General features: G+C 41.6%; 2 protein-coding genes and 1 pseudogene across 2 annotated transcripts in view; all 3 read left to right on the forward strand.

Moving 5' to 3' along the window:
- LOC139755790 (glutamate receptor-like) overlaps positions 1-10,781 on the forward strand; it is a 26,473-nt gene extending 15,692 nt beyond the window's left edge. The window contains exons 6-7 of the mRNA XM_071674411.1: positions 1,526-1,697; positions 9,958-10,781. Of these exons, the coding sequence (XP_071530512.1) occupies positions 1,526-1,697; positions 9,958-10,122 (337 nt within the window). The 3' untranslated portion in view covers positions 10,123-10,781. The remainder of the gene's footprint in view (positions 1-1,525; positions 1,698-9,957) is intronic.
- Positions 10,782-20,500: 9,719 nt separating this feature from the next.
- On the forward strand, positions 20,501-22,157 carry LOC139755720 (uncharacterized; annotated as a pseudogene).
- A 6,563-nt stretch (positions 22,158-28,720) lies between these two features.
- Mcm3 (minichromosome maintenance 3) lies at positions 28,721-104,190 on the forward strand. The gene is made up of 15 exons (XM_071674722.1): positions 28,721-28,878; positions 29,611-29,723; positions 31,475-31,683; positions 31,967-32,107; positions 50,499-50,665; positions 59,674-59,838; positions 63,669-63,805; positions 66,833-66,997; positions 67,208-67,555; positions 67,818-67,973; positions 68,111-68,261; positions 74,977-75,117; positions 75,339-75,507; positions 87,881-88,071; positions 103,791-104,190. The coding sequence occupies exons 1-15, from the start codon at positions 28,798-28,800 to the stop codon at positions 103,947-103,949; spliced, it is 2,493 nt and encodes an 830-aa protein (XP_071530823.1). The 5' UTR covers positions 28,721-28,797; the 3' UTR covers positions 103,950-104,190.
- The last annotated feature ends 19,485 nt before the right edge of the window (positions 104,191-123,675 follow it).

Consider the following 123,675-nt stretch of genomic DNA (forward strand, 5'->3'; position numbering starts at 1 on the left):
CCAGCACATCCATCCTCCTGCGCACAACTCTATCCATAGCCCACGCCTCGCAACCATACAACATTGTTGGAACCACTATTCCTTCAAACATACCCATTTTTGCTTTCCGAGATAATGTTCTCGACTTCCACACATTCTTCAAGGCCCCCAGAATTTTCGCCCCCTCCCCCACCCTATGATCCACTTCCGCTTCCATGGTTCCATCCGCTGCCAGATCCACTCCCAGATATCTAAAACACTTCACTTCCTCCAGTTTTTCTCCATTCAAACTCACCTCCCAATTGACTTGACCCTCAACCCTACTATACCTAATAACCTTGCTCTTATTCACATTTACTCTTAACTTTCTTCTTCCACACACTTTACCAAACTCAGTCACCAGCTTCTGCAGTTTCTCACATGAATCAGCCACCAGCGCTGTATCATCAGCGAACAACAACTGACTCACTTCCCAAGCTCTCTCATCCCCAACAGACTTCATACTTGCCCCTCTTTCCAAAACTCTTGCATTTACCTCCCTAACAACCCCATCTCTATCAACTCTATCATATGCCTTCTCCAGATCCATAAATGCTACATACAAATCCATTTGCTTTTCTAAGTATTTCTCACATACATTCTTCAAAGCAAACACCTGATCCACACATCCCCTACCACTTCTGAAACCACACTGCTCTTCCCCATTCTGTATATATATATAGTGGCCTAAATTCCAGAATCTGCTTCTGAGAAGGCTCACCTGTCTCGCTGTCCGTCTCCGGTCAGTAGACGCCGTGAGGAAGCTGCCAGAAGCATGATGACTAACCCTAATTCATAGTTGCCAATATTCATCCATTTCCTTTGCAGGATAGAAATTGCTGGCTGCTGGGGTGAAATAGTTTCGGGAAGATTTCTTTTCGTCCGCTAGGGATAGGTCATACCGACAATATGAGAGGTATGGAGAGATAAAATGGCGGGATGGGTAAGAAATACCAATATAAAGACCATCTGTCGTGCAGGGTGTGATGGCCAGGGAAGGAGGGAGTTGAGGCGGTGGTGGTGAGGGAGGATGTGGTAGCCAGAGAGGGAGGGCGTCATGGTAGTAAGGGAAAGTGTGATAGACCTCCGCTATAACGAACACACAAGGGCCCAGAGGGGCCGAATCTGCTATTGTACAATATATGTATATATAGTTCGAATCCTGGGCGCTGCTTACACCCAACCCAGCTGTTTATCCTTCCTTTTGGGCTAGTACACAAATGGGTACCTGGCTTAGGCTGGTGTGTGCATGTGTGTGTGTGTGTGTGTGTGTGTGTGTGTGTGTGTGTGTGTGTGTGTGTCTGTGTCTGTGTGTGTGTGTGTGTGTGTGTGTACGCATAAAAAGGTAGATATAGTCCATATACAAAGTTAAAAGACGGCACAACACGATGTCAAATTCCTTTCCCGTAACACACATGTAGTAAACAAACACACAGAGATTAAGTTCATACAAACAACAATCTTCACACACTAGATAAATTGGCTCACTGGTCAAAAATCCTTCCAGGAAAGGTTCCCCCCTTCGTTCGCGGATCACTATGATGCAGCAGCGGCTCATCGAAGCTGGCCTCATTGACTACTGGATGAACCACGTCATCAACGACAACGCCAGACGCTCGAGGATGGAGAGGCGTCTCTCGGGGGAAGAAGACCAGACGCTGGACAACCAACGCTTGAAGGTCAGACGCAACTGGTGCCCTGGTTATAACATTTTAGTCAAAACTTTGTCAGTCACAAGATGAAAGCTTATAGACGGCAAAGGAGAATCAAACATGAATTTTACTGTCAGCGACAATGAGCAAAATAGAAGAGTAAAGACGACACAAAATGAACCCATATACTCTACAAGTGACATATTCCTAAGGATGAAAAATTGATGATCAAGTTTGCACTAGATGGTATCAAATATCTTTTTGTAAATATAAGTTCTTGTGCAACTCAAACAAAACCTTCGCCTGTATGGTAATGATTCATGCATAAAGATCAGATAATGTGAGAAAATATGGTGTCATGAAGATCAGATAATGTACACAGTATGATATCAAGATCATATGTACATTGTATGGTTTCATTACCTCAACCGTCCACCCATCCTATTTTAATCAGAAACCCTATTCACCTTGTTCCTGACCACCAAATCTAACCTTCCATGCTAGGAGCAGTGGAAGTAATGGATGGGATAACAGACTGATAAAGGAAACGAACGATTGCCACTAGTACGTAGATTCCATGATGTTTTCAAGAGCTAAAATTTTTATAATAGTTTAACCTTAAATCATACATTTTCTTTACTCTTGTTTATCACCATTAATTGTTCCTGAATTAGCACAACTCGTTTCTCTTACTACATGTTCATTTTCATTTATTCCCTGGATCAGTTCCTTATTAGCATGTCGCTCCCTGTACTCCGCATCGCTCCAATTTCCTCTATCCTGTACACGCCTTTCACCCTCCTGCATGTTCAGCCTCCCCCTCCACCTTATCACCGTTTCTAACAAATCTATCGCCCTTGTCAGCCTCTCTTCACTCGTTCTCTCCATATTTCCAAACCATTTTGGCATATCCTCTTAACCTTTGTCAACCATATTCTCCTGACTAGCACAGCTCTCCATAAATCCAGTCTTATGCCTTCTCCAGACCCAGAAATTCCACCTAAAAATCTTTGTTTTTCTAAGGATTTCTCACTTACATTCTTCAAAGCAAACTCCTGATCTATACATCTTCTACCATTCCTACAACCACATTGTTTCTCCTCTGTCTGATGTTCTGTGCATGTCATTTCCCACTCAATCATCACTCTTCCATACATTTTACCAGGAACGCTCAACAAACGCATGCCTCTGTAATTCGAATACTGACCTATTTTCCCTTTCTTTTTTTACAAAGGCACTATACACGCATTCCTCCAGTCCTAAGGCACCTCTGCATGACCCATACTCACATCTAAAACCAATCAACAACATAGTCACCCCGTTTCTTGAAAAACTGAAATACAGTACCATCCTCTCCAGCCTCCTTGCCGTATTTTATCTCATGAAAGACCCTCACCACCTCTTTTCTTTTTCAGCAAAACCTTTACCAACTAACAATTATACATTATATCTATAAATCTACCCAGTATCTTTAAGAAAACTGAATATGACTCATTATAGGTTAACATGGTCTCCGCTAGGTGGACAGCACACCTGTTATCTGCTTCCCTTGTGATTCCTTTTCTAATCTTTTAAATTCTTCTATTCAACCTTTTCCTTTGCCTTCCAAATTGTCCCAAGGGATAAACTATCTTACCTCTGACTAACGACAACAAGACCAGTAATAAGAGCATCAGCAACGTCATCTTATGATGCTACAGTTCTCTCAAAAATAATGACATTCATTGGTATATAATGTAAACAATAAAGGGGACAGTACACACCCTTGTGGGTAACCTATATGTGTTTTTAATTACGATGGTCAGACAACACATATGGAACATATTACCGTCTGAGGTAACTATAAATCTACAACATTAGATGGAACTTCATTTCTCTCCGATCTTTTTGGCTAAATCTTATCAAGATCACTGCAAAAATCAAGTAGCTATTCTCTCGCATACGTTTTGATTCTATCTATTGTCCCTGGTGAGACTGTAAGTGTTGCCAGTTCTGCACTCCATCTTTCCATATATGAAAACTGAATTTTTTCTCTAAATTCTTCAGCATGTGGATACGACCTTTTTTTTTTTTTTTAGAGCAACAGATGTTTTGTGATTTATCTACTTCTAATATTCATTCATTAGTAGTGGGATTACTTAAGAGGTTTCTCATAACAGAGGCACAGGTATGCAGATCAGTCACCTTAATAATCTTAGACATAGTTGATGTCTACATCCTTTTACTTACATGACCAGTGATGATATCAGCACCTGCTTCTTTTCCTCAAGCCCCCCAGAACTTCATAAACTTTGAATGACCCTTCTCACATACAGCTTTAACAATCCATTGTCGTTCTCACCTCTCTCACCAGAAGACAGGCAAACTTATGGAAGTCTGTCAGCCGCCGGCCCCTCAATTAATCTTCTTCGTATCCTTGTCCTCTCTGCTCTCCGCAACTTCCTCCTGTGTCTTCCCTCTTCTTTCAAGCGAGCTCTTGATGCCCTCAATTTATCTCGTTCCGGGATGTTCTACTGGACGTTCTCTCCCTGGGGTCCGGCTCATATACTTCCTGGCATATATATATATATATATATATATATATATATATATATATATATATATATATATATATATATATATATATATATGTATGTATGTATGTATATACATACGTATATATAAAAATATTTTTTTTTGTCGCTGTCTCCCGCGTTAGCGAGGTAGCGCAAGGAAACAGACGAAAGAATGGCCCAACCCACCCACATACACATGTATATACATACACACCCACACACGCACATATACATACCTATACATTTCAGTGTATACATACATATACAGACACACAAATACATATATACACATGTACATGTTCATGCTTGTTGCCCTCAGCCATTCCCGCCGCCACCCCGCCACACATGAAATGGCACCCCCTTCATCCGCACCCGCGCGAGGTAGCGCTAGGGAAAGATAACAAAGGCCATATTTGTTCACACTCAGTCTCTAGCTGTCATGTGTAATGCACCGAAACCACAGCTCCCTTTCCACATTCAGGCCCCACAAAACTTTTCATGGTTTACCCCACACACTTCACATGACAGCACGTCGACCCCGGTAACCACATCGTTCCAATTCACTCTATTCCTTGCACGCCTTTCACCCTCCTGCATGTTCAGGCCCCGATCACTCAAAATCTTTTTCACTCCATCTTTCCGCCTCCAATTTGGTCTCCCACTTCTCGTTCCCTCCACCTCTGACACATATATCCTCTGACACTCTTTCCTCATTTATTCTCTCCATGTGACCAAACCATTTCAATACTCCCTCTTCTGCTCTCAACCACACTCTTTTTATTACCACACACACACACACACACACACACACACATATATATATATATATATATATGGGATCATTATTCGGATAATCAGCACACATCATGCACCTGGCGCATGCATTGATCATGTAATCATACAAGAACTTCAGGTCAAGCCAAGCATTAACTTCACATTCCATATTCCTTTTACAGCCTATATCATAATCTCTCTTTCGTACGGTATTTGCCTCTAAAATTCTTCGTCTTTCTTTCTAATGCTTTCTTCCAACTTAATAGAGTCTTTTGCAGATCCCAGGGTTTATTGAGAGGAAAAAATAAACCTGTTTAGAGGGCGTGAAGATTCATAAGTCAAACTATATAACGAGATACTGCATCTGCATTTGTACTGGGAATTGACTATGATCATCGAACGCATTCCGGTCGTTACATTTGAAATTGCCTTTCATTTTCTATATTGCGTCAGGCACGTACCTACTGATTTACCCTTACAACATTCGACTTTTACTTGTTTTGACCTTTCTCGTTTAACTAGACAGACTATGATTTATTTTCATCTTCACCTTACAGCTTTCCTGACGTTACAGTAAAGCAAATATGGAGCTGTATCCTTTATACTGTGGAGCACTTCACACGCTCACAATATGACAACTCTTGATTTATTTTGCACTCAGTTTCCATGGAGACCGTTTACATGTACACACCCTGATCACTGATCCCTTGCCATGTTATATTTAGCAGCTTGAACGCCGTAATTATCTTGCTGGACCCAACGCCCAGAACTGGGAACTGTTGCCTTGTTTCTGGGTTGATCGACTGAAATTTTGAAGACAAGTGTCCAAAACATCATCCGACTACATCTATTTTTTTTTCCATACTATTTGCCATTTCCCGCGTTAGCAAGGTAGCGTTAAGAACAAAGGACTGAGCCATTGAGGGAGTATCCTCACCTGGCCTCCGCTCCCTCTTCTTTTAGTCGCCTTCTGCGACATGAACGGAATACGTGGGAAGTATTCTTTCTCCCCTATCCCCAGGGATAGTGAGTCAGTTGTTGTTCGCTGATGATACAGTGCTGGTGGCTGATTCATGTGAGAAACTGCAGAAGCTGGTGACTGAGTTTGGTAAAGTGTGTGAAAGAAGAAAGTTAAGAGTAAATGTGAATAAGAGCAAGGTTATTAGGTACAGTAGGGTTGAGGGTCAAGTCAATTGGGAGGTAAGTTTGAATGGAGAAAAACTGGAGGAAGTAAAGTGTTTTAGATATCTGGGAGTGGATCTGGCAGCGGATGGAACCATGGAAGCGGAAGTGAATCATAGGGTGGGGGAGGGGGCGAAAATGCTGGGAGCCGTGAAGAATGTTTGGAAGTCGAGAACATTATCTCGGAAAGCAAAAATGGGTATGTTTGAAGGAATAGTGGTTCCAACAATGTTGTATGGTTGCGAGGCGTGGGCTATGGATAGAGTTGTGCGCAGGAGGGTGGATGTGCTGGAAATGAGATGTTTGAGGACAATATGTGGTGTGAGGTGGTTTGATCGAGAAAGTAATGTAAGGGTAAGAGAGATGTGTGGAAATAAAAAGAGCGTGGTTGAGAGAGCAGAAGAGGGTGTTTTGAAATGGTTTGAGCACATAGAGAGAATGAGTGAGGAAAGATTGACCAAGAGGATATATGTGTCGGAGGTGGAAGAAACGAGAAGTGGGATACCAAATTGAAGGTGGAAAGATGGAGTGAAAAAGATTTTGAGTGATCGGGGCCTGAACATGCAGGAGGGTGAAAGGCGGGCAAAGAATAGAGTGAATTGGATCGATGTGGTATACCGGGGTCGACGTGTTGTCAATGGATTGAATCAGGGCATGTGAAGCGTCTGGGGTAAACCATGGAAAGTTCTGTGGGGCCTGGATGTGGAAATGGAGCTGTGGTTTCGGGCATTATTACATGACAGCTAGAGACTGAGTGTGAACGAATGTGGCCTTTGTTGTCTTTTCCTAGCGCTACCTCGCACACATTAGGGGGGAGGGGGATGTTATTCCATGTGTGGCGAGGTGGCGGTGGGAATAAATAAAGGCAGACAGTATGAATTATGTACATGTGTATATATGTATATGTCTGTGTGTGTATATATATGTGTACATTGAGATGTATAGGTATGTATATTTGCGTGTGTGGACGTGTATGTATATACATGTGTATGGGGGTGGGTTGGGCCATTTCTTTCGTCTGTTTCCTTGCGCTACCTCGCAAACGCGGGAGACAGCGACAAAGCAAAATAATAATAAAAAGAAAAAAAAAAAAAAAAAATATATATATATATATATATATATATATATATATATATATATATATATATATATATATATATCAGCCCCAAGACATTTTGCACGGTCAAAGAGCAAAATTTATATCAGTTAAGTTTCCCCTTCCTTTCACCCATTCTTTCCAGAAAATTAATATTTCTTCTCAGTATTACAGACACTATTTTTAGTATCTGTAATACTGTGGAGAAATAATTATTTTCTGGAAAGAACGGATGAGAGGAAGGGGAACTTCCCTCAACTTATTAAATGCCGTATCTTTCGTTTACTCTCGAGATACACACACTTCCTTTGGTTCTGGCTGGTAGTAAGGCAAAGGAGTATTCAACATTATTCGGACTTTCGTTATGGAGTCATTTAAAGTTTTTTTCTAAATCACTTTTTATCAAACTTTTACACCAGTCTTGGATTATGAGCAAAAGTTAATGAGTCGGGTGTTGAAAAGTGACCGTAAAATTGAAATGCGAGCGTGAGTTGTAGTAACTTACATCTTGTGTTGCGAGTGTGAGGTGTAGTAACTTACATCTTGTGTAGCGAGTGTGAGGTGTAGTAACTTACATCTTGTGTAGTGAGTGTGAGGTGTAGTAACTTACATCTTGTGTAGCGAGTGTGAGTTGTAGTAACTTACATCTTGTGTAGCGAGTGTGAATTATAGTAACTTACATCTTGAGTAGCGAGTGTGAGTTGTAGTAACTTACATCTTGTGTAGCGAGTGTCAGTTGTAGTAACTTACATCTTGTCTAGCGAGTGTGAGTTGTAGTAACTTACATCTAGTGTCGCGAGTGTGAGTTGTAGTAACTTATATCTTGTGTAGCGAGTGTGAGTTGTAATAACTTACATCTTGTGTAGCGAGTGTGAGTTGTAGTAACTTACATCTAGTGTAGCGAGTGTGAGTAGTAGTAACTTACATCTTGTGTAGCGAGTGTGAGTTGTAGTAACTTACATCTTGTGTAGCGAATGTGAGTTGTAGTAACTTACATCTTGTGTAGCGAGTGTGAGGTGTAGTAACTTACATCTAGTGTAACGAGTGTGAGTTGTAGTAACTTACTTCTTGAGTAGCGAGTGTGAGTTGTAGTAACTTACATCTTGTGTAGCGAGTGTGAGTTGTAGTAACTTACATCTTGCGTAGCGAGTGTAAGTTGTAGTAACTTACATCTTGTGTAGCGAGTGTGAGGTATAGTAACTTACATCTTGTGTAGCGAGTGTGAGTTGTAGTAACTTACATCTTGTGTAGCGAGTGTGAGTTGTAGTAACTTACATCTTGTGTAGCGAGTGTGAGTTGTAGTAACTTACATCTTATGCAGCGAGTGTGAGTTGTAGTAACTTACATCTTGTGTAGCGAGTGTGAGGTATAGTAACTTACATCTTGTGTAGCGAGTGTGAGTTGTAGTAACTTACATCTTGTGCAGCGAGTGTGAGTTGTAGTAACTTACATCTTGTGTAGCGAGTGTGAGGTATAGTAACTTACATCTTGTGTAGCGAGTGTGAGTTGTAGTAACTTACATCTTGTGTAGCGAGTGTGAGTTGTAGTAACTTACATATTGTGTAGCGAGTGAGTTGTAGTAACTTATATCTTGTGTAGCGAGTGTTAGTTGTAGTAACTTACATCTTGTGTAGCGAGTGTGAGGTATAGTAACTTACATCTTGTGTAGCGAGTGTGAGTTGTAGTAACTTACATCTTGTGCAGCGAGTGTGAGTTGTAGTAACTTACATCTTGTGTAGCGAGTGTGAGGTATAGTAACTTACATCTTGTGCAGCGAGTGTGAGTTGTAGTAACTTACATCTTGTGTAGCGAGTGTGAGGTATAGTAACTTACATATTGTGTAGCGAGTGAGTTGTAGTAACTTATATCTTGTGTAGCGAGTGTTAGTTGTAGTAACTTACATCTAGTGTAGCGAGTGTGAGTTATAGTAACATATCTTATGTAGCGAGTGTGAGTTGTAGTAACTTACATCTTGTGTAGCGAGTGTGAGTTGTAGTAACTTACATCTTGTGTAGCGAGTGTTAGTTGTAGTAACTTACATCTAGTGTAGCGAGTGTGAGTTATAGTAACATATCTTGTGTAGCGAGTGTGAGTTGTAGTAACTTACATCTTGTGTAGCGAGTGTGAGTTGTAGTAATTTATATCTTGTGTAGCGAGTGTGAGTTATAGTAACTTACATCTTGTGTAGCGAGTGTGAGGTATAGTAACATATCTTGTGTAGCGAGTGTGAGTTGTAGTAACTTACATCTAGTGTAGCGAGTGTGAGTTATAGTAACATATCTTGTGTAGCGAGTGTGAGTTGTAGTAACTTACATCTTGTCTAGCGAGTGTGAGTTGTAGTAACTTACATCTAGTGTAGCGAGTGTGAGTTGTAGTAACTTATATCTTGTGTAGCGAGTGTGAGTTATAGTAACTTATATCTTGCGTAGCGTGTGTGAGTACAGCCTTATTAATAAGTCCACCATATCTGATTCCCCTCTGTGTCAACACTTCCACAAAAAACGTGAGACTACCTCTGTTCTTGAAGGGTAATTACATTCATGGCACGAGATGATCATCGCTTGTAAATTACATTATGTAATGAACTTTGTCTTGACACGTCCGTTGTTATTCATGCATTACTTTCCTTTTGATGTGTCTAATCATTTCTCTAACGTCCGCGATATGGCGATGTCCGCAGGTTGAGGAGAACCAGGTGGTGTTGGGTTTACACCACCTGCAAGGGGCGTTCTTCTTCATGCTCCTGGGTCACAGCGCAGGTCTCCTGGTCTGGCTGGGCGAGAAGCTACACCACCGCTGCCGCCGACAAGGTAGGAGGACCTGGGTCACGGCGCAGCTCTCCTGAGCTGGCTGGGCGAGAAGCTCTACATCAGCGCTACTGACGCCGACGCTGACGAGGGCTCCTTACTACTGAATGTGTGATATAAATCACCTTAATTCTGCACCAGAGCACTTGATGACTGTTGGTGGAGAACTATAGAACTATGTTAAGGCGTTCGAATATTAGCCGATTATTCAGCGTGTTGCAGAGAAACAAGGATAGAGAAATGGATGGTAATGACGAGACTTGCAGGAAGCAGGCCAGGATGAGAAGAAACAATCTGAGCAGAAATCTTAGTGTAAAAGGACAGAACAAGGTGATAGCTTCAGCAGAGCCCGATAGATGTGAAACTGTCAAATACATAAAAAGGGAAATTAACACTGGAGGACAAAAATACACGGATAACTGTGATATTCCTATGGATGACTAAAAACATAATGAACTAGCCTGGGATAGGAAAGAGATACCTATTCAATCCCTACTTCCATAGATGTATTCATGTTGTGCAAAGTTACAAGGATATTAAAGGCTTAAATCAAAGAGCAAGACGCTACATATGAAGATTGGGTGCTGGAGAGCATTACTATATAAACATATCCATTTTTGTGCTTGAAAACTATTTTTATGATCCTTTCACTCTATAAGCAGGACAGATTTCACTGGGTGCAGGTATATGGAGTGTATTAATTCCCCATATATATATATATATATATATATATATATATATATATATATATATATATATATATATATATATATATATATATATATATGTATATATATATATATATATATATATATATATATATATATATATATATATATCAAGTAATGAGAGGGTAAGAGAGATGTGTGGTAATAAAAAGAGTGTGGTGGAGAAAGCAGAAGAGGGTGTTTTGAAATGGTTTGGTCACATGGAGAGAATGAGTGAGGAAAGATTGACAAAGAGGATATATGTGTCAAAGGTGGAGGGAACGAGAAGTAGAAGACGAAATTGGAGGTGGAAAGATGGAGTGAGAAAGATTTTGAGCGATTGGGGCCTGAACATGCAGGAGGGTGAAAGTCGTGCAAGGAATAGAGTGAATTGGAACGATGTGGTATACCGGGGTCGACGTGGTGCCAATGGATTGAACCAGGGCATGTGAAGCATCTGGGGTAAACCATGGAAAGTTTTGTGGGGCCTGGATGTGGAAAGGGAGCTGTGGTTTCGGTGCATTATACATGTCAGCTAGAGACTAGGTGTGAACGAATGTGGCCTTTGTTGTCTTTTCTTAGCGCTACCTTGCGCGCGTACGGGGGGAGGGGGTTGTCATTTCATGTGTGGCGGAGTGACGACGGGAATGATTGAAATCAGCAAGTATGAATTATGTGCATGTGTATATATGTATATGTCTGTGTATGTACATATATGTATGCGTTGAAATGTATGTATATGTATGTATATGTGCGTGTGTGGACGTCTATGTATATACATGTGTATGTGGATGGGTTGGGCCATTCTTTCGTCTGTTTCCTTGCGCTACCTCGCTGACACGGGAGACAGCGACAAAGTATAAGAAAAAAAATGAAATATATTGTCGCTGTCTCCCGCGTTTGCGAGGTAGCGCAAGGAAACAGACGAAAGAATGGCCCAACCCATCCACATACACATGTATATACATAGACGTCCACACACGCACATATACATACATATACATACATTTCAACGCATACATATATGTACATATACACATGCACATAATTCATACTTGCTGATTTCAATCATTCCCGTCGTCACTCCGCCACACATGAAATGGCCCAACCCACCCCCATACACATGTATATACATACGTCCACACACGCAAAATATACATACCTACACAGCTTTCCATGGTTTACCCCAGACGCTTCACATGCCCCGATTCAATCCACTGACAGCACGTCAACCCCGGTATACCACATCGCTCCAATTCACTCTATTCCTTGCCCTCCTTTCACCCTCCTGCATGTTCAGGCCCCGATCACACAAAATCTTTTTCACTCCATCTTTCCACCTCCAATTTGGTCTCCCTCTTCTCCTCGTTCCCTCCACCTCCGACACATATATCCTCTTGGTCAATCTTTCCTCACTCATTCTCTCCATGTGCCCAAACCATTTCAAAACACCCTCTTCTGCTCTCTCAACCACGCTCTTTTTATTTCCACACATCTCTCTTACCCTTACGTTACTTACTCGATCAAACCACCTCACACCACACATTGTCCTCAAACATCTCATTTCCAGCACATCCATCCTCCTGCGCACAACTCTATCCATAGCCCACGCCTCGCAACCATACAACATTGTTGGAACCACTATTCCTTCAAACATACTCATATATATATATATATATATATATATATATATATATATATATATATATATATATATATATATATATATATATATATATATATAACAAGACGGAATAGGGTGGGAGATAGAAAGCCTGTTTGTGTGAGTGTGTGTGTGTATGTGGTGCGCCCTTTGTTTCTAGGGTTATGACTCATCCTAACTCACGCTTCGAGATATTACCGATTAAGGATATTCTTTTGAAGTTGTTTAGTTAACAGTGAATGAAACTTCCGATTGTAAGAATGATAGAAGACACAGTGTTGTGACATAGTGTTTAAGCTCTTTGATAATTTGCATCAAGATTGTAACTATAAGTTAACAGTAAGAGTTGAAGTGTTAAACTCAAGAGACCAGGCATCGTCCATAGCAAGTACTCTATGAACTGTAAACTGTAATATCCGTGGTGTTCAGATGAGAAAATACAAGGAGATAGTAGCCCTTAAAGTGACAACAAAATGTATCGAGTGTGCAAAAATGAAAAAGTGAATAAGTAGAACAATTAACCAAGGAAACTGAATAAATTGCCCTGGTAATGCAACACCTGGTATCCTTGCTTATGCTGAACGGAGACGAGGGTCATTGTTGGGGCATTTAGTAATAAATAGATCAGCACTAAAATAGTTTGCCTACCCCGACGGGTCATGACGCTAACACCTACCACAATTCCGATAAGTCATACCTCGCTCTATTACAACTCTTTACTATGTCAAGCTCATCTCCTGTAAGGGTTGCGAGCCAATAGTATGTCTACAAGAGACACTGATGTCAATTCCAAGAGAGCAACAGTAAGGACCGAGCAACAGTAGGGGGCCAAGCGTCAACAGGAGGGGCTGAGAGACGGTAGGAGAGAGAGAATTTTAGCAGCCTGGAGACGGAAATTATAAGCCATACCAAGGACGTAAGCAGCGCGCGCCTCGCCTCTAAGAGCATTGCATGGACCTTGGGAACGTCGGCCGTCGTTGAGCATGGACTGCTGCACGACCGGAGTCCCGCGCACGTACAAGACCAACTTAACCAGAAGGACATGGCCCGTCGCTGAGCAAGAGCTCCCCCACGCCCGGACTCCCGTGCAACCTGTTGACTATACACCGTAGATCATATCATCAGGACACGTAATCAGTTGTTGCTCTCTTAAGTGAACTTCTAACACCAGAGACTGAGCAGAGCCGCTAGTCAGTATTGTAATATGAGGCAGGAATTACAGTGTTTGAGTTGAACTTCAATTTAAGTGTATTTCGCATAACTATTTCGTAGCACATCAGTTCTATATTGAAAGAGCTAGCTCAATTGTGCTTAGTCATTGGATGTGAATTTCCTAAATCTTCCCTTACACTGGGCATTATGGTACTTTAGTTATTATTGCAAGTGTGTTAGGATACATGCCACATCACATCTTCCGCTGTCATTAGATTCAGACATTGAATGTAAGAATGCCAGCGGCCTTTTCTTAGCCCACAGAAAAATGGGTGGTCGAAGTATGTTTGATAGTTCATTGGCCTAGTTGGGTCATCAACTTCATTATTGAGAGGTCTCTTTCTCCCCTATTCCTCGGGATAGGGGAGAAAGAATACTTCCCATGCATTCCCCGCGTGTCGTAGAAGGCGACTAAAGGGGACGGGAGCGGGGGGCTGGAAACCCTCCCCTCCTTGTATTTTAACTTTCTAAATGGGGAAACAGAAGAAGGAGTCACGCGGGGAGTGCTCATCCTCCTCGAAGGCTCAGATTGGGGTGTCTAAATGTGTGTGGATGTAACCAAGATGAGAAAGAAGGAGAGATAGGTAGTATGTCTGAGGAAAGAAACCTGAATGATTTGGCTCTGAATGAAAGGAAGCTCAAGGGTAAAGGGGAAGAGTGGTTTGGGAATGTCTTCGGTGTTTGGGAATGTCTTCGGGGTAAAGTCAGGGGTTGGTGAGAGGACAAGAGCATAAGAAGGAGTAGCACTACTCCTGAAGCAGGAGTTGTGGGAGTATGTGATAGAGTGTAAGAAAGTAAACTCTAGATTGATATCGGGAAAACTGAAAGTGGTCATGAGAAGAAAGATCATGAGAGGCAAGTGTTTTGGGAGCAGCTGAATGAGTGTGTTAGCAGCTATGATGCACGACACCCGTTTATAGTGATGGGTGATTTGAATGCAAAGGTGAGTAATGTGGCAGTTGAGGGAATAATTGGTGTACATGGGGTGTTCAGTTTTGTAAATGGAAGTGGTGAAGAGCTTGTACATTTGTGTGCTGAAAAAGGAGTAGTGATTGTGAATACCTGGTTTAAAAAGAGAGATATACATAAGTATACGTATGTTAGTAGGAGAGATGGCCAGAGAGTATTATTGGATTACGTGTTAATTGATAGGCGCGCGAAAGAGAGACTTCTGGATGTTAATATGCTGAGGGGCAACTGGAGGGATGTCCGATCATTATCTAGTGGATGCGAAGGTGAGGATGTGTAGAGGTTTTCAGAGAAGAAGAGAGAATGTTGGGGTGCAGAGATTGGTGAGCGTAAGTGAGCTTGGAAAGGATACTTGTGTGAGGAAGTACCAGGAGAGATTGAATGAAGAATGAAAAAAGGTGAGAGCAAATGACGTGTTGGGAGTTGGGGAGGGATGGGATGTATTTAGGGCAGCATTGATGGCTTCTACAAAAGATGCCTGTGGCATGAGAAAGGTGGTAGGTGGGCAGATTAGAAAGGGTAGTGAGTGGTGGGATGAATAGGTAAGATTGTTAGTGAAAGAGAAGAGAGAGGCATTTTGATGGTTTTTGCAGGGGAAACAGTGCATATGACTGGGAGATTTATAAAAGAATGAGGCATAAGGTCAAGAGAAAGGTGCAAGAGGTGAAAAGGGGGGGGCAAATGAGAGTTGGGGTGAGAGAGTATCATTGGATTTTAGGAAAAATAAAAAGATGTTTGGAAGGAGGTAATCAAAGTGCGTAAGACAAGAGAACAAATGGGAACATCGGTGAAGGGGGCTAATGGGGAGGTAATAACAAGTAGTGGTGAAGTGAGAGGGAGATGGAATGAGTATTTTGAAAGTTCGTTGAATGTGTTTGATGATAGAGTGGCAGATATAGAGTGTTTTGGTCGAGGTGGTGTGCGAAGTGAGAGGGTCAGGGAGAATGATTTGGTAAACGGAGAAGAGGTAGTGAAAGCTTTACGGAAAATGAAGGCCGGCAAGGAGGCGGGTTTGGATGGTACTGTTGTGGAATTTATTAAAAAAGTGGATGACTGAACTGTTGACTGGTTGGTGAGATATTCAATGTATGTATGGTTCATGGTGAAGTGCCTGAGGATTGGCGGAATGCTTGCATAGTGCAATTGTACAAAGGCAAAGGGGATAAAGTTGAGTGCTCAAATTACAGAAGTATAAGTCTATTGAGTATTCCTGGGAAATCATATGGGAGGGTATTGATTAAGAGGGGTCAAGGCATGTACAGAGCATCAGACTGGGAACAGCAGTGTGGTTTCAATAGTGAAGAGGATGTGTGGATCAGGTGTTTGCTTTGAAGAACGCATGTGAGAAATACTTAGAAAACAAATGGATTTGTATGTAGCATTTAAGGATCTGGAGAAGGCATATGATAGAATTGATAGAGATGCTCTGTGGAAAGTATAAAGAGTATATGGTGTGGAGGTAAGTTGCCAGAAGCAGTGAAAAGTTTTTATCGAGGATGTAAGGCATGTGTACGAGCAGGAAGAAAGGAAAGTGATTGGTTCTCAGTGGATGTCGATTAGCGGCACGGGTGCGTGATGTCTCCATGGCTGTTTAATTTGTTCATGGATGGTGTTGTTAGGGAGGTGAATGCAAGAGTTTTGGAGAGAGGGGCAAGTATGCAGTCTGTTGTGAATGAGAGGGCTTTGGAAGTGAGTCAGTTGTTCACTGATGATGCAGCACTGGTGGCTGATTTGGGTGAGAAACGGCAGAAGCTGGTGACTGAGTTTGGTAAAGCGTGAGAAAGAAGAAAGCTGAGAGGAAATGTGAATAAGAGCAAGGTTAGTAGGTACAGTAGGGTTGAGGGACAATTTATTTGGGAGAAAAGTTTGAATGGAGAAAAACTGGAGGAAGTGAAGTGTTTTAGGTATCTGGGAGTGGATTTAGCAGCGGATGGAACCATGGAAGCGAAAGTGAGTCACAGGTTGGGGAGGGGGTGAAGGTTCTGAGAGCGTTGAAGAATGTGTGGAAGGCGAGAACGTTATCTCGGAAAGCAAAAATAAGCATGTTTAAAGGAATAGTGGTTCCAACAATGTTTGTATGGTTGTGAGTCGTGGGCCATAGATAGGGTTGTGCGGAGAAGGGTGGGTGTGTTGGAAATGAGATGTTTGAGAACAATATGTGGTGTGAGGTGGTTTGATCGAGTAAGTAATGAAAGGGTAAGAGAGATGTGTGGTAATAAAAAGAGAGTGGTTGAGAGAACAGAAGAGGGTGTATTGAAATGGTTTGGTCGCATGGGGCGAATGAGTGAGAAAAGATTAACAAGAGGATATATATGTCAGAGGTGGAGGGATTGAGGAGACCAAACTGGAGGTGGAAGGATGGAGTGAAAAGGATTTTGAGCGATCGGGGCCTGAACAAACAGAAGGGTGAAAGACGTGCAAGGAACAGAGTGAAGTGGAATGATGTGGTATACCGGAGTCGACGTGTTGTCAATGGATTGAACCAGGGCATGTGAAGCATCTGGGGTAAACCATGAAAAGTTTTGTGGGGCCTGGATGTGGAAAGGACGGTGTGGTTTCGGCGCATTACTCATGACAGCTACAGACTGAGTGTGAACGAATGTGGCCTTTGTTGTCCTTTTCTGGCGCTACTTCGCACGCACGCGGGGGAGGGGGGTGCAATTTTGTGTGGCGGAGTAACGACGAGAATTGATGAAGGCAGCAAGTATGAATATATACATGTGTATATATGTATATGTCTGTGTTTGTACATGTATGTATACGTTGAAATGTATAGGTATGTATATGTGCGTGTGCGGGCGTGTATGTATATCCATGTGTATGTGGGTGGGTAGGGCCATTCCTTCGTCTGTTTTCTTGCGCTACCTCGCTAACGCGGGAGACGGCAACAAAGTATAGTAGGAAATGAATAAACATATATATATATATATATATATATATATATATATATATATATATATTGGAAAGGATCACCGTTATTATAAGATGTGAGAGGATTGTGTGAATTTGGCATGTTTACCAAATGACGTCCTAGCTACGTCGCTTCGTTGTATATCAATTGCCTGTTATATTTCTCTCTTGTGTCTTCCCTGATGATGTGATTATTACACGAAAGTGTACTTGGGAACTTATCGTGTTTCATTTTCCCCGTGGACTCATAGGAATATATATATATATATATGTGAGTGAGTATTTTGAAGGTTTGTTGAATGTGTTTGATGATAGAGTGGCAGATATAGGGTGTTTTGGTCGAGGTGGTGTGCAAAGTGAGAGGGTTAGGGAAAATGATTTGGTAAACAGAGAAGAGGTAGTAAAAGCTTTGCGGAAGATGAAAGCCGGCAAGGCAGCAGGTTTGGATGGTATTGCAGTGGAATTTATTAAAAAAGGGGGTGACTGTATTGTTGACTGGTTGGTAAGGTTATTTAATGTATGTATGACTCATGGTGAGGTGCCTGAGGATTGGCGGAATGCGTGCATAGTGCCATTGTACAAAGGCAAAGGGGATAAGAGTGAGTGCTCAAATTACAGAGGTATAAGTTTGTTGAGTATTCCTGGTAAATTATATGGGAGGATATTGATTGAGAGGGTGAAGGCATGTACAGAGCATCAGATTGGGGAAGAGCAGTGTGGTTTCAGAAGTGGTAGAGGATGTGTGGATCAGGTGTTTGCTTTGAAGAACGTATGTGAGAAATACTTAGAAAAGCAAATGGATTTGTATGTAGCATTTATGGATCTGGAGAAGGCATATGATAGAGTTGATAGAGATGCTCTGTGGAAGGTATTAAGAATATATGGTGTGGGAGGCAAGTTGTTAGAAGCAGTGAAAAGTTTTTATCGAGGATGTAAGGCATGTGTACGTGTAGGAAGAGAGGAAAGTGATTGGTTCTCAGTGAATGTAGGTTTGCGGCAGGGGTGTGTGATGTCTCCATGGTTGTTTAATTTGTTTATGGATGGGGTGGTTAGGGAGGTGAATGCAAGAGTTTTGGAAAGAGGGGCAAGTATGAAGTCTGTTGGGGATGAGAGAGCTTGGGAAGTGAGTCAGTTGTTGTTCGCTGATGATACAGCGCTGGTGGCTGATTCATGTGAGAAACTGCAGAAGCTGGTGACTGAGTTTGGTAAAGTGTGTGAAAGAAGAAAGTTAAGAGTAAATGTGAATAAGAGCAAGGTTATTAGGTACAGTAGGGTTGAGGGTCAAGTCAATTGGGAGGTGAGTTTGAATGGAGAAAAACTGGAGGAAGTGAAGTGTTTTAGATATCTGGGAGTGGATCTGGCAGCGGATGGAACCATGGAAGCGGAAGTGGATCATAGGGTAGGGGAGGGGGCGAAAATTCTGGGAGCCTTGAAGAATGTGTGGAAGTCGAGAACATTATCTCGGAAAGCAAAAATGGGTATGTTTGAAGGAATAGTGGTTCCAACAATGTTGTATGGTTGCGAGGCGTGGGCTATGGATAGAGTTGTGCGCAGGAGGATGGATGTGCTGGAAATGAGATGTTTGAGGACAATGTGTGGTGTGAGGTGGTTTGATCGAGTAAGTAACGTAAGGGTAAGAGAGATGTGTGGAAATAAAAAGAGCGTGGTTGAGAGAGCAGAAGAGGGTGTTTTGAAATGGTTCAGGCACATGGAGAGAATGAGTGAGGAAAGATTGACCAAGAGGATATATGTGTCGGAGGTGGAGGGAACGAGGAGAAGAGGGAGACCAAATTGGAGGTGGAAAGATGGAGTGAAAAAGATTTTGTGTGATCGGGGCCTGAACATGCAGGAGGGTGAAAGGAGGGCAAGGAATAAAGTGAATTGGAGCGATGTGGTATACCGGGGTTGACGTGCTGTCAGTGGATTGAATCAAGGCATGTGAAGCGTCTGGGGTAAACCATGAAAAGCTGTGTAGGTATGTATATTTGCGTGTGTGGACGTATGTATATACATGTGTATGGGGGTGGGTTGGGCCATTTCTTTCGTCTGTTTCCTTGCGCTACCTCGCAAACGCGGGAGACAGCGACGAAGCAAAAAAAAAAAAAAAAATATATATATATATATATATATATATATATATATATATATATATATATATATATATATATATATATATGATACGTGTTGGCTTGAAAGAATTTGAATTTGGCGGGTCGGATGCAATCCTGGGGATAGTGTGTCGATAGGGTTGGCAACAATTGTGGACAACCGGGCCCAATAAACAAACGCGTTAGTGCAGCGCCCGAGGTATTATTGCCGTATTCGAAGCAGGTATGTGTTTGAGTCACGGGGAATGAGTGAATAGCATGTGCAAACAAGTGTTGACCATTGTGACATTACCAGAGAGGATAAGCAGAAAGGGTGTTGATATAATGTTGCTTAAGGACGAGAGCTGGTTCAGTGTTGTGTCGATAAAGGAATAACTCATGTGAAGGAGCTTGGCATCCATCGGATTGTCCCAGAAGTACAGCTACAGAAGGCCCAGCTGCCACTGATGGCGAGGAAGGGATTCATTCATGGTGTGAGGTAAGACACCCAGACACAGTGACACACAGCTACCAAACAGGGATGTTTACTACATGGATTCACCCAGAAAGTAACAACTTTAGCTGTGATAACTAACGGGTAAAACAGGTAATAGTTATTGGTGGTGAAGCAGAATTAAGAATGAAACAGAATACCCCCGTATTTCTTGTTAGTTTAACATGTAACCATTTTTTTTTTTTTAACAATCTTATGTACGCTGTCCATTCTTGGGCTTGTATCTACTGTATTCTAATATCTTCACAATTGTGGCCATAGCAAACGTCCTGCGTGTGTGATGGGGTGCAGCAACAGTGATGTATCTATCTTGTTCTTGTTATAGATGTGAGAGGATTGTGTGAATATGTTGCCATGAGAGTACGAGATCTGGTGAGTATATACTAGATCTTTATGTACTGTTGTATAGTAATCAAGTGCAGTAGAAGTTGTTATCATGTAGCCCTTGCAGGTAATTCAGTTGTATAGGTAGGCTTTCCTATTAATAAGGTGGGGTGAGCTCCTGACACTACTTTTAAAGTTGGTAGTTATCTTACCGCGTTACAGATTGGTAGCAGAGCGTGGTGGGTCTTAACAATTAACAAACTGACTCCTGCTTGGGTCTAGTAGTAGGGCATGGTGGGTGATGATTTACGCTTCCTGGTGTCTATGGACGAGGATAGAGATGTGGCCGTAGTACCAGAGACCGTTAAAACCCTGTTATATTTGTCTAGTCAGTTGGCCGCTACTGTGGCGTTGTTAAGGCAAAAAGTGCCTATTGGTAAGGGATCCAAGGGTATTTGTCCACACCCACCCGGCTTCTACCACACGGGAATTTTCAGGTTAGCAGAACATTCAGACAAGTAGGCGAGGGATGCTGAGGAGAATTTAGTGCAGGTGGGTCTCCAGGGTAACGAGACTGTGACTTATGTATAGGCATTTTAAAGCGTCCAGTTTGAGCTAGAGTCCTCAGCAGTAAGGTGGAAACGACGGAGCGGTTGCCTGCTTATTTAGAAAATGGGTTTGGGGAGTTTGAACCACACAAAGCCTGAATCATAGTTTCGAGAGTGAATACATCTACTGCAGGAGGGCGTGTGGGTGTTTGCAGATGCGATGAAAGAGCAGGTAGAGAAAATACAGAGCGAACTGCCTAGGGCGACTGAAGAACGAATGTGGTCGTTGCTTACCCGGTTGTGTAGGAACTTGAGGGATCAAGGAATTGGCGTGAAAATGCAGAGATGGTAGGAAGAGCATCCACAGGAGGCAAGGAAAGGGTTGGTTCAGCGAGTGGATGACAGAATGAAGGAGGCTGAACGGTTACGGAAGGAGGAAGGTGAGTGGTAACGACAGAAGGTTAATGAGGAGGTATGCGAGAGGCTGCTACCACCCCAACTTGGATTCCCTGTGGACTGCGTGGTCACTGAGGTTACCAGTGTAAAAAGTGTTGTGGGTCAGTCACCAGGGCAGAGGAGTATACGGAATGTCACAGTGGGCGCCCAAGAGATGAGTTATTGATTAGTAGATGGTGAAGTTGTCTTGGGAAAACACGAGAGGATTAATGCCTTGGTGTTGGATATCATAGCGGGAGCGATTGCCAACTCCGGGGCCGAAGTTAGCCTGGTGACAGTGCTTGGTCAGGTGGTCTTCCACAGAAATTGATGTGCAAGTTACGGAAGCGAAAGGAACCGAGATTCATTTGTGAGGTATCTTAACATGGACGTAGAACTGGGGGGACAAGCAATTAATGGCTGAGGGTTGTCTGAGGGACAGTGGGAATGACGGGGTGGTATGGGAAACAAGTTTGCCTGTGTCGTTAGGAACGAATGTTTTGGCAGAATTGGTGAGAGGGTGGCGGAATATCTCTGGAAAGAATGTGCAGTCGGCGTTGCAGGAAAGATGGTTAGGTGTATCCAGGTCATGGAGGGTAGATCAAGGGTGTTTTAGCAGCCGTTACGGTGGGCTGAAGCTCAACAGGGGCAAACATTTGGTCATAAAGGAGGGTACGAGACGGGTGTTAAGGGTTTCCTCGTAGATTTTAAAAGAAAACACGAAGAGTGTCATTTTGGAGCCCTTGGCGAGATAGGATGGGTACTAGTGCACCAGAGGGCGCCTGTGTCATTCCAGCCGACACCAGAGTGGTTAGTGGAAGGCGGATGGTCATCGGCGGCCAATTTGGGGTGAACGAAAAAGACCTGCGATCATAGCGGAAGGTTGCTAAAGCGTCTTATGGGTAGGCAATAAGAAGACTGGATGCTCATAGCCATGCTGATGCTGAGAAGGCGGGATCTTCAGCGAAAATTCAGATGTTCCGGCAACGTATCGGTGCTCATGTAGATGAAGACACTGTGAATCCTAGCCGGGTGCAGCAGCTAGATCAACTATTGTATCGGAATGAGGGAGTGTTTGCAGAGGATCAGCAGAGGTTGGTTGTGATACTGGAATGGAGCACGAGATTCGCCTTATCACTGAGGTGCCCATAAGGTTGCCATATACACCACCAACCAGCATCGCAAAGATGAAGCCAGATGAGAAGGTTGCTATGTCAAGGAGTGATAGAAGAGTGAGTCCTCATGCCTCACCCGTTGTACTGGTGACAGAAAACGGGACTCAAGGTTGTGTGTAGAATACACAATGTTGAATGAGGTTATGGTACAGGACGCCCTTCTATTGCCGCGAATTCAGGACACTTTAGATGTTCTGGCTGAGGTGCAGAGTACTTTTCATTCCTTGATCTGGCGGCAGGTTATCACCAGATCACGGTGCGGGTGGAGGGTCGTCCTGAAACAGAGTTGGTAACACCGATTGGCCAGCATCAGTACGCACGGTGCCTCATGAGACTGACTTATGAATAGTACAGCTACTTTTCATAAGTTTGTTTGGTGTATGTTTAGTGATCACATCTGTGTTACCTTGGTAGTATGTACCTACAGTAGATGATTTGTTGGTTCTTTTCCGTAGTATGGACGAGCACTTGGAGAGGATGGAGCCTGTGTTGGTGTTGTGGCAAAAATATGGCTAGAAATTAAGAGCTACAAAGTGTCATATCCTAAAACCTCAGATCAAATCCCTTAGGTTTGTGATTTAAGGAAAGGATCAGTAACGACCCAGAGAAGATTCAGGATATCAAGGAGAGGTTTACTCCACGTCCTGTGAGGTTAGGGTGTTTGCGGCTTTCGCGCATTTCATGGTATATTTACTTCGAGTTCTGCCAATGTGGTGAAATGACAGTCAACGGAGGATGTGACTAAATACTGGGGTATAGCCGAGGCAACAGCTTCTGAGCGGTCGAAAAAGAAACTTTCCTAGGCACCTGTGTTGAAGATTGACGATTATGTTAAACAGTTTGTCGTGGAAACATGCAAATTTCGAAGGACTAAGTGCTATTGTTTCTCAGGAACGTGATGGAAAATTACAGCCGGTGGCATATGTGAGTAGAGGATTGAGAAGGTCACAGCGGAATATGAGTGATTATGTTCCGGAAAGTTATCCCTGGGGATGGGGGAGGAAGAATACTACCCACATATCTCCTGCATGTCGTAAAAGGCGTGAAAGAGGGGCGGAGTAAGGGGGTGAAAAACCTCCCCTTCTACATCACTGTCCAAAAGAAAGAACATAGGAAAGAACCAAATGGGGATCTTTTATCCTCCGAGGCTCGGTCATCTATTCTATAATCTACCTCGCTCACGCAGGAAACAGCGAACATGTATGAAGAAGTTCCAGAAATTTGGAATTGTTAACACTGAAGTAGCAGTGATAATACTGTGTAAGAATCGTTTGGCTGGGAGCAGTGTGTGGTACTGACGAACAGCATCCACCAGGCCCATCTTAAGACGGCGAAGCTGGGAGCGGGAGCGAGTAGCTGGCTGGCCGACTTAAACCTGTGTGACTTTGCGGTGTGGGATCATCCCGGTGAAGAGAATGTCAGTGCGGATGGGTCGTATCGGAGGACTTTGCTTTTAATGGTGTTGGCTGTCGTACCTCACCATAGCTGTCTTACAAATATACTTCTTCCACAAGTTTATTATTCTTCAGTAAATCAAGGCACATAGATATTGTTTTTTGCTTGTATTATCATTGCTACATGTTTTTTTTTTCCATTTCACAAGAAACAAATGGGACATAGCGTAAAGAAAATGTATATCGTTGTTTGGGCCACCGATCTGGAGAGAGCGACAAGAATTATTTTTCTTCTGATCCCGATCTTTTCCATTCATATGGAACTTTTTGCTATCACCTCATAGGAATACAGCTTACGCAATAATGATGACATGGATTTTGTTATTCTGGTTTATTTAAGCATATTTCGGGACTTTGTTACACCTCTAGCCGTATAATCCATCTTTCTCTCCCACGTCTTGTCTCATTTTCGTGCTTTTCTTTCTCTCTATTCTATATCCTCCCTTACACCTCATACCTCACTTCTCTTTTCCTTCCCACTTACCTTCTAACCACCTAGCCTCCTCTCCCTCTCCCTCTCCGGAGGAAATTCGTCGACAGACTTGCACCCATACACCAATAATTCTCCTGCTTAAGAAATATCTTCCGACTTCGGCGGAAAATATCCTTTTATATCATAGTCTGAAAGAAAGCTATTTGAAAAAAGATCAGAGACATTCATGTTAAGAATAATTTAGTTGACTATCAAACACAGGTTCTCTGGTTTTTGTCGATCTGAGAAAACGAAATAATATGACTAACTCTTCTAATGTTACTATGAAAAGTTTAATTTGTTTATTTGGCAAAATACACGTAAAGTGTAAGAATGTAAAATATTTCATCAAACCTATTTGATTAATAAATGAAAATACTATTTACTAATGTGGTCCTCATAATACATTCAAAATTACTATTGGCTTAAGATAAACAATATGGTGTTAAATGCTGTTTCTCGCTTTACTGCTCTCTAAAAATCATTCGTTTCCCTCTGTTCAATTTCGAAACGCCACAATGCATCCTTGTGATCATAAATAAGCTCGGCATAACTAAATCCTCTACTGTATCCTAGAAACCCCACATAATCAGCATCACATAGCTTGCTTCCTAAAGGCTGACAGTGTTGTACAAGTGCAGTAACCATTTCAGTCTTTCTTTTTCGCGAGCTAATATTTCATATTATTCGTTCAAGTATTGCATAGTACTCACACATATGGGGTTTGTAACCACAGCAGGCGAACTCTGGAAGAGCACGGAATAGCCCAATAAGTTACGTTAATATCAATGTATTGGAAAATAATAATCTTAAAACTTACGTAGATGCAAATTTTGTTTTTCTTAACTTGTTCTTACCGCTAACTTTTTTCTAAATATAAAGAGTCCCAGAACATCTGCTTCCAAAGGTCTCAGTTCGGTCAAAATTGACACACTTTACTTGAATGTGACCTAGGACCGCGGCTGTGACTCTGTGGCATGCGTGCCATATATATATATATATATATATATATATATATATATATATATATATATATATATATATATATATATATATATATATATATATATATATATATATATATATATAGTTTGATTGAGTAAATAATGAAAGGGTAAGAGAGATGTTTGGTAATAAAAAGAGTATGGTTGAGAGAACAGAAGAGAGTGTATTGAAATGGTTTGGTCACATGGAGAGAATGAGTGAGAAAAAATTGACAAAGATGATATATGTGTCTGAGGTGGAGGAACGAGGAGAAGTGGGAGACCAAGCTGGAGGTGGAAGAATGGAGTGAAAAAGATTTTGAGAGATCGGGGCCTGAACACACAGGAGGGTTAAAGGCGTGCAAGGAATAGAGTGAATTGGAACGATGTAGTATGCAGGGGTCGACGCGCTGTCAATGGATTGAACCAGGGCATGTGAAGCGTCCGGGGTAAACCATGGAAAGTTTTGTGGGGCTTGGATGTGGAAAGGGAGCTGTGGTTCTGGTGCATATGTGTGTGCGTGTGTATGTATATGTATGTGTGTATATGTATATATGTTTTGAATATATATATATATATATATATATATATATATATATATATATATATATATATATATATATATATATATATATATATATTCTTTCTTTCATACTATTCGCCGTTTCCCGCGTCAGCGAGGTAGCGTTAAGAACAGAGGACTGGGCCTCTGAGGAAACATCCTCATCCAGCCCCCTTCTCTGTTCCTTCCTTTGGAAAATAAAAAAAAAAAACGAGGGGAGGATTTCCAGCCCCCCCCCCCCCCGCTCCCTCCCCTTTTAGTCGCCTTCTACGACACGCAGGGAATACGTGGGAAGTATTCTTTCTCCCCTATCCCCAGGGATTATATATATATATATATATATATATATATATATATATATATATATATATATATATATATATATATATTATCCCTGGGGATAGGGGAGTAAGAATACTTCCCACGTATTCCCTGCGTGTCGTAGAAGGCGACTAAAAGGGGAGGGAGCGGGGGGCTGGAAATCCTCCCCTCTCTTTTTTTTTTTCTAATTTTCCAAAAGAAGGAACAGAGAATTGGGCCAGGTGAGGGTATTCCCTCAAATGCCCAGTCCTCTGTTCTTAACGCTACCTCGCTAATGCGGGAAATGGCGAATAGTTTGAAAAAAAAGAAATATGTATATATTATATATATATATATATATATATATATATATATATATATATATATATATATATATATATATATATATATATATATATATAGTCAATGATAATAGCAATAATTTTGCAGCTCAAAATTCCTCTGGCTACACGAAAGATTTCCGAAATTATCCACAATTTGAACTCACGCTCTGAAAAAGCTTCGCCATTTTTTATCTACGCACCCATAAGGAGAAGGAAGCAGAATCACTCATCTTTAAAACTTCGCCCTTGGCTCTATATAGTTTTACTGAAAAATATCATGTAATAAAATATCCCGGAAGGACTCAGTTCAGCCAAAATGTCTAGGCCGAGATCGCTGGGCCAGCTATCATCATTTCATTTGTTTGCAGATTTTTGCGTATCTTCATGTATGCACTGAAAGAATATATAATAAAACAAGAGATCAGACATTGAATCATCACTACACTTGATTATGTTTACAATAAGGATGAGCAAAGATCAGTAACATCACAATAGATGTCATAATGAAACTACATAAGCATATTTAGAAGTAATGGAGACGTGTGGAGCAAAGTGGTATATAATCTCATATAGGAATCAATTGCGCCAAAGTCTTACATAAAGTTAAAAACTCTGTCACTTATTTCTTGGTTGTTATCTGTTATTTCATAATATTCTTTCATTTCATTTCATATCCTTTTTTTATCAGTTTATCATTGCGCTATTTAATGTTTGTCGATGTAAACAATTTACCTCTGTACGCCCTGGATTCGAACCCGGGTCAAACACCTGACCGTCCTTGGCGCAAAGGGGTGACTTGTTTACGTCGATTTCATGTGACTGAAGGTGGCTGAGGTGTATGTCTATCTATGTTTGGGAGACTGACCTGGTGAGGACACAAAGACAAAATAACTATCTTTTCTTTGGATGTCCACAATTCCTTTTTTTTTTTTTTTCAGATATATCATTGTCCATCCCGCTCATCTGAACACAACCTTGGATACTTGAATGACATACACTGTGTTATTCCAGTATGTTTCGCCTAGTTTTAACCAACTTCGGCATGTTTTGGTCATTACACCTGAAAATTGGGCATTTCAAGAGGAGTATGAAAAAGATGATGAAGCTTTCAATAGAACATCATTCAAAGAAAATAAAACAACTAATAAGCAAATGATATAGGTCACTACTTAATCATATGAAAACAAACTTCAAGTAAAACTTCATCACTAAGTGGTAAGCACAGCATAGTTTGGTAGACTTGTTTCGCCAGGCGATAGCATCCTTTCTTCGTTAGAACACACCCCACATACCACTGATGCCTTATATACGAATAATCATGGTTCCACATATAACCAGTGCTCTTGAATTTGTCTTTCATTTTCAATGTGACATTTAGTGAGTGGTGTGTGTGTGTGTGTGTGTGTGTGGTTGACGGAGATCCATTTCAATACATCAATCAGCTGGTAGCTTGTACTATGTTGATCTATTTTAGGGTAATTGAAAATTACTTTGTCACCAGAAACAAATATTGCCAAGGTGATCTTCATAATGATAAGCAACACCGTAATGAAACTGAAGTTAATAACTGGTGATTATCGTTTCATTAAACAATGTGGAATTATATATTTCCATAAAAGGAGGGCCTAGATTTACTAAAACGTATCTTAAACCTAAAGATGTAACTTGAATTCGATGAAGATACGGAAGATTTGTTAGATTTTTCACCAGAAAATCTGATACGGCTCGAGTTTAAGTATAAACTGGTGGCGTTCAGGGGGATTTATAGATTTTGCTAAAAAAGATATTCTTATATATGAAATTATTGGAATGAATAGAAATACTTTTAAAATTTTAGAATATCAAGGGAAAGCTGATGCTAATGAGTGAAGATTTAGGCATGGAGAAATTAGAAGATAAAATGGAAATGACGTCAAAAGTTGCGGATTTGGAACGACGAACGATAAGGTGGATCCATCACTCCCATCATTGTTCCCGCGCTTTTCGTTGTGAGTTATCCAAGGCGGGAGTGGTGGAGAATCTGTGTTTGACAATCGATTTGAGATATCGGCAGTATGGGCACAACAGGAGATGTAGTGATCGATCAGCGCATCAGAGATATTCAGAGAGAATATCTAGAGTTCCTCGAAGATGATGTAAGTACTTGTTGTATTGTATTATGACAGAACATTGAGTGCCAGGTCTAATCTGATTATGCCAAGGGTTCCCAACTCTTCCTCTGTACCTCTTGGGCATCCTGACAGGTTCCCAGGTACCCCTAAAAATTAACCATCAAAAATTGATGAAATATTGATTTTATGTTATTTCATTATGAAATATGTAATAGACTATATAAGGCTTTTATACTGATTTGTAACGGGGGTGTTCTATATTGCTTATGTTTAACATTACTCATGGTGTTCACTGTACAGCAGTGTACACCATGGTTATGCTCTGAGACTCCTATGTATCCCTTGAGAAGTGCAAATGTACCCCTAGGATTTTATACTGATTAGTAATGGGGGTGTTTTATATTGCTTTTGTTGTACATGACTCATGGTGCACACTGTACAGCCTTATACCATTGTTATACTCTCAGACCCCTATGTATGTACCCCTTGAGAAGCGCAAATGTACTGTACTCCAGGTTTGGAACCCCTGTTCTAAGCCATTATGTGTAGGTCTTGATGTTATTACACAGCCATTTTACATTATAGGTGTAGATTAAGACCTGGTTCCTCACAAACTGAAGACGTCATTAAATTTAACATGCTGAAAAAGATGTACAATTCCAGTGACATATCTGAATGTTAATTTTTGTGCATGGTTTATTAGCTTGTAGAGGTAAGTAATATTTTCCTTTTATACAAGAATCGCATGTTTTACAGGAGGAGTCTGGAGTCTATACTCAGCTAGTACGTGATATGGTGACAAATGGGGAATGTCGCCTAGTTGTTAACATCAACGATCTCCGCAAGAAGAATCAACTACGGGTCACTGGGTAAGTTGTGCCAATTAATGCAAAGTTATTGGAAAGATGTAGTTGGTAAAATACCAGTTTAGCTATGCATCGAACCTATCTTTGGATATTCTGCAGTGGTAGGATAATAGATGATTTATCAGTTTCTTTTTGCATGGGAAGCAGCTCTGGATATCGGATTTATCAGTTTCTTTTTGCATGGGAAGCAGCTCTGGATATCGACTGATTTTGTTGTGTGATGTTAGTTTAGTATTAAATGAATACAGTATCAGTTCCAGAGCATGATTTCTGACATTAGGTGTATTTAGCGATATTAGGTGAGGTAATTCTATTGAGGGTATTAGGTAAAATGTCGGGTCTTACCTAACTGCAATACAACATGGTGATTGTCTAGAATAACTCTACATCACTGTTAGATTTGAATATTGAATGACTGTGATTCGAAATGTTAAGTTTAATGTTTAGAGACATTATTGGTAGTTTTGAAGCATTATATAGGGCTTTGTATTTTACTGAATGATATCAAATAAAGCCTAAAGGGTTACTCGTAAGTTTTTAGGGATAGTATGGGGTGAATTTATGTGTAGGAAGGTCATACATTTTTTAGATATCAACAGGACATACGGAAATCTCATTTAATAGTCCATTGGTAGCAGAAATTTTTAAACATTTTAATCATTGGCCATTGGGAATCACACATCATTTGTTTGTTGACATCTATTACCATGATGGTGGTGCATTTTCATGTGTGATTATTGTATGTTGACCAGAGTAAAGAATATTGGGATCATTCTTGGCTACTCGGTATGTTGGGTGAGGTTCTCATAGGTTCAGTAAATTTATTACAACTGTAATGTAATATATGTTTATCCATTGATTAATGCCATGGCTTTCTTGATATACCATTGCCTCCTTATATGTTAACATTCACTGACAGTGAACAGGTAAAGCAACCTTTCACAGGTATTTCTTTGATCACAGTGTACTTATAGAGCATATTACTAAAACATGAGTTGTTTCCCAAAGCTAGTTCTGATATTGGGCTGAAACAGACTTACAATTTGGATGCATGCATACAAAGAACTACAAGTGGCATGCAGAAGACAAAGGGAAATATCCCTATAATGGTGTGGTAGTACCTAAAATGATATTAATCACAGAGGTATTTTCCTTTTCTGTGCAGATTTTGAGGATTCTATTGTATAGTCATGCTGAATCCACTTCATGGTATTATTTTGGATAGCTCACTATCAGTTGGCTGGTTTTGCAACAGTGCTTTAAACAGGGAGTTGCTGTATGTCAGATGTCATATGGGATGGTAAAACATTTAATTGGTTCTGTTGATCTCTATGAATTTTAATCCACTAAAAAGTATGGTATTGCATTGTCAGAATGGGGATCAAGAAATAATCATAAGGATGCTATTGTATTAACAGATTATTTCATTAGTTGACAGGGTTTATTACCCTTTTATGTTCAGACATGGTGGGCAAATCTTACCCCTATGGTGGCTGATGACACTGGTTTCATCATGAAAAAATTCCCTGGTTTGATAGATAATAATGCATGTTTTATCATTAAAAAGCATTTTTTTTTCCTGGTTGGTTAACAAAGCTTTTGTGATGCCATGGCTGTTGCAAATGCAAGACCATTTACTGAGCTTCAGATTGATAACTTTTTTGATCATTTCAGAATTGTAATGACCATAATAGGCTTATCTTTGTAAGAATAAAAATTCAGATGAAGATGTGATTGTTGAATGATTTTTTCAGGCTTTTGAATTCAGCATATGAGGAACTGCCAGCTTTTCACCGTGCCCTGAAGGAGTTTGTAGCATCAGTTGACACTAATTTTGCCAAAACACAAGAAGAACTGTTTGTTGGATTTGAAGGCAGTTTTGGCAGCAAACACGTATCTCCACGCACATTAAATGCTAGAAACCTTGGAAATTTGGTGTGTGTGGAAGGCATTGTCACAAAATGTAAGTGCCAGCCCAGTAATAGTTGAATTGTTTTGATATGAGAGAATTACACATAAATGATTTTTGCAGGCACTAGCTAGTTATGCATGAAAATGTACACTTAATTCACATGTATACTCAACATTAGATATTTCCTTTAAATTTTAACTTAATTGCTTCCCAATATTTTTTGTTGCATTTCTACTAAAGAAAAAAAGTTTAATGGTTTTAGAGTCCTTTTGTGCCCTTTGTGATAAACTCATTTTTTTAACAAATGAATTCAGCTAGATTTTGCATATGACAGGTTCACTGGTACGACCCAAAGTGGTGCGATCTGTACACTACTGCCCTACTACAAAGAAGACATTGGAAAGACGTTACACAGATATGACATCCTATGATCCATTTCCATCAAGTGCCATATACCCAACAAAGGATGAAGATGGTGAGATCATTTTCATATACTTTTTGTTATTCATTTGTCCAATAAGCTCCTCTCATTTCAAAAAGTTAGACCACATTTCAGATTAGATTTTGAGATGAATGAAAAATAATGTTTGAGAATGTGACTCAGTTATGGATTAACACCAGATTTACTGTTATTATTCAGAGGGTGAGTGCTGAACTTATAGATGATAACCTGTTATTTGATGAGGATTGTGAAAGGCTTTTCTGTTTTGTTTAATTACTGAATCAGAGAGTGCAATAAGCACAAGCAAAGCCACTTTGAATGCTTAGTCCCAAGATTGTTCATATTGCTTGCAGCCATCAGAACAGTATGGGATGTACAGTGGGTAAATGTTAGAAAGTTTTGGATAAATATTTACAAATTGTTTTGGAAAGAGGGGCAAGTATGAAGTCTGTTGGGGATGAAAGAGCTTGGGAAGTGAGTCAGTTGTTGTTCGCTGATGATACAGCGCTGGTGGCTGATTCATGTGAGAAACTGCAGAAGCTGGTGACTGAGTTTGGTAAAGTGTGTGGAAGAAGGAAGTTAAGAGTAAATGTGAATAAGAGCAAGGTTATTAGGTACAGTAGGGTTGAGGGTCAAGTCAATTGGGAGGTGAGTTTGAATGGAGAAAAACTGGAGGAAGTGAAGTGTTTTAGATATCTGGGAGTGGATATGGCAGCGGATGGAACCATGGAAGCGGAAGTGGATCATAGGGTGGGGGAGGGGGCGAAAATCCTGGGGGCCTTGAAGAATGTGTGGAAGTCGAGAACATTATCTCGGAAAGCAAAAATGGGTATGTTTGAAGGAATAGTGGTTCCAACAATGTTGTATGGTTGCGAGGCGTGGGCTATGGATAGAGTTGTGCGCAGGAGGATGGATGTGCTGGAAGTGAGATGTTTGAGGACAATGTGTGGTGTGAGGTGGTTTGATCGAGTGAGTAACGTAAGGGTAAGAGAGATGTGTGGAAATGAAAAGAACGTGGTTGAGAGAGCAGAAGAGGGTGTTTTGAAGTGGTTTGGGCACATGGAGAGGATGAGTGAGGAAAGATTGACCAAGAGGATATATGTGTCGGAGGTGGAGGGAACAAGGAGAAGAGGGAGACCAAATTGGAGATGGAAAGATGGAGTGAAAAAGATTTTGTGTGATCGGGGCCTGAGCATGCAGGAGGGTGAAAGGAGGGCAAGGAATAGAGTGAATTGGAGCGATGTGGTATACCGGGGTTGACGTGCTGTCAGTGGATTGAAGCAGGGCATGTGAAGCGTCTGGGGTAAACCATGGAAAGCTGTGTAGGTATGTATATTTGCGTGTGTGGACGTATGGATATACATGTGTATGGGGGGGGGTTGGGCCATTTCTTTCGTCTGTTTCCTTGCGCTACCTCGCAAACGCGGGAGACAGCGACAAAGTATAATAAATATAAATAAATAATTTACAAATTGTACTGGAGTAGCTAGGCTGTTTTGGTTACAAGGGCCTGTGGGTTGTGGCCTCCGTGAGCATGGTTGACCAATGCCTCAGCTCAACAGCTTGAATGTTGCATGAGCTGTAAAGGCAGGAGACTTGCAACATCAACTCAAAGATATATTAAACAGTCAGGGTAAACATTGCCCCCACTGTATGCCATGTCGATCCATTTCAATTTATCCCATGCATGCCTGTCACCAACCTGAATGCTCAGGCCCTGATACTTGTCTTAAATTTTCATTCCTTACACACTCAATGGATCATGACACTACACATTTTCCTTAGGGTTTTCATTTATCTTAATCCTTTCTTTTGTGTTCAGGCCCAAACAATACACGTCTGTTGGGATGAGTATTATTTTAAACATCCCCATGCTTACCCTAACAGACACTGACCTCTTCTTCAACACACCCCTTAATGACAATGCAACCTTTGCCCTTTCTCTTACTGTGACGTACTTCAGCTTCCATTGTTTCATTTTCTACTGTGGCCTGCCCTGTATTCCTAAGTCACTTAACTTCCTTTAGGTCCTTCCTATTATAACAAAATGCTGACATCTTATTCATAGAACTTAAAATGCAAAAGATCAGAATAACTGATAAAATTGGAAGATGGTTTTACAGTCTTAACAGATCACAACTACTTTCTCTTAATAAGGCTATATCCAGTACCTTTACAAAGATCTAGTTCCCCAAGGAATTTAACTTGCACCCCATTTGTTTTTCATTCTTATGACTGATATTGACTCGGTCACATATCAGTTTCATATCCTTTGCAGTTTGTTGAGTATTCCTGGTAAATTATATGGGAGGGTATTGATTGAGAGGGTGAAGGCATGTACAGAGCATCAGATTGGGGAAGAGCAGTGTGGTTTCAGAAGTGGTAGAGGATGTGTGGATCAGGTGTTTGCTTTGAAGAATGTATGTGAGAAATACTTAGAAAAGCAAATGGATTTGTATGTAGCATTTATGGATCTGGAGAAGGCATATGATAGAGTTGATAGAGATGCTCTGTGGAAGGTATTAAGAATATATGGTGTGGGAGGCAAGTTGTTAGAAGCAGTGAAAAGTTTTTGTCGAGGATGTAAGGCATGTGTACGTGTAGGAAGAGAGGAAAGTGATTGGTTCTCAGTGAATGTAGGTTTGCGGCAGGGGTGTGTGATGTCTCCATGGTTGTTTAATTTGTTTATGGATGGGGTTGTTAGGGAGGTGAATGCAAGAGTTTTGGAAAGAGGGGCAAGTATGAAGTCTGTTGGGGATGAGAGAGCTTGGGAAGTGAGTCAGTTGTTGTGTGCTTATGATACAGCGCTGGTGGCTGATTCATGTGAGAAACTGCAGAAGCTGGTGACTGAGTTTGGTAAAGTGTGTGAAAGAAGAAAGTTAAGAGTAAATGTGAATAAGAGCAAGGTTATTAGGTACAGTAGGGTTGAGGGTCAAGTCAATTGGGAGGTGAGTTTGAATGGAGAAAAACTGGAGGAAGTGAAGTGTTTTAGATATCTGGGAGTGGATCTGGCAGGGGATAGAAACATGGAAGCGGAAGTGGATCATAGGGTGGGGGAGGGGGCGAAAATTCTGGGAGCCTTGAAGAATGTGTGGAAGTCGAGAACATTATCTCGGAAAGCAAAAATGGGTATGTTTGAAGGAATAGTGGTTCCGACAATGTTGTATGGTTGCGAGGCGTGGACTATGGATAGAGTTGTGCGCAGGAGGATGGATGTGCTGGAAATGAGATGTTTGAGGACAATGTGTGGTGTGAGGTGGTTTGATCGAGTAAGTAACGTAAAGGTAAGAGAGATGTGTGGAAATAAAAAGAGCGTGGTTGAGAGAGCAGAAGAGGGTGTTTTGAAATGGTTTGGTCACATGGAGAGAATGAGTGAGGAGAGATTGACCAAGAGGATATATGTGTCGGAGGTGGAGGGAACGAGGAGAAGAGGGAGACCAAATTGGAGGTGGAAAGATGGAGTGAAAAAGATTTTGTGTGATCGGGGCCTGAACATGCAGGAGGGTGAAAGGAGGGCAAGGAATAGAGTGAATTGGAGTGATGTGGTATACCGGGGTTGACATGCTGTCAGTGGATTGAATCAAGGCATGTGAAGCGTCTGGGGTAAACCATGGAAAGCTGTGTAGGTATGTATATTTGCGTGTTTGGACTTATTTATATACATGTGTATGGGGGTGGGTGGGCCATTTCTTTCGTCTGTTTCCTTGCGCTACCTTGCAAACGCGGGAGACAGCGACAAAGTATAAAAAAAAAAAAAAATATATATATATATATATTTTATCACTGAGGATAGGGGAGAAAGAATACTTCCAACGTATTCTCTGCGTGTCGTAGAGGGCGACTAAAAGGGGAGGGAGCGGGGGGCTGGAAATCCTCCCCTCTTTTTTTTTTTTTTTTTTTTTTTTTTTTTTCTCCAAAAGAAGGAACAGAGAAGGGGGCCAGGTGAGGATATTCCCTCAGAGGCACAGTCCTCTGTTCTTAACGCTACCTTGCTAACGCGGGAAATGGCGAATAGCTTGAAAGAAAGAAAGAAATATATATATATATATATGCCTATCATATGCCTTATGGATCTGGAGAAGGCATATGATAGAGTTGATAGAGATGCTCTGTGGAAGGTATTAAGAATATATGGTGTGGGAGGCAAGTTGTTAGAAGCAGTGAAAAGTTTTTATCGAGGATGTAAAGCATGTGTACGTGTAGGAAGAGAGGAAAGTGATTGGTTCTCAGTGAATGTAGGTTTGTGGCAGGGGTGTGTGATGTCTACATGGTTGTTTAATTTGTTTATGGATGGGGTTGTTAGGGAGGTGAATGCAAGAGTTTTGGAAAGGAGGGGCAAGTATGAAGTCTGTTGGGGATGAGAGAGCTTGGGAAGTGAGTCAGTTGTTGTTCGCTGATGATACAGCGCTGGTGGCTGATTCATGTGAGAAACTGCAGAAGCTGGTGACTGAGTTTGGTAAAGTGTGTGAAAGAAGAAAGTTAAGAGTAAATGTGAATAAGAGCAAGGTTATTAAGTACAGTAGGGTTGAGGGTCAAGTCAATTGGGAGGTGAGTTTGAATGGAGAAAAACTGAAGGAAGTGAAGTGTTTTAGATATCTGGGAGTGGATCTGTCAGCGGATGGAACCATGGAAGCGGAAGTGGATCATAGGGTGGGGGAGGGGGCGAAAATTCTGGGAGCCTTGAAGAATGTGTGGAAGTCGAGAACATTATCTCGGAAAGCAAAAATGGGTATGTTTGAAGGAATAGTGGTTCCAACAATGTTGTATGGTTGCGAGGCGTGGGCTATGGATAGAGTTGTGTGCAGGAGGATGGATGTGCTGGAAATGAGATGTTTGAGGACAATGTGTGGTGTGAGGTGGTTTGATCGAGTAAGTAACGTAAATGTAAGACAGATGTGTGGAAATAAAAAGAGCATGGTTGAGAGAGCAAAAGAGGGTGTTTTGAAATGGTTCGGGCACATGGAGAGAATGAGTGAGGAAAGATTCACCAAGAGAATATGTGTCGGAGGTGGAGGGAACGAGGAGAAGAGGGAGACCAAATTGGAGGTGGAAAGATGGAGTGAAAAAGATTTTGTGTGATCGGGGCCTGAGCATGCAGGAGGGTGAAAGGAGGGCAAGGAATAGAGTGAATTGGAGCGATGTGGTATACTGGGGTTGACGTGCTGTCAGTGGATTGAATCAAGGCATGTGAAGCGTCTGGGGTAAACCATGGAAAGCTGTGTAGGTATGTATATTTGCGTGTGTGGACGTATGTATATACATGTGTATGGGGGTGGGTTGGGCCATTTCTTTCGTCTGTTTCCTTGCGCTACCTCGCAAACGCGGGAGACAGCGACAAAGCAAAAAATATATATATATATATATATATATATATATATATATTTTTATATATTTTTTTTTTTTTTTTTTTTTTTTTTTCAAACTATTCGCCATTTCCCGCGTTAGCGAGGTAGCGTTAAGAACAGAGGACTGGGCCTTTGAGTGAATATCCTCACCTGGCCCCCTTCTCTGTTCCTTATTTTGGAAAAATATATATGTATATATATGTGTGTGTGTGTGTGTGTATGTGTGTATATATATATGCATATATGTGTGTGTGTGTGTGTGTGTGTATATATCTATATATCTATATATATATATAATATATATATATTTTTTTTTTTTTTTTTTTTTTTTTTTTTTTTGTCCTGTCTCCCGCATTTGCGAGGTAGCGCAAGGAAACAGACGAAAGAAAATGGCCCAACCCACCCCCATACACATGTATATACATACGTCCACACACGCAAATATACATACCTACACAGCTTTCCATGGTTTACCCCAGACGCTTCACATGCCTTGATTCAATCCACTGACAGCACGTCAACCCCGGTATACCACATCGCTCCAATTCACTCTATTCCTTGCCCTCCTTTCACCCTCCTGCATGTTCAGGTCCCGATCACACAAAATCTTTTTCACTCCATCTTTCCACCTCCAATTTGGTCTCCCTCTTCTCCTCGTTCCCTCCACCTCCGACACATATATCCTCTTGGTCAATCTTTCCTCACTCATTCTCTCATGTGACCAAACCATTTCAAAACACCCTCTTCTGCTCTCTCAACCACGCTCTTTTTATTTCCACACATCTCTCTTACCCTTACGTTACTTACTCGATCAAACCACCTCACACCACACATTGTCCTCAAACATTTCATTTCCAGCACATCCATCCTCCTGCACACAACTCTATCCATAGTCCACGCCTCGCAACCATACAACATTGTTGGAACCACTATTCCTTCAAACATACCCATTTTTGCTTTCCGAGATAATGTTCTCGACTTCCACACATTCTTCAAGGCTCCCAGAATTTTCGCCCCCTCCCCCACCCTATGATCCACTTCCGCTTCCATGTTTCCATCCGCTGCCAGATCCACTCCTAGATATCTAAAACACTTCACTTCCTCCAGTTTTTCTCCATTCAAACTCACCTCCCAATTGACTTGACCCTCAACCCTACTGTACCTAATAACCTTGCTCTTATTCACATTTACTCTTAACTTTCTTCTTTCACACACTTTACCAAACTCAGTCACCAGCTTCTGCAGTTTCTCACATGAATCAGCCACCAGCGCTGTATCATCAGCGAACAACAACTGACTCACTTCCCAAGCTCTCTCATCCCCAACAGACTTCATACTTGCCCCTCTTTCCAAAACTCTTGCATTCACCTCCCTAACAACCCCATCCATAAACAAATTAAACAACCATGGAGACATCACACACCCCTGCCTCAAACCTACATTCACTGAGAACCAATCACTTTCCTCTCTTCCTACACGTACACATGCCTTACATCCTCGATAAAAACTTTTCACTGCTTCTAACAACATCTAGGTTACTAGGTTATATATAAATATATTTTTTTTTTTTTTTTTTTTTTTTTATACTTTGTCGCTGTCTCCCGCGTTTGCGAGGTAGCGCAAGGAAACAGACGAAAGAAATGGCCCAACCCCCCCCATACACATGTACATACGTCCACACACGCAAATATACATACCTACACAGCTTTCCATGGTTTACCCCAGACGCTTCACATGCCTTGATTCAATCCACTGACAGCACGTCAACCCCTGTATACCACATCGCTCCAATTCACTCTATTCCTTGCCCTCCTTTCACCCTCCTGCATGTTCAGGCCCCGATCACACAAAATCTTTTTCACTCCATCTTTCCACCTCCAATTTGGTCTCCCTCTTCTCCTCGTTCCCTCCACCTCCGACACATATATCCTCTTGGTCAATCTTTCCTCACTCATTCTCTCCATGTGCCCAAACCATTTCAAAACACCCTCTTCTGCTCTCTCAACCACGCTCTTTTTATTTCCACACATCTCTCTTACCCTTACGTTACTTACTCGATCAAACCACCTCACACCACACATTGTCCTCAAACATCTCATTTCCAGCACATCCATCCTCCTGCACACAACTCTATCCATAGCCCACGCCTCGCAACCATACAACATTGTTGGAACCACTATTCCTTCAAACATACCCATTTTTGCTTTCCGAGATAATGTTCTCGACTTCCACACATTTTTCAAGGCTCCCAAAATTTTCGCCCCCTCCCCCACCCTATGATCCACTTCCGCTTCCATGGTTCCATCCACTGACAGATCCACTCCCAGATATCTAAAACACTTCACTTCCTCCAGTTTTTCTCCATTCAAACTCACCTCCCAATTGACTTGACCCTCACCCCTACTGTACCTAATAACCTTGCTCTTATTCACATTTACTCTTAACTTTCTTCTTCCACACACTTTACCAAACTCAGTCACCAGCTTCTGCAGTTTCTCACATGAATCAGCCACCAGCGCTGTATCATCAGCGAACAACAACTGACTCACTTCCCAAGCTCTCTCATCCCCAACAGACTTCATACTTGCCCCTCTTTCCAGGACTCTTGCATTTACCTCCCTAACAACCCCATCCATAAACAAATTAAACAACCATGGAGACATCACACACCCCTGCCGCAAACCTACATTCACTGAGAACCAATCACTTTCCTCTCTTCCTACACGTACACATGCCTTACATCCTCGATAAAAACTTTTCACTGCTTCTAACAACTTGCCTCCCACACCATATATTCTTAATACCTTCCACAGAGCATCTCTATCAACTCTATCATATGCCTTCTCCAGATCCATAAATGCTACATACAAATCCATTTGCTTTTCTAAGTATTTCTCACATACATTCTTCAAAGCAAACACCTGATCCACACATCCTCTACCACTTCTGAAACCGCACTGCTCTTCCCCAATCTGATGCTCTGTACATGCCTTCACCCTCTCAATCAATACCCTCCCATATAATTTACCAGGAATACTCAACAAACTTATACCTCTGTAATTTGAGCACTCACTCTTATCCCCTTTGCCTTTGTACAATGGCACTATGCACGCATTCCGCCAATCCTCAGGCACCTCACCATGAGTCATACATACATTAAATAACCTTACCAACCAGTCAACAATACAGTCACCCCCCTTTTTAATAAATTCCACTGCAATACCATCCAAACCTGCTGCCTTGCCGGCTTTCATCTTCCGCAAAGCTTTCACTACCTCTTCTCTGTTTACCAAATCATTTTCCCTAACCCTCTCACTTTGCACACCACCTCGACCAAAACACCCTATATCTGCCACTCTGTCATCAGACACATTCAACAAACCTTCAAAATACTCATTCCATCTCCTTCTCACATCACCGCTACTTGTTATCACCTCCCCATTTACGCCCTTCACTGAAGTTCCCATTTGCTCCCTTGTCTTACGCACCCTATTTACCTCCTTCCAGAACATCTTTTTATTCTCCCTAAAATTTACTGATAGTCTCTCACCCCAACTCTCATTTGCCCTTTTTTTCACCTCTTGCACCTTTCTCTTGACCTCCTGTCTCTTTCTTTTATACTTCTCCCACTCAATTGCATTTTTTCCCTGCAAAAATCGTCCAAATGCCTCTCTCTTCTCTTTCACTAATACTCTTACTTCTTCATCCCACCACTCACTACCCTTTCTAAACAGCCCACCTCCCACTCTTCTCATGCCACAAGCATCTTTTGCGCAATCCATCACTGATTCCCTAAATACATCCCATTCCTCCCCCACTCCCCTTACTTCCATTGTTCTCACCTTTTTCCATTCTGTACACAGTCTCTCCTGGTACTTCCCCACACAGGTCTCCTTCCCAAGCTCACTCACTCTCACCACCTTCTTCACCCCAACATTCACTCCTCTTTTCTGAAAACCCATACTAATCTTCACCTTAGCCTCCACAAGATAATGATCAGACATCCCTCCAGTTGCACCTCTCAGCACATTAACATCCAAAAGTCTCTCTTTCGCACGCCTGTCAATTAACACGTAATCCAATAACGCTCTCTGGCCATCTCTCCTACTTACATAAGTATACTTATGTATATCTCGCTTTTTAAACCAGGTATTCCCAATCATCAGTCCTTTTTCAGCACATAAATCTACAAGCTCTTCACCATTTCCATTTACAACACTGAACACCCCATGCATACCAATTATTCCCTCAACTGCCACATTACTCACCTTTGCATTCAAATCACCCATCACTATGACCCGGTCTCGTGCATCAAAACCGCTAACACACTCATTCAGCTGCTCCCAAAACACTTGCCTCTCATGATCTTTCTTCTCATGCCCAGGTGCATATGCACCAATAATCACCCACCTCTCTCCATCAACTTTCAATTTTACCCATATTAATCGAGAATTTACTTTCTTACATTCTATCACATACTCCCACAACTCCTGTTTCAGGAGTATTGCTACTCCTTCCCTTGCTCTTGTCCTCTCACTAACCCCTGACTTCACTCCCCAGACATTTCCAAACCACTCTTCCCCTTTACCCTTGAGCTTCGTTTCACTCAGAGCCAAAACATCCAGGTTCCTTTCCTCAAACATACTACCTATCTCTCCTTTTTTCACATCTTGGTTACATCCACACACATTTAGGCACCCCACTCTGAGCCTTCGAGGAGGATGATCACTCCCCGCGTGACTCCTTCTTCTGTTTCCCATTTTAGAAAGTTAATACAAGGAGGGGAGGATTTCCGGCCCCCCGCTCCCGTCCCCTCTAGTCGCTTTCTACGACACGAGAGGAATACGTGGGAAGTATTCTTTCACCCCTATCCCCAGGGATAATATACATATATATATATACATATACACACACACACACATACACACACATACGCACATACACACACACACACACATACATATATATACATATGAAAAATGTAAGAAACAATTTAGAAAACAAACTTTTAGATTGAAATGAACATATATATGTTACAAATACTCTACTGGTCCTCGTCTTTGCAAGGACGGTAGATTTGTAATATAGCACAACTCAGGATAACGCTATCTTAACGTTATAGGGTTAAACAAACATCAAGGTTAGAATTACTTATAATGAAAAGAATTCAAATGTACAAGGTGAACACATAAATCAGGCACGAATCATTTACGTTAACACTGAACATGAGTTTAACATTGAACATATGTTAACAATTCCAGATAAGATTTCAAACCAGGAGATCTCTTTCCGTTGACACTTTGCTCGATAGCATTACATTTAGTTAGATTCTGACGTGACACAGTAACAATCGTTGCACTTAGCTAACCTGACGCAACACAGTAACATCATTGTTATACTTAGTTAAGCTTGACTTGACACAGTAACATATCATTACACTTAGTTAAGCTTGGCATGACACAGTAAACATCTTACAACCTAGTCATACTTGACGGGACACAGTAACATCTTACAACCTAGGGCAGCGGTGGCTACGGGGTTCGAGACAGGGAAAGCCTACATTACCTTTAGTTGGGCTCGACACAGGTGAAGGAATCAAGGTCTCAGACGATCGTCTGAGCTTTTATCTGAATGACCAACAAGGCAGGAACAGCTGGCCACGCCTCGACCCGCCACCTAGTTCTACTATAGGTCACAATGACACAATTGCCCTTGATAGGTCAAGAGACTGGTTGTCACGCCCTCTCCTCGACTTGATTGGCTGAAGGAGGCCTAAGGTCCGGCCTACACATGTGGCGTGCATCCAGCCTCCTCTGTTCCTTTTTTATATATATATATATATATATATATATATATATATATATATATATATATACATTTTTTTTATTATTATACTTTGTCGCTGTCTCCCGCGTTTGCGAGGTAGCGCAAGGAAACAGACGAAAGAAATGGCCCAACCCCCCCCCCCCCCCCATACACATGTATATACATACGTCCACACACGCAAATATACATACCTACACAGCTTTCCATGGTTTACCCCAGACGCTTCACATGCCTTGATTCAATCCACTGACAGCACGTCAACCCCGGTATACCACATCGCTCCAATTCACTCTATTCCTTGCCCTCACTTCCCAAGCTCTCTCATCCCCAACAGACTTCATACTTGCCCCTCTTTCCAAAACTCTTGCATTTACCTCCCTAACAACCCCCTCCATAAACAAATTAAACAACCATGGAGACATCACACACCCCTGCCTCAAACCTACATTCACTGAGAACCAATCACTTTCCTCTCTTCCTACACGTACACATGCCTTACATCCTCAATAAAAACTTTACACTGCTTCTAACAACTTGCCTCCCACACCATATATTCTTAATACCTTCCACAAAGCATCTCTATCAACTCTATCATATGCCTTCTCCAGATCCATAAATGCTACATACAAATCCATTTGCTTTTCTAAGTATTTCTCACATACATTCTTCAAAGCAAACACCTGATCCACACATCCTCTACCACTTCTGAAACCACACTGCTCTTCCCCAATCTGATGCTCTGTACATGCCTTCACCCTCTCAACCAATAGCCTCCCATATAATTTGCCAGGAATACTCAACAAACTTATACCTCTGTAATTTGAGCACTCACTCTTATCCCCTTTGCCTTTGTACAATGGCACTATGCATGCATTCCGCCAATCCTCAGGCACCTCACCATGAGTCATACATACATTGAATAACCTTACCAACCAGTCAACAATACAGTCACCCCCTTTCTTAATAAATTCCACTGCAATACCATCCAAACCTGCTGCCTTGCCGGCCTTCATCTTCCGCAAAGCTTTTACTACCTCTTCTCTGTTTACCAACTCATTTTCCCTAACCCTCGCACTTTGCACACTACCTCGACCAAAACACCCTATATCTGCCACTCTATCATCAAACACATTCAACAAACCTTCAAAATACTCACTCCATCTCCTTCTCACACCACCACTACTTGTTATCACCTCCCCATTTGCGCCCTTCACTGAAGTTCCCATTTGCTCCCTTGTCTTACGCACTTTATTTACCTCCTTCCAGAACATCTTTTTATTCTCCCTAAAATTTAATGTTACTCTCTCACCCCAACTCTCATTTGCCCTATTTTTCACCTCTTGCACCTTTCTCTTGACCTCCTGTCTCTTTCTTTTATACGTCTCCCACTCAATTTCATTTTTTCCCTGCAAAAATCGTCCAAATGCCTCTCTCTTCTCTTTCACTAATACTCTTACTTCTTCATCCCACCACTCACTACCCTTTCTAATCAACCCACCTCCCACTCTTCTCATGCCACAAGCATCTTTTGCGCAATCCATCACTGATTCCCTGAATACATCCCATTCCTCCCCCAACATTTATATATATATATATATGTTGTCCCTGGGGATAGGGGTGAAAGAATACTTCCCACGCATTCCTCACGTGTCGTAGAAGGCTACTAGAGGGGACGGGAGCGGGGGGCCAGAAATCCTCCCCTCCTTGTATTTTAACTTTCTAAAAATGGGAAACAGAAGGAGTCACGCTGGGAGTGCTCATCCTCCTCGTAGACTCAGATTGGGGTGTCTAAATTTGTGTGGATGTAACCAAGATGTGAAAAAAGGAGATATAGGTAGTATATTTGAGGAAAGTAACCTAGATGTTTTGGCTCTGAGTGAAACGAAGCTCAAGGGTAAAGGGGAAGAGTGGTTTGGGAATGTCTTGGGAGTAAAGTCAGGGGTTAGTGAGAGGACAAGAGCAAGGGAAGTAGTAGCAGTACTCCTGAAACAGGAGTTGTGGGAGTATGTGATAGAATGTAAGAAAGTAAATTCTCGATTAATATGGGTAAAACTGAAAGTCGATGGAGAGAGATGGGTGATTATTGGTGCACATGCACCTGGGCATGAGAAGAAAGATCATGAGAGGCAAGTGTTTTGGGAGCAGCTGAATGAGTGTGTTAGTGGTTTTGATGCACGCGACCGGGTTATAATGATGGGTGATTTGAATGCAAAGGTGAGTAATGTGGCAGTTGAGGGAATAATTGGTATACATGGGGTGTTCAGTGTTGTAAATGGAAATGGTGAAGAGCTTGTAGATTTATGTGCTGAAAAAGGACTGGTGATTGGGAATACCTGGTTTAAAAAGCGAGATATACAGAAGTATACGTATGTAAGTAGGAGAGATGGCCAGAGAGCGTTATTGGATTACGTGTTAATTGACAGGCGCGCGAAAGAGAGACTTTTGGATGTTAATGTGCTGAGAGGTGCAACTGGAGGGATGTCTGATCATTATCTTGTGGAGGCTAAGGTGAAGATTTGTATGGGTTTTCAGAAAAGAAGAGTGAATGTTGAGGTGAAGAGGGTGGTGAGAGTAAGTGAGCTTGAGAAGGAGACTTGTGTGAGGAAGTACCAGGAGAGACTGAGTACAGAATGAAAAAAGGTGAGAACAATGGAAGTAAGGGGAGTGGGGGAGGAATGGGATGTATTTAGGGAAGCAGTGATGGATTGCGCAAAAGATGCTTGTGGCATGAGAAGCGTGGGAGGTGAGTTGATTAGAAAGGGTAGTGAGTGGTGGGATGAAGAAGTAAGATTATTAGTGAAAGAGAAGAGAGAGGCATTTGGACGATTTTTGCAGGGAAAAAATGCAATTGAGTGGGAGATGTATAAAAGAAAGAGACAGGAGGTCAAGAGAAATGTGCAAGAGGTGAAAAATAGGGCAAATGAGAGTTGGGGTGAGAGAGTATCATTAAATTTTAGGGAGAATAAAAAGATGTTCTGGAAGGAGGTAAATAAAGTACGTAAGACAAGGGAGCAGATGGGAACTTAAGTGAAGGGCGCTAATGGGGAGGTGATAACAAGTAGTGGTGATGTGAGAAGGAGATGGAGTGAGTATTTTGAAGGTTTGTTGAATGTGTTTGATGTTAGAGTGGCAGATATAGGGTGTTTTGGTCGAGGTGGTGTGCAAAGTGAGAGGGTTAGGGAAAATGATTTGGTAAACAGAGAAGAGGTAGTAAAAGCTTTGCGGAAGATGAAAGCCGGCAAGGCAGCAGGTTTGGATGGTATTGCAGTGGAATCTATTAAAAAAGGGGGTGACTGTATTGTTGGCTGGTTGGTAAGGTTATTTAATGTATGTATGACTCATGGTGAGGTGCCTGAGGATTGGCGGAATTCGTGCATTGTACCATTGTACAAAGGCAAAGGGGATAAGAGTGAGTGCTCAAATTACAGAGGTATAAGTTTGTTGAATATTCCTGGTAAATTATATGGGAGGGTATTGATTGATAGGGTGAAGGCATGTACAGAGCATCAGATTGGGGAAGAGCAGTGTGGTTTCAGAAGTAGTAGAGGATGTGTGGATCAGGTGTTTGCTTTGAAGAATGTATGTGAGAAATACTTAGAAAAGCAAATGGATTTGTATGTAGCATTTATGGATCTGGAGAAGGCATATGATAGAGTTGATAGAGATGCTCAGTGGAAGGTATTAAGAATATATGGTGTGGGAGGCAAGTTGTTAGAAGCAGTGAAAAGTTTTTATCGAGGATGTAAGGCATGTGTATGTTGTAGGAAGAGAGGAAAGTGATTGGTTCTCAGTGAATGTAGGTTTGCAGCAGGGATGTGTGATGTCTCCATGGTTGTTTAATTTGTTTATGGATGGGGTTGTTAGGGAGGTGAATGCAAGAGTTTTGGAAAGAGGGGCAAGTATGAAGTCTGTTGGGGATGAGAGAGCTTGGGAAGTGAGTCAGTTGTTGTGTGCTTATGATACAGCGCTGGTGGCTGATTCATGTGAGAAACTGCAGAAGCTGGTGACTGAGTTTGGTAAAGTGTGTGAAAGAAGAAAGTTAAGAGTAAATATGAATAAGAGCAAGGTTATTAGGTACAGTAGGGTTGAGGGTCAAGTCAATTGGGAGGTAAGTTTGAATGGAGAAAAACTGGAGGAAGTAAAGTGTTTTAGATATCTGGGAGTGGATCTGGCAGCGGATGGAACCATGGAAGCGGAAGTGAATCATAGGGTGGGGGAGGGGGCGAAAATCCTGGGAGCCTTGAAGAATCTGTGGAAGTCAAGAACATTATCTCGGAAAGCAAAAATGGGTATGTTTGAAGGAATAGTGGTTCCAACAATGTTGTATGGTTGCGAGGCGTGGGCTATGGATAGAGTTGTGCGCAGGAGGGTGGATGTGCTGGAAATGAGATGTTTGAGGACAATGTGTGGTGTGAGGTGGTTTGATCGAGTAAGTAATGTAAGGGTAAGAGAGATGTGTGGAAATAAAAAGAGCGTGGTTGAGAGAGCAGAAGAGGGTGTTTTGAAATGGTTTGGGTACATGGAGAGAATAAGTGAGGAAAGATTGACCAAGAGGATATATGTGTCGAAGGTGGAGGGAACGAGGAGAAGTGGGAGACCAAATTGGAGGTGGAAAGATGGAGTGAAAAAGATTTTGAGTGATCGGGGCCTGAACATGCAGGAGGGTGAAAGGCGGGCAAGGAATAGAGTGAATTGGATCGATGTGGTATACCGGGGTTGACGTGCTGTCAGTGGATTGAATCAGGGCATGTGAAGCGTCTGGGGTAAACCATGGAAAGTTGTGTGGGGCCTGGATGTGGAAAGGGAGCTGTGGTTTCGGGCATAATTGCATGACAGATAGAGACTGAGTGTGAACGAATGGGGCCTTTGTTGTCTTTTCCTAGCGCTACCTCGCACACATGAGGGGGGAGGGGATGGTATTCCATGTGTGGCGAGGTGGCGATGGGAATGAATAAAGGCAGACAGTGTGAATTGTGTGCATGTGTATGTATGTATGTGTCTGTGTGTGTATATATATGTGTACATTGAGATGTATAGATATGTATTTTGCGTGTGTGGACGTGTATGTATATACATGTGTACGGGGGTGGGTTGGGCCGTTTCTTTCGTCTGTTTCCTTGCGCTACCTCGCAAACGCGGGAGACAGCGACAAAGCAAAATAAATAAATAAGATAACACATACACATGTACATATTCGTACTTGCTGCCTTCATCCATTCCCGCCGCCGCCCCACCACACATGAAATGGCACCCCCTCCCCCCATGTGTGCGCGAGGGAGCACAAGGAAAAGACAACAAAAGCCACATTCATTCACACTCAGTCTCTAGCTGTCATGTGTAATGCACCAAAACCACAGCTCCCTTTGCATGTCCAGGCCCTGCAAAACTTTCCATGGTTTACCCCAGACACTTCGCATATAATATAAGAACAGGACAAGAATCAAATGCTTTGTTTAATCATGGAAGAAATTATGACCATTGTATTGACTGGAGTAACGCTGATTCAGTTATTAACTATATCTCCTTTACCACGAGAAACATCATTGAATCTTCTGTTATTGAACACACAAATGACTGTAACATTAATATTTGTGAAGGTCTATACAAACAGGATAGCTATGTCATAGGCAGAATTTTTAAACTTCCATTTCCTGTCCACATAATAAAAATTTTATGGTGGCATGATTCCAGACCTGAACACCACCATCCGATAACGCTTGTTTACCAATGGCGTCTGAGCTACATCTCTTCCTTGTTTATCAGCTGAGTGCTCTGTGACTTCTGTCTTGTTCTGTTAATATTCTTGAACATGCAGTTAAATGAAAGTCATGAAAAGGATAGAGTGAAATGGAGTGATATGGTATATATGCTGTCATTGGACTATAACAGGGCATATGAAGCACCCTGGGGAAACCACAGAAAGGTATGTGGGGCATCATTGTGGGTAGGAGGCTGTGATTGCAGTGCATCACACATGACAGCTATAGAATAGATGTGCTCTTGGCCATACTTCACACAGAGAACAGTGAAAAAATAAGAAAAATTCTTCATTATTGTGAGATAGTATAATGGCTGTTGAATACAGGCGATTCATGCACAACAACAGTTCACATAGCAACATTTCATGATAAAGACATCTTACAATTACAGTGGGAATTCATAGAACAACTTTTAAGTTTTTACAAAGATGACTTATTAGAAAGAAATTTTAAAAGTATTTTCACTTCCTCAAAAATGTGTAAATACTTTCTCTTTTCTTTTCATTTTCATAATCCTCTCTATATTTCAGTGAAGGCCTAGGCTTGATGTGGACTTTTGTCTGTGATTGGAGCCATCAGTGTTGAAAATAAGATTGATAAGGATATATTTAAATATATTGTAAAGTTTTTCATTTATGATGACTTAAATAATGCTAAGCAAATGACATTAGATTCCAGCCTGTGACATTTCACCTCTTAAGGAACACTTAAGTTTTCATGCTCTTAATGTGCTATAAAAGTGAGATCCATGTATCTTGAAAGTGTTAGAATTGGTAATATGTGACCAAATAATCAACAAATGAAAATGTCACATACTGAAATGGATAGATTTACTTTGGACAAATTGAAGTTTGACAGACAATTTATCATCTGAACCCTCTTTCCCACCACCTCCTTCAGTTCCTCATCACCAACTTTCTTAGTGAGAATTATCAATTTCTGACTTACAATTAAAATGGCAACGAGTGCTGAATCAGACAGGCTACTTTACATTATGATAGAATACGTGAAAGTGTGGTATATTGATGGTAGCTGTTTCAGTTAGTCTTCATTTAAAAATTAGACTCTGAAAGATAAGTAAGGCCCCTCATGACGAGTTTCAGTTACTCACTCAGCAACTTTCTGCTATAAGATCACCTTGGAATGTAACCCCATCATTCTATGAGGACCTCTTGTACTTGACCAGTGATTATAACTAAACTGCTATGGTGATTTTAGGATGTATGAACTTATAGGCCCCTAAGGCTAAAAGAAATTGTTAGTGTTACTTTTGTAGTGCTATACAATATTTACAAAGTGTAACTGTTGATAATGTACCAATTTTACCCATATCTGGAAATTCAAATGTATCTTTTAATATAAACCTGTGATGTAGCTTTCTGAGTATCTTTTGTAGTATTGATATAGTGTAACATATAGTTTTTGATTGTTTTATGTTTTTTGTGTCATGTGATTCAGTACAATATTTGATAATATTTCTTTTATATTTTTTAGGTAATCTTTTGGAGACAGAATATGGTCTTTGTGTGTACAAGGACCATCAGACTATTACTATCCAGGAAATGCCAGAGAAATCTCCAGCTGGGCAGTTGCCACGTTCTGTTGATATTGTGTTAGACAATGACCTGGTAGACAAGTGTAAACCTGGAGATAGGATTCAAGTAAGCCCCTTCTAATCATATGTATACATATGTTGACATATGGTATAAGATGAAATTTTAGAATGATATAAAGGATAGGGGAGAAAGAATACTTCCCACGCATTCCCTGCGTACCATAGAAGGCAACTAAACAGGGTGGGATTGGGGGCCTAGAAACCCTCCCCTCCTTGTATTTTAACTTTCTATAAGGGGAAACAGAAGAAGGAGTCATTCAGGGAGTGCTCATCCTCCTCAAAGGCTCCAATTGTGGTGTCTAAATGTGTGTAGATGTAACCAAGATGAGAAAAAAAAGGAGAGATAGGTAGTACTTTTGAGGAAAGGAACCTGGGTGTTTTGGCTCTGAGTGAAACAAAGCTCAAGGGTAAAGAGGAAGAGTGGTTTAGGAATGTTGTGGGAGTAAAGTTAGGGGTTGGTGAGAGGATAAGAGCAAAGGAAGGAGTAGGACTACTCCTGAGCAGGAGTTGTGGGAATATGTGATAAGTGTAAGAAAATATACTCTAGATTGATGTGGGTAATTTTTGGTGCCTATACACATGGTCATGAGAAGAAAAACCATGAGAGGCAAGTGTTTTGGGAGCAGCTGAGTGAGTGTGTTAGCAGCTTTGATGCACGAGACCGGGTTATAGTGAGGGTGATTTGAATGCAAAGGTGAGTAATGTGGCAGTTGGTATAATTGGTGTACATGGGGTGCTCAGTGTTGTGAATGGAAATGGTGAAGAGCTTGTAGATTTGTGGGCTGAAAAAGGACTGGTGATTGGGAATACCTGGTTTAAAAAGAGATATACATAAGTATACGTATGTAAGTAGGTGAGATGGCCAGAGAGTGTTATTTGATTACGTGTTGATTGAGAGGCCCATGAAAGAGAGACTTTTGGGTGTAAATGTGTTGAGAGGGGCGACTGGAGGTATGTCTGACCATTTTCATGTGGAGGCGAAGGTGAAGATTTGTAGAGGTTTTCAGAGAAGAAGAGAGAAGTTGGGGTGAAGAGAGTGGTGGGAGTAAGTGAGCTTGGAAAGGAGATTTCTGTGAGGAAGTAACAGGAGAGGTTGAGTGCAGAATGGAAAAAAGGTGATAGCAAATGATGCAAGGGGAGTGGGGGAGGAATGGGATGTATTTAGGGAAGCATTGATGGCTTGCACAAGAGATGCCTGTGGCATGAGAAAGGTGGGAGGTGGGCAGATTAGAAAGGGTAGTGAGTGGTGGGATGAAGATGTAAGATTGTTAGTGAAAGAGAAGAGAGAGGCTTTTGGATGATTTTTGCTGGAAACTAGTGCAAATGACTAGATGTATAAAAGAAAGAGGTAGGAGGTCAAGAGAAAGGTGCAAGAGGTGAAAAAGAGGGCAAATGAAAGTTGGGGTGAGAGAGTATCATTAAATTTTAGGGAGAATGAAAAGATGTTTTGGAAGGAGGTAAACAAAGTGCATAAGACAAGAGAACAGATGGGAATATTGGTGAAGGGGGCTAATGGGGAGGTAATAAGTAGTTGTGAAGTGAGAAAGAGATGGAGTGAGTATTTTGAAGGTTTGTTAAATGTGTTTGATGATAGAGTGGCAGATATAGGGTGTTTTGGTCAAATTGTTGTGCAAAGTGAGAGGGTCAGGGAGAATGGTTTGGTAAACAGAGAAGAGGTAGTGAAAGCTTTGCGGAAGATGAAAGCCGGCAAGGCGGCAGGTTTGGATGGTATTGCAGTGGAATTTATTAAAAAAGGGGGTGACTGCGTTGTTTACTGGTTGGTAAGGATATTCATTGTATGTATGATTTATGGTGAGATGCCTGAGGATTGGCGGAATGCATGTATAGTACCATTGTACAAAGGCAAAGTGGATAAAGATGAGTGTTCAAATTACAGAGGTGTAAATTTGTTGAGTATTCCTGGTAAATTATATGGGAGGGTATTGATTGAGAGGGTGAAGGCATGTACAGAGCATCAAATTGGGGAAGAGCAGTGTGGTTTCAGAAGTGGTAGAGGATGTGTGGATCAGGTGTTTGCTTTGAAGAATGTATTGAGAAATACTTGGAAAAACAGATTGATTTGTATTTAGCAGTTATGGATCTGGTGAAGGCATATGATAGAGTTGATGCTCTGTGGAAGGTATTAAAGAGTATATATATTGTAGAAGGTAAGTTGCTAGAGGCAGTGAAAAGTTTTTATCATGGATGTAAGGCATGTGTACAAGTAGGGAGAGATTAAAGTGATTGATTCCCAGTGAATGTCGGCTTGCAGCAGGGGTGCGTGATGTCTCCATTGTTGTTTAATTTGTTTATGGATGGGGTTGTTAGGGAGATGAATGCAAGAGTTTTGGAGAGAGGGGCAAATATGCAATCTGTTATGGATGAGAGGGCTTGGGAAGTGAGTCAGCTGGTGGCTGATTTGGGTGAGAAACTGCAGAAGTTAGTGAGAGTTTGGTAAAGTGTGTGAGAGAAGAAAGCTGAGAATAAATGTGAATAAGAGCAAGGTTATTAGGTTCAGTAGGGTTGAGGGACAAGTTAACTGGGAGGTAAGTTTGAATGAAGAAAAACTGGAGGAAGTGAAGTGTTTTAGATAACTGGGAGTGGATTTAGCAGCGGATGGAACCATGGAAGTGGAAGTGAGTCATAGGGTGGGGGAGGGGGCAAAGGTTCTTGGAGCATTGAGGAATGTGTGGAAGGCAAGAACATTATCTCCCAGAGCAAAAATGGGTATGTTTGAAGGAATAGTGGTTCCAACAATGTTATATGGTTGTGAGGCATGGGCTGTAGATAGGGTTGTGCGGAGGAGGGTGGATGTGTTGGAAATGAGTTGTTTGAGGATAATATGTGGTGTGAGGTGGTTTGATCGAGTAAGTAATGAAAGGGTAAGAGAGATGTGTGGTAATGAAAAGAGTGTGGTAGAGAGAGCAGAAGAGGGTGTATTGAAATGGTTTGGTCACATGGAGAGAAAGAGTGAGGAAATATTGACAAAGAGGATATGTGTCAGAGGTGAAGGGAATGAGAAGTGGGAGACCAAATTGGAGGTGGAATGATGGAGTGAAAAACATTTTGAGCGATTGGGGCCTGAACATTCAGGAAGGTGAAAGGCGTGCAAGGAATAGAGTGACTTGGAATGATGTGGTATACCAGGGTCGATGTGCTGTCAACGGATTGAACCAGGGCATATGAAGGAAAGTTTTGTGGGGCCTGGATGTGCAAAGGGAGGTGTGGTTTTGGTGCATTACACATGACGGCTAGAGACTGAGTGTGAACAAATTTGTCCTTTGTTGTTTTTTCCTAGCGCTACCTCGGAGGGGGGAGGGGGTGCCATTTCATGTGTGGCGGGGTGACGATGGAAATGGATGAAGGCAGCAAGTATGAATATATGGGTGTATATATATTCAGCTGGTGGCTGATTCGGGTGAGAAACTGCTGAAGTTAATGAGAGTTTGGTAAAGTGTGTGAGAGAAGAAAGCTGAGAATAAATGTGAATAAGAGCAAGGTTATTAGGTTCAGTAGGGTTGAGGGTCAAGTCAATTGGGAGGTAAGTGTGATTGGAGAAAAACTGGAGGAAGTAAAGTGTTTTAGATATCTGGGAGTGGATCTGGCAGCGGATGGAACCATGGAAGTGTAAGTGAATCATAGGGTGGGGGAGGGGGCGAAAATCCTGGGAGCATTGAAGAATGTGTGGAAGTCGAGAACATTATCTCGGAAAGCAAAAATGGGTATGTTTGAAGGAATAGTGGTTCCAACAATGTTGTATGGTTGTGAGGCGTGGACTATGGATAGAGTTGTGCGCAGGAGGGCGGATGTGCTGGAAATGAGATGTTTGAGGACAATATGTGGTGTGAGGTGGTTTGATCGAGTAAGTAATGTAAGGGTAAGAGAGATGTGTGGAAACAAAAAGAGCGTGGTTGAGAGAGCAGAAGAGGATGTTTTGAAATGGTTTGGTCACATGGAGAGAATGAGTGAGGAAAGATTGACCAAGAGAATATATGTGTCGGAGGTGGAGGGAACAAGGAGAATTGGGAGACCAAATTGGAGGTGGAAAGATGGAGTGAAAAAGATTTTGAGTGATTGGGGCCTGAACATGCAGGAGGGTGGAAGGCGTGCAAGGAATAGAGTGAATTGGATTGATGTGTTATACTGGGGTCGACGTGCTGTCAATGGATTGAATCAGGGCATGTGAAGCGTTTGGGGTAAACCATGGAAAGTTGTGTGGGGCCTGGATGTGGAAAGGGAGCTGTGGTTTCGGGCATTATTACATGACAACTAGAGACTGAGTGTGATATACATGTGTATGTGGGTGGGTTGGGCCATTCTTTCGTCTGTTTCCTTGCACTACCTCGATAATGCAGGAGACAGCAACAAAGTATAATAAATGAATAAAAAGATTAATGTTCAGGGAAGAAAACTGCAGCAGAATATACTGATAATCATTAAAGATTTATTTAGAATCTCTGTCATGGCTCAGCTTGGTCTTCATGTTATAAACAGTGATATGAGTAAAGTTAACCTTCACCTTAGCATGTCACAGAGGCCATATTTTAGAGGAATTCATCAGAAGAAGGCTTTGACATTCTTCTGATACCTTTGTCAAATGCTTTCTTTGTTTTGACAAGATTTTACTCTGCATGTCATAGGGTTCCTTCTTCAGGAGACTCTGATTCTGGGATGCTTGTGTATCACCTTTAGAAGATATTTGTTTCCACTTTTGGGTTTGGACATATGGAGAGAATGAGGGAGGAAAGGTTGGCAAATAGGATATATATGTCAAGTGGAGAGAACAAGGAGAACAGGGATGGAAGAATGGAGTGAGAAAGATTCTGAGGAGTTGGGAACTGAACATGCAAGAAGGTGAAAGGCATGCATGGGAAGAGTGAGTTGGAACGATGTGGTATAAAGGAGCTGATATGCTGTCACTGGACTGAATCTGGGCATGTGAAGTTTTTTTTTTTTTTTTTTTTTTTATACTTTGTCGCTGTCTCCCGCGTTTGCGAGGTAGCGCAAGGAAACAGACGAAAGAAATGGCCCAACCCCCCCCCCATACACATGTACATACACACGTCCACACACGCAAATATACATACCTACACAGCTTTCCATGGTTTACCCCAGACGCTTCACATGCCTTGATTCAATCCACTGACAGCACGTCAACCCCTGTATACCACATGACTCCAATTCACTCTATTCCTTGCCCTCCTTTCACCCTCCTGCATGTTCAGGCCCCGATCACACAAAATCTTTTTCACTCCATCTTTCCACCTCCAATTTGGTCTCCCTCTTCTCCTCGTTCCCTCCACCTCCGACACATATATCCTCTTGGTCAATCTCTCCTCACTCATTCTCTCCATGTGCCCAAACCATTTCAAAACACCCTCTTCTGCTCTTTCAACCACGCTCTTTTTATTTCCACACATCTCTCTTACCCTTACGTTACTTACTCGATCAAACCACCTCACACCACACATTGTCCTCAAACATCTCATTTCCAGCACATCCATCCTCCTGCGCACATCTCTATCCATAGCCCACGCCTCGCAACCATACAACATTGTTGGAACCACTATTCCCTCAAACATACCCATTTTTGCTTTCCGAGATAATGTTCTCGACTTCCACACATTTTTCAAGGCTCCCAAAATTTTCGCCCCCTCCCCCACCCTATGATCCACTTCCGCTTCCATGGTTCCATCCGCTGACAGATCCACTCCCAGATATCTAAAACACTTCACTTCCTCCAGTTTTTCTCCATTCAAACTCACCTCCCAATTGACTTGACCCTCACCCCTACTGTACCTAATAACCTTGCTCTTATTCACATTTACTCTCAACTTTCTTCTTCCACACACTTTACCAAACTCAGTCACCAGCTTCTGCAGTTTCTCACATGAATCAGCCACCAGCGCTGTATCATCAGCGAACAACAACTGACTCACTTCCCAAGCTCTCTCATCCCCAACAGACTTCATACTTGCCCCTCTTTCCAGGACTCTTGCATTTACCTCCCTTACAACCCCATCCATAAACAAATTAAACAACCATGGAGACATCACACACCCCTGCCGCAAACCTACATTCACTGAGAACCAATCACTTTCCTCTCTTCCTACACGTACACATGCCTTACATCCTCGATAAAAACTTTTCACTGCTTCTAACAACTTGCCTCCAACACCATATATTCTTAATACCTTCCACAGAGCATCTCTATCAACTCTATCATATGCCTTCTCCAGATCCATAAATGCTACATACAAATCCATTTGCTTTTCTAAGTATTTCTCACATACATTCTTCAAAGCAAACACCTGATCCACACATCCTCTACCACTTCTGAAACCGCACTGCTCTTCCCCAATCTGATGCTCTGTATATGCCTTCACCCTCTCAATCAATACCCTCCCATATAATTTACCAGGAATACTCAACAAACTTATACCTCTGTAATTTGAGCACTCACTCTTATCCCCTTTGCCTTTGTACAATGGCACTATGCACGCATTCCGCCAATCCTCAGGCACCTCACCATGAGTCATACATACATTAAATAACCTTACCAACCAGTCAACAATACAGTCACCCCCTTTTTTAATAAATTCCACTGCAATACCATCCAAACCTGCTGCCTTGCCGGCTTTCATCTTCCGCAAAGCTTTTACTACCTCTTCTCTGTTTACCAAATCATTTTCCCTAACCCTCTCACTTTGCACACCACCTCGACCAAAACACCCTATATCTGCCACTCTGTCATCAGACACATTCAACAAACCTTCAAAATACTCATTCCATCTCCTTCTCACATCACCGCTACTTGTTATCACCTCCCCATTTACGCCCTTCACTGAAGTTCCCATTTGCTCCCTTGTCTTACGCACCCTATTTACCTCCTTCCAGAACATCTTTTTATTCTCCCTAAAATTTACTGATAGTCTCTCACCCCAACTCTCATTTGCCCTTTTTTTCACCTCTTGCACCTTTCTCTTGACCTCCTGTCTCTTTCTTTTATACTTCTCCCACTCAATTGCATTTTTTCCCTGCAAAAATTGTCCAAATGCCTCTCTCTTCTCTTTCACTAATACTCTTACTTCTTCATCCCACCACTCACTACCCTTTCTAAACAGCCCCCCTCCCACTCTTCTCATGCCACAAGCATCTTTTGTGCAATCCATCACTGATTCCCTAAATACATCCCATTCCTCCCCCACTCCCCTTACTTCCATTGTTCTCACCTTTTTCCATTCTGTACACAGTCTCTCCTGGTACATGTGAAGTATCCGGGGTAAACTTTGGAAAGGTCTGTGGGGCTTGGTTATGAATAGCGAGTTTGATGCTTGGTAAGTTGTATAGAAGAGTAGTGTTTAAGAGGGTGGTGGCATGCACAGAGTATCATAATGGGGAAGAATGGTGTGGTTTCAGGAGTGACAGAGGATGTATGGATCAGTTGTTTGCCCAGAAAGGGCTACAGATATATGGTGTTGGAGGAAAGCTATTAGATGCAATGAGGACTTTTTATCAAGAGAGTAAGATGTGTGTGCCTGTAGATAGAGAGAAGGGTGAGTGGATTTAGGTGAAGATGTGTCTGCTGCAGGGGAATGTAATATTACCATGAATGTATGATTTCTTTATGGAAAGGGTGGAGAGGAAGAGACTTGGAGTGAGGAGCTGGTATGCAGCCTGTTGGGGATTGGGGAGGACTAGGAAATGAGATTTATTTGCTAATGACACAGTGCAGTTAGCAGATTCAAGAAACTACAGAAGCTGGTGTCTGAATATGAGAAAGTGTGAAAGGAGAAAATTTGAATAAAAAGGATTAAGGAGAAGGTTTAGCTGTGAAAGTGGCAGATTATGTGAAAGTTGTATGGAAATGTTTAAGAGGGTGAAGCTGCAGAGGCTGGTGTCTGATCCTGGGAGAATGTGTGAAAGGAGAAATTGGGAGATTTGAATAAAAGCAAAATTTTTGAGAAGGATATGCATTGAATAGAGTCATGTTATTTGGAGTGTGAGTTTGAGTGGAGAGAACTTCGAGGAAGTAGAGCATTATAGATACTTGGCTTTAGATATGGCAGTGAATGGAATGATTGGAGCTGAAGATAGGTAAGGTTCTTGAGCACATTGAGGAATGTGTGGAAAGAGAAGGCACTGTTTGTGGGGATGAAAGGAGAAGGTCGAGAGAAAATTTTAATGAATACAGGATTATTGAGAAGGTTTACCTGAGAAAAGAGAGGTTATTTGGAAGTTGTATGGAGGTGTTTAAGAGGGTGGAAAAACTGCAGAGGCTGGTGTCTGATCCTGGGAGAGTGTGTGAAAGGAAAAATTGAGAGAAATTTTGAATAAAAGCAAGATTATTGAGAAGGATAAGCTTTTAAAAGTCATGTTATTTGGAGTGTGAGTTTGAATGGAGAGAGCTTTGAGGAAGTAAATTATTATAGATTCTTGGCAGTGAATGGAATGATTTGAGCTGAAGGTAGGGGAGGTTCTTAGGCACATTTAGGAATGTGTAGAAAGAGAAGGCACTGTCCGCAAGGGTATGCTTAATGGTGTAGTTCACTCAGTGCTGTATGTGTGCAAGACATGGGCCTTAGACAGAAATAGCCCAATATGTGGTGTGAGGAGGTAGTAAGAAAAGTATGTGTGCGGAGCTTGAGGGTGTACCGAAATGGTGCACATGTATGAAATGGATGACGGAGGAAAGAAGTGGAAAGAACAGTGAAAAGAGGAAAACTAAGGAGAAGGTTGAAGGATTGAGTGAAAGATGCTTTGTAGGTTTGGGGCCTGAACATGCATGAGAGTGTAAGGTGTGCAAGAGATAGAGTAAACTGAAGTGATGTGGTATGCAGGGGACAACATGGTTTCACTGGGTAGGGGAAACCATGGAAAAGCATGTGTGGCCAGATTGTGGATAAGAGGCTCAGGTTTTGATTGATTACTCACAGCAGCTGGAGTGTGAATGTGAGTGAATGAGACCATTTCTTTTTCTATTCCTGGTGCTGCCTCTAGCCCAAAAATTGGTGAACGTGTATGAAAAAACTAAATGTTATATCCTATTTTCAGGTTGTTGGTATCTACCGATGCTTACCTAATAAGCAGGGATCCTTTACCAGTGGCACATTCCGTACTATATTACTGGCTAACAACATAATTCTCATGAATAAGGAGGTATCGCCAAACATCTCCACAGATGATGTCCATAAGTGCAAGAAGTTCTCCAAACAAAAGGTTACTAATATTTTTGTGTTCTTTCTTTGTCATTTTTGATTGATTTTTACAGAATTATGCTTTTTATTTATGTATCTTTCTCTCCTGCACCTGGATCCCCTTCCATAGGGCTTTCACAGTGCTCAGGAAGCCATCCATGTCCACTGGGTGGAACCACAGGTCAGGAAGTGTAATGATGGTTGTGTTTGTCGGGTAATTTTCGGGATACTTGAGAAAGTGTTCTGCATCTCCAGTATAGAAGTTGTGTCTTGAGCATGAGGTATCTTGTGATATGTTGAATATGTTTTTGTAATATTGGAGAGACAGCTAGTTTCCAGACCACAAATTGAGAACATGACTCGTATATGCCTGGGAAGTGTAGTTTTCAAATGGTGTGTGTATATGTTTTGTTATCCCTGGGGATAGGAGAGAAAGAATACTTATCACGTATTCCCTGCGTGTCGTAGAAAGCGACTAAAAGGGGAGGGAGTGGGTGGCTGGAAATCCTCCCCTCTCGTTTTTTTTTTAATTTTCCAAAAGAAGGGGGCCAGGTGAGGATATTTCCTCAAAGGCCCAGTCCTCTGTTCTTAATGCAACCTCGTCAGCGCGGGAAATGGCGAAAAGTATGAAAGAAAAAGAAAAAATATATGTTTTGTATGTCTTGTTTGTTAGGGGAGGGGATATGTAGGTATAGGTTGATGAAGTTTGAAGCATAGACTTTGTGTTTCTGTCTCCCAAAATCTCCAAGATCATTGTAATGACCGCCTTCACCACACTGTCCATAAAAAAATGAAATAGCCATGGTAAAAATACACATCACTGAACCAGACCCACTTTCCCCCTGAAACTGCTCACCTTCTTCCCTTCCTGCTTGCACATTTGATGTACCTTCTTGATGAAACGCCTAACTGCTTCTGGAAGCCTTCTTCCCAAATCATGTATTTGTTGTACTTTCCACAAAATATCTCAACCAATGGAATCAGAGGCTTTTTCCAAATCCATAGATATCACATGCAGATCCCTTTTTGCCCAGTTATCTCTTTCAAAAATCCTTCAAAAATAATACATGGACCTTATATCCTCTTACTTTTCTTAAATCCACATTGCTTCTCTCCAATCTGATTCTTTGTGCATGCCATCACTCTCGAATATACTCAGTAGACCTTTGTATTTCATGCATTCTCTTTTGTCTCCTTACCTTTATATAATGATACTATACAGACATTCTGCCAGTTCTCATGCACCTCACCCTGAGCCATACAATTGTTGAAAATGCTAACTAACCAAGCATCAAAACTGTTGCCTCCTTTCTTGAGAAATTCTGCTGCAATCCCATCCACTATAGCCGCTTTGCACAAGGCTTTCACTACCCCTTCTCTTTTCTTGATTTTTGTATTTGTCATTTCCCCAAGACCCATTCCAAGAAAGTGTCAGCATGATACCCAGGACTTTCTTTCCAGAGGTTTCCTGCAGTCCAAGGTAATATTACATCCAGTTGAGGGGAAATGATAAATTCATTTAGAGTGAGATGTTCTTCAATGCATTGTATTCCCTATGATACAGCCTTGCCAAAGGTGACTTTTCATTCGCAGCATAACCTTAAGCAGGTGCAGTCCAGTAGGGCCTCACTTCTCGTTTCATCATAATGCTCACTATGACTCTTTTACTCGACATACACATCCCAGCTACCCCATCTCTGCCACACTCTCATCTAACACATACAAACCTCCTCCTTGTCTTTTGCTTAACACATAACAACGTGCAACTCACTCTGTTTTATTATCCTAATTCACACATTTCCTTTATATTGGCTAGGTAAAATACTCAGTGTATCTCATTCATGCCATCAGAGATGGCTGGTAGAGAGAGGGGCAAGGGGCTGTAAACCCTTCCCTCCATTTACTTTTACTTGATATAAGTGGGAACAGAAGGAGCCAATTGAGTTCTTATTCTTATCCTCCTTGAAGGCTAATGCTAGGGTGTCTGAATGTACGTGAATTTGACAAGGATGAGAAGAAACGAGAGACTGGTCATGTTTAAGGTAAGAGGAACCTAGATGTTATGGCTCTGAATAAAACTAAGCTGAAAGGGAAGAGGTAGGAATAGTTTGAAAATGTCTGAGATATAAAGTTTGGGGTTTGTAAGATGAAAGTGGGGGGATGGCAATGCTGATGAAGGAAAAGTTGAACAAATGTGTTAAGAATGTATGGAACTGATTTTTAAACTGATGTGGTTTCAGAAGTGGAAAAGGATGCTTGGATCAAGGTTTTGCTTTAGAAAATGTGTGTAAGAAATACTTAAAACAGATGGCTTTGTATATGGCATTTGTGGATCTTGAGAAAGCATATGATGGGGTTGATAGAGATGCTTTGTGGAAGGCCTTAAGAATATACAGTGGGCAAAAAGTTGCTAAATGCGTAGAGAAGTTTTTATCATGGGTGCAAAGCTTGTGTAAGAGTAGGAAGAGAAGAGTGAATGGTTCAAAGTGAAGGTTGTTCTGCAGGCATGGGTGTGTGATATCACCATGGATGTTCAGTTTGTTTATGGATGGGGTGGTGAGGAAGGCAAATTTGAGAGTCTTGGAGAGAGTGGCGAGTATGCAGCCTGTTTGGGATGAGAGAGGCATGAAAGCGAGTCAGTTGATTTAAGTGAGAAACTGCAGAAATTGGTGACTGACTTTAGAAGAGTGTATGGGAAAGTTTAGAGTGAATGTGAATAAAAGCAAGGTTATTAGGTTTAGAAGAGTTGAGGGACAGATTAGTTGGGATGCATGGAAGCGAAATTGAGTCATAGGGTGGCTGAGGGGGCAAAGGTTCTGGGAGGGCAGAAGTATTTGTGGAAAGAGAGAACTTTATTTGGGAGGGCAAAAATGGGTGTTTGAAGGAATAGTAGTCCCAGCAATAGTATATGGATGTGAGGCATTAGCTGTAGATTAGGCAGTACAAAGGAGGATGGATATTTTGAAAACGGAATGTTTGAGGACAGTGTGTGGTGTGGCATGGTTTGATTGAACAACTAATGAAAAGGTAAGAGGGAAGTATGGGAATAAAATGAGTGTGATTGAGAGAGCAGAAGAGGTTTTGGTGAAATGGATTGGACATAAGGAGAGAATGAGTGAGGAAAATGGACATATGGAGTGAATGAGTGAGAAAAAAATTGACATCAAGGATATATGTGTCAGAAGTAAAGGGAACAAGGAGAATGGGGAGACCCATTTGGAGATAGAAGGATGGAGTGAAAAAGACTGAGCGATCATGACCTATAATGCAGGAAGGTGAAAGGCTTGCACAGGATTAGTGAATTGGAACAATATGGTATACTGTGGTTGAAATGCTGTCAGTGGACCGAACCAGGGTATGTGAAGCATCCAGGGTAAACCATGGAAAGGTCTGTGGGGCCTGGTTGTGGATAGGAAGCTGTGGTTTCAGTGCATTGCGCATGACAGCTAGAGAATGGATGTGAACGGATGTGGCCTTTCTTTGTCTCCTCCTTACGCTACCTCGCTGATGCGGGAAACTGTGATTAAGCATGAAAAATGTAAAAAAAGCCCTAATCTTTGCCATTCCACCTTAGCAGAGTAACATAAGGAACTAAGCTGTTGAGGAAAATCATCACTTTGTTCTTTTTTCTGTAAATAGAGAAAATGATAATGCAGGAGGGAAGGATTTACTGCCCTTTTTATCACCAGCCACATGGAGGAGTTTGGGAGATAGTATTCCATCTTCCCCATTCCCAGGGATAGTATGTGTTTTTATCAGAGATGGTTCAGGTAATTTTCACATCAGCAGTTTTAGAAACAATTTTGTTCTGGTACAGTATTTGATAATGTTCCTTTTAAAATATGTTTACAGGGAATTGATGTGTTTGAATTGCTGGCTAAGTCTTTAGCACCCAGTATCCATGGTCATGACTACATAAAGAAAGCTTTGCTATGTATGTTGCTTGGAGGTGTTGAGAAGGTTCTACCTAATGGCACCAGACTAAGGGGGTGAGTTTTAGAATTCATGTATTAAACATACCTCTTTTATTGCATAATGTATTGTATCCCCTTTGCTTTATTTTTCCTTAAGATAGAGTCATGTAAGCATTAAAGAGAGTGCTGACATGCATGAAGTTAAATTTTTGCCCTCCAAATTAAGTTGTATCCCCAAGGATATAATCCTCTTTTTGTCATCACAATGCTCTTTTAAGGAGACCCTGTAAAGATGCCTGTAAAGGTCAGTAATATCATTGATGCGGTGAATAAATTTGTTACATTTCTAGGGTCAACATATTGGCCATTGCTTTCATTAGGTAGTGCTTTTGTGCTGAATGATCTTTGCATCTGACTTTCAGAGGTGTCAAATCTCTTCTTTATTTGTTTCATGACGTGAATTGCTGATGATTCATTCTCTTTAGATAGAGTTCTGTGCTTTTACTCAGTTATGCTAGTCACTTGATGATGAGTTCACTGTACTCGCAGGCATCATTATTACTGTACTGTGCTAATTTTTTTCCTTGTTTTTGTTTTTCAGTGTTTTTGTATACGTTAGTGACTAGTTTTTCTTGTATGTATTTTTTACTTTAGATTTGTTGTGGTTGATGGGTCAATCTACTCATCTATATTTGTTTCCATTTTTATGCTAGCTGGAGAGCACAGACATCAGAATGCCCTAATCATGGCCATCTTAGGTCTGTGGGGCTTGGCTGTGGATAAGGAACTTTGGTTTTGGTGCATTACACATGAGTGTTAGGAATCAGATGTGTGCAAATGAGGTGATTTCTTCTTGTGTTCATGGTACAGTACATCCTTGCAAATGCAGGAAACTGCAGACAATTATCAAGAATTTTTCTCATTCTTACTTGCATTTCACTTATCAGTAAGGAAGAACTGTGAACAGATGAAGCAATGGCCTCATTTGTTAGCATTCATTCTTTTGCTGTCATGATGATCTATCAAAACCAGATTCCATTATCCACAAACAGACTCCATAGACCTCTCCCTGGTTTCCCCTGACCACTTCATATACCTCGGATCAACCCATTGACAGCACATCACCCTCCCCCTCCCCTTTCCAGTAATTAACATCATTACAGTTCACCGAATCTCTTACATGCAGGAACATGCATTACACCTTCCATGTTCGGGCCCTCTGTACTTGCACCTCCTACTTGGTATCCCTCTTTTCTTTGTTCCTTCCACTTCTGACATGTATACCTTCATAGCCATCCCTTTCATATTTCCAAGTCTTTTCAGCTCTCTCATACATAGATTCCTACTAGCATGCTTTTTTTTTTTTTTTTTTTTTTTTTTTTTTTTTTTTTTACACAAATTGTTCTCAGACATTTATTGTGCAACATATATTCTTAGGTGTCTACATTTTTATCTAAGGCCCATGCTTCCCATCCATACAACATACTTATCTTTGCCCTTCACAGTGATACCTCTTTCCCCACATTTCTTAATTCACCCAGGACCTTTGTCTCCCTCATCAACTGGTTCCAGTCACTGCCATATCCATTCCCAGGTATCTAAAACACTCCACCTCAAGCAAGCTTTCTCCATTCAAATTCACACCTAAATAACCTGTCTCTCTCTACTGTTAACTTAATAACCTTGCTTTTATATATGTTTACTCTCAAATCTCCTTTCACATACTCCCAAACTTAGACATCATCTTCAGCAGTTTTCGCATGAATTTGTCATCAGCAACCAAACCATTTCAGTACACCCTCTTCAGCTCTCTTAAACTACTCTTGTTATTACCACATCCTTCTCTTCCCCTGTCATTTCTTTTTTGATCATCCCTATTGACACCACATACTGTCCTCAAAATTTTTATTTCAACACCTAAATTTTTATCTAAGGCCCACACTTCACATTCATACAAAATCAGTGGAACTTTTGTACCATTAGATATACCATTTTTGTCCTTAAAGACAGTGACATATCTTTCCTACATATTCCTTAATGCATCCAAGACCCTTGCCCCCTCACCCACCCTGTGGTTCATTTTAGATGTCATGGTTCTGTTCACTATCATATCCACTCCTAGGTATCTGAAACATTCTACTTCCTGCAAATTCTCTCCTTTTCTCTTAATGGCCTGTCTGTCTTCAGCATTAAACATAATAACCTAGCTTTTTCCTTTCACAAACTCCCATATTTAGACATCACCTGTTGTTTCTCACACCTGCACTGTGCCATCAGCAAAAAACATTGATTCACCTCCCCCACCAATCCCCAAAAAACCTGCTTGTCTCAACAAAAGCCATGCATTCACGTCCCTCACCATCCCACCCATAAACAAATTAAATATCCATGGTGACATGACAAACACCATGCAGACCAACCTTCACCTAGAACCAACCAACCACTCTCCTCTTTTCCTACTTGTAAACATGCCTTACTCTCTTGATAAAGACTTTTCACTGCTTCTTGAATGTTTCCTCCCACACTATATGTTTACAAAGCCCTTGACAAATCATCTCAGTTAACCCGTTATACAGTCCTGGCAGAATAAATTGGCGTGATGGGGCCTGTGCCAGTACTTTTCACCCGTTATATCATACCCGCAAAACATAACTGAAATGATGAAAAATACTGGGGCTTTTCAAGGACATTGTTGGGGAGGGGGACCCCTGGGGTAGCAATAGTTGGCAGTCAGTGTGCCTGGAGCTATTGTGATGGGTGGAAGTTTTTTCCACCCCAGGAAACAAATTTCATGATAACAGTTTGTTGGAGAATATCCACTTTTAGGAGCCTCTGTGAACACTGTTAGAGTTGCCCTCTGCCAGTGGCCTGTTGAGGGTGAGGCACTAAAGGCTAAGAAGATGTACTAGAGCTCGCATTTTATGGATACTTTATTGCCATAGCCACCCCCTTGAGGGAGTTCCAGATTGTAAGAGGTGTCAGAGATATAGATTGATTCACTTTTATGATAATTGAATTCTTTTTTTCCCTTTTTCAGATGATTATTGTTATTGAACTTTGATTTGGTACAGTAAACTAATGATAATCATTATCTTTGGTTAGTGACATCAATATTTTGCTGATTGGTGATCCATCTGTGGCCAAGTCTCAATTGTTGCGGTATGTGCTTCATACTGCTCCACGTGCCATCACTACAACTGGTCGAGGTTCCTCAGGTGTTGGTCTTACAGCTGCTGTCACTACAGACAATGAAACTGGTGAAAGAAGGTACAGCACTTAGAGCTGGCATCCTTTTTATTGAACAATTATGGTGAAAGAGTGTTAGAAATAATAATGACAGAATATTATCAAATTGCCAGGTTTTAGATTAAAAAAACAACTGCATTGTCATAATGCATCTAATGCTTTGAGATAGATGCAGTATTATATTAAAATCCCTTTACTCTCTGGTTAATGACAGTCAAAATTTTTCAACAGATTGGAGGCTGGTGCTATGGTTCTTGGTGATCGTGGAATTGTTTGCATTGATGAATTTGACAAAATGAGTGATATGGACCGTACAGCAATTCATGAGGTGATGGAACAAGGCAGAGTAACCATTTCCAAAGCAGGAATCCATGCCAGGCTTAATGCTAGGTGCTCTGTTTTGGCTGCTGCTAACCCTGTATATGGCCGGTATGATCAGTACAAGACACCAATGGAGAATATTGGTTTACAGGATTCTCTCCTGTCACGTTTTGATTGTCTCTTCATTATGCTTGATATTGCTGACCCTGATAGTGACAGAAAGATATCTGATCATGTAGTACGCATGCATCGCTACAGGTGAGTCCTATGTAATTACAAAGTTACGCAAGGTCTTTCACCAAGTAAAATTTTATGTAATTGTTATTAGATTAATGAAATAATCTTTGCATTATACCGTCATTGACTAGCTTAATCTTGTCATATGGCATGTTTATCCAGAACCAGACACTTAAACTAAGTTACATGCATTTCCCAGAATTCTAGTTTAGATATTTTTGTGGGTTTTGAAGTGTCTAGTCATAGGGTTTGTTCATGTATTCACTTTCACTATTTGTTGTAGATCTCCAAATGAACAAGATGGTGAAACTCTTCCCATGGGTATTGGAGTTGATTTATTATCGACACACAGTCTTGATGAAGTTCAGGATGAAGAAGCAGAAACACCTATTTATGAGAAATATGATGCTCTTCTTCATGGCAGCCTCCGATCTAAGAAGTAGGAATTGAAACTGATAATGTTGTATTTCAAATTTTCTTGGAAATATCCCATAAATTGTGTATGGTTTGAGTGGAATAATGAAAAACACGATTCTCGACAAAAATTTGAATATCCACTTTTTTTTTTACTTTCAGAGATAAAATTGTAAGCATGAAATTTATGAGAAAATATATTCATATTGCTAAGAGTCTTAAGCCTTCCCTTACTCGGGAAGCATGTGAAGTTATTGCCGAAGAATATTCCCGTCTTCGATCTCAGGACACAGAACATTCTGATATGGCACGGGTAAGTGACTCATCTGTAAAGAGTGGAAATACTTTCGGTTATTTATTTATTATGCTTGGAAATTGGTGTCACACAAAGGTCTTTACCTCAAAAATAGCCCCTGGATGCTCATTATGCATGAGCTAAGCTTCCTTGAATTCTCCAGTCTGCACTCTGCTTTTTCATGGCAGTAGCTGTCCATGCCACAAATATGTCAAGGCTCTTCTTTATATACAGGTACACCACCTATTTTCCAACACTCTTGGTTCCAAAGCCTTGCCGGATTAACCATTTTGCCGGACCAACTGTGGTTACATAATAATAATTCATCAACACACCTTTAACCCACTAATTATACATCTCCTATGTGTCTAAAGATACCCTAGATAGCTAGAAATTTAAATTAAACAAATATTAAATGTAGATTAAATAGATAAATGAAGTACAGGTACCTGACAAGTCTACTCCATCATTCTGACGGTCGAAACCATTCCAACATCACTATCATTTGCTCCTTGGAATTGCTGTCTGCATAGAATTTCAGTATTTTCTCCCTTTGCTTATTTATATCATAAACAGTTGATGGACCAATACTTTAGATGTCACACAGCTTACGCACCGAAACACTGCAGTCCATTTTTTCCAACAGTTCTTTATCTTGGATCGACATGGACTGGTGTTTATATTTGACACCATGACTGACTCTCTCATATGTCTTAAAAGCCTTAGCTAGGGTTAAATTTAAGTAAAATAAGCTAAGAATCTCACAGAATTGTGGTATCACCACCAACAAGTGCAGTGTAAAGAATGTAAATAAGCATGCCCCACACACAATGCCATCTGTGGCCACCCAGTAAACTAGTCTGGTGGCCACGGGTAATTTCAAGTTCCCTCGTGCTTTTGTCCGGACTAAAGGAGGTACTGAACCACCAGTGGCCGGAAATTCGGTGGTGTACCTGTATTGGTTTCAAAAGTAGATGTACTTTCAGTGGAAAAGCTTACTCTAGATGTCATATTGTGTGGAATGCCCTATTGCTTCACAGTTCTATTGAATTAAGACATTTTTAGCATGTTTCATGACATAGATTGATATCTTGCTCCAAAATTAGAAAAATTTGGTACGTGAGAAGGATGATAGATGTACATTTTTTATTAGTTTTAGTCTGGAATATTATCATACATCAGATAAGGAAGAAAAGGAAAAGGAGAGCCAAAAGCTTATTAAAACATTGCTGTAAGCATTGGAATTGCACGATGCAATTTCATTGACAAAAGAGATAAGAATTGGTGGTTATAATCATAACACACAGTGGCAACCAACCTGGAGGTACTTACACAAAGGCTTTAAGGCAATCTTCAAGTTCATTGGGATGGGATATTCATCAAATGTGAAAATTTGAAGGAAGAGAGGGGAAAAATGACTATAGTAAATGTGATTAATCAAAGGAAGGGAGGGGAAAAAGAAAATAATATAGTCAAAAGACAAAAAGCTAGACATGGCAAATAAGGCAAGAAGGTGGAGCAGGCCTTCTTAGACCGGAGAGGGAGGTAGGAGTGTTGGATGGTAATGTAAGACTGAAAGTAATGTATTCAAATGTTGAAGGATTAATAGCTAGTAGTAAAGAGCTTGAATTCAAGGAATGCAGAAGGGAGAGTGCACCTGATATTGTTGGAGTCAAGGAAACAAAGCTTGCCACAAAGATGAGAACTCATCTGTACTGTATAAGGGAAAGTGTACCTCATATTATTGAAGTTGCAGGAACAAAGCTCAGTTAAAAGGTAAGATGTAGCACCAGGAATAGGTGAAAAAAGGCCGCATCCATTCTCTGACTGTCATTGCAATGCACCAAAATCACAGCTCACTATCCACTTGTTATTTTGTAAGTTTCTTTTGATATCAATGATTTCTAAATTCTCCTCCCCATTCCATCCAGTGATGTTGGGGCTAGTATTCTATTTTGTAAAAACACTTGAAGTGATAACAGGTAGTGATGGAATGAGTACTTTGAAGGATTGTTAAATGTATTTGATGACAGAGTAGCAGGAGTAGGGTCTTTAGGTCAGGGTAGTATGTGAAGCGAGATAATCAGGGTAAGTGGTTTGGTGAAAAGAGAAGAGGTGGTGAAAGCCTTGCTGAAGATAAAATCTGGCAGAGTGGTGGGAGTGGGTGATATTACATTTGAATTTACATATTAAGAAAGGGGGTGACTATGTTGTTGATTGGTTGGTGAGGATATTCAATGTGTATATGGATCATGGTGAAGTATGTGTATGTGTATATATTTCTGTGAGTGTGGGTGTGTCTTTCTTTATCTGTTTTCTGGCAGTCAAGTATAATAGTAACAAAAGAAACGAAATTGTTATTCATTTACTTATACATCTTTATATCACCCTCTACAATTTTTCAACCAAATCCCTTACCTTGATTGACTGCCGTGCAATTGACAACTGACTCCTGATGAACTTATTGGAAAATATTTTGATATTCTGCCTTATCAAATAACATTTGTTACAAAGCTTTTTGTTCCACTTGTCACATCCTACAACACTCATTTCTTGCTCTCTTATACCTTACAAGTGCTGGCTGGCTGCAGTACCATATCTCTACCAAAGTATATCTTGAAGATCCATTGCTTTTTGACATCAATTAAACCATTCTTTTCTCCGTTTGATTCCTTATGTTTTTCAAGCTTGAGGTACCAATGTTTCTACTCCAATAAATTTCACATAACCTCTCCACAAAGCCCTGGTCCCTAGCTACTATACTCAATTTTCCAATTTTTGAAGTTTGTGTAGGTTGAACAGTATATTTCTTCTTTATGTCTTGTCTCACCTCTTGTCATATTTGAGCATATGATCACCTCTTCCAATTGGAGTATCATATATCATATCATCAATATTCAAACTAGTATGTGAGAAGATAATATCTAACAGTGATGGTATATCAGTCCCACCCCATCCTTGTGTGCTCACTGAAATGTTGGCACACAAAATCTATTTTTACACACTTAAAATTTGTCTCCACGATTCTCCATCACCATGAGAATCTAAATTTCCCAGGTCCATCTACTTTAAAATGAAATCCATCATTTATTTGTACTTTACCATCTCCAAGAAGTGAGTATTTTGTTGCTTCAGATACATTGTACATTTGCTGTGGGATATTACACTTTGCATTATACATATTGTATATTTGCTGTGGGATATTACATTTCTTTGCATTATATTATAAAAACACCACTGTGAACTTTTTCTCTAAGTTCACTCGTCTCATCATGTATTATCAGAACAAGCAGTACTCCACAACTTATTAAACTTTGAGCTACCTCCACTTCTCCCGGATCCTCATCCCCACAAGAACCACGAAATGATCAGTCTTCCAAGAATCCTCTCCCAACTCTAGCATCTAGCAATGCCTTTCTCAATCTTTCATCCACTGGCACATAGTTAATCAAAGCCCTTTGCTTCTCTCTTCCATCGTTCTTCATCCATGTATTTTTTTTTTTTTTTTTTTTTTTTATACTTTGTCGCTGTCTCCCGCGTTTGCGAGGTAGCGCAAGGAAACAGACGAAAGAAATGCCCCCCCCCCCATACACATGTATATACATACGTCCACACACGCAAATATACATACCTACACAGCTTTCCATGGTTTACCCCAGACGCTTCACATGCCTTGATTCAATCCACTGACAGCACGTCAACCCCGGTATACCACATCGCTCCAATTCACTCTATTCCTTGCCCTCCTTTCACCCTCCTGCATGTTCAGGCCCCGATCACACAAAATCTTTTTCACTCCATCTTTCCACCTCCAATTTGGTCTCCCTCTTCTCCTTGTTCCCTCCACCTCCGACACATATATCCTCTTGGTCAATCTTTCCTCACTCATCCTCTCCATGTGCCCAAACCACTTCAAAACACCCTCTTCTGCTCTCTCAACCACGCTCTTTTTATTTCCACACATCTCTCTTACCCTTACTGTTACTCACTCGATCAAACCACCTCACACCACACATTGTCCTCAAACATCTCATTTCCAGCACATCCATCCTCCTGCGCACAACTCTATCCATAGCCCACGCCTCGCAACCATACAGCATTGTTGGAACCACTATTCCTTCAAACATACCCATTTTTGCTTTCCGAGATAATGTTCTCGACTTCCACACATTCTTCAAGGCCCCCAGAATTTTCGCCCCCTCCCCCACCCTATGATCCACTTCCGCTTCCATGGTTCCATCCGCTGCCAGATCCACTCCCAGATATCTAAAACACTTCACTTCCTCCAGTTTTTCTCCATTCAAACTCACCTCCCAATTGACTTGACCCTCAACCCTACTGTACCTAATAACCTTGCTCTTATTCACATTTACTCTTAACTTTCTTCTTCCACACACTTTACCAAACTCAGTCACCAGCTTCTGCAGTTTCACACATGAATCAGCCACCAGCGCTGTATCATCAGCGAACAACAGCTGACTCACTTCCCAAGCTCTCTCATCCCCAACAGACTTCATACTTGCCCCTCTTTCCAAAACTCTTGCATTCACCTCCCTAACAACCCCATCCATAAACAAATTAAACAACCATGGAGACATCACACACCCCTGCCGCAAACCTACATTCACTGAGAACCAATCACTTTCCTCTCTTCCTACACATATACATGCCTTACATCCTCGATAAAAACTTTTCACTGCTTCTAACAACTTGCCTCCCACACCATATATTCTTAATACCTTCCACAGAGCATCTCTATCAACTCTATCACATGCCTTCTCCAGATCCATAAATGCTACATACAAATCCATTTGCTTTTCTAAGTATTTCTCACATACATTCTTCAAAGCAAACACCTGATCCACACATCCTCTACCACTTCTGAAACCACACTGCTCTTCCCCAATCTGATGCTCTGTACATTGTACAAAGGCAAAGGGGATAAGAGTGAGTGCTCAAATTACAGAGGTATAAGTTTGTTGAGTATTCCTGGTAAATTATATGCGAGGGTATTGATTGAGAGGGTGAAGGCATGTACAGAGCATCATCCATGTATATCTGTGGATCATCTTGTGTTGAAAAAAGGTGTTTGCAAGGAATAACTCCTCTCAGCACAAATATTCACAAGATAGCTTACATTTTCATTTACTCCAGGCATTGCCCATTTACCAACTATCTCACCAATTTCATCACATCACGCTTTTGCATTCATATCACCCAGTATGACCACGTTTTTCTCATTTTCAAAACCATTTATACCGTCATTCAAATTTCCCAGAAAAGCTTCATCCTGACCTCATACAGTCTCCATATTCACAGATGCAAATACACAAACCAATGCACACTTCACAATCCTAATCTTTCCTTTCTTCCACACTATTCTTGATCCATTTCATCCATGCTCTGTAACACCCACCCATACTCTTGGTAATAGCAGAATTACTCATCCTTCATTTCCTCTTCCCTGATGATTTTCACTCATTCCTGTCCATACCACACCTCCTTCCATGCCCTCCCATAACTTTCATTCATCATTTCCATTTTCACTTCATTTATCCTGCCCCAGGATATGGGTCTCCCCAATCCCTAGCACTTAAACCTTTGCACAAGCTCCCTCCTTTTACTCTCACCAGTTATCCCTTTCACATTCAACGCCATCACCCTCAGTCACTCGTCTCTTTTAATCCTTGCCATAATTGGTAGACTCCAGTAGCACTTTTCAGGCTTTTGTGCCTCACCCTTGACAGGCCACTGGCAGATGGAAACTCCAGCACAGTATTTCCAGAGGCAGTGAGGCCCTGGTATTGTCAAAAGAAGTAAAAGGTGACAGCACACCTTAGGTGTTTGTCTAAATTTAAAAGTATTTCCCTGATGTAGTTGGGCAACACCTGCCCCTTTAGTTCCACCTCTAAGGGGTGTAAGAATGAGGTCACCATGAGAAGGCAGGGGGGGGGAGACTGATACTCTTGTAAAATTAAGAATATCCCCTCGAGATTTGTTGACTTGCGTTACTCTATTCGGGGTTCATGACAGTTTTTGTGTAATCCCTGTTATTTTTGTACCCTCACACAGGATTTATCCATGATGCTACTTTGTAGCCTATTTGTTTTATGTACTAAGTTGGTTAATCTGTACCTTCAAAATAACCATGAGTAGTTATTAAAATTTCATTTTAGATAGGCCAAGAATATGTTTTTATTTGAGATATGTGATTTAGATTGCTTAGTTTTTAATCAGTAATTTCTTTTGATAGAAGAGTTGATTATGCTTTACCCACCATATATGTATCTACAGCTGCGTATGCTGCACAGAAACTGAAATTTCTATATAAGCAATATGCTTTATGTACTGGTTACTCTGCAAAAGGTGGATGGAGACTTTTAATTGTTATTATTGTCTCTTAAAACAATGTCATATATGTGTTATATAGGGAACATGTTGATTATGTGTACCTATCCAGGCTGAGTGTGGGCTAAAGTTGCCTAATTGTTTGTTTGCAGTATAACTCTTGCTCTGATAGACTACCTGTGTTTACAGTTTGTTTTTGGCTAAAGTAAGCTGTGGCATGGTAGAATTCAGGAATTAGTCAACAAGGTAAAGCATGACACAATTAGTATAGGAAGTTTTGATTCCAAATAAAGTTTTTTGTTATCATATCAATAGTCTCTAGCTTCTCTATCTAATCACAAAACCGATTATGAGAAAAATACGTCCATTTCATTCTTTTTTCTAGACCCAACCTGTAACTGCTCGTGCCTTGGAGACACTTATCCGTTTGTCCACTGCTCATGCAAAAGCCAGACTTTCTCGTGTTGTAGAAGTGGAAGATGCAGACGCAGCTATTGAGATGGTATCTTATGCTTACTTCAAGAAGGTATGTACTCAGACTTGATGTTTGTGACAGTGTTAGTCTCTTGACCTTTTTAGAAGCAGATTGTCATTATATTATTATATGTTATTATATGTCATTATATGTTAAATGAAGGGAGCTAGAAATTAAGATTTATGTATGATATACAGTGTTTCCAATTTATTGTTAATATGATATCATGATAGAGTCGTATAAAATGCTTCAACAATCCTTCCTGATTGTAGGTGATGGAGAAGAAAAAGAAGCGTAGAGATGATGAGGAAAGTGCAACAGAGACTGAAGGAGAAGATGAGGTGGAGGAAGAAGAGGAGGGTGGAAGAAAGAGAAAAAGAAGTGCTACTGGTGATAAAGAAAAGAAATCCAAGAAACCAAAAAAGAAGCCTGGTGAAGAAGGTTTGTTTTGATCTAGAGATGAATTCCTTTCGGTTTAGGAATCATTATTAAGCAAGATGATGGTAAAAGATGTATCACTAATTGCTGATTTTCTTTTGCAGAATTTGTGTGATGAACATATTTTTTTGTTTTTTCTTCTAAATCTGTGGTTATTTAATCTTACTATTTATAATATTCATTCTTTATCTGTCTTTGTAATCATGATAATAGACATAGATAAGGTAGTAAGAGAGTATAGTTAGGTATTTTGCAGATGACATGATACCAAGTAAAACCATGGAAAATGTAAGACAGTAGGAAAAACTGCACAGAGGTTTGGATGTCATAAACAATTGGATGAAAGTGAACCTAACAGAACTAACAAAAAGAAATTTGATTAAAGAAGTCAGGAGGCAAGTAACAATATTATAATGCAAAGGAGGGTGGACATGTTGGAAATGAAATGTTCCAGGACCATGTAGTTTCAGATGGTTTGATCAGTTAAGTAATAAAGAGGAAAGAGAGGTAGGGTAATAAGAAGTGTGTGGTTGAGAGAACTGAAGAGGGTGTGTTGAAATGGTTTGGACATACAAAAAGAGTGAGTAAGGAGAGGTTAAAGAAAAGAGGATATTTTTGTTTTATTATACTTGATTGCTGTTTCCCACATCAACAAGGTAACACCAGAAAACAGACAAAGAAAGACCCATCCACTCGTATACACATATACTGTGTATACATACACGCTCATATATGTACAACTTGAGGGATGTCTGATCATTATCTTGTGGATGCGAAGGTGAAGATATGTAGAGGTTTTCAGAAAAGAAGAGAGAATGTTGGGATGAAGAGAGTGATGAGAGTAAGTGAGCTTGGAAAGGAGAATTGGGTGAAGAAGTACTAGGAGAGATTGAGTTCAGAATGGAAAAAGGTGAGAGCAAATGACGTAAGGGGAGTGGGGGTGGAATGGGATGTATTTAGGGAAGCAGTGATGGCTTGCGCAAAAGATGCTTGTAGCACCAGAAAGGTGGGAGGTGGGTAGAATAGAAAGGGTAGTGAGTGGTGGGATGAAGCAGTAAGATTGTTAGTGAAAGAGAAGAGAGAGGCGTTTGGACGATTTTCACAGAGAGGTAGTGCGAATGACTGGGAAATGTATAAAAGAAAGAGGCAGGAGGTCAAGAGAAAGCTGCAAGAGGGTGAAAAAGAGGGCAAGTGAGCGTTGGGGTGAGAGAGTATCATTAAATTTTAGGGAGAATAAGAATGTGTATGTGTAGGAAGAGAGGAAAGTGATTAGTTCTCAGTGAATGTTGGTTTGCGGCAGGGGTGCATGATGTCTCCATGGTTGTTTAATTTGTTTATGTATGGGGTTGTTAGGGAGGTGAATGCAAGAGTTTTGGAAAGAGGGGCAAGTATACAGTCTGTTGTGGATGAGAGAGCTTGGTAAGTGAGTCAGTTGTTGTTCGTTGATGATACAGCGCTGGTGGCTGATTCAGGTGAGAAACTGCAGAAGCTGGTGACTGAGTTTGGTAAAGTGTGTGAAAGAAGAAAGCCAAGAGTAAATGTGAATAAGAGCAAGGTTATTAGGTGCAGTAGAGTTGAACGACAAGTCAATTGGGAGGTAAGTTTGAATGAAGAAAAACTGGAGGAAGTGAAGTGTTTTACATATCTGGGAGTGGATTTGGCAGTGGATGGAACCATGGAAGCGGAAGTGAATCATAGGGTGGGGGAGGGGGCGAAAGTTCTGGGAGCGTTGAAAAATGTGGAAGTCTAGAACGTTATCTTGGAAAGCAAAAATGGGTATGTTTGAAGGGGTAGTGGTTCCAACAATGTTATATGGTTGCAAGGCGTGGGCTATAGATAGAGTTGTGCGGAGGAAGATGGATGTGTTGGAAATGAGATGTTTGAGGACAGTATGTGTTGTGAGGTGGTTTGATTGAGTAAGTAATGAAAGGGTAAGAGAGATGTGTGGTAATAAAAAGAGTGTGGTTGAGAGAGCAGAGGGTGTTTTGAAATGGTTTGAAATGGAGAGAATGAGTGAGGATAGATTGACAAAGAGGATATATGTGTCAGAGGTGGAGGGAACGAGGAGAAGTTGGAGACCAAATTGGAGGTGGAAAGATGGAGTGAAAAAGATTCTGAGTGAAGGGGGCCTGAACATGCAGGAGGGTGAAAGGCGTGCAAGGAATAGAGTGAATTAGAACGATGTGGTATACAGGGGTCGACGTGCTGTCAGTGGATTGAACTAGGGCATGTGAAACGTCTGGGGTAAACCATGGAAAACTTTGTAGGGCCTGGATGTGGAAAGGGGGCTGTGGTTTTGGTGCATTATCCATGACAGCTAGAGATTGAGTGTGAACGAATATGGCCTTTGTTGCCTTTTCCTAGCGTTACCTCGCGCACTTGTGGGGGGAGGGTGTTGTCATGTGTGGCGGGGTGGTGATGGGAATGAATAAGGGCAGACAGTATGAATTATGTACGTGTGTATATATTTATATGTCTGTGTGTGCGTATATATATATATATATGTATATATATATATATATATATATATATATATATATATATATATATTTTTTTTTTCTTTTCATACTATTCGCCATTTCCCGCATTAGCGAGGTAGCGTTGAGAACAGAGGACTAGGCCCTTGAGGGAATATCCTCACCTGGGCCCCTTCTCTGTTCCCTCTTTTGGAAAATTAAAAAAAAAGTGAGAGGGGAGGATTTCCAGCCCCCCGCTCCCTCCCCTTTTAGTCGCCTTCTACGACACGCAGGGAATACGTGGGAAGTATTCTTTCTCCCCTATCCCCAGGGATAACACATATACATACACATACATATATACACAAGTATATATTCATACTTGCTTGCCTTCATCTATTCCTGTCGTTACCCAGCCCCACAGGAAATAGTATCACTATCCCCACTTCAGAGAGGCAGGGGGGATAGTGATACTATTTCCTGTGGGGCTGGGTAACGACAGGAATAGATGAAGGCAAGCAAGTATGAATATATACTTGTGTATATATGTATGTGTATGTATATGTGTTATCCCTGGGGATAGGGGAGAAAGAATACTTCCCACGTATTCCCTGCGTGTCGTAGAAGGCGACTAAAAGGGGAGGGAGCGGGGGGCTGGAAATCCTCCCCTCTCACATATATATATATATATATGTATACGTTGAGATGTATAGGTATGTATATGTGCTGTGTGTGGACATGTATGTATATACATGTGTATGTGGGTGGGTTAGGCCATTCATTCGTCTATTTCCTTAAGCTACCTCGCTAACGCGGGAGACAGCGACAAAGTATAATAAACGATAAATAAATAATAAAAAGATGTTTTGGGAAGTAAATAAAGTGCGTAAGACAAGAGAACAAATGGGAACATTGGTGAAGGGGGCTAATGGGGAGGTAATGACAAGTAGTGATGAAGTGAGAAGGAGAAAGAGTGAATATTTTGAAGGTTTGGTGAATGCGTTTGATGATAGAGTGGCAGATATAGGGTGTTTTGGTCGAGGTGGTGTGCGAAGTGAGAGAGTCAGGGAGAATGGTGTGGTAAATAGAGAAGAGGTAGTGAAAGCTTTGCAGAAGATGAAAGCCAGCAAGTCGGCGAGTTTGGTTGGTATTGCAGTGGAATTTATTAGAAAAAGGGGTGACTGTGTTGTTTACTGGTGGTAAGGATATTCATTTTATGTATGGTTCATGGTGAAGTACCTAAGGATTGGCAGAATGCGTGCATAGTGCCTTTGTATAAAGGCAGAGGGGATAAAGGTGAGTCTTCAAATTACAGAAGTATAAATTTGTTGAGTATTCCTGGGAAATTGTATGGGAGGGTATTGATTGAGAGGGGTCAAGGCATGTACAGATCATCAGATTGTGGTTTCAGTATTGGTAGAGTATGTGTGGATCAGTTGTTTGCTTTGAAGAATGTATGTGAGAAATACTTAGAAAAACATTGATTTGTATGTAGCATTTATGGGTCTGGAGAAAGCATATGATAGAGTTGATAGAGATGCTCTGTGGAAGGTATCATGAGTATATGGTGTGGGAGGTAAGTTGATAGAAGCAGTGAAAAGTTTTTATCAAGGATGTAAGGCATGTGTACGAGTGGGAAGAGAGGAATGTGATTGGTTCCCAATGAATGTTGGTTTGTGGCAAGGGTGCATGATGTCTCCATGGTTGTTTAATTTGTTTATGGATGGGCTTGTTAGGGAGTTGAATGCAAGTTTCAGAGAGAAGAGCAAGTATCTCAGTCTGTATTGGATGAGACTTGGAAAGTGAGTCAGTTGTTATTCACTGGTGATATAGTGCTGATTGCTGATTCGGGTGAGAAACTGCAGAAGTTGGTGACAGTTTGGTAAAGTGTGTGTAAAAAGAAAGCTGATAGTAAATGTGAATAAGAGCAAGGTTATTAGGTTCAGTAGGGTTGAGAGACAAGTCAGTTGGGAGGTAAGTTTGAATGGAGAAAAACTGAAGGAAGTGAGGTGTTTTAGATATCTGGGAGTGGATTTAGCAGCGGATAGAACCATGGAAGCGGAAGTAAGTCACAGGGTGGAGGAGGGTTCGAAGGTTCTGGGAGCATTGAAGAATGTTGGAAGACGAGAACATTATCTTGGAGAGCAAAAATGGGTATGTTTGAAAGAATAGTGGTTCCAACAGTGTTATAAGGTTGTGAGGCATGGGCTATAGATAGGGTTGTACAGAGAAGGATGGATGTGTTGGAAATGAGATGTTTAAGGACAATTTGTGGTTTGATCGAGTAAGTGATGAAAGGGTAAGAGAGATTTGTGGTGATAAAAAGTGTGGTTGAGAGAGCAGAAGAGGGTGTATTGAGATTGTTTGGTCACATGGAGAGAATGAGTGAGGAAAGAGTGATTGTTTGGTCACATGGAGAGAATGAGTAAGGAAAGAGAGATTGTTTGGTCACATGGAGAGAATGAGTGAGGAAAGATTGACAAAGAGGATATATGTGTCAGAGGTGGAGGGGACGAGAAGTGTGAGACCAAATTGGAGGTGGAAGGATGGAGTGAAAAAGATTTTGAGCGATCGGGGCCTGAACATACAGGAGGGTGAAAGGCGTGCAAGGAATAGAGTGAATTGGAACGATGTGTTATATTGGGTTGGATGTGCTGTCAGTGGATTGAGCCAGGGCATGTGAAGCGTGTGGGGTAAACCAAGGAAAGTTTTGTGGGGCCTGGATGTGGAAAGGGAGCTGTGGTTTCGGTGCACTGCACATGACAGCTAGAGATTGTGTGTGAACAAATGTGGCTTTTGTTGTCTTTTCCTAGCACTACCTCGCATCTGTGCGGGTGGAGGGGGTGCCATTTCACGTATGGAGGAGTGGCGACGGAAATGAATGAAGGCAGCAAGTATGAATATGTATATATATGTATATGTCTGTGTATGTATATGTATGTATGCGTTGAAATGTATAGGTATGTATATATGCATGTGTGAGCGTTTATGTATATACATGTGTATGTAGGTGGGTTGGGCCATTCTTTCGTCTGTTTCCTTGAGCTACCTCCCTGATGCAGAAGACAGCAACTAAGTAGAATAGATAAATATATGATAATTGCTGTTTCCCGCCTCAGCAAGGTAGTGCCAGGAAACAGACGAAGAATGGCCCATCCACTCATATACTGGAGGAAGTGAAGTGTTTTAGATATCTGGAAGTGGATTTGGCAGCGGATGGAGCCATGGAAGCGGAAGTGAATCATAGGGTGGGGGGAGGGGGTGAAAGTTCTGGGAGTGTTGAAAAATGTGTGGAAGTTGAGAACTATATCTTGGAAAGCAAAAATGGGTATGTTTGAAGGAATAGTGGTTCCAACAATGTTATATGATTGCGAGGCGTGGGCTATAGATAGAGTTGTGCGCAGGAGGGTGGATGTGCTGGAAATGAGATGTTTGAGGACAATACGTGGTGTGAGGTGGTTTGATTGAGTAAGTAATGAAAGGGTAAGAGAGATGTGTGGTAATAAAAAGAGTGTGGTTGAGAGAGCAGAAGAGGGTGTTTGAAATGGTTTGGTCTTATGGAGAGAATGTGTCAGGAAAGATTGACAAAGAGGATATGTGTGTCAGAGGCAGAGGGAACGAGGAGAAGTGGGAGGTGGAAAGATGGAGTGAGAAAGATTCTGAGTGATCGGGGCCTGAACATGCAGGAGGGTGAAAGGCGTGCAAGGAATAGGGTGAATTGGAATGATGTGGTATACCGGGGTCGACGTGCTGTCAATGGATTGAACCAGGGCATGTGATGCGTCTGGGGTAAACCATGGAAAGTTGTGTGGGGCCTGGATGTGGAAAGGGAGCTGTGGTTTCAGTGCATTATACATGACAGCTAGAGACTGAGTGTGAACAAATGTGGCCTTTGTTGTCTTTTCCTAGCGCTACCTTGCGCACATGCGGGGGGTAGGGGTTGTCATTTCATGTGTGGTGGGGTGGCGACGGGAATGAATAAGGGCAGACAGTATGAATTATGTACATGTGTACTGGTGACTGAGTTTGGTAAAGTGTGTGGAAGAAGAAAGTTGAGAGTAAATGTGAATAAGAGCAAGGTTATTAGGTACAGTAGGGGTGAGGGTCAAGTCAATTGGGAGGTGAGTTTGAATGGAGAAAAACTGGAGGAAGTGAAGTGTTTTAGATATCTGGGAGTGGATCTGTCAGCGGATGGAACCATGGAAGCGGAAGTGGATCATAGGGTGGGGGAGGGGGCGAAAATTTTGGGAGCCTTGAAAAATGTGTGGAAGTCGAGAACATTATCTCGGAAAGCAAAAATGGGTATGTTTGAGGGAATAGTGGTTCCAACAATGCTGTATGGTTGCGAGGCGTGGGCTATGGATAGAGATGTGCGCAGGAGGATGGATGTGCTGGAAATGAGATGTTTGAGGACAATGTGTGGTGTGAGGTGGTTTGATCGAGTAAGTAACGTAAGGGTAAGAGAGATGTGTGGAAATAAAAAGAGCGTGGTCGAGAGAGCAGAAGAGGGTGTTTTGAAATGGTTTGGGCACATGGAGAGAATGAGTGAGGAGAGATTGACCAAGAGGATATATGTGTCGGAGGTGGAGGGAACGAGGAGAAGAGGGAGACCAAATTGGAGGTGGAAAGATGGAGTGAAAAAGATTTTGTGTGATCGGGGCCTGAACATGCAGGAGGGTGAAAGGAGGGCAAGAAATAGAGTGAATTGGAGTCATGTGGTATACAGGGGTTGACGTGCTGTCAGTGGATTGAAGCAAGGCATGTGAAGCGTCTGGGGTAAACCATGGAAAGCTGTGTAGGTATGTATATTTGCGTGTCTGGACGTGTGTATGTACATGTGTATGGGGGGGGGGGGGGGTTGGGCCATTTCTTTCGTCTGTTTCCTTGCGCTACCTCGCAAACGCGGGAGACAGCGACAAAGTATAAAAAAAAAAAAAAAAAAAAAAAAAAAAATATATATATATATGAGTGAGGAAAGATTGACCAAGAGGATATATGTGTCGGAGGTGGAGGGAACGAGGAGAAGAGGGAGACCAAATTGGAGGTGGAAAGATGGAGTGAAAAAGATTTTGTGTGATTGGGGCCTGAACATGCAGGAGGGTGAAAGGAGGGCAAGGAATAGAGTGAATTGGAGTGATGTGGTATACCGGGGTTGACGTGCTGTCAGTGGATTGAATCAAGGCATGTGAAGCGTCTGGGGTAAACCATGGAAAGCTGTGTAGGTATGTATATTTGCGTGTGTGGACGTATGTATATACATGTGTATGGGGGGGGGTTGGGCCATTTCTTTCGTCTGTTTCCTTGCGCTACCTCGCAAACGCGGGAGACAGCGACAAAGTATAATAAAAAAAATATATATATACGTTGAGATGTATAGGTATGTATATGTGCGTGTGTGGACGCGTATGTATATTCAGGTGCTTGTGGGTGGGTTGGGTCATTCTCTCATCTGTTTCCTTGCTGCTACATCGCTAACGTGGGAGACAGCGACAAAGTATAATTAAAAATGTACATATACTTGTTTATCTTCATCCATTCCTGTCGCTACCCCACCCCTCAGGAAACAGCATTGCTACCCCCTGCTTGAGCAAGGTAGTACCAGGAAAACAGACAAAAAAAGGTCACATTCGTTCTCACTCAGTCTCTAGCTATCATGTGTAATGCACCGAAACCACAGCTCCTTTTCCATGGTTTACCCCAGACACTTCACATTCTCTGGTTCAATCCATTGACAGCACATCGACCTCAGTATACCACATCGTTCCATTTCACTCTATTCCTTGCACACCTCTCACCCTACTTTATGTTCATGTCCCAATAGCTCAAAATCTTTTTCACTCCATCCTTCCACCTCCAATATGGTCTCCCACTTCTCCTTGTTCCCTCCACCTCTTTGTCAGTCTTACCTCACTTATTCCCTCCGTATGTCCAAATCATTTTAACACACCCTCTTCTGCTCTCTCAATCACGCTTTTTATTTCCACACATCTCTCTTACCCTTTCATTTCTTACTCGATCAAAGCACCTCAGCATATATACATATACATACACATACACAGCCAAATACATATATCCCTATGTACATATTCATACTCACTTGCCTTCATCCATTCCCAGCACCACCCCAACCCACAGGAAACAGCATTGCCACTCCCTGTGTCAATGAGGTAGCGGCAGGAAAACAGCCAAAAAATGGCTGTTTTCGTTTACACTCAGTCTCTAGCTGTCGTGTGTAATATACCAAAACCACAGCTCCCTATCCACATCTAGGCCCCAGAGACCTTTCCATGGTTCACCTTAGACATTTCACATGCCTGTGGTTCAGTCCATTGACAGCACGTCGACCACGGTATACCACATTATGTCTACCTCACAGTAGCATAGGGACCATTGTACAGTTTGTAGATTAGTTTAGCAAGTTTCATTGCTACTTAAGTTGTAATTGTTTGTTTCATTTTCTGTAATACTTCCAAGCTAAAGATTCATTTGTAGGTCATTTCGTAATCCTATAAATTTTCCTGCAATGAAGTATGGGGTCTGCTGGATTCATGATCTAATACAGTAATTCAAAGATTAAGTTGGTTCTTTTTGCAAATGATCTCATAGCATTTTTAGATATGCTTTACATTATTGGGACCATTTGGATGAATTCTCATTTGTATTCACTTTATAGGAGAGAAATGATACATCCCACATATTTCCATCATAGAAGGCTACTAAGGGGTGCTGGAAACCTTCCCCTCCTTGTATTTCATTTTCTAAAAGAGGAAACAGAAGAAGGAGTCAAGAAAGGAGTGCTCATCCTCCTCAGAGGCTCAGATTGGGTTGTCTGAATGTGTGTGTGGATGTCACCAAAATAGGTAGTGAGTGGTGGGATGAAGAAGTAAGATTATTAGTGAAGGAGAAGAGAGAGGCATTTGGACGATTTTTGCAGGGAAAAAATGCAAATGAGTGGGAGATGTATAAAAGAAAGAGGCAGGAGGTCAAGAGAAAGGTACAAGAGGTGAAAAAGAGGGCAAATGAGAATTGGGGTGAGAGAGTATCATTAAATTTCAGGGAGAATAAAAAGATGTTTTGGAAGGAGGTAAATAAAATGCGTAAGACAAGGGAGCAAATGGGAACTTCAGTGAAGGGGGCTAATGGGGAGATGATGATAAGTCGTGGTGATGTGAGAAGGAGATGAAGTGAGTATTTTGAAGGTTTCTTGAATGTGTTTGATGATAGAGTGGCAGATATAGGGTGTTTTGGTCGAGGTGGTGTGCAAAGTGAGAGTGTTAGGGAAAATGATTTGGTAAACAGAGAAGAGGTAGTAAAAGCTTTGTGAAAGATGAAAGCCGGCAAGGCAGCAGGTTTGGATGGTATTGCAGTGGAATTTATTAAAAAAGGGGGTGACTGTATAGTTGACTGGTTGGTAAGGTTATTTAATGTATGTATGACTCATGGTGAGGTGCCTGAGGATTGGCGAAATGCTTGCATAGTGCCATTGTACAAAGGCAAAGGGGATAAGAGTGAGTGCTCAAATTACAGAGGTATAAGTTTGTTGAGTATTCCTGGTAAATTATATGGGAGGGTATTGATTGAGAGGGTGAAGGCATGTACAGAGCATCAGATTGGGGAAGAGCAGTGTGGTTTCAGAAGTGGTAGAGGATCTGTGGATCAGGTGTTTGCTTTGAAGAATGTATGTGAGAAATACATAGAAAAGCAAATGGATTTGTATGTAGCATTTATGGATCTGGAGAAGGCATATGATAGAGTTGACAGAGATGCTCTGTGGAAGGTATTAAGAATATATGGTGTGGGAGGCAAGTTGGTAGAAGCAGTGAAAAGTTTTTTATCGAGGATGTAAAGCATGTGTACGTGTAGGAAGAGAGGAAAGTGATTGGTTCTCAGTGAATGTAGGTTTGTGGCAGGGGTGTTTGATGTCTCCATGGTTGTTAAATTTGTTTATGGATGGGGTTGTTAGGGAGGTGAATGCAAGAGTTTTGGAAAGAGGGGCAAGTATGCAGTCTGTTGTGGATGAGAGAGCTTGGGAAGTGAGTCAGTTGTTGTTCGCTGATGATACAGCGCTGGTGGCTGATTCATGTGAGAAACTGCAGAAGTTGGTGACTGAGTTTGGTAAAGTGTGTGAAAGAAGAAATTTAAGAGTAAATGTGAATAAGAGGAAGGTTATTAGGTACAGTAGGGTTGAGGGTCAAGTCAGTTGGGAGGTAAGTTTGAATGGAGAAAAACTGGAGGAAGTAAAGTGTTTTAGATATCTGGGAGTGGATCTGGCAGTGGATGGAAGCATAAGTGAATCATAGGGTGGGGGAGGGGGCGAAAATTCTGGGAGCCTTGAAGAATGCTTGGAAGTCGAGAACATTATCTCAGAAAGCAAAAATGGGAATGTTTGAAGGAATTGTGGTTCCAACAATGTTGTATGGTTGTGAGGCGTGGGCTATGGATAGAGTTGTGTGCAGGAGGGTGGATGTGCTGGAAATGAGATATTTGAGGACAATATGTGTTGTGAGGTGGTTTGATCGAGTAAGTAATGTAAGGGTAAGAGAGATGTGTGGAAATAAAAAGAGTATGGTTGAGAGAGCAGAAGAGGGTGTTTTGAAATGGTTTGGTCACATGGAGAGAATGAGTGAGGAAAGATTGACCAAGAGGATATATGTGTCAGAGGTGGAGGGAACGAGAAGAAGTGGGAGACCAAATTGGAGGTGGAGAGATGGAGTGAAAAACATTTTGAGTGATCGGGGCCTAAACATGCAGGAGAGTGAAAGGCGTGCAAGGAATAGAGTGAATTGGAGCGATGTGGTATACCGGGGTCAACATGCTGTCAATGGATTGAACCACGGCATGTGAAGTGTCTGGGGTAAACCATGGAAAGTTGTGTGGGGCCTGGATGTGGAAAGGGAGCTGTGGTTTCGGTGCATTATTACATGACAGCTAGAAACTGAGTGTGAACGAATGGGGCCTTTGTTGTCTTTTCCTAGTGCTACCTCACACACATGAGGGGGAAGGGGGTTGTTATTCCATGTGTGGCAGGGTGGTGATGGGAATGAATAAGGGCAGACAGTATGAATTATGCACATGTGTGTAGATGTATATGTCTGTGTGTGTATATATATGTGTACATGGAGATGTATAGGTATGTATATTTGCGTGTGTGGACGTGTATGTATATACATGTGTATGTGTGTGGGTTGGGCCATTCTTTCGTCTGTTTCCTTGTGCTACCTCGCTAACGCAGGGAGACAGCGACAAAGCAAAGTAATCAATAAAATAAAATATCTATATACATAAACGAATACCTTATGGTATGAAAATTTGTCGCATTAAAAACTCTCCTTAAAAATCTCTTCTGCTACAGCCCTGATGATTAAACATCAAGACAGTCATTTGTATATACGGTCTCAAATATAGAAAGTAAACCTGAATGAAGATTTTGTTACATTTCTTATACAGTGGGATTGTTGCTGTTATATGACTTTGGGTTTTTGCTTTTTACTCATGAATAGACTGAACCAGGGCATGTGAAGCATCTGGGGTATGCTATAGAAAGGTCTGTGGGGTCCGGATGTGAATAGGTAGCTGGGGTTTCAGCTAGAGACTGAGTGTGAATAAATGTGGCCTTTTTTTGTCTTCCTGGTGCTGCCTCGCTGAAGGGGTGGGGAATGCTATTCCCTGTGTGAGAGGGTAGCAACAGAAATGGCTGAAGGCAAGCAAGTATGAATATGTACACGTGTATTTATGTATGTGTGTGTGTATGTATATGTTGATATGTACGTGCATGTATATAAGTGGATAGGCCATTCTTCGTCTGTTTCCTGGCACTTCCTCGCTGATGCAGTTAAGTTTAACAGTAATAAACAAATTTAGTTTAGGACTATGATTAAGGTATTACCATTTTGACAGTTTTCTCTTTCCTCTTTCTTCAGGTTATGATCCATATGATATTGGAAGTGGAGATGAGGATCCAATGTCATCAACACTTGCATCAGTGCGGAGCACTGTTAGTAAAGCATCAAGAACCACAGAAGAAGTTACTGAATCTTCTACCACATCTAAAGAGATCAGTGAAGAAAGACTAGCAGCTTTTAAGGCTTCTCTTATAAAATTATTGAAAGAGGTAAGTTTCTCTACCCATCTAACTTGGAATTTAGGTGTTGTCATATCCAAGGATGAATGAAGTGTAATCTTCCATATTACTATACCAGTGGAAGTTCTGCAAAGGAGGGAAGAATACAACATATATAAATGGAACGTGAAGAAGTTGATAGAGGAAAACAAAGAAAGAGTAGATGAAGATTTTAGAAGAAAGTTAAGTGAAAAGTTTCAGGATAATAAGAAACTATACTGGAAGGAGGTAAAAAAGGAAAGAGGTGGATTTAAAAGTGGAGACGTTGATATGAGGAGTAGGGAAGGGAATTGCTAAATCAAAAGGAGGAAGTGAAAGGAAGATGGAAAGAGTATTTTGAAGAACTGATGGATGTGAGAGAAGGGGAGACAGCAGTTGTTACAGCCATGTTTATGGAGGGGGGGGAAGGAAGAGGACATATGTGCAGGTGCCTATATCAGAGGGAGATAAGAAAGGCAATAATGAGGCTGAAGGTAAGAAAGGCTCCTGGAATGGATGGGATTATGGCTGAAATGTTTAAGCATGTAGGAGGAAGCATGATAGAGTGAATGCATTTCATAGATAATTTAGCATGGAAACAGAAGGTTGTGCCTGAGGATTGAGTGAAAGCTATTATTGTTCCTCTATTCATAGAAAAAAGTGAGCAGGATGTATGTAGCAATTATAGGGGAGTAAGTAATTTAGGTATACCAGGAAAAGTATGCAAGAATATTAAGTGATGAAAGTGACTGAATGCACAATAACTGAAGAGCAAGGGGGTATTAGGGAATGTATGGATCAGATTTTTGTTGTAAAGACGACCGTGGAAAGGTATTTGGCTGAAGGTAAGAAGTTATATGCAACTTTTATGGATTTGGAGAAAGCATACGACAGATTCAAGTGGAATGCTTTGTGAGATGTGTTAATGATATATGGTACAGGGGACAACTGTTGGAGTGTTAAAGCCTTCTATAGAGGAGCAAATGCATGTGTAAGAGTGGATGGAAAGCTGAGAGGAAGTTTGGGATACATATAGGTGTAAGGCAGGGCTGTGTTGATTTTTAATATATATGAAAAAATATATATATATATATATATATATATATATATATATATATATATATATATTTTTTTTTTTTTTTTTTTTTTTTTTTTTTTTTTATACCTCGTCGCTATCTCCCGCGGTTGCGAGGTAGCGCAAGGAAACAGACGAAAGAAATGGCCCAACTCCCCCCATACACATGTACATACACACGTCCACACACGCAAATATACATACCTACACAGCTTTCCATGGTTTACCCCGGACGCTTCACATGCCTTGATTCAATCCACTGACAGCACGTCAACCCCTGTATACCACATCGCTCCAATTCACTCTATTCCTTGCCCTCCTTTCACCCTCCTGCATGTTCAGGCCCCGATCACACAAAATCCTTTTCACTCCATCTTTCCACCTCCAATTTGGTCTCCCTCTTCTCCTCGTTCCCTCCACCTCCGACACATATATCCTCTTGGTCAATCTTTCCTCACTCATTCTCTCCATGTGCCCAAACCATTTCAAAACACCCTCTTCTGCTCTCTCAACCACGCTCTTTTTATTTCCACACATCTCTCTTACCCTTACGTTACTTACTCGATCAAACCACCTCACACCACACATTGTCCTCAAACATCTCATTTCCAGCACATCCATCCTCCTGCGCACAACTCTATCCATAGCCCACGCCTCGCAACCATACAACATTGTTGGAACCACTATTCCTTCAAACATACCCATTTTTGCTTTCCGAGATAATGTTCTCGACTTCCACACATTTTTCAAGGCTCCCAAAATTTTCGCCCCCTCCCCCACCCTATGATCCACTTCCGCTTCCATGGTTCCATCCGCTGACAGATCCACTCTCAGATATCTAAAACACTTCACTTCCTCCAGTTTTTCTCCATTCAAACTCACCTCCCAATTGACTTGACCCTCAACCCTACTGTACCTAATAACCTTGCTCTTATTCACATTTACTCTTAACTTTCTTCTTCCACACACTTTACCAAACTCCGTCACCAGCTTCTGCAGTTTCTCACATGAATCCGCCACCAGCGCTGTATCATCAGCGAACAACAACTGACTCACTTCCCAAGCTCTCTCATCCCCAACAGACTTCATACTTGCCCCTCTTTCCAAGACTCTTGCATTTACCTCCCTAACAACCCCATCCATAAACAAATTAAACAACCATGGAGACATCACACACCCCTGCCGCAAACCTACATTCACTGAGAACCAATCACTTTCCTCTCTTCCTACACGTACACATGCCTTACATCCTCGATAAAAACTTTTCACTGCTTCTAACAACTTGCCTCCCACACCATATATTCTTAATACCTTCCACAGAGCATCTCTATCAACTCTATCATATGCCTTCTCCAGATCCATAAATGCTACATACAAATCCATTTGCTTTTCTAAGTATTTCTCACATACATTCTTCAAAGCAAACACCTGATCCACACATCCTCTACCACTTCTGAAACCACACTGCTCTTCCCCAATCTGATGCTCTGTACATGCCTTCACCCTCTCAATCAATACCCTCCCATATAATTTACCAGGAATACTCAACAAACTTATACCTCTGTAATTTGAGCACTCACTCTTATCCCCTTTGCCTTTGTACAATGGCACTATGCACGCATTCCGCCAATCCTCAGGCACCTCACCATGAGTCATACATACATTAAATAACCTTACCAACCAGTCAACAATACAGTCACCCCCTTTTTTAATAAATTCCACTGCAATACCATCCAAACCTGCTGCCTTGCCGGCTTTCATTTTTTTTTTTTTATACTTTGTCGCTGTCTCCCGCGTTTGCGAGGTAGCGCAAGGAAACAGACGAAAGAAATGGCCCAACCCCCCCCCCCCCCCCCCCATACACATGTACATACACACGTCCACACATGCAAATATACATACCTACACAGCTTTCCATGGTTTACCCCAGACGCTTCACATGCCTTGATTCAATCCACTGACAGCACGTCAAACCCTGTATACCACATCGCTCCAATTCACTCTATTCCTTGCCCTCCTTTCACCCTCCTGCATGTTCAGGCCCCGATCACACAAAATCTTTTTCACTCCATCTTTCCACCTCCAATTTGGTCTCCCTCTTCTCCTCGTTCCCTCCACCTCCGACACATATATCCTCTTGGTCAATCTTTCCTCACTCATTCTCTCCATGTGCCCAAACCATTTCAAAACACCCTCTTCTGCTCTCTCAACCACGCTCTTTTTATTTCCACACATCTCTCTTACCCTTACGTTACTTACTCGATCAAACCACCTCACACCACACATTGTCCTCAAACATCTCATTTCCAGCACATCCATCCTCCTGCGCACAACTCTATCCATAGCCCACGCCTCGCAACCATTCAAACTCACCTCCCAATTGACTTGACCCTCAACCCTACTGTACCTAATAACCTTGGTCTTATTCACATTTACTCTTAACTTTCTTCTTCCACACACTTTACCAAACTCAGTCACCAGCTTCTGCAGTTTCTCACATGAATCAGCCACCAGCGCTGTATCATCAGCGAACAACAACTGACTCACTTCCCAAGCTCTCTCATCCCCAACTATATATTATCCCTGGGGATAGTGGATTAAGAATACTTCCCACGTATTCCCTGCGTGTCGTAGAAGGCGACTAAAAGGGGAGGGAGCGGGGGGCTGGAAATCCTCCCCTCTCATTTTTTTTTTTTTTTTTTTCCAAAAGAAGGAACAGAAAATTGGGCCAGGTGAGGGTATTCCCTCAAAGGCCCAGTCCTCTGTTCTTAATGCTACCTCGCTAACGCGGGAAATGGCGAATAGTTTAAAAGAAAGAAAAGAAAAAGAATGGAATGATAAGATAGATGAAAGCAAAACTAGGGAAAAGGGGTGATGAGATGGAGTGCAGCAGTGAGGTACTGTGGCTAGTAGCAAGCCTGTCTGCAGATGATACTGTGTTGTTTGCAGATAGTGAAGAGGAGTTCCAGAAAATTGTAAATGTGTTTTATGGTGTGTGTGTCACTGGAGGAGATTGAAGTAAAAGTAAAATAATGGTGTTTTAAAGAAAATGGAGTGAAAGTGTAGATTTTGTAAAACCATATATAGTTAAAGAAGAAAGTGTACTATATTGTGCTGTGGATACGGGAGGAAAAAAACTGGAAGTGAGGAAATTTAAGTATCTGGGAGCTGTCTTGGGTAAGTGTGGTGATATGAATGGAGAGATAAGGAAGAGAGCAGTACAAGGTAGAAGAGTCAATGGGTCCCTTGATAGAATAATGAAGGTGTAAGTATGGAAGTCAAGAAATGATTAAGGAACAGCATAGTCCTCCCAACCCTGACCTGTGCAGCCAAAACACAATCATGGAATGAGGTGCAGAGGTCAAGAATCCAGGCTATGGAAATGAGCTGTTTGAGAAGAGCATGTGGTGTGACTATATGAGATAAAGAATGAAATGAAAGGTTGCATGAGAGATGTGGTATGGCAGGGAATGCAAAGGGAGGGAATTATGGAGTGGTAGAATGGATGAAACATAATACTTTGAAGTGGTTCAGGCATGTGGAAAGAATGCAAGACTGAGAGTTTACAAGATTTTATGATAGTACAATTAAAGGGGTTGGTGTGTGTGGAAGGCCACCTGTGACATGGGCAAATAGGGCAGAGGAATACTGGAGAGAGAGAGAGAGAGAGAGAGAGAGAGAGGAAAAATGCATGGAATGGTTTATGTGAGGGAGGCGTGTAGGGACTGATAAGTGGAGACTCTTTTGCTATGGCCACCCCTTGATGGGATTTCCTGTAGGGAACGGGCATCAGAGATATAGGTAGATAGAATGAAGTGAAGGAAACCTCATTTTGCACGCATATTATTAACCCCTATCAAGATATAGGTAGAGGATTGAAGTGAAGGAAACACCGCAGTTCAAATGAAACAGGCTTATTCATATAGGCATACCTTGCCTGTCACTTTTCATGCAGGGTTGATTTGTCAAATGAACCTAAAGTTTTCATATACTTGCCACTTGCAAAACTCAGTCCATTACACATTATCATAAAAAATCATTCCTATGATACATTCATGTGAAGTAACAAGCACTAATCAGTTCACCGTATGAAAATATCTGCCCCTTCTGAGCACCTCTCCTTTAATCTTTATTTATGATAATGTATAACTTCTTGTATGGGCTGTCATCTACAGCACTTTCTGCATGATCTTGCCCTCCTAAGGATTCATCCACACACATGCACATTTTCTCCCCCATAGCTTTGGGAAAACATGCCCCAATCAAAGGCCATCTTAGGTGAAAGAACAAAGGAAAATAGTATCTACAAGGATAGAAAATTGCAAAAATATGAAGAATTTCACAGTTTAGCTGTTCAAGGGAAGGTAATAGCTACTCCTTGAGTGGCCACCCTCCACATCCAAGCTGTGGGAAATATCAGCCAGGGCATGCCTTGGGGGCAGATATGTGCACAGTTTACACAGGTAGTGGCCAAAATTTTGCCAATAGAATGGAAAGAAACTGGCTCCTTAACAGAGTTGTCTGGAATAAGTTACATAAATTCTTTACTGTCTTTCCTTGAAGTTTTATATATATGGATTTGTATGTAGCATTTATGGATCTGGAGAAGGCATATGATAGAGTTGATAGAGATGCTCTGTGGAAGGTATTAAGAATATATGGTGTGGGAGGCAAGTTGTTAGAAGCAGTGAAAAGTTTTTATTGAGGATGTAAGGCATGTGTATATGTAGGAAGAGAGGAAAGTGATTGGTTCTAAGTGAATGTAGGTTTGTGGCAGGGGTGTGTGATGTCTCCATGGTTGTTTAATTTGTTTATGGATGGGGTTGTTAGGGAGGTGAATGCAAGAGTTTTGGAAAGAGGGGCAAGTATGAAGTCTGTTGTGGATGAGAGAGCTTGGGAAGTGAGTCAGTTGTTGTTCACTGATGATACTGCGCCGGTGGCTGATTCATGTGAGAAACTGCAGAAGCTGGTGACTGAGTTTGGTAAAGTGTTTGAAAGAAGAAAGTTAAGAGTAAATGTGAATAAGAGCAAGGTTATTAGGTACAGTAGAGTTGAGGGTCAAGTCAATTGGGAGGTAAGTCTGAATGAAGAAAAACTGGAGGAAGTAAAGTGTTTTAGATATCTGGGAGTGGATCTGGCAGCGGATGGAACCATGGAAGCGGAAGTGAATCATAGGGTGGGGGAGGGGGCGAAAATCCTGGGAGCCTTGAAGAATCTGTGGAAGTCAAGAACATTATCTCGGAAAGCAAAAATGGGTATGTTTGAAGGAATAGTGGTTCCAACAATGTTGTATGGTTGCGAGGCGTGGGCTATGGATAGAGTTGTGCGCAGGAGGGTGGATGTGCTGGAAATGAGATGTTTGAGGACAATGTGTGGTGTGAGGTGGTTTGATCAAGTAAGTAATGTAAGGGTAAGAGAGATGTGTGGAAATAAAAAGAGCATGGTTGAGACAGCAGAAGAGGGTGTTTTGAAATGGTTTGGGCACATGGAGAGAATGAGTGAGGAAAGATTGACCAAGAGGATATATGTGTCGGAGGTGAAGGGAACGAGGAGAAGTGGGAGACCAAATTGGAGGTGAAAGATGGAGTGAAAAAGATTTTGAGTGATCGGGGCCTGAACATGCAGGAGGGTGAAAGGCGGGCAAGGAATAGAGTGAATTGGAGCGATGTGGTATACCGGGGTTGACGTGCTGTCAATGGATTGAATCAGGGCATGTGAAGCGTCTGGGGTAAACCATGGAAAGTTGTGTGGGGCCTGGATGTGGAAAGGGAGCTGTGGTTTCGGGCATTATTGCATGACAGCTAGAGACTGAGTGTGAACGAATGGGGCCTTTGTTGTCTTTTCCTAGCGCTACCTTGCACACATGAGGGGGGAGGGGGATGGTATTCCATGTGTGGCGAGGTGGCGATGGGAATGAATAAAGGCAGACAGTGTGAATTGTGTGCTTGGGTATATATGTATATGTCTGTATGTGTATATATATGTGTACATTGAGATGTATAGGTATGTATATTTGCGTGTGTGGACGTGTATGTTTATACATGTGTATGGGGGTGGGTTGGTTCATTTCTTTCGTCTGTTTCCTTGCGCTACCTCACAAACGCGGGAGACAGCGACAAAGCAAAATAAATAAATAATTTTTTTTCATTATTATTATACTTTGTCACCATCTCCCACGTTGGCGAGGTAGCGCACGGAAACAGATGAAAGAATGGCCCAACCCACCCACATGTATATACATAAACGTCCACACACGCACATATACATACCTATACATTCCAACTTATACATGTATATACATACCTACATATATATATACACACGTATACAGAATTCATACTTGCTGCCTTTATTCATTCCCATCACCCTGCCACACATGAAATGACAACCCCCTCCCCCCACATGCGCACAAGGTAGCACTAGGAAAAGACAACATAGGCCACATTTGTTCACACTCAGTCTCTAGCTACCATCTTTAATGCACCGAAACCACAGCTCCCTTTCCACATCCAGGACCCACAAAACTTTCCGTGGTTTACCCCAGACGCTTCAGACATGCCCTAGTTCAATCCATTGACAGCACATTGACCCCAGTATAGCACACCGTTCCAATTCACTCTGTTCCTTACACACCTTTCACCCTCCTGCATGTTCAGGCCCCGATCGCTCAAAATCTTTTTTACTCCATCTTTCACCTCCAATTTGGTCTCCCACTTCTCATTCCCTCCAACTGTGACACATATATCCTGTTTGTCAACCTTTCCTCACTCAGTCTCTCCATGTGACCAAACCATTTCAAAACATCCTCTTCTGTTTGCTCAACCACACTCTTTTCATTACCACACATCTCTCGTACCCTTTCATTACTTACTTGATCAAACCACCTCACACCACCTCAAACATCTCATTTCCAACTTATCCACCCTCCTCTGCACAACTCTATCTATAGCCCATGCTTCACAACCATATAACATTGTTGGAACCACTATTCCTTCAAACATACCCATTTTTGCTTTCCGAGATAATGTTCTCACCTTCCACACATTTTTCAACGCTCCCAGAACTTTTGCCCCCTCCCCCACCCTGTGACTCGCTTCCGCTTCCATGGTTCCATCCACTGCCAAATGCACTCCCATATATCTAAAGCGCTTCACTTCCTCCAGTTTTTTCCATTCAAACTTACCTTCTAATTGACGTGTCCCTCAACCCTACTGTACCAAATAACCTTGCTCTTATTCACATTCGCTCTCAGCTTTCTTCTTTCACACACTTTACCAAACTCAGTCACCAGCTTCTGCAGTTTCTCAGCTGAATCAGCCACTAGGGCTGTATCATCAGCGAACAACAATTGACTCACTTCCCAAGCTCTCTCATCCACAACAGACTGCATACTTGCCCTTCTTTCCAAAACTCTTGCATTCACCTCCCTAACAACCCCATCCATAAACAAATTAAACAACCATGGAGACATCAAACACCCCTGCCACAAACCGACATTCACTGAGAACCAATCACTTTCCTCTCTTCCTAGTCACACCCATGCCTTACATCCTCGATAAAAACTTTTCACTGCTTCTAACAACTTGCTTCCCACACCATATGTTCTTAATACCTTCCACAGAGCATCTCTATCAACTCTTATCACATGCCTTCTCCAGATCTATAAATGCTGCATACAAATCCATTTGCTTTTCTAAGTATTTCTCACACTCATTCTTCAAAGCAAACACCTGATCCACACATCCTCTACCACTTCTGAAACCTCACTGCTCTTCCCCAATCTGATGCTCTGTACATGCTTTCGCCCTTTTAATCAGTACCCTCCCATTTGATTTCCCAGGAATATTCAACAAACTTATACCTCTGTAATTTGAGCACTCATCTTTATCCCCTTTGCCTTTGGACAAAGGCACTATGCATGCATTCCGCCAATCCTCAGGCACCTCACCATGAGTCATACATACATTAAATAACCTTACCAACCAGACAACAACACGGTCACCGTCTTTTTTTATAAATTCCACAGAAATACCATCCAATCATGCTGCCTTGCCAGTTTTCATCTTCTGCAAAGCTTTTACTGCCTCTTCTCTGTTTACCAAATCATTCTCCCTAACCCTTTCACTTTGCAAACCACCTCGACCAAAACGCCCTATATCTGCCACTCTATCATCAGACATATTCGACAGACCTTCAAAATGCTCACACCATCTCTTTCTTACATAGCCACTACTTGTTATCACCTCCCCATTAGCCCCCTTCACCGATGTTCCCATTTGTTCTCTTGTCTTACGCACTTTATTTACCTTCTTCCAAAGCATCTTTTTATTCTCCCTAAAATTTAATGATACTCTCTCACCCCAACTCACATTTGCCCTCTTTTTCACCTCTTGCACCTTTCTCTTGACCTCCTGCCTCTTTCTTTTATATATCTCCCAGTCATTTGCACTATTTCCCTGCAAAACTCATCTAAATGCCTCTCTCTTCTCTTTCACTAATAATCTTACTTCTTCATCCCACCACTCACTACCCTTTCTAGAAAAATCGGCCCACCTCCCATGCTTCTCATGCCACAAGCATCTTTTTGTGCTTCCCTAAATACATCCCATTCCTCCCCCACTTCCCTTACATCCTTTGCTCTCATCTTTTTCCATTCTGCACTCAGTCTCTCCTGGTACTTCCTCACACAAGTCTCCTTCCCAAGCTCACTTACTCTCACCACTCTCTTCACCTCAACATTCTTCTTTTCTGAAAACCTCTACAAATCTTCACCTTCGCCTTCACAAGATAATGATCAGACATCCCTCCAGTTACACCTCTCAGCACATCAACATCCAAAAGTCTCTCTTTCGCGCGCCTATCAATTAACACGTAATCCACTAATGCTCTTTGGCCATCTCTCCTACGTACATACGTATACTTATGTATCATATCTCTCTTTTTAAACCAGGTATTCCCAATCACCAGTCCTTTTTCAGCACACAAGTCTACAAGCTCTTCACCATTTCCATTTACAACACTGAACACCCCATGTACACCAATTTTTCCCTCCACTGCCACATTACTCACCTTTGCATTAAAATCACCCATCACTATAACCCGGTCTCGTGCATCAAAACTACTAACATGCTCACTCAGCTACTCCCAAAACACTTGCCTCTCATGACCTTTCTTCTCATGCCCATGTGCATATGCACCAACAATCACCCATCTCTCTCCATCCACTTACAGTTTTTCCCATATCAGTCTAGAGTTTACTTTCTTACACTCTATCACGTATAGTGCGTAAGACAAGAACAAATGGGAACATTGGTGAAGGGGGACAATGGGAAGGTAATAACAAGTAGAAGTGATGTGAGGAGGTGGAGTGAGTATTTTGAAGGTTTGTTGAATGTGTTAGATGACAGAGTGGCAGATGTAGGGTGTTTGGGTCAAGGTGGTGTGCGAAGTGAGAGGGTCAGGGAGAATGATTTAGGAAACAGAGAAGAGGTAATGAAAGCTTTGCGGAAGAAGAAAGCCGGCAAGGCGGCGAGTTTGGATGTTATTGCCATGGAATTTGTTAAAAAAGGGGGTGACTGTGTTGTTGACTGGTTGGTGATATTCAGTGTATGTATGGCTTATGGTGAAGTGCCTGAGGATTGGCGGAATGCTTGCATAGTACCAGAGTACAAAGGCAAAGGGATAAAGGTAAGTGTTCAAATTGCAGAGGTGTAAGTTTGTTGAGTATTCCTGGGAAATTATATGGGAGGGTATTGATTGAGAGGGTGAAGGCATGTACAGAGCATCAGATTGGGGAAGAGCAATGTGGTTTCAGAAGTGGTAGAGGATGTGTGGATCAGATGTTTGGTTTGAAGAATGTATGTGAGAAGTACTTAGAAAAACAAATGGATTTGTACCAAGCATTTATGGATCTGGAGAAGGCATATGATAGAGTTGATAGAGATGCTCTGTGGAAGGTATTAAGAGTATATGGTGTGGAAGGCAAGTTGCTGGAAGCAGTGAAAAGTTTTTATCGAGGATGTAAGGCATGTTTACGAGTAGGTAGAGAGGAAAGTGATTGGTTCTCAGTGAATGTCGGTTTGCGGCAGGGGTGTGTGATGTCTCCATGGTTGTTTAACTTGCTTATGGATGGGGTTGTTAGGGAGGTGAATGCAAGAGTTTTGGAGAGAGGGGCAAGTATGCAGTCTACTGTGGATGAGAGGGCTTGGGAAGTGAGTCAGTTGTTTTTCGCTAATGATAGCGCTGGTGGCTGATTCATGTGAGAAACTGCAGAAGCTGATGACTGAGTTTGGTAAAGTGTGTGAAAGAAGAAAGCTTAGAGTAAATGTGAATAAGAGCAAGGTTATTAGATACAGTAGGGTTGAGGGACAAGTCAATTAGGAGGTAAGTTTAATTGGAGAAAAACTGGAGGAAGTAAAGTGTTTTAGATATCTGGGAGTGGATTAGGCAGCAGATGGAACCATGGAAGCGGAAGTGAGTCACAAGGTGGGGGAAGGGGCAAAAGTTCTGGAAGCGTTGAAAAATGTTTGGAAAGCGAGAACATTATCTCGGAAAGCAAAAATGGGTATGTTTGAAGGAATAGTGGTTCCAACAATGTTATATGGTTGTGAGGCATGGGTTATAGATAGGGTTGTGCAGGAGGAGGGTGGATGTGTTGGAAATGAGATCTTTGAATACAATTTGTGGTGTGAGGTGGTTTGATCAAGTAGGTAATGAAAGGATAAGAAAGATGTGTGGTAATAAAAGAGTGTAGTTAAGAGAGCAGAAGAGGGTGTATTGAAATGGTTTGGTCACATGGAGAGAATGAGTGAGAAAAGATTGACAAAGAGGATATATGTGTCAGAGGTGGAGGGAACAAGAAGTGGGAGACCAAATTGGAGGTGGAACGATGGAGTGAAAAAGATTTTGAGCGATCGGGGCCTGAACAAGCAGGAGGGTGAAAGGCTTGCTAGGAATAGAGTGAATTGGAATAATGTGGTATACCGGGGTCGACTTGCTGTCAGTGGATTGAACCAGGGCATGTGAAGCATCTAGGGTAAACCATGGAAAGTTTTGTGGGGCCTGGATGTGGAAAGGGAGCTGTGGGCTTGGTGCATTATACATGACAGTTAGAGGCAAAGTGTGAACGAATGTGGCCTTTGTTGTCTTTTCCTAGCTTTACCTCACACGCCTGCGGAGGGAGAGGGTTGTCATTTCATGTGTGGCGGGGTGGCAACAGGAATGAATAAAGGCATCAAGTATGAATTCTGTACATGTGTATATATTTATTTATTTATTTTGCTTTGTCGCTCTCCCGCATTAGCGAGGTAGCATAAGGAAACAGACGAAAGAATGGCCCAACCCAACCACGTACATATGTATATGCATACACGTCCACACATGCACTAGACATACCTATACATTTCAAGGTACATATATTTTTTTTTTTCATACTATTCGCCATTTCCCACATTAGCGAGATAGCATTAAGAACAGAGGACTGGGCCTTTGAGGGAATATCCTCACCTGGCCCCCTTCTCTGTTCCTTCTTTTGGAAAATTAAAAAACGAGAGGGGAGGATTTGTAGCCCTCCACTCCCTCCCCTTTTAGTCGCCTTCTACAACACGCAGGGAATATGTGGGAAGTATACTTTCTCCTCTGTTCCTAAGATAGTATATATTGATTTATGTATATATATTTGTCATATGTACATGTATGTGTATGTGAGTGGATGGGTCTTTCTTTATGTGTTTCCTGGTGCTACCTCGCTGACGTGGGAAACATCAGTCACATGTAATAGATTATTTATTATTTATTTTGCTTTGTTGCTGTCTCCCGCGTTTGCGAGGTAGCGCAAGGAAACAGACAAAAGAAATGGCCCAACCCACCCCCATGCACAATGTATACACACACCGTCCACACACGCAAATATACATACCTATACATCTCAATGTACACATATATATACATACACAGACACATACATATATACCCATGCACACAATTCACACTGTCTGCCCCCATTCACTCCCATCGCCACCTCGCCACACATGGAATATCTTCCCCCTCCCCCCCTCATGTGTGCGAGGTAGCACTAGGAAAAGACAACAAAGGCCCCATTCGTTCACACTCAGTCTCTAGCTGCCACGCAATAATGCCCGAAATCACAGCTCCCTTTCCACATCCAGGCCCCACACAACTTTCCATGGTTTACCCCAGACGCTTCACATGCCCTGATTCAATCCACTGACAGCACTTCAACCCCGGTATACCACATCGATCCAATTCACTCTATTCCTTGCCCTCCTTTCACCCTCCTAATAGATAAATGAATAAATATATATATGTGTATGTGAGTGGACAGGTCTTTCTTGGTCTGTTTCCTCATGTTACCTCGCTAACACGGGAAACAGTGATTATGTATGATAGATGAAAATAAATAGATATACGTAGGTGTCACCAGACTATAATTGAAAAGTCACCTTCAGTGAGGCCGGATCTTTAAGAGTAAAGATTCATTTAAGAACTTCTCACTGCCAAGGAGTCTACATATTCCTGCTGCAGGAATCTTTAGATAGCTCCCTGGTAGGACCAGGAGTTTCATAGATACTGATCCTGGTGAATTATACTTTACCCCCCTTCCCCAAGAGTCCCTTCTATCCTTATTAGCTTCCTGTAGCTTTCAGGAAGCTGACCCTGGCCATTGGTCATGAAATGTGATGTGTGCACTTGTATGTGCAGAAAGTGCAGGACAGTTGAATAGTAAGTGCTTGGTGTCATCTTTATGGTAGTTTCATGAAGGGATGAAGGATCTTGGAACAGTGTTTGTAGTGATGCTTGACTTTCAGAGTGTGACCAAGAGTGTGATTCATGTTTGCTAGGTAGTCTGGATTCCAATAGGTTTATGTCTAGAAGGTTGGAGTGTAAGACTTAGCTGGGAGGTCAGTTGTGTTGTTCTTGCCAGGTTATCTTAGTGTTTACATATTTTATCAGTGTTCTGTTTGTTAGGGAAAGGGGGATTTGCGGGTAGAGGTTGCTGAAGTGTGAGGCAGTGTAAACTTTCCATTTTTACTTGGTGGTTGGTCGTTAGTCATTCAGGTTAGGTTTAGAGGGGTCCAGTGCTGTTGCCTAGAGTTAAGTAATGAACATGATTGGGTGGGTCTCTTTTGGGAGGATCTTTATTTGACTGTGAAGATGTTAACTGTTTGTAGTTGGTATGCAGCTAGTGATTGTTGTGGGAATATGATGTGTAAGATCAGTATGTAATGTGGTGATTGAGTACCTGGGTCTAAAGCCAACCTCTGTGGGGAAGGGGTGGATGTTTTGTTTAATTTTGTGGCTCACTGTTTCATAGTTTGAATACTAAGGCTGTTAGAGATTTAAGGCATAAGGAGGAGAGGGAGTTGTGTGGTTTGAAGGATCTTAAGATAGAATTGTGTTCTTAAGTTTCCAGATGTTAGGGATTTTGTTTGTGGCCAGCACTTGAAGATGTCCATAAGTGCTTAGATGGGCCAGAGTGTTTCCTGGAACATTCAGTATGTTGTCAGGGCTTGTAGCAGGAGAGTTCTTTGATGTTTTAATTCCATTGCTTGTATCAGTTAGAGGCTGATGAGTAGTTTTTCCTGGATGGCTATTGTGTAGGTTTTTCATGACTTTTTTGTTTTCAAGTGAGGTTGGTTTTTGGCTGATTTTTTTTATTAGTTTCTCATGAGTATGTTTCTGTGTTCTTTAGGAGAAAGGATTTCACACACACATCCATTATCTGGTTCTCATGTGTAATGCACTGAAACCACAACCACATATAAACACCTAAGCATTCACAGTCCTTTCAAGTGGTTTCCCTTGGCTGCTTCATATGCCTTGCTTCAGTCCATTGACTGCATGTTGCCCCCTATATCACTCTAATTCACTCTGTTCCATACATGCATTTTGCCCTCAGATGTTCTGGCATTAAGTGCCCAAAATTTTGTTCATTTCATCCTACCATCTCCAATTTGGTCTTCTCCCTGTCCCTTCCACTTCTGACACATATATATCTTCTTTGTCAACCTCTCTCCTTAAGTCCAAACCAGTTCTGCACACCCTCTTCAACTCTCTCAACCACACTTATACTGCCACACCTCTCTCTCTTTCTCTCTTACCCTTTTATTGCTTACTTTATCATCCCACTTCACACCATGTATTGTCCTCAAACATTTCATTTCTAGCATTTCCACCCTCCTCCACACATTCTCATCTACAGCACATGCCTCCCATCCGTACTTCAACATTGGGACTGATACACCTTCAGACATGCTAGTTTTTGCTTTTCTAAAGATGCCCTCTCTTTACATACACTTTGAAGGTGAAAGACATGCATGAGATAGAGAGAATTGGAGTGATATAGTATTCAGTGGCAACATGCTGTAAACGTATTGAACTAGGGTATATGAAACAGCCGGAGAAAACCATGGAAAGGTCTGTGTGGCCTGATTGTGGATAAAGGGCTGTGGTATTAGTGCACTTCACATGACAGCTAGAAAATTGATAAGAAAATACTGCTCTCATTTCTTGACTTCATATGTTTGAAACAGCCATCACCCTAGGGAGATTTTGCTTTTTAACTTAAATTATTTTCATTTTACCATTCATACCTAAAATTATTCAGTTTTAACACCTTCCTTTTTTGGGTTTTCAGGAGCGGTCTGTAACAGTGACAGTGAAAAAAATGATTGAATTTGTTAATGCTGAACACACATCTGAACCATTTACGAAGGAGGAAATTGATGCTGCAGTGGAAAAAATGACTGATGCCAATCAAATTATGGTTGCAAATGATATGGTCTTTCTTATTTAAGACTCCTTGTGAGAGGTGTACCAATGATTAAGTAATCTGTTGAGTGCATTTCACACATGAAAGTATTACAAATGCCAATAGGAAAGGTTGCATTTTGATAGTGTACAGATACTGAAATCTAAGCATATATTTCTATATGTACTTGTAGTAAATTAAGGCAATTTTATCTTCATAGTTATATTAGTTTTGTATATTTTCTTTGTACATTAATAAAAATTTGCTGTTACAGCATATATGAATTTTAATGTGTTTAAAGAAATGAATATACAATCATAATATAGGAGAGAAAGAATACTTCCCACGTGCCATGGAAGGTAACTAAAGTGGGCAGGAGCGGGACTAGAAACCCTCCCCCTCTTGTTTTTCATATCTAAAAGAGGAAACAGAGGAAATAGTCAAGCGGGGAGTGCTCATCTTCCTTGAAGGCTCAGCTTAAGGTGTCTAAATGTGTTTGGATGTAACCAAGAAGAGATAGGTAGTATGTTTGAGGAAAGAAACCTGGATGTTCTGGCTCTGAGGAAAATGAAGCTCAAGGGTAAAGGGGAAGAATGGTTTGGAAAAGTCTTGGATGTAAAGTCAGGGGTTGGCGAGAGGACAAGAGCTAAGGAAGGAGTAGGACTGCTAAAGCAGGGGTTATGAAAGTGCGTGATAAAGTGTAAGGAAGTAAATTCTAGATTGATATGGGTAAAACTGAAAGTGGATGGAGAGAGATGGGTGATTATTGGGGCCATTACACGTGGTCATGAGAAGAAAGATCTTCAGAGGCAAGTGTTTTGGGAGCAGCTGAGTGGTGTGTCAGCAGTTCTGATGCTCATTATCGGGAATTAGTGATGGGTGATTTAAATGTGAACATAAAGAATGTGGCAGTTGAGGGTATAATTGGTGTACATGGAGTATTCAGTGTTGTGAATGAAAATGGTGAAGAGGTTATGGATTTATGTGCTGAAGAAAGACTGGTGATTGGGATACTTGGTTTAAAAAAAGGTATGTACATAAGTATACACATGTTAGTAGGAGAGATGGTCAAAGGGCATTGTTAGATTGCATGTTTATTGATAGACATGTAAAACAGAGACTTTTGGATGTTAATATGCTGAGAGGGGCAGCTGGTGGGATGTCTGATTACTATCTCATGGATTTATAGAGAATTAAAAAAAGAACAAATGTTGGGGAGAAGGGAGTGGTGAGAGTAAGAGAGCTTGGAAAGGAGACGTGTGAGGAAGTACTAGGAAAGATTGAGTGTAGAATGGTAAAACTTGAGAGCAAATGACGTGAGGGGAGTAAGTAAGAAATGGGATGTATTTAGGGAAGCAGTAATGGCATGTGCAAGAGATGCATGTGGCATGAGAAAGATGTGGGGTAGGCAGATTAGAAAGGGTAGTGAGTGGTGGGATGAAGAAGTAAAGTTAGTGAAAGAAAAAGAGAGGCATTTGGACGATACTTACAAGGAAGAAGTGCAATTGACCAGATGTATAAAAAAAACAGCAGGAGGCTGAGTTGAAAAAGAGGGCAGATGAGAGTTGGTGTGAGAGTATCATTAAACTTTAAGGAGAATAAAAGGTGTTTTGGGAAGAAGTAAATAACGTGTTTAAGATGAGAACAAATGGGAACATTGGTGAAGGGGACAAGGGGGAAAGTGATGACAGGTAGTGATGGAGTGTATTTTCAAGGTATATTGAATGAGTTTGATGATAGTAGCAGGTGTAGGATGTTTAGGTCGGGGTGGTGTGTGAAGTGAGTCAGGGAGAGTGGTGTGGTGAAGAGAGAAGTGAAAGCCTTGCAGAGGAAATTTGGCAAGGTGGCAGGGTTAGATGGTACTGCAGTTGAATTTATTAAGGAGATGACTGTTGTTGATTGGTTAGTAAGGATATTCAGTGTATGTATGAATCATGGCGAAGTGCTTGAGGATTGGCGGAATGCATGCATAGTGCCATTGTAAAAAGGCAAGGGGAATAAAAGTGAGTGTTCAAACTACAGAGGCATAAGTTTGTTGAGTATTTCAGGAAAATTGTATGAGAGGGTGAAGGCATATACAGTGCATCAGATGGGGAAGGAGCAGCATGGTTTCAGAAGTGGTAAAGGATGTATGTGTAAGAAATATTTAAAGAAACGGATTCGTATGTAGCATTTATGGAGCTAGAGAAAGCATATGATAGGATGGATAGAGATGCTTTGTGGAAGGTCTTGAGAGTACGTGTTGAGGAAGGTAAGCTGCGAGAAGCAGTGAAAAGCTTTTATCAAGGGTGTAAGGCATGTGTACTAGTAGGAAGATAGGAGTGTGATTGATTCCCAGTGAAGGTTGGTCTGTGGCAGGTGTGTGTGATATCCCCATGGTTGTTTGATTTGTTTATGGATGGGGTGGTTAGGGAAGTAAATGCAAGAGTTTTGGAGAGAGGGACAAGTGTGCAGTTTGTTGAGGATGAGAGATCTTGGAAAGTGAGTCAGTTGTTCAACTGAGAAACTGCAGAAGTTGGTGACAGTTTGGAAAGTGTATGAAAGGAGAAGTTTAGAGTAAATGTGAATAAAAGCAAGGTTATTAGATTCAGCAGGGTCAAGGGACAAGGTAGTTGGGATGTGAGTTTGAAGAAAAATTGGAGGAAATGGTGTTTTAGGTATCTAGGTTTGGACTTAGCAGCAAATGGAAGTGAGTCATAAGGTTGGGGAGGGGGTAAAGGTTCTGGGAGCAATTAAGAATGTGAAAAGAGAGAATGTTATCTTGTAGAGTGAAAATAGGCATGTTTGAAGGATTAGTAGTGTTGGAAATGAAATGTTTGAGGACATGTGGTGTGAGGTGGTTTGATCGAGTAAGTAAAGAAATGGTAAGAGAGGTGTGGTAGTAAAGATAGTGGTTGAGATCTCAAAGCAAATGACTGTTTCGAAATGGTTTGGACATAAGGAGAGAGTGATTAAGGAAATGTTGACACAGGATATATGTGTCAGAGGTAGAGGGAACAAGGAGAAGCAGACCAAAATTGGAGGTGGAAGGATGGAGTGAAAAATATTTTGAGCAATCGGGTCCTGAACATGTAGGAGGGTGAGAGGCATGCAAGGAATAGTGAATTGGAATGTTGTGGTATACTGGGGTCAACATGCTGTCAGTACACTGAACCAGGGCATGTGAAACGTCTTGGGTAAACCATGGAAAGGTCTGTGGGGCCTGGTAAATGTGGATAGAGAGCTGTGCTTTTGGTGCATTACACATAACAGCTAGACACTGAGTGTGAATGAATATGGCCATTTTTGCCTGTTTTCCTGCCGCTATCTCGTTGACGCAGGAGGGTGGCGATGCTGTTTCCTGTGGGGCAGGGTGGCACTAGGAATGGATGAAGGCAAGTATGAATATGTACATGTGTATATATGTCTGTCTTTATATATGTTTATGTACATATATGTGCATTTATGTATAAAGTCTTCACGACTATTATTGTATGTGTGGATGAATTGATAAAAAGTCGTGAAGGCTTTATGTGCTGGGCCGGACCTGCAGCAAAATTGGCAGTCACAGAAAGCAGGGGAACACTGCAGATGAATGAAAAACACAACTGACCAAGAATTGGACACTGGTAGCAGCTTCTGGTGAGGTAGCATTCTCTTCTGGGGATTTATAGTCTTGTATCTTACTCATTTTCTATGAAGAAGGCTTCTGTGGAGGCCAAAATATTAGAATATATAAGCTCTACCACGTGTTTCCTCACCGTCTAAGTTCTCACTTTTTTCATATAAATGATTCACACACACACACTCTTTTTTTTGCCCCTCTCTCCCGCGTTTGCGAGGTAGTGCAAAGAAACAGACGAAAGAAATGTCCAAACCCACCCCCATACACATGTATATGCATACGTCCACACACGCAAATATACATACCTACACAGCTTTCCATGGTTTACCCCAGACGCTTCACATGCCCTAATTCAATCGACTGACAGCACGTCAACCCCGGTATACCACATCGATCCAATTCACTCTATTCCTTGCCCTCCTTTCACCCTCCTGCATGTTCAGGCCCCAATCACACAAAATCTTTTTCACTCCATCTTTCCACCTCCAATTTGGTCTCCCACTTCTCCTCGTTCCCTCCACCTCCGACACATATATCCTCTTGGTCAATCTTTCCTCACTCATTCTCTCCATGTGCCCAAACCATTTCAAAACACCCTCTTCTGCTTTCTCAACCACGCTTTTTTTATTTCCACACATCTCTCTTATCCTTACGTCACTTACTCAATCAAACCACCTCACACCACACATTGTCCTCAAACATCTCATTTCCAGCACATCCATCCTCCTGCGCACAACTCTATCCATAGCCCACACCTCGCAACCATACAACATTGTTGGAACCACTATTCCTTCAAACATACCCATTTTTGGTTTCCAAGATAATGTTCTCGACTTCCACACATTCTTCAAGGCTCCCAGGATTTTCGCCCCCTCCCGCACCCTATGATCCACATCCGCTTCCATGGTTCCATCCGCTGCCAGATCCACTCCCAGATATCTAAAACACTTTACTTCCTCCAGTTTTTCTCCATTCAAACTCACCTCCCAATTGACTTGACCCTCAACCCTACTGTACCAAATAACCTTGCTCTTATTCACATTTACTCTTAACTTTCTTCTTTCACACACTTTACCAAACTCAGTCGCGGATAGGGGAGAAACAATACTTCCCACGCATTCCTCACGTGTCGTAGAAGGTGACTAAAGGGGACGGGAGCAGGGGGCTAGAAACCCTCCCCTCCTTGTATTTTAACTTTCTAAAAGGAGAAACAGAAGAAGGAGTTATGCGGGGAGTGCTCATCCTCCTCGAACGCTCAGATTGGGGTGTCTAGATGTGTGTGGATGTAACCAAGATGAAAAAAAAGGAGAGATAGGTAGTATGTTTGAGGAAAGGAACCTGGATGTTTTGGCTCTGAGTGAAACGAAGCTCAAGGGTAAAGGGGAAAAGTGGTTTTGGGAATGTCTTGGGGGTAAAGTCAGGGGTTAGTGAGAGGACAAGAGCAAGGGAAGGAGGAGCAGTACTCCTGAAACAGGAGTTGTGGAAGTATGTGATAGAGTGTAAGAAAGTAAACTCTAGAAAGTTGATGGAGAGAGATGGGTGATTATTGGTGCATATCCACTTGGGCATGAGAAGAAAGATCATGAGAGGCAAGTGTTTGGGGAGCAGATGAATGAATGTGTTAGTAGTTTTGATGCACGAGACCGTGTTATAGTGATGGGTGATTTGAATGAAAAGGTGAGTAATGTGGCAGTTGAGGGAATAATTGGTATACATAGGGTGTTCATTGTTGTAAATGGAAATGAAGAGCTTGTAGATTTATGTGCTGAAAAAGGACTGGTGACTGGGAATACCTGGTTTAAAAAGAGAGATATACATAAATATACGTATGTAAATAGGAGAGATGGCCAAGGAGCGTTATTGGATTACATGTTAATTGATAGGCGTGCGAAAGAGACTTTTGGATGTTAATGTGCTGAGAGGTGCAACTGGAGGGATGTCTGGTCATTATCTTGTGGAGGCGAAGGTGAAGATTTGTAGAGGTTTTCAGAAAAGAAGGGAAAATGTTGGGGTGAAGAGGGTGGTGAGAGTAAGTGAGATTGGGAAGGAGACTTGTGTGAGGAAGTACCAGGAGAGAATGAGTACAGAATGGAAAAAGGTGAGAACAAAGGAGGTAAGGGGAGTGGGGGAGGAATGGGATGTATTTAGGGAGGCAGTGATGGCTTGCACAAAACATGCTTGTGGCATGAGAAGCATGGGAAGTGGGCAGATTAGAAAGGGTAGTGAATGGTGGGATGAAGAAGTAAGATTATTAGTGAAAGAGAAGAGAGAGGCATTTGGACGATTTTTGCAGGGAAATAATGCAAATAAGTGGGAGATGTATAAAAGAAAGAGGCAGGAGGTCAAGAGAAAGGTGCAAGAGGTGAAAAAGAGGGCAAATGAGAGTTGGGGTGAGAGAGTATCATTAGATTTTAGGGAGAATAAAAAAATGTTTTGGAAGGAGGTAAATAAAGTGCGTAAGACAAGGGAACAAATGGGAAGGAACTTCAGTGAAGAGAGCTAATGGGGAGGTGATAACAAGTTGTGGTGATGTGAGGAGATGGAGTGAGTATTTTGAAGGTTTGTTGAATGTGTTTGATGATAGAGTGGCAGATATAGGGTGTTTTGGTCGAGATGGTGTACAAAGTGAGAGGGTTAGGGAAAATGATTTCGTAAGCAGAGAAGTAGTAAAAGCTTTGCGGAAGATGAAAGCCGGCAAGGCAGTGGAGTTGGATGGTATTGCTGTGGAATTTATTAAAAAAGGGGGTGACTGTATTGTTGACTGGTTCGTAAGGTTATTTAATGTATGTATGACTCATGGTGAGATGCCTGAGGATTGGCGGAATGCCTGCATAGTGCCACTGTACAAAGGCAAAGGGGACAAAGGTGATTGCTCAAATTACAGAGATATAAGTTTGTTAAGTATTTCTGGTAAATTATATGGGAGGGTATTGATTGAAAGGGTGAAGGCATGTACAGAGCATCAGATTGGGGAAGAGCAGTGTGGCTTCAGAAGTGGTAGAAGTGTGGATCAGGTGTTTGCTTTGAAGAATGTATGTGAGAAATACTTAGAAAAGCAAATGGATTTGTATGTAGCATTTATGGATCTGGAGAAGGCATATGATAGAATTCATAGAGATGCTCTGTGGAAGGTATTAAGAATATATGGCTTGGGAGGCAAGTTGTTAGAAGCAGTGAAAAGTTTTTATCAAGGACATAAGGCATGTGTACGTGTAAGAAGAGAGGAAAGTGATTGGTTCTCAATGAATGTAGGTTTGCGGCAGGGGTGTGTGATGTCTCCATGGTTGTTTAATTTGTTTATGGATGGGGTTGTTAGGGAGGTGAAGGCAAGAATCTTGGAAAGAGTGGCAAGTATGCATTCTGTTGTGGATCAGAGAGCGTGGGAAGTGAGTCAGTTGTTGTTCGCTGATGATACAGCGCTGGTGGCTGATTCATGTAAGAAACTGCAGAAGCTGGTGACTGAGTTTGGTAAAGTGTGTGAGAGAAGAAAGCTGAGAGTAAATGTGAATAAGAGCAAGGTTATTAGGTACAGTAGGGTTGAGAGACAAGTCAAGTCGTCATGTCAGTTTGAATGGAGAAAAACTGGAGGAAGTGAAGTGATTTAGATATCTGGGAGTGGATTTGGCTGCGGATGGAACCATGGAAGCGGAAGTGAATCATAGGGTGGGGGAGGGGGCGAAAATTCTGGGAGCTTTGAATAATGTGTGAAAGTGGAAAACATTATCTTGGAAAGCAAAAATGGGTATGTTTGAAGGAATAGTGGTTCCAACAATGTTGTATGGTTGCGAGGCGTGGGCTATGGATAGAGTTGTGCGCAGGAGGGTGGATGTGCTGGAAATGAGATGTTTGAGGACAATATGTGGTGTGAGGTGGTTTGATCGAGTAAGTGATAATAGAGTAAGAGAGATGTGTGGTAATAAAAAGAGTGTGGTTGAGAGAGCAGAAGAGGGTGTTTTGAAATGGTTTGGTCACATAGAGAGAATGAGTGAGGAAAGATTGACCAAGAGGATATATGTGTCAGAGGTCGAAGGAACGAGAAGTGGGAGACCAAATTGGAGGTGGAAAGATGGAGTGAAAAAGATTTTGAGTGATCGCGTCCTGAACATGCAAGAGGGTGAAAGGTGTGCAAGGAATAGAGTGAATTGGAACGATGTGGTATACTGGGGCCGACGTGCTGTCAATGGATTGAACCAGGGCATGTGAAGCATCTGGGGAAAACCATGGAAAGTTCTGTGGGGCCTGGATGTGGAAAGGGAGGTTTGGTTTCGGTGCATTATTACATGACAGCTAGAGACTGAGTGTGAACGAATGGGGCCTTTGTTGTCTTTTCCTAGCACTATCTCGTTCACATGAGGGGGGGAGGAGGTTGTTATTACATGTGTGGCGGGGTGGCGATGGGAATGAATAAAGGCAGACAGTATGAATTATGTACACGTGTATATATGTATATGTCTGTGTTGTTTATTCGTTGAATGTATAGGTATGTATATTTGCATGTGTGGACGTGTATATATGTACATGTGTATGTGGGTGGGTTGGGCCATTCTTTCGTCTGTTCCCTTGCGCTACCTCGCTAACGCGGGAGACAGCGACAAAGTAAAATGAATAAATAAATAATATATATATATATATATATATATATATATATATATATATATATATATATATATATTTTATTTATTTTGCTTTGTCGCTGTCTCCCACATTAGCGAGGTAGCGCAACAAAACAGACGAAAGAATGGCCCAACCCACCCACATACACATGTATATACATACACGTCCACACACGCAAATATACATACCAACATCTCAATGTACACATATATATACACACAGACATATACATATATGCACATGTACATGATTCATACTGTCTGCCTTTATTTATTCCCATCGCCACCTCGCCACACATGGAATAACAACCCCCTCCCCCCTCATGTGTGCGAGGTACTGCTAGGAAAGGACAACAAAGGCCCCATTCGTTCACACTCAGTCTCTAGCTGTCATGTAATAATGCACCGAAACCACAGCTCCCATTCCACATCCAGGCCCTACAGAACTGTCCATGGTTTGCCCCAGACGCTTCACATGCCCTGGTTCAATCCATTGACAGCACGTCGACCCTGATATACCACATCGTTCCAATTCACTCTATTCCTTGCACGCCTTTCACCCTCCTGCATGTTCAGGCCTCGATCACTCAAAATCTTTTTCACTCCATCTTTCCATCTCCAATTTGGTCTCCCACTTCTCGTTCCCTCCACCTCTGACACATATATCCTCTTGGTCAATCTTTCCTCACTCATTCTCTCCATGTGACGAAACCATTTCAAAACACCCTCTTCTGCTCTCTCAACCACACTCTTTTTATTTCCACACATCTCTCTCACCCTTACATTACTTACTCGATCAAACTACCTCACACCACATATTGTCCTCAAACATCTCATTTCCAGAACATCCACCCTCCTGCACACAACTCTATCCATAGCCCACGCCTCACAACCATACAACATTGTTGGAACCACTATTCCTTCAAACATACCCATTTTTGCTTACCAAGATAATGTTCTCGACTTCCAAACATTTGTCAAGGCTCCCAGAATTTTCGCCCCCTCCCCCACCCTATGATTCACTTCCACTTCCATGGTTCCATCCGCTGCCAGATCCACTCTCAGATATCTAACACACTTTACTTCCTCCAGTTTTTCTCCATTGAAACTTACCTCCCAATTGACTTGACCCTCAACCCTACTGTACCTAATAACCTTGCTCTTATTCACATTTACTCTTAACTTTCTTCTTTCACACACTTTACCAAACTCAGTCACCAGCTTCTGCAGTTTCTCACATTAATCAGCCACCAGCGCTGTATCATCAGCGAACAACAACTGACTCACTTCCCAAGCTCTCTCATCCACAACAGACTGCATACTTGCCCCTCTTTCCAAAACTCTTACATTCACCTCCCTAACAACCCCATCCATAAACAAATTAAACAACCATGGAGGCATCAAACACCCCTGCCGCAAACCTACAATCACTGAGAACCAATCACTTTCCTCTCTTCCTACACGTACACATGCCTTACATCCTCGATAAAAACTTTTCACTGCTTCTAACAACTTGCCTCCCACACCATATATTCTTAATACCTTCCACAGAGCATCTCTATCAACTCTACCATATGCCTTCTCCAGATCCATAAATGCTACATACAGATCCATTTACTTTTCTAAGTATTTCTCACATACATTCTTCAAAGTAAAAACCTGATCCACACATCCTCTACCACTTCTGAAACCACACTGCTCTTCCCCAATCTGATGCTCTGTACATGCCTTCACCCTCTCAATCAATACCCTCCCATATAATTTCCCAGGAATACTCAACAAACTTATATCTCTGTAATTTGAGCACTCACTCTTATCCCCTTTGCCTTTGTACAATGGCACTATGCAAGCATTCCGCCAATCCTCAGGCACATCACCATGAGTCATACATACATTAAATAACCTTACGAACCAGTCAACAATACAGTCAACCCCTTTTTTAATAAATTCCACTGCAATACCATCCAAACCTGCTGTCTTGCCGGATTTCATCTTCCGCAAAGCTTGTACTACCTCTTCTTTGTTTACCAAATAATTTTCCCTAACCCTCTCACTTTGCACACCACCTCGACCAAAACACCCTATTTCTGCCACTCCATCATCAAACACATTCAACAAACCTTCAAAATACTCACTCCATCTCCTTCTCATATCACCACTACTTGTTATCACCTCCCCATTAGCCCCCTTCACTGAAGTTCCCATTTGCTCCCTTGTATTACGCACTTTACCTCCTTCCTAAACATCTTTTTATTCTCCCTAAAATTTAATGGTACTCTCTCACCCCAACTCTCATTTGCCCTCTTTTTCACCTCTTCCAGCTTTCTCTTGACCTCCTGCCTCTTTCTTTTAGGCATCTCCCACTCATTTGCATTTTTTCCCAGCAAAAATCGTCTAAATGCCTCTCTCTTCTCTTCCACTAATAATCTTACTTCTTCATCCCACCATTCACTACCCTCTCTAATCTGCCCACCTCCTACGCTTCTCATGCCACAAGCATGTTTTGCGCAAGCCATCACTGCTTCCCTAAATACATCCCATTCCTCCCCCACTCCCCCTACCTCCTTTGTTCTCACCTTTTTCCATTCTGTGGTACTTCCTCACGCAAGTCTTCCCAAGCTCACTTAATCTCACCACTCTCCTCACCCCAACATTCTCTCTCTCTCTCTCTCTCTCTCTCTCTCTCTCTCTCTCTATATATATATATATATATATATATATATATATATATATATATATATATATATATATATATATATATTTATTATTTTATTATACTTTGTCGCTGTCTCCCGCGTTTGCGAGGTAGCGCAAGGAAACAGACGAAAGAAATGCCCCCCCCCCCCCATACACATGTATATACATACGTCCACACACGCAAATATACATACCTACACAGCTTTCCATGGTTTATCCCAGACGCTTCACATGCCTTGATTCAATCCACTGACAGCACGTCAAATCCATATATATATATATATATATATATATATATATATATATATATATATATATATATATATATATATCAGCGCTTGTGGCTGATTCATGTGAGAAGCTAGTGACTGAGTTTGGTAAAGTGTGTGAAAGAAGAAAGTTGAGAGTAAATGTGAATAAGAGCAAGGTTATTAGGTACAATAGGGTTGAGGGTCAAGTAAATTAGGAGGTAAGTTTGAATGGAGAAAAACTGGAGGAAGTGAAGTGGTTTAGATATTTGGGAGTGGATTTGGCAGCGGATGGAACCATGGAAGCGGAAGTGAATCATAGGGTGGGGGAGGGGGCGAAAATCCTGGGAGCCTTGAAGAATATGTGGAAGTCGAGAACATGATCTCAGAAAGCAAAAATGGGTGTGTTTGAAGGAATAGTGGTTCCAACAATGTTGTATGGTTGCGAGGCGTGGGCTATGGATAGAGTTGTGCGCAAGAGGGTGGATGTGCTGGAAATGAGATATTTGAGGACAATATGTGGTGTGAGGTGGTTTGATCGAGTAAGTAATAATAGGGTAAGAGAGATGTGTGGTAATAAAAAGAGTGTGGTTGAGAGAGCAGAAGAGGGTGTTTTGAAATGGTTTGGTCAATTGGAGAGAATGAGTGAGGAAAGATTGACCAAGAGGATATATGTGTCAGAGGTGGAGGGAACGAGGAGAAGTGGGAGACCAAATTGGTGGAAAGATGGAGTGAAAAAGATTTTGAGTGATTGGGGCCTGAACATGCAGGAGGGTGAAGGCGTACAAGGAATAGAGTGAATTGGAATGACGTGGTATACCAGGGTCGACGTGCTGTCAATGGATTGAACCAGGGCATGTGAAGCATCTGGGGTAAACCATGGAAAGTTCTGTGGGGCCTGGATGTGGAAAGGGAGCTGTGGTTTTGGTGCATTATTACATGGCAGCTAGAGACTGAGTGCGAATGAATGTGGCCTTTGTTGCCTTTTCCCAGCGCTACCTGGCACACATGAGGGGGGAGGATGTTGTTATTCCATGTGTGGCGGGGTGGCGATGGGAATGAATAAAGGCAGACAGTATGAATTATGTACATGGGTATATATGTTTGTGTGTGTATATATATGTATACATTGAGATGTATAGGTATGTATATGTGCTGTGAGTGGACGTGTATGTATATACATGTGTATGTGGGTGGATTGGGCCATTCTTTCATCTGTTTACTTGCAGTACCACGCTGACACGGGAGTCAGCGACAAAGCAAAATGAAATAAAAAAAAAAATATATATATATATATATATATATATATATATATATATATATATATATATATATATATATATATATATATATCCTGGGGATAGGAGAGAAAGAATACTTCTCACGCATTCCTCGTGTGTCGTAGAAGGCGACTAAAGGGGACGGGAGAGGAGGGCTAGAAACCCTCCTCTCCTTGTATTTTAACTTTCTAAAATGGGAAACAGAAGGAATCACGCGGGGAGTTCTCATTCTCCTCGAACGTTCAGACTGGGGTGTTTAAATGTGTGCAGATGTAACCAAGATGAGAAAAATGAAGAGATGGGTAGTATGTTTGCAGAAAGGAACCTGGATGTTTTGGCTCAGTGAAACGAAGCTCAAGGGTAAAGGGGAAGAAAGGTTTGGAAATGTCTTGGGAATAAGGTCAGGGGTTAGTGAGAGGACAAGAGCAAGGGAAGGAGTAACACTACTGAAGCGAGTGGTGGGAGTATGTGATAGAGTGTAAGAAAGTAAACTCTGGATTGATATGGGTAAAACTGAAAGTGGATGGAGAGAGATGGGTGATTATTGGTGCATATGCACCTGGGCATGATAGGGAAGTGTTTTGGGAGCAGCTGAATGAGTGTTAGTAGTTTTGATGCACAAAACCGGATTATGGTGATGGGTGATTTGAATGCAAAGGTGAGTAATGTGGCAGTTGAGGGAATGATTGGTGTACATGGGGTGTTCAGCATTGTAAATGAAAATGGTGAAGAGCTTGTAGATTTATGTGCTGAAAAAGGACTGGTGATTGGGAATACCTGGTTTAAAAAGAGATATACATAAGTATACATATGTAAGTAGGAGAGATAGCCAGAGAGCGTTATTGGATTACGTGTTACTTGACAGGCGCATGGAAGAGAGACTTTTGGATGTTAATGTGCTGAGAGGTGCAACTGGAGGGATGTCTGATCATTATCTTGTGGAGGCGAAGGTGAAGATTTGTGGAGGTTTTCAGAAAAGAAGAGAGAATGTTGGGGTGAAGAGAGTGGTGAGAGTAAGTGAGCTTGGGAAGGAGACTTGTGTGAGGAAGTACCAGGAGAGACTGAGTACAGAATGGAAAAAGGTGAGAAAAAGGACGTAAGGGGAGTGGGGGAGGAATGGGATGTATTTAGGGAAGCAGTGATGGCTCGTGCAAAAGATGCTTGTGGCATGAGAAGCGTGGGAGGCGGGCAGAGTAGAAAGGGTAGTGAGTGATGAGATGAACAAGTAAGATTATTAGTGAAAGAGAAGAGAGAAGCTTTTGGACAATTTTTGCAGGGAAATATGCAAATGACTGGGAGGTGTATGAAAGAAAGAGGCAGGAGGTCAAGAGAAAGGTGCAAGAGGCAAAAAAAGAGGGCAAATGAGAGTTAGGGTGGGAGAGTATCATTAAATTTTAGGGAAAATAAAAAGATGTTTTGGAAGGAGGTAAATAAAGTGCGTAAGACAAGGGAACAAATGGGAACATCAGTGAAGGGGGCAAATGGGGAGGTGATAAGTAATGGTGATGTGAGGAGATGGAGTGAGTATTTTGAAGGTTTGTTGAATGTGTTTGATGATAGTGTGGCAGATATAGGGTGTTTTGGTCGAGGTGGTGTGCAAAGTGAGAGGGTTAGGGAGAATGATTTGGTAAACAGAGAATAGGTAGTAAAAGCTTTGCGGAAGATGAAAGCCAGCAAAGCAGCGGGTTTGGATGGTACTGCAGTGGAATTTCTTAAAAAAGGGAACGACTGTATTGTTGACTGGTTGGTAAGGTTATTTGATGTATATGTGACTCATGGTGAGGTGCCTGAGGATTGGCGAAATGCTTGCATAGTGCCATTGTACAAAGGCAAAGGGGATAAAAGTGAGTGCTCAAATTACAGAGGTATAAGTTTGTTGAGTATTCCTGGGAAATTATATGGGAGGGTATTGATTAAGAGGGTGAAAGCATGTACAGAGCATCAGATTGGGGAAGAGCAGTGTGGTTTCAGAAGTGGTAGAGGATGTGTGGATCAGGTGTTTGCTTTGAAGAATATATGTGAGAAATACTTAGAAAAGCAAATGAATTTGTATGTAGCATTTATGGATCTGGAGAAGGCATATGATAGAGTTGATAGAGAAGCTCTGTGGAAGGAATTAATAATATATGGTGTGGGAGGCAAGTTGTTAGAAGCAGTGAAAAGTTTTTATCGAGGATGTAAGGCATGTGTACAAGTAAGAAAGGAGGAAAATCATTTGTTCTCCGTGAATGCCAGTTTGCAGCAGAGGTCCATGATGTCTCCATGGTTGTTTAATTTGTTTATGGATGGGGTTGTTAGGGAGGTGAATTCAACAGTTTTGGAGAGAGGGGCAAGTATGCAGTCTGTTGTGGATGAGAGAGAGCTTGGGAAGTGAGTCAGTTGTTCGCTGATGATACATCGCTGGTGGCTGATTCGTGTGAGAAACTGCAGAAGCTGGTGACTGAGTCTGGTAAAGTGTGTGAAAGAAGAAAGATGGAAGTAAATGTGAATAAGAGCAAGGTTATTATTTACAGTAGGGTTGAGGGACAAGTCAGTTGGGAGGTACGTTTGAATGGAGAAAAACTGGAGGAAGTGAAGTGTTTTAGATATCTGGGAATGGATTTGGCAGCGGATGGAATCATGGGAGCGGAAGTGAGTCATAGGGTGGGATAGGGGGCGAAAGTTCTGGGAGCGTTGAAAAAATGTGTGGAAGGCGAGAACATTATCTCGGAAAGCAATAATTGGTATGTTTGAAGGAATAGTGGTTCCGACAGTGCTATAGGGTTGCGAGGCGTGGGCTATAGATAGAGTTGTGCGGAAAAGGGTGGATGTGCTGGAAATGAGATGTTTGAGGATAATATGTGGTGTGAGGTGGTTTGATCGAGTAAGTAATGTAAGGGTAAGAGAGATGTGTGGAAATAAAAAGAGCGTGGTTGAGAGAGCAGAAGAGGGTGTTTTGAAATGGTTTGGGCACATGGAGAGAATGAGTGAGGAAAGATTGACCAAGAGGATATATGTGTCGGAGGTGGAGGGAACGAGGAGAAGTGGGAGACCAAATTGGAGGTGGAAAGATGGAGTGAAAAAGATTTTGAGTGATCGGGGCCTGAACATGCAGGAGGGTGAAAGGCGGGCAAAGAATAGAGTGAATTGGATCGATGTGGTACACCGGGGTCGACGTGCTGTCAATGGATTGAATCAGGGCATGTGAAGTGTCTGGGGTAAACCATGGAAAGTTGTGCGGGGCCTGGAAGTGGAAAGTGAGCTGTGGTTTCGGGCATTATTGCATGACAGCTGGAGACTGTGTGTGTGAGCGAATGGAGCCTTTGTTGTCTTTTCCTGGCGCTGCCTCGCGCACATGGATTTCTTATGTTCTTTGTTTACCATGCAGGGTCTTGGTACACACGTTGAATCTGCGTATGGTGAAGGTAATCCAGAACACAGGAGGTAGAACAGATAACTTTGGGTATCACTATATATACAAGGCATCTAAATGAACACAAATTTAAGTTTGGTCTGTATGAATGGTTCGTACATTCCGTGAACAATGGATCATGTTATTCAAGAATGATTACGGACTTGTGGGTGATAAGATTCAGAAAGATAAAAAAAATCAAGAAGTATTCTAGGACGAGTGGATTTCTGCTGGACACTGAAAATTTGTTGAATATAGATGATTCATTGAGAAAGTTCAACCAGAGCAAGTGGATCGTGTAGTATTCTTATGTGCCACAGGATAATGTCGTATGGACTTATGAACGATATAGACCGTGGGAGATAAAGCAGTCGATAACATCATATGCCACTTGAGATTATTCATTCTTCAAGGTTAAAAAGCCATATAAAGATAAACAGATTGCAGCCATGCAAGTAAAAAGTTATTGTGTAAGTAAAACAATACTAGGGATACATCATCTCCATAGAGAAGTTAAACACTATGAACATCAGGCAAGAATGTAACCCTTTTCCCCACGACAAATTTTGTCATGAAAGATGTCAAACAAAAGGGGAAAAGATGAAGATCTGTGGTAAGGAAGCAAGGCAAGTGGAATAAGAAAGAATTACATGACTGTAAATCAATGAGATGTGATCTAATATGTATTGGTCAATTAGTAATCGAGGGTTACAGGATCGTTATGTCGAAAGTATTAGAAAATAGGGAACTGAAATAGCGTATTAGGAATACCCAAGGTAATGCCTAATGTAAGGAAAGGTAGAAAATGTATTAAAACCTGTATTCCTTGACAGATCATGAATGTATTCGGACTATTTCCAGGTTGCTGGTAGATCCTGGAATTTACATTTGGTATTCAACTACTTCGACAAAGGTTAGAGGACAATTATTGGACAACGGCTTAATCTAAATTTACTGCAAGAGACTTTGGCGTCGTTTAAATGTGAGAATTTCATGTTGTTCATAAAAGTTACGTAGTGATTTATCTTGACAGCACTTTAGATAGACAGACATGTAGGCACTGATGGGTTATTCTCTTTTATTTCATCTTTTTTATCTTGCATTGTGCCAAGTAATTCCTAGAACTATCATCTACCCTGAGTCAATATGAGGTAGGCTTTGAATAGGATTGTACACCAGGGAACAAAGAGCTTCACTAGGGTGTTATGTAAAGTTTGACTGTTCTACCCCCAAAACTTTCATGTTCTTCAGTATGGCGTTGAATAAGACCTCTGAAACTCTGCTTGTCATAGTGAAATCAAGATAAATCTTTTCGCGCAAGAGAGCTGAATTTCGGTATTAGCAAAAACAGTTCATCTTTTGGAAGAGTTTATTAATATAAACACGATGAAATAGAATCAATAAGCAGTGTTAGCATAAATCCGTTTGACTTAGTGGGGATAATATGTTAACTAGATAACCATAGCTAACTGCTAATGACAACATAGGAAGGTAACTTGTATGTATGCTCATCTGTTCCTTTTCTGTTTAAAAAACAAAATTTTCCCTTCTTGGAAGCAAGGGTTGATACATCTCATCCCAAAGAAGGGTGACCTTTCTGACCCCTCTAACTATCGTCCTATTGTTTTGATATCTACCATTTCCAAAGTCTTTGAATCCGTCTTCAGCTCCCATATACTCAGACACTTTGAATCTCTGTCTTCTCCCTGACCACCAGTGTCGCTTCCGTAAAGTTAGATCCACTTGTGATATTCTTTCTTATCTTACTAATGTCTGATCATCATCCATGGAAGGTGTGGCATTAGGGTCTTATTTCTAAGCTCCACCTTTTTGGTTTCCTTCCGTCACTCTGTTTCTTCATATCTAGCCTCCTCTCCGGCCGATCTATCTCTGGTTGTCGATGGATCAGCCCCCACCCCTCGCCCCCTTCTCCATTAACGTCGGTGTCTCTCAAGGTTCTGTCCCGTCTCGTACATTTTTTCTCCTATTTATCATCGACTTACTCTCTTTGTCATATAACCAAATGGCCTCATACGCTGACGACTCAACACTTCATTCATCTACATCCTTCAATTCTGCTCCTTCTTCTCTCACTTCATCTGCATCTCGTCTTGACATAGCTTCCTCAATAAACTCAGACTTCAAAGAGGATATCTCAGTGGGGTAGACGAAATCTAGTTAAGTTTAATGCTTCTAAAACCCAGTTTCTACCCATCTCTATCGAAAACTTCTCAGAAGTCTCGTCTGTATTTTGACGGTTCTGTTATTTCACCTTTTTGCTCACTAACATACTTGGTATTACTGTAACACCCACTCTCTTTTGCAAAACCCGTATTACAGAAATAGCTAAGTCTGCATCTTAGAAACTGGGTGTCCTGTTTAGTTATCGAGACTTTTTTTTCTGAACAGTTGCTCCGTTTATACAAAGGATTGATTCGCACTTGTATGGAGTACTGATGTCACATCTCTGGAGTTCTTCTAGCTCTACATCCTTACTTGACAGAGTTGAGTAGAAAGCGGTCTTACTTATAAATTCTCCCAGGCTAATATCAAAACTCGACTCTCTTGCTTTACTCTGCAGTGTTGGTTAACTTTCTCGCTTCTATAGCTATTACTTTAGTTTTTGCTCTGGATGCTTAAGTGCCCTAACCACAAGATAGACCACACAGTACTACTGCAAGCTGCTGCGTCAGATGATTATTGTGTGGCCATTGATGACTCAAAGATGAGCCGTTTGGATAACCCAAATGTCTGAATCGCTAGTAGTTCTCGCAATGAGTCAAACCAGATGGCAGAGGAAGATCCAAGTGCAGGGCTGAGCTTAGACTAATGGCAACGCTGAAACAGGTAGTAAATGACCAGATAGAAGACGTGTGACAACCTGACCCAGCAACAACAGCAGACATGTGACAACCTGACCCAGCAACAACAGCAGATGTGTGACAGCCTGATCCATCAACAACAGCAGATTTGTGACAGCCTGACCTAGCAACAACAGCAGATGTGTGACATCCTGACCAAGCAACAACAGCAGATGTGTGACAACCTGACCCAGCAACAACAGCAGATGTGTGACAACCTGACCCAGCAACAACAGCAGATGTGTGGCAACCTGACCCAGCAACAGCAGCAGATGTGTGACAACCTGACCCAGCAACAGCAGCAGATGTGTGACAACCTGACCTAGCAACAGCAGCAGATGTGTGACAACCTGACCCAGCAACAGCAGCAGATGCGTGGCAACCTGACCCAGCAACAACAGCAGATGTGTGACAACCTGACCCAGCAACAGCAGCAGATGTGTGGCAACCTGACCCAGCAACAGCAGCAGATGTGTGGCAACCTGACCCAGCAACAGCAGCAGATGTGTGGCAACCTGACCCAGCAACAGCAGCAGATGTGTGGCAACTTGACCCAGCAACAACAGCAGATGTGTGGCAACCTGACCCAGCAACAGCAGCAGATGTGTGACAACCTGACCCAGCAACAGCAGCAGATGTGTGACAACCTGACCCAGCAACAGCAGCAGATGTGTGGCAACCTGACCCAGCAACAGCAGCAGATGTGTGGCAACCTGACCCAGCAACAGCAGCAGATGTGTGGCAACCTGACCCAGCAACAACAGCAGATGTGTGGCAACCTGACCCAGCAACAGCAGCAGATGTGTGGCAACCTGACCCAGCAACAGCAGCAGATGTGTGGCAACCTGACCCAGCAACTGTAACAGATACGACAAGAATGTCGGGTACAAGGTCCACCCAACTGTCAGTCTTAGTTATGGACACCTGCATCCTGAAGCAACAATAGCTTAGCTAGGTACTCGCCACCTGAAGACACAGGAATGATCCCATATTGCTATAGCGAATATTTCTGCGCCGCATAACTCATGCAATATCTTAGGAGTACCATTCAGGCTTTTTAGTTTTATTTTTTCTGTT

Source organism: Panulirus ornatus, chromosome 20, assembly GCF_036320965.1.
Source record: "Panulirus ornatus isolate Po-2019 chromosome 20, ASM3632096v1, whole genome shotgun sequence".
NCBI classification, from domain to species: Eukaryota; Metazoa; Arthropoda; class Malacostraca; order Decapoda; family Palinuridae; genus Panulirus; species Panulirus ornatus.

What these genes read in the sequence shown, in the direction of transcription:
- Mcm3 (XM_071674722.1), top strand. Translation starts at nt 28,798, where the DNA reads ATGGGCACAACAGGAGATGTAGTGATCGATCAGCGCATCAGAGATATT. An exon ending in AGAAGTTCTCCAAACAAAAG is followed by an intron (nt 59,839 to 63,668) that starts GTTACTAATATT and finishes ATATGTTTACAG; the next exon opens with GGAATTGATGTGTTTGAATT. An exon ending in GGCAGCCTCCGATCTAAGAA is followed by an intron (nt 67,974 to 68,110) that starts GTAGGAATTGAA and finishes TTTTACTTTCAG; the next exon opens with AGATAAAATTGTAAGCATGA.